Source organism: Oncorhynchus mykiss, chromosome 19 (assembly GCF_013265735.2).
Source record: "Oncorhynchus mykiss isolate Arlee chromosome 19, USDA_OmykA_1.1, whole genome shotgun sequence".
Taxonomy (NCBI): domain Eukaryota; kingdom Metazoa; phylum Chordata; class Actinopteri; order Salmoniformes; family Salmonidae; genus Oncorhynchus; species Oncorhynchus mykiss.
Genome location: NC_048583.1, coordinates 33475147 through 33600416, shown reverse-complemented (window position 1 = coordinate 33600416; position 125270 = coordinate 33475147). Strand labels below are relative to the sequence as shown.

The 125270-nt window shown below is 43.1% G+C and overlaps 7 protein-coding genes across 18 annotated transcripts in view; 5 read left to right on the top strand and 2 right to left on the bottom strand.

Moving 5' to 3' along the window:
- Nucleotides 1-16771, top strand: part of g2e3 (G2/M-phase specific E3 ubiquitin protein ligase) — a 21949-nt gene extending 5178 nt beyond the window's left edge. For 2 of the 3 annotated variants that reach the window (XM_021573994.2, XM_036954683.1), the window contains 10 exons: nt 155-323; nt 584-690; nt 875-991; nt 3178-3302; nt 3454-3565; nt 3928-4229; nt 5296-5477; nt 6396-6568; nt 15185-15396; nt 15575-16771. In XM_021573994.2, the coding sequence (XP_021429669.2) occupies nt 155-323; nt 584-690; nt 875-991; nt 3178-3302; nt 3454-3565; nt 3928-4229; nt 5296-5477; nt 6396-6568; nt 15185-15396; nt 15575-15822 (1747 nt within the window). In that variant the 3' untranslated portion in view covers nt 15823-16771. The remainder of the gene's footprint in view (nt 1-154; nt 324-583; nt 691-874; nt 992-3177; nt 3303-3453; nt 3566-3927; nt 4230-5295; nt 5478-6395; nt 6569-15184; nt 15397-15574) is intronic. The other variant, XM_021573996.2, reaches the window with a different exon arrangement.
- A 5415-nt stretch (nt 16772-22186) lies between these two features.
- scfd1 (sec1 family domain containing 1) lies at nt 22187-44950 on the top strand. 2 transcript variants are annotated; one of them, XM_021573988.2, is made up of 24 exons: nt 22187-22344; nt 22981-23140; nt 23473-23563; nt 23788-23910; nt 24135-24222; nt 24344-24433; nt 24859-24914; nt 25429-25514; nt 25960-26059; nt 33571-33710; nt 34013-34103; nt 34223-34302; nt 34493-34574; nt 37753-37849; nt 37969-38039; nt 39558-39637; nt 39766-39828; nt 40028-40103; nt 40417-40470; nt 43134-43186; nt 43291-43324; nt 43532-43597; nt 43765-43833; nt 44232-44950. In XM_021573988.2, exons 1-24 carry the CDS (start codon nt 22314-22316, stop codon nt 44253-44255), a joined length of 1905 nt encoding a protein of 634 aa, XP_021429663.1. In that variant the 5' UTR covers nt 22187-22313; the 3' UTR covers nt 44256-44950. The 2 variants fall into 2 exon arrangements, with proteins under 2 accessions (XP_021429663.1, XP_036810577.1); XM_036954682.1 differs by lacking the exon at nt 22187-22344 and adding an exon at nt 22359-22783.
- A 229-nt stretch (nt 44951-45179) lies between these two features.
- On the top strand, nt 45180-53618 carry opn6b (opsin 6, group member b). The gene is made up of 6 exons (XM_021573989.2): nt 45180-45746; nt 47409-47614; nt 48331-48430; nt 48790-48894; nt 50293-50516; nt 52932-53618. Exons 1-6 carry the CDS (start codon nt 45638-45640, stop codon nt 53370-53372), a joined length of 1185 nt encoding a protein of 394 aa, XP_021429664.1. The 5' UTR covers nt 45180-45637; the 3' UTR covers nt 53373-53618.
- A 4829-nt stretch (nt 53619-58447) lies between these two features.
- On the top strand, nt 58448-64160 carry coch (coagulation factor C homolog, cochlin (Limulus polyphemus)). Of its 2 annotated transcripts, none has more exons than XM_021573985.2 (12): nt 58448-58580; nt 58920-58967; nt 59295-59339; nt 60047-60203; nt 60473-60606; nt 60806-60874; nt 61200-61253; nt 61345-61492; nt 61612-61715; nt 61838-62058; nt 62334-62850; nt 63125-64160. In XM_021573985.2, the coding sequence occupies exons 2-12, from the start codon at nt 58934-58936 to the stop codon at nt 63295-63297; spliced, it is 1656 nt and encodes a 551-aa protein (XP_021429660.2). In that variant the 5' UTR covers nt 58448-58580; nt 58920-58933; the 3' UTR covers nt 63298-64160. The 2 variants fall into 2 exon arrangements, with proteins under 2 accessions (XP_021429660.2, XP_021429661.2); XM_021573986.2 differs by having other exon boundaries at nt 58450-58575.
- A 137-nt stretch (nt 64161-64297) lies between these two features.
- strn3 (striatin, calmodulin binding protein 3) lies at nt 64298-92009 on the bottom strand. The gene is made up of 16 exons (XM_036954681.1): nt 91537-92009; nt 74902-75005; nt 74575-74648; nt 74396-74477; nt 73966-74142; nt 73532-73667; nt 73009-73150; nt 71935-72071; nt 70565-70740; nt 70421-70468; nt 70136-70257; nt 69711-69878; nt 68845-68985; nt 66620-66727; nt 66333-66419; nt 64298-66124 (listed from the first exon to the last, which is right to left on the bottom strand). The coding sequence occupies exons 1-16, from the start codon at nt 91771-91773 to the stop codon at nt 65955-65957; spliced, it is 2109 nt and encodes a 702-aa protein (XP_036810576.1). The 5' UTR covers nt 91774-92009; the 3' UTR covers nt 64298-65954.
- On the top strand, nt 91056-95563 carry ap4s1 (adaptor related protein complex 4 subunit sigma 1). The gene is made up of 6 exons (XM_021573987.2): nt 91056-91239; nt 92407-92567; nt 92857-92943; nt 93063-93131; nt 93317-93328; nt 93728-95563. The coding sequence occupies exons 2-6, from the start codon at nt 92430-92432 to the stop codon at nt 93857-93859; spliced, it is 438 nt and encodes a 145-aa protein (XP_021429662.1). The 5' UTR covers nt 91056-91239; nt 92407-92429; the 3' UTR covers nt 93860-95563.
- On the bottom strand, nt 95555-123955 carry hectd1 (HECT domain containing 1). Of its 8 annotated transcripts, none has more exons than XM_021573977.2 (41): nt 123705-123947; nt 121497-121780; nt 120975-121209; nt 120278-120505; nt 119787-120068; nt 118978-119248; nt 118537-118613; nt 117911-118009; nt 116447-116561; nt 115434-115608; nt 113839-113977; nt 113457-113627; nt 113050-113272; nt 112537-112800; nt 112194-112270; nt 111672-111806; nt 111259-111405; nt 110875-110969; nt 110681-110786; nt 110421-110555; nt 110067-110206; nt 109628-109951; nt 109349-109515; nt 106427-106603; nt 103626-104438; nt 102582-102803; nt 102166-102344; nt 101704-101860; nt 101317-101539; nt 101147-101201; nt 100660-100842; nt 100094-100310; nt 99744-99954; nt 99339-99540; nt 98896-99033; nt 98093-98724; nt 97758-97836; nt 97562-97655; nt 97309-97459; nt 96907-97051; nt 95555-96630 (listed from the first exon to the last, which is right to left on the bottom strand). In XM_021573977.2, the coding sequence occupies exons 2-41, from the start codon at nt 121634-121636 to the stop codon at nt 96493-96495; spliced, it is 7761 nt and encodes a 2586-aa protein (XP_021429652.1). In that variant the 5' UTR covers nt 121637-121780; nt 123705-123947; the 3' UTR covers nt 95555-96492. The 8 variants fall into 8 exon arrangements, 7 of the variants coding, with proteins under 7 accessions (XP_021429652.1, XP_021429654.1, XP_021429656.1 ...); XM_021573979.2 differs by having other exon boundaries at nt 102211-102344; XM_021573981.2 differs by having other exon boundaries at nt 103626-104297.
- Nucleotides 123956-125270: the final 1315 nt, after the last annotated feature.

Here is a 125270-nt window from a genome sequence, read left to right as displayed (position 1 = left end):
TTCTGCTCAATTCTTGTTTTTGAGATTAGAAATATATCCTTTATTCAAAAATAATGGTTAAATCTTATTGGTCTTCATCAGAATGAAATCCGCACTCTTATCTCACATAAACGTTGTTTAATGCTTTGGTGCACCTCTGCTTGTTTTTCCCCAGCTCCTACTGCAAGGATCACAGTCCCACCCAGTCGCTGCCAGTCTCGTCCTGTGTCAGTGAGCCCCTGTCTTGCTCAGTGTGTCTGGATCCCATAGAGGCCGTTCTCTCCTACTCCGTCCTCAAGTGTCCTGCCTGCCATTGCAGCTGGTTTCACAGAGACTGTGTGCAGGTACTGACATCCAAACTAGCAGTGACCCTCTTGAGTGAATGTGTGAACACATTATTTATAAGCAACTTCATACTATATAGAAGGTGTTGTAACAGGGCTTTACATAGTGTGGCATAACCCTTATTCCAACCTCTATCTAGCCTTACATTGGCATATAAATGGTTTGTGAAGCACCTATACAGAGGGTTTATGAATGCTTCATAAAACTGTTAATTGTGACTGCATGCAGTCTCTTATCTATTTTCTATCTATTCCACCAGAACCAGGCTCACAGTGCTGCCATGTTCTTCTTCAGATGCACTCTGTGCAACAACAAGGACATGTTCCAGCAGGAGATGCTCCGGATGGGAATCCACATACCAGAGAGGTATTAGTCACCTTCTAGAACATTATTCATCACTGTGCCTTTTCCAGGGTCTACAGAATGTGTGATGTGTTGGGGGGGGGGGGGGGGGGGGGTGTTGAAAGCAGAGCAGAAGTCTAATTTCTATTGTATTAGTGTTGTGGCATTATGAGTTTTAGCTAAAGTATTCTGTATCTGTGTGCCATAGAGATGCAGCCTGGGAGCTGGAAGAAAATGCCTATGGAGAGTTACTGCAGGTGTACCAACACTGTGATGCCAACAAATGTCTCTCCCACAGTGGTCGGACAAACTCTTCACGCACTGGGTAAGCTCTACTGTAGTGTGGGTATGGCTGAAATGGTTGACTGGCAAAAATGTGTTTATTACTCAAATAAATTTGAGACTAATGAACGCGATTCCACGCTTCAAGACTGCTTCGGTCACGTGGACTGGAATATGTTCCGCATTGCTTCCAACAACAACATTGACGAATACGATGATTCGGTGAGCGAGTTCATTAGAAAGTGCGTCGGCGATGTCGTTCCCATAGCAACGATTAAAACATTCCCAAACCAGAAACCGTGGATTGATGGCAGCATTCGCGTGAAACTGAAAGCGCGAACCACTGCTTTTAACCAGGGAAAGGTGACCGGAAACATGACCGAATACAAACAGTGTAGCTATTCCCTCCGCAAGGCAATCAATCAAGCTAAGCGTCAGTATAGTGACAAAGTAGAGTCACAATTCAACGGCTCAGACACAAGAGGTATGTGGCAAGGTCTACAGTCAATCACGGATTACAAAAACCAGCCCGTCACGGACCAGGATGTCTTGCTCCCAGGCAGACTAAATAACTTTTTTGCCCGCTTTGAGGACAATACAGTGCCACTGACACGGCCCGCAACCGAAACCTGCGGACTCTCCTTCACTGCAGCCGACGTGAGTAAAACATTTAAACGTGTTAACCCTCGCAAGGCTGCAGGCCCAGACGGCGTCCCCAGCCGCGTCCTCAGAGCATGCGCAGACCAGCTGGCTGGTCTGTTTACGGACATATTCAATCAATCCTTATCCCAGTTCCCACATGCTTCAAGAGCGCCACCATATTCCCTGTTCCCAAGAAAGCTAAGGTAACTGAGCTAAACGACTACCGCCCCGTAGCACTCACTTCCGTCATCATGAAGTGCTTTGAGAGACTAGTCAAGGACCATATCACCTCCACCCTACCTGACACCCTAGACCCACTCCAATTTGCTTACCGCCCAAATAGGTCCACAGACGATGCAATCTCAACCACACTGCACACTGCCCTAACCCATCTGGACAAGAGGAATACCAATGTGAGAATGCTGTTCATCGACTACAGCTCAGCATTTAACACCATAGTACCCTCCAAACTCATCATCAAGCTCGAGACCCTGGGTCTCGACCCCGCCCTGTGCAACTGGGTACTGGACTTCCTGACGGGCCGCCCCCCAGATGGTGAGGGTAGGTAACAACATCTCCACCCCGCTGATCCTCAACACTGGGGCCCCACAAGGGTGCGTTCTGAGCCCTGTTCACCCACGACTGCGTGGCCATGCACGCCTCCAACTCAATCATGAAGTTTGCGGATGACACAACAGTGGTAGGCTTGATTACCAACAACGACAAGACGGCCTACAGGGAGGAGGTGAGGGCCCTTGGAGTGTGGTGTCAGGAAAATAACCTCACACTCAACGTCAACAAAACAAAGGAGATGATCGAGGACTTCAGGAAACAGCAGAGGGAGCACCCCCCTATCCACATCGATGGGACAGTAGTGGAGAGGGTAGTAAGTTTTAAGTTCCTCAGCGTACACATCACGGACAAACTGAATTGGTCCACCCACACAAATAGCGTCGTAAAGAAGGCGCAGCAGCGCCTCTTCAACCTCAGGAGGCTGAAGAAATTCGGCTTGTCACCAAAAGCACTCAGAAACTTCTACAGATGCACAATCGAGAGCATTCCGTTGGGCTGTATCACCGCCTGGTACGGCAACTGCTCCGCCCACAACCATAAGGCTCTATATCACTAGCCACTTTAAACAATGCTACTTAATATAATGTTTACATACCCTACATTACTCATCTCATATGTATATGAATATACTGTACTCTATATCATCTACTGCATCTTTATGTAATACATGTATCACTAGCCACTTTAAACTATGCCATTTTGTTGTTTACATACCCTACATTACTCATCTCATATGTATATACTGTACTCGATACCATCTACTGCATCTTGCCTATGCCGTTCTGTACCATCACTCATTCAAATATCTTTATGTACATATTCTTTATCCCTTTACACTTGTGTGTATAAGGTAGTAGTTTTGGAATTGTTAGCTAGATTACTTGTTGGTTATTACTGCATTGTCGGAACTAGAGGCACAAGCATTTCGCTACACTCGCATTAACATCTGCTAACCATGTGTATGTGACAAATACATTTGATTTGATTTGTCTCGTACGTCTTTTTGGTTTTCAGATGGTTTCAAATATTGCGTTGCATGCTCTGTGGCTCAAGAGGTACACACCGAAAGTGTGCTTCCCTCAACACTTCTGAGACTGACTGGGCTTGTGAGGACTGTGCAGCAGCTGTGGATGCAACAGGTGCTCTATTTGCCGTACTGTATTTGTTTTGGTCTAACTGGACAGTGAAGTTATGACCAGACCAGTTATGATAGGAATGAAGAACTGATTTTTATTATGTGTGTGTATGAAGTCTCTACATCTGTTATAATCAGTCTTCTTTCTTGTTTAGCTTCACTACCCAGACACACTGACTCTCCACAGCCCGCTGGGCAGAGAAGAAGCAGGTCTTCTAAAAGGAGTCTTATCCTGACCCCTCGTCAATCACCCATAGTCTGTAAAAGGTACTGTACGTTATTGTCTAGCATTGTCTTCAGACAAAAATCCATGGTGCCCTTCAGTCAGGGGCTGGTCTATTGATAGTGCTGTCGGCCCTGGACCACACATTGTCCCTGGAGGCATGGGTTCAAATCCCGACTGCGCCATTTTCCATTCTATGTCCCTCTCTCCATATCTCAATAACTACATATTCACGGTATCTATCAATAAAAACAAAATACGTACAAATAATAATAATTATTATTATTGGCGACATAGACCAAGTCCAGATGTTTTCCAGAGCAATTGTTTAGTTTTTCATTACATGCTGTGCTAAGAACACATCAGCCATATTGGAGATAAACAGATTGTTTTTAATGATGGGTAGGCCATCGTTGTCGGGAAGCTCTGCTAAAGAGATCCTACAGGAGCTTGCCAGTCAGATATCACAGCACCACCCGTCCATGCCAGTGGTGGTGAGTGGGAACAAGGTCCTGGAGGCTGCCATGGAGCTAGTGAAGAGGAGCGACTTCAAGCCGTCCCATGCCCTGGCGGTGAGATTTACAAGCAGCAAGCACATTCCCAGCTCTGGCAACACCCGACACTTCCTCAGCCTCCTGGTGCAGCAGCTGCAAAACACCATCTTTGAAGGTCCCGATGGTGCCAAGAACCTGACTCTCGACGCACAAGGTGGGTCAATAACTCCCCCCCGCCCCCCTGTACACAACACGCTCCAGCTCTCTATCATAAACTCACCATCCCTTGCTGAGTCTGGTGTCATAAACTCACATTCCTAGTTATGTTTTGGTCGTGCTGAGCGATGAATGCTTTTTGTGTTCGGTTATAAAAAATAATCACAGATATTGGTTTCGATTATTGGGATTGAATGCTGTATCAACACAGAATATAACAATTAATAAAAGTCCCATGATGATAGTGACTGCCCATTACTACACGCCACTTAATGACCATTGGTTCACTTTACTTTCAGAAATGATTTCAGCTGTGTATTTTACATTTGTTGTATTTGATGACTTTATTATTTCATTCCAAGTCATCTTATCTCTATAAAGCTGCCTATGCTGTTTGACAAAATCACTATTTTGTAATTCTTCAAAGTAAATAAAGCATACTTTTATGACTGCTGAATACCAACTATCAATCACTTAGATTTTGTATTTTTTAGATGGAGACACCTCTCGAAGCAACAGCTGCTCTCTATATCCCCTCACAATCAATTTCTGTCTGTGTTACTGTAAAAGCTGTGCTAGGATCTGTCTGTTACTGTAATATCTGTACTAAGATCTGTCTGTTTTACTGTAATATCGATCGTGCATTTTTCCATCTCTTCTGTAGCAGGCGTAAAAGAAACACAGACCGGACAAGTAGATGCGCAATGGATTATGGTCATTGTTTTTTTAATTACCACGTTTTATGCGCTAAACTATGTAGAATATTGGCCTGTTGGAAACTACAACTCCCTACTACATTGCCCAGTTCAGGCCAGATCTGATTTATCTCTAGAGAAACTGTACCATATGCGCATTGATCTCGCACCAACAAAAAAAAAGAGAGAAAAAAATATTGAACCGACGTTGGTCAATTAGTTGTTTAAAAACAAAAAAAATACTGAAAATGTGGTTAATCTCTCAGCAATACATTTTGGAGTTACATTGTTATCAAGCACGGGGGATGTGGTTTCTATAGGTTCTCAGCTTCTATGTATTGTCTCATTTCTATGTCATGTTTTTCCTAGCTCTGAGGGAGGATGTCTACTTTGACGTAGGGTGTCTACTGTCCCTGAGTCTGATCCACGGGGGACCTCCTCTGGGCTTCTTCTCCAGGGCTCTATACCAGCAGCTGTTCAACTTCCCCAGGGATACTCCTCTCACTGTGGAGGACATGGGCAACACTGGATTCACAGACAAAGTCAAGAAGGTACATCTTTTACCATGTCTATTTTTTCTCTTAGATGCTGAATAGATTCTAGATAGATTATTTTTAAATGTGGGGCAGTCGCACTTCTCCCCCCAAAATAGTTAATTGGATAGGACAGATGGAGGAAAGATACCGCTGTTGCAGAATATGACCGCTGGACCACCCTATGGCTACCTATTCATTGCTAAATTATTGCCACTCAAAAAATATGAAACATTTTCAGTGTAAACTTAAACGACTAAAACCAAATATGAAGTATGAAAACATAATGAACCTAATAAATAAGATAATCTTTGAGAACTAATAATCGACAAATTAAAAACTAGACAGTCAGGCAGAATACAAAATTCCCCAAATATCATGGTTTGACATTGATCTTGTTATAATGTTTGAGTCACTCAGATTGCATAAGAACGCAACATATGCCATAGGCAGGAAACTAGCTTTAAAACCATAGTCTTCTCTCCGCCCTGTGGCAAAATGTGTAGAATTGCAGGAAATTGTCTTTAAAACAGCAACATTTTGTTTTGTGGACGGCCTTTAAAATGTTCAGTCGGATACCATGCCATTGGCCACAGCCACTACCACACCCCCATCATGCCCACCACCTAAGCCCCGTTTTGTTCCAGAAAAAACCCTGGCGTGACAAGTTACAATGTATATTTGTAGCGTTTGATGCATTGAGTCTTGGGCGTTTTCAATGAGGTAAATGCAGATGGGCAACGCCATGCTTCAGCATATTTATTTAAAGCAGCTATGCTGCATCAGTTGGTTTACAGGCCATATTATACATTTTTCTTAGAATGTCCTTTAAAAATGTCAACAGAAGTGACCTCACAGTCATTCTCACAGAAAGAAAGACATCCTAGGGGAAACACTGAAAAGGCTTTAACTCATTTGCCAACTCTTTTTCTTCAGATTCAGGAATCTAGATCCTTGGAGGAATTGAGAGAGGCAATGCAGTCAGCTTCAGAATACCTGGAAGTGGCTGGGTGCATGAGACCAGTTGACAGCCTTTCTGACAAAGACACACTTGTTGAAGATATTGTGAGCTTCCACCTAATCACAAGACTGCAGTTACCCTTCCAAAGGTTCGTAATGTCAATGTTTTTACGAGTACCTTTTTGACCGTTTCACCTAGTGATGCACCGATATAACATTTCTGGCTGATACCGATATCCAATATTTTCCTTGGCAAAAAAACGATACCGATATAAAAAAGAATTGCGGCCTTTTAATCATTATAGTACAGTTAAATAGTTAACACACACACATGGACGCAGCGGTCTAAGGCACTGCATCTCAGGGCAAGAGGCGTCACTACAGTCCCTGGTTTGAATCCAGGCTGTATCACATCCGACCGTAATTTGGAGTCCCATAGGGCGGCGCACAATTGTCCCAGCGTTGGCCGGGGTAGGCCGTCATTGTAAATAAGAATTTGTTCTTAACTGACTTGCCTAGTTAAATAAAGGTTACACACACACACACCACACTGACCAAAAAGTTATTTTGTTGGCATTTACGTACACTACCATTCAAAAGTTTAGGGTCACTTAGAGATGTCCTTGTTTTTGAAAGAAAAGCACTTTTTTTGTCCATTACAATAATATAAAATTGATCAGAAATACAGTGCAGACATTGTTAATGTTGTAAATGACTATTGTAGCTCGAAACAGCTTATTTTTTTTATGGAATATCTACATCGGCATACAGATGCCCATTATCAGCAACCATCACTCCTGTGAAAAATTCTACATTTGTTGTTATTCTAGCTAGCATGGACACTGACAGTTGTGAATCTGATGCAGCCGAAGAGCTACTGCCCCCTTACCTGGGAAAGCACCGAACAACAGATAGGGACGTTGGACCATCGAAGAGGCGCAAATATCATGAGAACTACATTGATTTGGGGTTCACTTATATTGGGAGTAGTGCCTTTCCTCAGCCACAGAATGTTATATGTACTTTTGCACATATAACAATCTCACAACTCGATGAAACCTTCACTCTTGCGCAGACATTTAGAAACAAAACGTGCCAATTTGGAAAATCAGCCACGGGAGTTTTTTGAGCGAGAATTAAAATGACTTTCGATTAGTAAGATGTATAAAAGCAACAGATACCATTAATAAGAAGGGGCTAGAAGCGTCTTATATGGTGAGCTACCAAGTGGCTAGGACAGGCAAGCCCCATGCTATTGTGGAGGACTTAATTCTTCTTGCTGCTGTGGATATGGCTGGGACAATGCTGGGGGAAAAGGCCCAAAAAACTATACAGACAATGTCTTCCTCAAACAACACTGTTTCTCAATGCATCAGCGACATGGCGGGAGATGTTTTGAAACAATCACTGCTTCGCATACAAGCCAGTGAATTCTATGCGTAGCAGCTGGATGAGTCAACAGATGTGGCGGGCCTGGCACAGCTCCTGGTATATGTCCGTTATGTTTGTGGGGGGTCAATTAAGGAAGACGTCCTCTTCTGCAAACCACTGGAAACCAGAACAACAGGAGATAATATTTTTCAAGTACTAGACAGCTTTGTGACATCAAATGTACTTTGGTGGTCAAGATGTGTTGGTATCTGTACTGATGGCGCAAAAGCCATGACAGGGAGGCATAGTGGAGTGGTAACGCGCGTGCAAGCAGTTGCTCCCGACGCCACTTGGGTACACTGCAGCATCCACCGAGAGGCTCTTGCTGCCGAGGGAATGCCTGACAGCTTGAAATACGTTTTGGACGCTACAGTGAAAATGGTTAACTTTGTTCAAGCAAGGCCCCTGAATTCTTGTGTATTTTCTGCACTATGCAATGATATGAGCAACGACCATGTAACGCTTTTACAACATAAAGAAGTGCGCTGGTTATCAAGGGGCAAAGTATTGACATGTTTTTTTTTAAATTGAGAGATGAGTTTAAAGTTTTCTTTACTGACTATAATTTTCAGTTGCCTGACCGCTTGCATGATGACGAGTTTCTCACACGACTGGCCTATCTGGGTGATGTTTTGTCTCGCCTGAATGATCTGAATCTAGGATTACAGGGACTCTCTGCAACTATATTCAATGTGCGGGACAAAATTGAGGCTATGCTTTAAGAAGTAGGAGCTCTTCTCTGTCTGCATTAACAAGGACAACACAGGTCTTTCCATCATAGTATGATTTTTTGTATGTAAATGAACTCACGCTTACGGACAATGTCAAATGTGATATAGCGAAGCACCTGAGTGAGTTGGGTGCGCAATTACACAGGTACTTTCCCGAAACGGATGACACAAACAACTGGATTCGTTATCCCTTCCATGCCCTGCCTCCAGTCCACTTACCAATATCTGAACAAGACAGCCTCATTGAAATTGCAACAAACGGTTCTGTAAAAATTTGGGCTGCGCTCAGAGTATCCTGCCTTGGCAAATCGCTCTGTTAAGACACTGATGCCCTTTGCAACCACATACCTATGTGAGAGTGAATTCTCGGCCCTCACTAGCATGAAAACTAAATACAGCGATAGACTGTGCATGGAAACAAAATGTAAGACTGAGACTCTCCAATACAACCCAACATTGCAGAGTTATGTGCATCCTTTCAAGCACACCCTTCTCATTAATAACCTGTGGTGAGTTCACAATTTCCAATGAACAAATAAGGTTTCATATATAAGATGGTTAAATAAAGAGCAAAATGATTGATTATTATTATTTGTGCCCTTGTCCTATAAGAGCTCTTTGTCACTTCCCACGAGCCGGGTTGTAACAAAAACTCACACTCATTCTTGTTAAATAAATGTATCGTGGAGTGTGTGTGTGGCACGTTTACAATGATGGCAAAAAAGCAAACATTTGAGAGCGCACTGACCCTGGTGAAAGGGTACGCAGCTGGAGGTTGAATGTTTGAAGGGGTAAGGGACTATAAAAAGTTTGGGAACCACTGCCATAAGGTAATGGTAAAATAGACTAGAGAGAGGTGTCCCTCATTCAGGGCAGCGTTCTCTCCCTCCTTCTCGTGTTCCAAATTACACTAATTATAAACTTATTCGTAATTATGAGTGTTTACAATGCCCATTTACAGTTGAAGTCGGAAGTTTACATCCAACTTAGCCAAATAGATTTCAACTCAGTTTTTCACAATTCCCAACATTTAATTCTAGTAAAAATTCCCTGTTTTAGGTCAGTTCACCACTTAATTTTAAGAATGTGAAATGTTATAATAATAATAGTAGAGAGAATGATTTATTTCAGCTTTTATTTCTTTCATCACATTCCCAGTGGGTCAGAAGTTTACATGCACTCAATTAGTATTTGGTAGCATTGAGTTTAAAGGTTGGCCTTGCAATACATCCACTGGTACACCTCCAGTTGACTCAAATGATGTCAATTAGCCTATCAGAGGCTTCTAAAGCCATTACATAATTTTCTGGAATTTTCCAAGCTGTTTAAAGGCACTGTCAACTTAGTGTATGTAAACTTCTGACCCACTGGAATTGTGAAATAATCTGTCTGTAAACAATTGTTGGAAAAATGACTTGTGTCATGCACAAAGTAGAAGTCCAAACCGACTTGCCAAAACTATAGTTTGTTAACAAGAAATTTGTGGAGTGGTTGAAAAACGAGTTTTAATGACTCCAACCTAAGTGTATGTAAACTTCCGACTTCAACTGTAAATCTCACCCAATGTCTTCAGTGTTTCTAGTGAAGGTGATCGGGCCTCACCAGAAAGTCAGAACAGAGATCATAGGTCAGTCAGCCCTATTAAGTATTTTCTTTCCCCTTTCTTTCCCTGTTCTTCCAAACCCATTTAAAAGATTTCAAATGTGACCCAACACACCTCCAGGCTGTGTAAGGGCTATTTGACCAAGAAGGAGAGTGATGAAGTGCTGCATCAGATGACCTGGCCTCCAATCACCCGACCTCAACCCAATTGAGATGGTTTGGGATGAGTTGGACCGCAGAGTGAAGGAAAAGCAGCCAACAAATGCTCAGCATATGTGGGAAATCATTCAAGACTGTAGGAAAAGCATTCCATGTGAAGCTGGTTGAAAGAATGCCAAGAGTGTGCAGAGCTGTCATCAAGGCAAAGGGTGGCTACTTTGAAGACTCTAAAATATAAACTATGTTTAGATTTGTTTAATATTTTTTTGGTTACTACATGTGTAATTTCATAGTTTTGATGTGTTCGTTATTATTCTACAATGTAGAAAATAGTAAAAATAAAGAAAAAACCTTGAATGAGTAGGTGTGTAAAATTTTGACTGGTACAGTATATTCAGTACGTACACGTAGACTATTTTAAACTGTTAGAATTCTACTATACAGCAACATACCACCCTGCATACCACTGCTGGCTTGCTTCTGAAGCTAAGCAGGGTTGGTCCTGGTCAGTCCCTGGATGGGAGACCAGATGCTGCTGGAAGTGGTGTTGGAGGGCCAGTAGGAGGCACTCTTTCCTCTGGTCGAAAAAAATATCCCAATGCCCCAGGGCAGTGATTGGGGACATTGCCCTGTGTAGGGTGCTGTCTTTTGGATGGGACGTTAAACGGGTGTCCTGACTCTCTGAGGTCATTAAAGATCCCATGGCACTTATTGTAAGAGTAGGGGTGTTAACCCCAGTGTCCTGGCTAAATTCCCAATTTGACCCTTAAACCATCACGGTCACCTAATAATCCCCAGTTTACAATTGGCTCATTCATCCCCCTCCTCTCCCCGGTAACTATTCCCCAGGTCGTTGCTGCAAATGAGAATGTGTTCTCGGTCAACTTACCTGGTAAAATAACAGATAAATAAAAATTTGGAAAGGATTCAGACCCTTTGACGTTTTCCATATTTTGTTACGTTACAGCCTTATTCTAAAATGGATTTAAAACATAATAATTCCCTCATCAATCTACACACAATATCAAAGGAAAAACAGGTTTTGAATAAATGCACTTTTACATTAGTATTCAGACCCTTTACTCAGTACTTTGTTGAAGGACCTCTGGCAGTGATTACAGCCTCGAGTCGTCTTGGGTATGACGCTGCATGCTTGGCACACCTGTATTTGGGGAGTTTCTCCCATTCTCTGCATATCTTCTCAAGCTCTGTCAGATTGGATGGGGAGTGATGCTGCACAGCTGTTTTCAGGTCTCTCCAGAGTAGAGGTCGACCGATTATGATTTTTCAATGCCGATACCGATTATTGGAGGGCCAAAAAAGCCGATACCGATTTAAATCGGCCAATGTTTTATTTGTAATAATGACAATTACAACAATACTGAATGAACACTTATTTTAACTTAATATAATACATCAATAAAATCAATTTAGCCTCAAGTAAATAATGAAACATGTTCAATTTGGTTTAAATAATGCAAAAACAAAGTGTTGGAGAAGAAAGTAAAAGTGCAATATGTGCTATGTAAGAAAGCTGACGTTTCAGTTCCTTGCTCAGAACATGAGAACATATGAAAGCTGGTGGTTCCTTTTAACATGAGTCTTCAATATTCCCAGGTAAGAAGTTTTAGGTTGTAGTTATTATAGGAATTATAGGACTATTTCCCTCTATATCATTTGTATTTCATTAACCTTTGACTATTGGATGTTCTTATAGGCACTTTAGTATTGCCAGTTTAACAGTATAGCTTCCGTCCCTCTCCTCACTCCTCCCTGGGCTCGAACCAGCAACACAACGACAACAGCCACCATCGAAGCAGCGTTACCCATGCATAGCAAGGGGAACAGCTACTAGAAGGCTCAGAGCGAGTGACGTTTGAAACGCTATTAGCGGCGCTAACTAGCTAGCCATTTCACTTCGGTTACACCAGCCTCATCTCGGGAGTTGGCTTGAAGTCATAGGCTTGAATTAATAAACAGCGCAATGCTTGACGCACAACGAAGAGCTGCTGGCAAAACGCACGAAAGTGCTGTTTGAATGAATGTTTACGCGCCTGCTTCTGCCTACCACCGCTCAGTTAGATACTTAGATGCTTGTATGCTCAGTCAGATTATATGCAACGCAGAACACGCTAGATAATATCTAGTAATATCATCAACCATGTGTAGTTAACTAGTGATTATGATTGATTGTTTTTTATGAGATAAGTTTAATGCTAGCTAGCAACTTACCTTGGCTTACTGCATTCGCGTAACAGGCAGTCTCCTTGTGGAGTGCAACGAGAGAGAGGCAGGTCGTTATTGCGTTGGACTAGTTAACTGTAGGGTTGCAAGATTGGATCCCCCGAGCTGACAAGGTGAAAATCTGCTGTTCTGCCCCTGAACGAGGCAGTTAACCCACCGTTCCTAGGCCGTCATTGAAAATAAGAACGTGTTCTTAACTGACTTGCCTAGTTAAATAAAGGTAGAAAAAAATCGGCACCCAAAAATACCGATTTCCGATTGTTATGAAAACTTGAAATCGTCCCTAATTAATCGGTCGACCTCTACTCCAGAGATGTTCGACTTGTCCCGAAGCCACTCCTGCGTTGTCTTGGCTGTGTGATTAGGATCATTGTCCTGTTGGTCGGTGAATCCTTCGCCCCAGTCAGGTCTCTCCAGAGATGTTCGATTGGTTCGAGTCGGCTCTGGCTGGGCCACTCAAGGATATTCCGAGACTTGTCTCGAAGCCACTTCTGCTTTTTCTTGGCTGTGTGCTTAGTTGTTGTTCTGTTGGAAGGGGAACTTTCGCCCCAGTCTGAGGTCCTGAGCGCTCTGGAGTAGGTTTTCATTAAGGACCTCTCTGTACTTTGCTCCGTTCATCTTTGCCTTGATCCTGACTAGTCTCCCAGTCCCTGCCGCTGAAAAACATCCCCACAGTATGATGCTGCCACCATCATGGTTCACCGTAGGGATGGTGCCAGGTTTCCTCCAGACGTGACACTTGGCATTCAGGCCAAAGAGTTTGATCTGGGTTTAATCAGACCAGAGAATCTTGTTTCTCATGGTCTGAGAGTCCTTTGGGTGCCTTTTGGCCAACTCCAAGCTGGCTGTCATGTGGATTCCGTCTGGCCACTCTACCATAAAGGTCTGATTGATGGAGTGCTGCAGAGATGATTGTCCTTCTGGAAGGTTCTCCTATCTCCACAGAGGAACGTTGGAACGCAGTCAGAGTGACCATCGGGTTCTTGGTCACCTCCCTGACCAAGGCCCTTCTCCCCTGATTGCTCAGTTTGGCCAGGCGGTCAACTCTAGGAAGAGTCTTGGTGGTTCCAAACTTCTTCCATTTTAAGAGTGATGGTGGCCACTGTGTTCTTGGGAATCTTCAATGCTGCAGACAGTTGTTGGTAGCCTTCCCCGGATCTGTGCCTCGACACAATCCTGTCTCAGAGTTCTACAGACTATTCCTTCGACCTCGTGGCTTGGTTTTTTCTCTGACATGCACTGTCAACTGTGGGACCTTTTATATAGACAGGTATGTGCCTTTCCAAATCATGTCCAATCAATTTAATTTACCACAGGTGGACTCCAAGTTGTAGAGACACCTCAAGGATGATCAATGGAAGCAGGATGCACCTGAGCTCAGTTTCGAGTCTCATAGCTTAGGGTCTGAATACTTTTGTAAATAAGGTATTTCTGTTTTTCATTTTAAATACATTGGCTAACATTTCTGAACCTGTTTTCGCTTTGTCTTTATGGGGTATTGTGTGTAGATTGAGGAAAAAGTCAAGGGGTCCGAATGCACTTTAACTATGTTTAAGACATTGTGAGCCTGGTTTTTGTTAGCTGTATGTCAAAGGGCCAATGCAGCCATTTCTGGGTGACAATTAAGTACCTTACATGCTGACCAGACCAGACACGTCGCGTGCTCCAGCGTCGCAAAATAAGTTTAGAAATCCATGTTATTCCGTTATTGCACCCACACTGCTCGCACGTGCCAACGAGCATCTGCGATGCCAAGGGCGAAAATTGAACTCCTTTCTATTTCTGACGCAAATCGCGCTGCAAGTCCTGCCTCTCCCATCTCCTCATTGGTTTATAGAAGCAGGTACCCACATGCCATCTCCTCATTGGTTATACCCACGTGGGTGATTGAAAGACGAAATGTTTTGCCGGTTGTCGTGGTAAAAGTGTAGATACCAATCACCCTATAAGTTCAAAGATGAAAAAGCCTGGAAGGAGGAAAGATGACTAGAAACGATTCGGTTGGCCGTTTTAAGTGTGGATTAATTGTCAGAGTAGAGGACCTTGTGCATTTCAGGTAAAATAACAATTCAATGTTTATATCCCAGGACAAATTAGCTAGCAACAGCAAGCTAGCTAAATATGACAAATTAGCTAGCAAGTGCAAGCTAACTAGCTATATTACCATACATGCTTAATGCTTTTCGACCTGTCCCCAAATGAATGTCATTGGTTCAGAGTTTGTTTTGATATTTTAACCTGCGTGTCGTGATTGTGCTTTGTGTAGGGGGACCAAATACATTTATGCACGATGGCGCACGCTCGCAGCCGGTTTGGGTTCAGTGTTACTTGTTTTCAATTAAAATTGTAAAAAATAAACCAAAATAGCTTCTTAGCAAAGAGCAATTTCTCAAGCAAGAGTTTTGCTAGAACTGTCTGGTACTGGTCTTGTGGGGAGTAGAAAACGTAAAACTAGCAGTTATTGGCAGAGGTTTGAAACTCTTTCTTATTGGTTGATTAACTCATTTACTGCATATATATATATATAACTCAGGAAGATCACAATTTGGATTTTACTTGGCCTTTAACTATTTTTGTTGAACCTTTTTGTGTTTTTAGGTTCTGTGAAGGTTTGAAAACCCTTGGTGTGTTTGACCAGGTCCAGATGTTTCCGGGGGCCTTTGTTAGTCTGTTCTGTTCCTCTCCTGACAAGCTGACTGCTGAGACCATGTCTGCCCTCTTCACTGTTAAGTTTTCAGAACAGGAAGAGACCACAGGGAAGGAGAGTGCTGTGGTCACCTTCTGGAGACACTACCTAGTGGAGTGTGAAGGTACTTTGACCTCCAATGACTGATTGATTTATGTGATGATTAAAAATACACACTCAAAGGCCATTCAGTGTACACTACTATTACAAGTATATTCAGTAAAACTAACACAAGCACATGAATGTCCCTGTCTGTCTCCATATATTACCCATCCTCACCAGTCTCTGTTCACTGGTTTCAGTTGGCAGATGTGCAACATCGCTAGAGGACGTGCTCATCTATGCCACATCCGCTGATGTGGTGCCAGCCATAGGGTTCAGCCCCAACCCCACCTTATCCTTCCTCAACCCCCTGGACCCTGCCGGGGCCTTTCCCAAGAGCCAACCCAGCTCTAACCACCTGGTGCTGCCTGTGGTGCCATCCTACCAAGTCTTTAAGAAGAATATGGAGTATGCAGTGTGCCAGCTCACAGTGATGCAGGCCATTTGATCACAGACCGTCTTGTTCTATATGAACACAGCTTTAACAGACTATTACTGAACTCGAGGGACGTGTTTCATTCGGATTTTGGACTTCAATTTAAAAGGGCTCAACCTCAGAGACTTTTATAGAAGATTTGGGTAGGGTATTTCCATCAGCTGTTGAATTTCAGGAACAATTTTACACTACTTCAATCATTCAGACGGATCATGGTAGGTGCTACATTTGTTTGAATGGTAACGTTTGTTGCTTCATTTGGGATTCTTAAGATTTATTTTATGTTGTACATACTGAAGTGTGTATCAATGTTTTCTGTAAAGTTAATTATGCTACTGTTGATGTTTTTGTGATTGTTTTAGCTTCTTGTGTTGGCTTTGTATTTGATATTTTTTGTAACTTTACTCATGCCAAATAATATGTTTGCATGTTATATACTTAGGGGAAGAATCTCAACCATCACAGCAGTATTCAGAATGTATTAGGGCATGCTGAATCCACTGATATGCACTTATCATTTTGCAGTCATCTATCCTAGTTGAGGGTTTTGGAAACCTATTTGAATCAAGCAGACGTGATGTGTATATATACACACACAAAGAATCCAAGAGTAAAGTGGGGCTACTCGTCATCGAAAGTTGTGGTAGCAACACCCACAGGTTCAGTAGATGGGGATATTTAGGAGACTTAAAAAAAATTGGAATCAAATTGGTAGTTACAGTCTTGTCTTATCGCATACGGACTCAGGAGAGGCAAAGGTCGAGAGCCGTGCGTCCTCCAAAACGCACCCGATTGCAGTGTGCAATTCAGGGCCAGGCTCAATGTGGGCAGTCAAACGTTTGACCCCACCCACTTTTATTTTTTTTCATCTGAGGTTTGACAGTCACACACGTTGAATACAAACGTATGTCATTTTTGAAGATTGTAAGAAATATTAAAGTGGTACCAGCAGATGTGTTAACTCTTTGTTTCATGCTATATTTGATACACTCTACTGATAGGGTTGCTGTGAAAAGACTTGTCATGTACTGTTAAAATTGTGTTGATACATTTTATTATATTTCATTGAGCATATATACAGTTACTACCTATCCTGATTAATGCCATTTACTTTCCAAATGAGAATGGAGACAGACTACTGCTTGTTCTGTGCGTGATTTCCTGCAAGACAGGAATATACTGACAAGCTGAATGTGCTTTGTACATTAAGTTATACCAGCTCCAGTAAAGAGATCAGAGACGCGGGTGACTTCTACATCTTTACTGAACAACATGAAACAATTAACACCACAGACAAAAACAAGGTTTGACCACAGCTCAAAAATGGCTTCAATCCTGCTCCTCAAAAGAGACTGCTCCTCAAAGACAATAATTATTGTCAACTGCCTCCACATAGAACATCTCAAATTCTCTCTGTAACATGAATGGTTCCTTGAGGAGAGTGTTTTCCTCTTCATACAACCGTAGTTCTTTAAGGGTGGTAATGCGGTCTTCCCCGTCCATCCCCATTACACTAGGGAGGGAAAACAGTGCCTTTAAAACAGAGTTTGCACCACCTTGCTGCCTCTAGTGTGTCCCTGAAAAGAACATCTGCTTCCTTGAAGAAAAAGGAAGAATAAATATTAAGAGTAGTGCCTCATTGGGTGATCAAGTCAAACTACACCCCACTTTCACAATGCCACTATTACTAATTGGGTTTTCAGTGATATGTAGAACTACTCAACAAGTCATCACAACTATTATATCTTGCCATGCATCAAGCCTTCAGCATTATACACAGTAGACTGTATACCCAGTTCACCATGCATTTTGTTTTCAGTATCGTTTAGAAAGAAAACAGATTGTGGTCATTAAGTAATGTAAGAGAACCTCTAAGGATGTGTGTACAAGAATGCACCTTACTTTAGCTAATAGCCTATAACGTACCTGATCCTGCAGAGCTGGATGCTGAGGTGACATGCAGAGTTTTCTTGGGGGGGAGGGGGACAACTTCTACATATTCCTGAAATGTATTGGAGGGGGGTTAAGTCTTTAAACATTGGTTTATAACTACCACTCATCCTATGACACCTACCTGTAGTGCATTTTGTTTTCGCCGCCTTTTTCAATCTTTCAACCTCTTCAGACCTTAGTGAGTAAATGACATCCACTCAATATGAACATATATTCAAGTCAGTCTGGCTAAACAAGTGATTTTAAGGATGCAAATTATATATTTTTTATGTTCCAGACTTACTGCATGGGAAAGTTCTGCAGGAGAACAAGGCACCACCGTCGCCTAATTTTCTGCATGTTTCCTTTGAAAAAGAAAATCACAATCAGATGAGTATCCCAAAAAAACATCCACTAGTGATGAGCATCTCATAATTTATACATACCTGTGCTTCCATTGCAATGTACAGAGTGTACTGTAAGTTAAGAAGGAGTAGGTTAAGTTTGATAGCTATGATAACAATAATAGTAAATCATAATACCAGCCCCCCCCCTCTTCCAGGAATATATTTCAGAATGTAGAAGACACATCAGCATCAAGCTCTGCAGGAGTTTGAGGTATGAATTGTTTTATGTAGTGTAAAAACTGTAGGAAATAGGTCCCAGAAATAATAAACAAGAAAAAGTATGAGCAATAACAATAATGTGCTTTGCAAGCTGCAAGCACAGAAATAATAACTTTTCATGTGTTATAACAGAAAATATGACTTATATAATATACTGAATAGCCAGCATCTTACCATCAAAACAAACACCCCACAGTTGTTTGAGAAACCTTGCTTTGGTAGGCCCTGTGGTGTGAACAAGGTACAATTTTCAATAAAGGAATGACAATCAAATGGTACACTTCAGTGGAATAATTTAAAGGAATATCTAACCTGATCATCCACACCAAAAGTCCAAGGTCCAGGGGACAAGATCCGAGCAATGTTTCTGTGAAAGTAAAGAAAAAGTACAATTCAACAGCTTTTAATACTCCAGCATGCATAACAGTTTGAACACAGTTGGAACTAAATTAGCCCAAGTATTTTTCACAAAATATATGGGTGTTTCTGGACCAGAAAATGTATTTGACTTCAAACACACCATTTCTCACATCAATGCACTCACATGCCAAAAACCTTTCCTTGGACACCATTTCAAAGCAATGTGTATGCTTTCTTCATAAATGTGTTTTGAGGTTTTTCTTATTTAACTTCAGTTTGCAGTGTGGACAAGTTACAATGACTTTTTCAGGACCCGGTCTTTCAAAGAATTCATAAAAATCCAAATAACTTCACAGATCTTCATTGTAAAGGGTTTATACACTGTTTCCCATGCTTGTTCAATGAACCATAAACAATTAATGAACATGCACCTGTGGAACGGTCATTAAGACACTAACAGCTTACAGACGGTAGGCAATTAAGGTCACAGTTATGAAAACGTAGGACACTAAAGAGGCCTTTCTACTGACTCACCAAAAGAAAACACCAAAAGAAAGATGCCCAGAGTCCCTGCGTGAACTACCTTAGGAATGCTGCAAGGAGACATGAGGACAGCAGATGTGGCCAGGGCAATAATTGCAACGTCCGTACTGTGAGACGCCTAAGGCAGAGCTACAGGGAGACAGGACGGACAGCTGATCGTCCTCACAGTGGTAGACCACGTGTAACACCTGCACAGGATCGGTACATCCGAACATCGCACCTGCGGGACAGGTACAGGATGGCAACAACAACTGCCTGAGTTACACCAGGAACGCACAATCGCTCCATCAGTGCTCAGACTGTCCGCAATAGGCTGAGAGAGGCTGGACTGAGGGCTTGTAGGACTGTTGTAAGGCAGGTCTTCACCAGACATCACCGACAACAACGTCACCTTTGGGCACAAACCCAATGTCGCTGGACCAGACAGGACTGGCAAAAAGTGCTCTTCATTGAAGGTGTCACAGTTTTGTCTCACCAGGGGTGATGGTCGGATTTGCGTTTATCGCCGAAGGAATGAGCGTTACACTTAGGCCTGTACTCTGGAGCGGGATCGATTTGGAGGTGGAGGGTCCGTCATGGTCTGGAGCGGTGTGTCACTGCATCATCGGACAGAGCTTGTCATCATTGCAGGAAATCTCAACGCTGTGCGTTACAGGGAAGACATCCTCCTCGCTAATGTGGTACCCTTCCTGCAGGCTCATCCTGACATGACCCTCCAGCATGACAATGCCACCAGCCATACTGCTCGTTCTGTGCGTGATTTCCTGCAAGACAGGAATGTCAGTGTTCTGCCATGGCCAGTGAAGAGCCCGAATCTCAATCCCATTGAGCATGTCTGGGACCTGTTGGATCGGAGGGTGAGGGCTAGGGCCATTCCTCCCAGAAATGTCCGGAACTTGCAGGTGCCTTGGTGGAAGAGTGGGGTAACATCTCACAGCAAGAACTGGCAAATCTGGTTCAGTCCATGAGGAGGAGAGGCACCGCAGTACTTAATGCAGCTGGTGGCCACACCAGATACTAACAGTTACTTTTGACCCCCTCCCTTTGTTCAGGGACACATTATTCAATTTATGTTTGTCACATGTATGTGGAACTTGTTCAGTTTGTGTCAATTGTTGAATCTTGTTATGTTCCTACAAATATTTACACGTTAAGTTTGCTGAAAATAAACGCAGTTGACAGTGAGAGGACATGTATTTTTTTGCTGAGTTTGTATACTATGTGTAGACTCCCTGTGTGTAACTAAGGGAATGGCATCAACGATACACATTTAGAGCCAGCCAAACACAACAAGGCATACATTGAACACAGAAAAAACAACGACCAAATCGATTACATAACTGTACATGTAAACCTAGGCTTACTGCTCAAGTAGGCAAATTTGCCCAAATAAGATTTCCTCATTGTGAGCAATTAGCTAACTCACGTGCAATTGGGTGCTAATTAACGCTATGCTAACATCTGCGCGGAAGTTGGTCATATAAAATTATACCACCGCACTGGTATAACATGAATATTACATAGTACATTATGCATAATGACAGTCTCACTTCCATGGTTTCTATTTTTATCCATGTAGGTTAGATTAAGATTCGCTTTCGTTAATACCTTCGACATTTACCTCAATTTGGGTGACCTTGAGAGGTTCGGGTTAAACGAGTTTGACTCAGCCCACATTGAGTCCGGCCCAGACGTTTCACTCTGCACCAAGGTAAAGACAGTTTCAAGTTCGATTCGATGGATATTCGCGCTTTCAAACCTCAATAGCTTTCAAACCACTTGAGCCACAGACTCCAAATAAGTGTCATGATGTTGGAAAAATTGCGCACAACATTGCGCAGGTCTTATTTTCACGATTTAGACATTAATCTGCTTTCAAAAGCTAATAAACATGTGGAAATGTGAGCAGTGTCTTGTATTCCTAGGTGAATTAGTTAGGGAGCGAGAACAAAGTATAAACTTTTTTTACATTTAAATTTCAATAGCTCCTTGGTCATGTGACATACTTACTTCAAACAAGGTTCAGAATGTCCACTGACTACTCTTCTATATTGCAGACCCTTTAGTGTCAATTTTAATCTCACAAGATTTTACATGAATTTTTCCAAATGTAAAGTTTCAATAGCTCCAAGGTCGTGTGACCTAGTGACTTCAAACAAGGTTCAGAATGTCCAATGAGTGGGCCTACATATTGCACACCCTTTAGTTTGTCCATTTTCATCTCACATGGTTTTACATGAATTTTGCAAAATGGACTGAACCCCCTAATTGTCAAACTAATAATAATTTACAACAATATAGAAGATACATGACTAGAGGTTATGCAATATGGGTGTATATCCACTGCATGCTTCTTAGATGTGTAATTTACATGACCAATGAGCTATTGCAAATTTGAAACTATGAAAAATGTATGTTACACCGCGTGATTTTACAGTACACAAACAAGAGTGTGCAATATAGAAGGGTAGTCAGAGGACATTAGGTCACATGACCAAGGAGCTATTGAAATTCTACATTTTGAAAAATTATTTTAAAATCTTGTGAGATGAAAATGGACAAACTAAAGGGTGTGCAATGTGTAGGCCCACTGAGTGTACATTCTGAACCTTGTTTGAAGTCACTAGTTCACATGACCAAGGAGCTATTGAAAATCTACATTTTGAAAAATGAATGGAAAACCATGTGAAATAAAAATGGACAAACTAAAGGGTGTGCAATGTGCGTCTATGCCATCGGGTTAGCTACAACCAGTTTTGAAAGTGTTTGGAGTAATGGTTAAAGAGCTATTGAAATTTGAAAAATGTGACTTATCACTATGTTGACGGTCCCTAACTGCTGTTGGTGAACGTAAGGAAAACTTCAGGCGAATATCCAACCTGAAACTGTCTTTACCTCGGTTCACTCTGGCCACATTGAGTCCGGCCCATACGTTTCACTCCGCTCACATTGAGTCAAGTCCCGAACTACACACTGCCTCTCAACCAAGCCGCACTTAGCTGCCACGTCATCTGTTGCCCCGTCACTGCATAAACAGAAAAGATGGCCGCCTCCGTCCGGGAAAAGCAGGCAGGTCTGTCAATGGTTTCGGTCATAGATTTTTTGCTGAACATAGGTTGTCGAATTGTTGATTCACATTGTAAAACCGACTATTTTCTCTGACCATAGCCTGTTGAATAAAATACGAACTTCCACGATGGCCACCAGCCATCTTCACGAGAAAATCAATGCTAAGCTAACTTATTAGCTAGCTATCGTAAACGCGTTACAATAATATTATGAAGCAGCAACAAGTCGGATGGCTAACCTACACTTACTACTACTCTTGACTTCACTAGACACTTTGATGTGGTTGTCATGTCAAGGAACAGGAATGCCACGCAGTGAATGACTGACAGATCTAGCTAAACCGACTGCAGTATTGTTCCTTTGGATGAGTGGCTAACAAGCTAACGCTAGCTAACTAGCCATTTCACTCATCAAACAATTTCACTCGTTGATTGGCAGAAATGGTATGGCAAAGTCCCAGTTCCCCCAGTCCTGTGCCATGTTTAGTATGACCAAAGTGGTGGTTGTGCCAAGGGTTTTGTGGTGGCTGTCCCAAGGGTGTGGTGGGATGTGCAGCACCTATTGCACAAATATTTCCAATTTACATCATCTTAAACATTGGCCAAGCATGACTTTATACTGTATTCTTCTGTGTCCCCAGCTGCATTGAAGCGCATGCTGAATTTCAACACTTCTCCGTTGAAAAACACTGCTGCTGAGCCAGTATGGAAGGTTCTGATCTACGACAGGTTTGGCCAGGACATAATCTCCCCTCTACTGGCGGTCAAAGAACTACGGGACATGGGAATCACTTTGCACTTGTGAGTAACTCACAATTTGACATCGCTGTTAATAATCTATTAATCGCCTTCACAAAAGGTACATGTAGAGAACTAAAATCATGATGCACCAGACAAATAATTGAGGCTGTAAAGACTTTGAATTTGAGTAATGTAACCTATCAACTGGTCTGGCCTATCTGTTGAAAATGAAGGATCTACCAGTGCAGTATATTTCAAAGGACAACAGTTTTGTGAGAAGTTGAATTGAGCAATTGCAAATAAGTTCACAAACACAGCATTGACTTGGTGTCAATCAATGGAGGACACCTTCATCTAGAAAGGTCTTCAATGTATTTGATCATTCTCTATAGGTTGCTTCATTCAGACAGAGATCCCATCCCGGATGTGCCAGCCATCTATTTTGTTATGCCGACAGAGGAGAATATTGACCGGATATGCCAAGTAAGCATCCCTCACTCTGAATATCAACATTACATCATCAGATATGATTAAACTCAGGATAGGTCTAGAGATGATAAGAAAAACTGTATTGGGCCACTGAGCCTATCCATTTGGTGGCCTTGGCCAGATACAATTATTTGTTGTCCAAACATTACATCCCAGACATGTAACATCCTACTAGTCAGTATATTGGTACATTCCATTGTTTTGTTTATTTTTCTCAGGACCTTCGTAACCAGCTGTATGAGTCATACTATTTGAACTTCATCTCAGCCATATCCAGAAGTAAACTAGAGGATATTGCTAGTGCAGCTCTCTCAGCCAACGCTGTCACCCAGGTTACCAAGGTGAGTCCACCACACACTAGTTCACCTCTCTTCTAGGCTGTCTCTCAAATGGTACCCTATTCCCTATATAGTGCACTACTTTTTTTCCTGTAGGGCTCTGGTCAAAAGTAGTACATTATGTAGGGGATAGGGTGCCATCTGTGACTCCATCCTAGTCATTTTCTAACACACATCACAGGATATTGAACAGCCTTGTAACAGTAAGGTATTTTTTGCTTTCATAGGTGTTTGATCAGTATTTGAATTTCATCACACTCGAAGATGATATGTTTATCCTCTGTAATCAAAATAAAGAGCTCATCTCCTACCATGGTAAGTTCATTGGATTCAGAAACGGTGCTAGATTGCACTTTGCCATTTTCATCAGATCTTATTCATGATTACCTGGCATGATTGTATTTGACTTCCAGTTTTCTTATTCCCTTTTGATTAGCGATTAACAAACCGGACATCATGGACACAGAGATGGAGGCCATCATGGATACGATTGTAGACAGCCTTTTCTGCTTCTTTGTCACGCTGGGTGGGTCTTTCCACAGAATATTATTAGTGCCACAACACTATTGAGACTCCTTGAGAGAACACTGTTTGGTATTTCAAAATACTGTAAGATTGTTTCATTTACTCAGGTGGTTCATGGTTGTACCATTTTCTCCCTGCTAGATGGCAGCATCACTTTTGTTATTACTCACCTGAATCGAAGCGATACCAAAATCATATTTCCTAGAGAGGAAAACGTTTTGAAAGTAAAGGCCAATGGGGATAGTGTGACTATATGATGCATTGAGCAAAGTAAACCCACTGCATCCCTAACTTGCAGTTTGTATACGATTCTCAGTTTTATCCTCATGGGATTCACAGCACGTCCTCATATTCTCTATAGACACGCTCTGCTAAAGTTGTCAATGCCCTCTATTGGCAGTTAACAGGTCCGTTTTGTTTTCTTAGGTGCTGTCCCCATAATCCGCTGTCCAAGAGGGAATGCTGCGGAGATGGTCGCGGTGGTGAGCGTCATCCTTCCTCATTTATAACTCTCTGAATTCTCCTCAGCCGCTGTCAAGGGGCCCAGTCTGTCTGTCAGTCTAAATATACTTTGTATTATGTCTTGGCAGTGCAGACAGGGCTGGGAGAGTAGTACCCATCCCCAGTGGGTACAGTGAAAGAGGAAATTAGTCATTTGAGGACGACATCCAAGTCCACCCACCTCCAAAATCTCACTGTTTGCAGACAGTATTTGCAGGTAGATTCTTGATGTGGGGAGGAATGTTGATGCAGCCAGTGTGGAAGCTGATCCTCCAAGAGCCTTAATGGATGGATGCAGTGTTTCTCCTCCAGTTACACAGCACTGCTCTTTGTTCCCTATACTGTACTGCTGTGTTGTGGTGAGGGTCTCTAAGCTCTCAGTGAAACGCTGCAAGACTGTGTGCTAAGCGTATATCCGGTTAAGAAGATGTAAGGCGTCTTACCTAGCTGCATAAGAAGCAAAACTATCTAACCCAGTTTCTCTGTTTGTTGCAGAAACTTGACAAGAAGCTGAGGGAGAACCTGCGAGACGCCAGAAACAGCCTGTTCACTGGAGACAATATGGGGGCCGGCCAGTTCAGGTGGGTCAGGGTGCAGATTAGTACACTGGGTATGAACCATAAAGAGTGCAGACTAGATGTAGACATTAATATTATGATTATGTACTGTACCACGGAAGACCTACTCCATTCCCTAAGACAAACACATAAAATGGCTTCCCACACACACACACACACACACACACTGTGCTATACAATGTCTTTGTCTATCTCTGAAGTGGAAATGTGCTATTCTGCTTTTCTCCTCTCCTCTGCTCTCCAGGCTCACTGAGTGGTTCGCTAGGCCTTCGCTAAGTGGTGGATGAAGTGAAAACAGTCATGCTTCCTCTGGGAAGCTCTAAGCAGGATCTATTTCAGGTCTTCTTTTGTTTCAGCTTTGGTGGAGCAGAGGGAGAGCCTAGCCAGTGGGGAACTCTGGGTACATTTATCATCCTCTCGTTTCATCTCGCTCTCTGTCTCTCTTCAGCTTCCAGAGACCCCTATTTGTACTCGCTGATCGCAACCTGGATCTTGCCACCCCTCTCCACCACACATGGACCTACCAGGCCCTCATCCACGATGTGCTGGTAAGACTAACAGGAAGCCAGGGAATCAGGGGGGAGGGAGGGATGGAGAGAAGCAAATATGTCTGTCATACTCCCACCACTCTGTTATGATGGACTTAACAGACACATCATACACTGACAAAAACTAAGGGCTTACCCATGAGAAACGTCCACTCCACAGTCTTGAGTAATTTATGGTGAGTGGTGTTGTTTGGTGTATGGTATTTTGCTCTCTGTATAGGATGAACTATAAGTATGCACGGCTCAGTAGTGTGAATTGGGATTTATACAGTTGAAGTCGGAAGTTTACATCCACCTTAGACAAATACATTTAAACTCAGTTTTTCACAATACATGACATTTAATCCGAGTAAAAATTCCCTGTCTTGGGTCAGTTAGGATCACTTTATTTTAAGAATGTGAAATGTCAGAATAATAGTAGTCATTTATTTCAGCTTTTATGTCTTCCGTCACATTCCCAGTGGGTCAGAAGTTTACATACACTCAATAAGTATTTGGTAGCATGCCTTTAAATTGTTTAACTTGGGTCAAACGTTTCGGGTAGCCTTCCACAAGCTTCCCACAATAATTTGGGTGAATTTTGGCCCATTCCTCCTGACAGAGCTGGTGCAACTGAGTTAGTTTTGTAGGCCTCCTTGATCGCACACACTTTTTTAGTTCTGCCCACAAATTTTCTATAGGATTGAGGTCAGGGCTTTGTGATGGCCACTCCAATACCTTGACTTTGTTATCCTTAAGCCATTTTGCCACAACTTTGGAAGTATGCTTGGGGTCATTGTCCATTTGGACCCATTTGCGACCAAGCTTTAACTTCCTGACTGATGTTTTGAGATGTTGCTTCAATATATCCACATCATTTTCCATGCTCATTATGCCATCTATTTTGTGAAGTGCACCAGTCCCTCCTGCAGCAAAGCACCCTCACAATATGCTGCCACCCTTGTGCTTCACGGTTGGGATGGTGTTCTTCGGCTTGCAAGCCTCCCCCTTTTTCCTCCAAACATAACAACGGTCATTATGGCCAAACAGTTTTTATTTTTGTTTCATCAGACCAGAGGACATTTCTCCAAAAGGTACAATCTTTGTCCCCATGTGCAGTTGCAAACCGTAGCCTGGCTTTTTTATGGCGGTTTTGGAGCGGTGGCTTCTACCTTGCCTAGCGGCCTTTCAGGTTATGTCGATATAGGACTCGTTTTACTGTGGATATACATACTTTTGTACCTGTTTCCTCCAGCATCTTCACAAGGTCCTTTGCTGTTGTTCTAGGATTGATTTGAACTTTTCGCACCAAAGTACGTTCATCTCTAGGAGACAGAACGCGCCTCCTTCCTGAGTGGTATGACGGCTTCGGGGGTTCCATGGTGTTTATACTGGCGTACTATTGTTTGTACAGATGAACATGGTACCTTCAGGCGTTGCTGAAGGTACCATCCCAATGATGGACCAGCCTACACATTTTTTTCTGAGATCTTGGCTGATTTCTTTTGATTTTCCCATGATGTCAAGCAAAGAGGCACTGAGTTTGAAGGTTTCTGGAGTTTTCCAAGCTGTTTAAAGGCAGTTTCAACTTAGTGTATGTAAACTTCTGATTCACTGGAATTGTAATACAGTGAATTTTAAGTGAAATAATCTGTCTGTCTAAACAATTGTTGGAAAAATGACTTGTGTCGTGCACAAATGTCCTAACCGACTATAGTTTTTTATCAAGAAATTTGTGGAGTGGTTGAAAAACGAGTTTTAATGACTCCAACCTAAGTGTATGTAAACTTCGACTTCAACTGTATATACAGTGCCTTGCGAAAGTATTCGGCCCCCTTGAACTTTGTGACCTTTTGCCACATTTCAGGCTTCAAACATAAAGATATAAAACTGTATTTTTTTGTGAAGAATCAACAACAAGTGGGACACAATCATGAAGTGGAACGACATTTATTGGATATTTCAAACTTTTTTAACAAATCAAAAACTGAAAAATTGGGCGTGCAAAATTATTCAGCCCCTTTACTTTCAGTGCAGCAAACTCTCTCCAGAAGTTCAGTGAGGATCTCTGAATGATCCAATGTTGACCTAAATGACTAATGATGATAAATACAATCCACCTGTGTGTAATCAAGTCTCCGTATAAATGCACCTGCACTGTGATAGTCTCAGAGGTCCGTCAAAAGCGCAGAGAGCATCATGAAGAACAAGGAACACACCAGGCAGGTCCGAGATACTGTTGTGAAGAAGTTTAAAGCCGGATTTGGATACAAAACGATTTCCCAAGCTTTAAACATCCCAAGGAGCACTTTGCAAGCGATAATATTGAAATGGAAGGAGTATCAGACCACTGCAAATCTACCAAGACCTGGCCGTCCCTCTAAACTTTCAGCTCATACAAGGAGAAGACTGATCAGAGATGCAGCCAAGAGGCCCATGATCACTCTGGATGAACTGCAGAGATCTACAGCTGAGGTGGGAGACTCTGTCCATAGGACAACAATCAGTCGTATATTGCACAAATCTGGCCTTTATGGAAGAGTGGCAAGAAGAAAGCCATTTCTTAAAGATATCCATAAAAAGTGTTGTTTAAAGTTTGCCACAAGCCACCTGGGAGACACACCAAACATGTGGAAGAAGGTGCTCTGGTCAGATGAAACCAAAATTGAACTTTTTGGCAACAATGCAAAACGTTATGTTTGGCGTAAAAGCAACACAGCTGAACACACCATCCCCACTGTAAAACATGGTGGTGGCAGCATCATGGTTTGGGCCTGCTTTTCTTCAGCAGGGACAGGGAAGATGGTTAAAATTGATGGGAAGATGGATGGAGCCAAATACAGGACCATTCTGAATCATAAAACACGGGACGAGATGTTAAAAAACTGTCCATTGTGCCAATAGATGGAATGCACTCGCATGAGATTTGCCGTGATGTTGACAGAGTGGCATGGGAGGTTTATTTCTTAGACTGGGTTAAGATCCCAATTTTGGGACACATCCTCAGTAGTGTGCCTTCGAATCAGTGGGTGTTTCGGCCTTTAATCACTAAACACTCTCATCAAAGGTGGCCAGCTAAAGGGTGATCAAGCCTTAGCTTGTGTCCCATGCCCAATTAAGATGTCCCACGGGACTATGCAAGGCAGGGGCGTCCTCTTCCCTGAGCCAGTCCGACAGCTGACCGCATACCTCATATGCCCTCCTCAAGTTGGAGGGATCTGAATTGGGTTCTCAGGTGGGGGTGGGGGGTCATGAAGTTATAGCCCAGCAAGGGTCCTTCCGTTTAATCCAGATCCACTGGCTGCCTCTTTCAGCTGCTTGAGAAACTGCTCTGACGGTCTGCCGCAGAGCCTGTCCATGGATTCCAAGTTCTTTCAGCAACCTGATGGTGGAAGAAGCCACGAATCCTCTGCATCCCACTTCAACTGGCCAGACTTTTGCATTCCAGCCACGCTGAGTTGCGTCTGCTGCCAACTCTGTGTAACGCAGTTTCTTACGCTCGTAGGCCTCTTCAACAGAGTTTTCCCACGGGACTGTGAGCTCTATGATGTACACAGCCTTTCGTGAAGGGGACCAGAGTACCATGTCTGGCCTAAGTTTGGTAGAAGCAATCTCAGGTGGAAAAATTAGTTGCTGGCCAATATCGACAAGCATCTTCCAGTCCCGGGCCATGGCTAGGTGTCCAGTTTCTGGCTTTGTAGGAGGATACTTGGGCCTTTTCTGTCCCTCCCGGATGAATGTTGTTGTTTTGACAGGATTGCTTGTTTTTGGAGGTAATGAATTGGTTGCACTCCTCTTGGTCTCAAGTGCTGCAGCCAGGCTCTTGAGGACCTGATTGTGCCTCCAGGTGTAACGGCCTTGTGAGAGGCTGGTCTTGCAGCCTGTCATTATATGCCTGAGAGTCGCTGGAGCTGGGCAGAGGGGGCAGGTCGAGTCCTCGCCATACCATTGATGTAGATTTTTTGGTGATGGAAGCACATCATAAACAGCTCTTATGATGAAGCTGATGTTGCTTGCCTCCATTTGCCAAAGCTCACTCCAGTTGATCTTTCTCCTCTCCAGGCCTTCCCACCGCGTCCATTGACCTTGTTTAGCAAGAGAGACAGCCTTTGCACTTCTTGCAGTCTCCTCCTGTCTGCGCACCTCCTTGACCACCAGCTTCCTGCGTTCAGATGTTGTTGCCTTATGGAACGTTGGTTTGCTTGCTGCCAGGCCAAAGCCTCCTCTTCCATGCTGGATATTCCCCACAATGTCTTGGTGTCTCAGGGCTGATGTTGCTTGCTGCACAGCCTTGGATGATGTCCATTTCCGTCCAGTTTGTAGGGGAGGTGCAGCCTTGCTAATGGTCTGGTCTTTAGAGTCCTTCAATGTCATCTGAAGTCTTACTTTAGAGCACTTGTACTCCTCCGTTAGACTTGTAAGAGGTAGTTCAAGGACCCCTTTGCCATAGAGGCCGATGTTACTCAAGCATCGTGGGACACCCAGCCATTTCTTCACGTATGAGGTAATGGTTCGCTCCATCTTCTCCACTGTTGTTATTGGGACCTCATAGACGGTGAGTGGCCACATTACCCGGGGGAGAAGTCCAAACTGTAGGCACCAAAGCTTGAGCCTCCCAGGCAGTAGGGTCTTGTTGATGTTCTCAAGACCGTCGGCGATGTCCTGCCTTACTTGCTGCACTTGATCTTTATCCCGGAGGCTTTCGTTGTACCATCTACCCAGGCTCTTGATGGGTTGCTCAGACACCGTTGGTATCGGGTCATCTCCAATGCAGAACCTCACATCTTTAAGCTGTCCCTTGACTATGGAAATGCTTCGAGATTTGCTTGGCTTGATTTTCATCCGGGCCCACTTGATGTTATCCTGCAGTTTTGCAAGTAGCCGCCTGGTGCATGCTGCAGTGGTGGTCAGTGTAGTCATGTCATCCATGTATGCTCGGATAGGTGGGAGACGGAGCCCCTCCTTAGTTCTCTCACCGCCGACCACCCATCTCGATGCCCTGATGATGACTTCCATGGCCATAGTGAAGGCCAGAGGAGAAATTGTACAGCCTGCCATTATGCCTACTTCCAAGCGCTGCCATGTTGTTGTGAAGTCAGGTGTTGTGAAACACAATTGCAGGTCTTGGAAATAGGCCTTTACCAGTGTAGTGATGGGTTCTGGTACGTGGAAAAAGTTGAAGGATTCCCAGAGGAGTTCATGGGGAACTGAGCCAAAGGCATTGGCCAGGTCGAGGAAGATGACATAGAGGTCTCTCTTGTCCTTCTTAGCTGTTTGGATCTGGTGCCAAATCATACTAGTATGTTCCAGGCAACCAGAGAAACCAGGAATGCCTGCTTTCTGTACAGATGTATCAATGTACTTGTTCCTTTCCAGATAAGTGGACAGCCTCTGTGCTATTATACTGAAAAAGATCTTCCCTTCGACGTTTAGAAGGGAGATTGGTCGGAATTGACTGATGTCTGTCGCATCCTTCTCTTTCGGGATTAGCACACCACCAGCCCTTCGCCATGCCTTTGGTATTATTTCCTTCTGCCACACTATCCTCATGAGCCTCCAAAGAAAGCGTAGAACATCCGGGGCATTCTTGTAAAGCTTGTATGGTACTCCATTAGGCCCAGGAGCCGAGGCCGCTCTTGCTCTTCGGACAACGTTCTCTACTTCCCTCCATTTTGGAGGGTCAGTGTCCAGATTAAATTCTGGTGGTTGAATAGGTGGAATGTCATGTGGGATGATTATCTGCTCATGCCTTTTCATGTCCTGGTGGACCTTTTCCAGATGTTCTTCCAGTTCAGGCTTTGGAGTTTTTAGGATTCCGCACTTTTCCTTTGCGAAGAGATCTTTGACAAACTTAAAGGGGTTTTTATAGAACTGTGTTCTTGAGTGTTCCTTCTTCCTACGAAGTTTCCTTAAGTTTTCCGCTCTTCGCAAGGTTGCCAGCCGACATTTAATGTCTGCTTGGAGTAGCATGAGACCTTCTCTCTCTGCATCAGAGGCCTTCTTCCACTGCTTCCTCAGCTGCCTTCTCTCTCTGACAAGTATCTCGATCTCCTGCTGCCTCCTAGATTTGGCTGGTGCGGGTGGTGTCTTGCCACTTCTCCTTTCGTTTACTCCAAAGCGCTCTTCTCCGTAGTGGTAGATAATGTCTCCCATCCTTTCAAGCTTTTTCTCTGCTGTTCCTACCTGTTGTTCCAAGATTTTTGTCAGGTCGTTGTTGATTGTTTCCCACTCTCTCTTTTCAACAGCTTTGGGCCACTTCACACTCGGTCTGTGCCCTTTGATCTTTTCCTGTTTTAGAGGTCTCTGTGGTTGGGTGAGTTCATCCACCGGCATTTCTGTGCTTGTGTTATCCTCCTCGGTTACAGGGGTGCTGATGCTTTGCGAACTTTGGTTTGCGTCCCGTCGCTGTGCTTCATTCGACTGATTTGACTGGCTGCTTCGTAAGAAGTACTGGAAGAAAACCTGATGGAGTCTGCAAAAGACCTGAGACTGGGACGGAGATTTGTCTTCCAACAAGACAATGATCCAAAACATAAAGCAAAATCTACAATGGAATGGTTCAAAAATAAACATATCCAGGTGTTAGAATGGCCAAGTCAAAGTCCAGACCTGAATCCAATCGAGAATCTGTGGAAAGAACTGAAAACTGCTGTTCACAAATGCTCTCCATCCATGAACTCGAGCTGTTTTGCAAGGAGGAATGTGAAAAAATGTCAGTCTCTCGATGTGCAAAACTGATAGACATACCCCAAGCGACTTACAGCTGTAATCGCAGCAAAAGGTGGCGCTACAAAGTATTAACTTAAGGGGGCTGAATAATTTTGCACGCCCAATTTTTCAGTTTTTGATTTGTTAAAAAAGTTTGAAATATCCAATAAATGTCGTTCCACTTCATGATTGTGTCCCACTTGTTGTTGATTCTTCACAAAAAAATACAGTTTTATATCTTTATGTTTGAAGCCTGAAATGTGGCAAAAGGTCGCAAAGTTCAAGGGGGCCGAATACTTTCGCAAGGCACTGTATATATGCCAAAGTTAGATTTTTTTCAAGGTAGCGCTACTTCAATTACCTTGTGTGTAAGATTAAGAATAGGGTAAATGCTGTGGTATGTGCTCAGTGCGGTGACCTGTGCCAGAGGTCATAAATATTTGTGACAAACCATTTTCCAGCATCCCTGCCTTAAAATTATTTCTGGTGTAAAATGTACAATCCCTTCTCCTCTCCTATCCTTAGTTTTCAGTATCACGAGTCCTTTGTTTTAACCTCAATATATTTATGACAACGGTTGTTATTTTGAATGTAGGTAATATGATGATGTAAGTAGATATCAGTGTTTATCCCAGAGGTATCTATGGACCAGTCTTTTTACCCGATGATGTAAGCAGAAATATGACCAGACTACACATCCAATAGGATCTCTGCCAGACCCCAACCATCATCCCAACACTGAAAAACATAATCACTCAGAAATGACTATTTGCAGGAAAAATACTATCTGTAGTAGAAATGATTTTGCCTTGTGTGTGTCCTAGGACTTCCACCTGAACAGGGTCAGTATGGACGAATCTGTGGGGTCAGAAGCTTCCCCTTCCGGAGCCAGACCCAAGAAGAAAAATAAGAAGAGTTATGACCTCACAGCCGCAGACAAATTCTGGCAGAAACACAAGGGCAGGTTAGGAACTCACTTGTGGTGATTACTGATTGAGGGTAGCTTGTGGCCAAGGCTTTATAACTAGGTAGCAACAGTATATTCCAAGCTTTGCTTGTTAGAAACTCCATTCCATTGGCTAAAGTGTGATTTTTAAACTACTGATTTAGAAGGTAGTCTGCGTTTTGATGCTTTATAACTCAATAGTAACAGTATATTTCAAAATATTTTTAGAGTTATGCTTTATAACTCGGTAGCAGCAGTATATTTCAATCTTTGATGTAGTGAAGTTCTTCTTGGCTGAGCGGTTGTTTTGACTCTTCCAGCCCGTTCCCGGAGGTGGCCGAGTCTGTACAGGAGGAGTTAGACACGTACCGAGCCCAAGAGGACGAGGTGAAACGCCTCAAGAGCATCATGGTAAGAAGGCGCACAGGTGGTTTTCTAGAGCTGTTCAATGAAGTAGTCTCACTGAAAACAATGGACGACACTCACACCTGCAAATTCCCCACTAAAATAAGACTTTTGACCTTCTCCAGGGGTTGGAGGGTGAGGATGAGGGACCCATTAGTAGTATTAGTATGTCAGACAACACCGCAAAACTTACCTCAGCTGTCAGGTGAGCATCATTGTAGAATTTTCATTTTATTTGAACTAGGCTAGTCAATTAAGAACAGATTCTTATTTACAATAACGGCCTACCCGTATATGTAAATATACAGTATTTCTGTATTATTATTTATTAATTGCTACGCTGTTATTGACTGTGCCCAGTCTGTACCAAAACTGTTCTGTGTTTCCTCTACTAGCTCCCTACCAGAGCTTCTGGAGAAGAAGAGGCTGATTGACCTCCACACTAACGTAGCCACCGCCGTTCTGGATCACATTAAGGTTAGTATTAAACCCGGTCATGGCCTGACAACTAGATAGAGGGGATTCTCTCTCTGTCCATAGTGCACTGCATCCAACAAACACTTTTTTTTCCAGATATTAAACATGTATGGAAGACTGCTGTGCAGTCCGTGTGAGCTCGAACATCTCAGAGCACTCACTATAAAGTTGTTACTAAATCTGCCAGTAAAGGACTGCTGAAGCATCCTCTTGACTTGGACTAAGTTAAGCGTACCTATTAAGCCCACATACACATTAAGCCCACTTCCATTTTTGGATTAAATCTAATGTTTCAACCAGTTCATGTGGTTGTTTTTATTCTAAGCCAATTAAATGTTTTCTTATTAAGTTATTGACAGTTATGTGTAAGTTCCTACTATTGGCCAATTTCAGCTGCAAAAAAAACTTTGGTGTGGAGGCGACTCAGAGAAACATATTTTTAGTACCTCAGATAAGTGATCACACCTAAGAGATGAATGTGGTGATCTATGCACATGATGGCATACTACATGGGTATTAATGACTATTTCTTGCCAATTTGAAAGTAGATGTGTCATGCTAGCAGTCGTAACACATGTCACACTGGCAACATAGCTTGGTGAACCACAACAGTATAATAGTATAAAAACTCACCACTCATATTTTTTTTTTATGCATTTTGTCTTGTTTATTTTAATGTTAAATTAACCTTGCATTGTTATACATGGATGCTTTTTTGTAAATTGGTTTATCTTAAACCACAGTAGCACCAAAAACACCCCCTCTATACAGAATGTACTATTGTAGTATATAGTGTATATTTATACCTCAGACCATTGGTTCCCAATTATTTTGTGAGTTAAACTTAGCTATTTTGTATTTTTCACTGTAATTTATTGATGCTCCAATTAAGCCCACTATGCTCCAATTAAGCCCAGTTTGCATTGAAACACAGGGATTGTGTGTTGATATCCCTAATATTCAATAAACCCGAGTATAAATAGATTTGCTTCAGATTTAAGTGGCTAAAAATACTGAAACTACACTTATACATATAATGCATCGATCCATGGTTCCTTTAACAAAATGTAGAACCATGAAAAGCCTCGGTACTCTGTCCAAGACATTTGGAGTGGACAGGTAGTCATTGAAGCAGAGAGAGAGAAGAATAGGATCAGATTTGAAGGACATCAGGGATAGAAGACCTACAAGTGTGTGAGACTAATGTAGGACAACAACCACCCGAGCCACTGCCTGTTCACACCGCTACCATCCAGAAGGCGAGGTCAGTACAGGTGCATCAAGGCTGGGACTGAGAGACTGAAGAACAGCTTCTATCTCAAGGCCATCAGACTGCTAAACAGCAATCACTAACCCAGAGAGACTGCTGCCTACATTGAGACCCAATCACTGGCCACTTTAATAAATGGATCACTAGTCAGTTGAAACAATGCCACTTTAAATAATGCTACTTTAATAATGTTTACATATCTTACATTACTCATATCATATGTATATACTGTATTTTATACCACCTATTGCACGGTGCCTATGCCGCTCGGCCATCGCTCATCCATATACTTACATGTACATATTCTCATTCACCCCTTTAGATTTGTGTGTATCAGGTAGTTGTTGGGAAATTGTTGGATTACTTGTTAAATATTACTGCACTGTCTGAACTAGAAGCACAAGCATTTCGCTACACTCGTGTTAACATCTGCAAACCATGTGTATGTGAGCAATAAAATGTGATTTGATTTGTGGTGGATCAACATGAGGGACAAGAAGATGACTATTGGACAACTAAGGTACTGTATAAGGTAGTAGTTGTGGAATTGTTAGGTTAGATTACTCGTTGGTTATTACTGCATTGTCGGAACTAGAAGCACAAGCATTTCGTTACACATGGTTAGCAGATGTTAATGCGAGTGTATGTGACAAATAACATTTGATTTGATTTAATGCAGAGGACCGGGAGATATTCATATTGTTGTCCCTCATTCATCCATGCGTTTATATCTTTTGGTTCACCACATGTGCTTTTGTCATGCAACAGTGGGTGATGTGAAACTGTCTTCAGACAGGCTTTAGGAAGACAAGTTTAACTAATTAACAAGAATAGCAGTACAGAAAATGTTAACCAGCTTTCAACTAATTCATTAAAAGTTGTGTGCCTTATGATCTTTGTTGCATGGCTTCTTATCCACAGAGGTCCTGTGTGGGTGCAGGGTTGTGTTCTAACCAAGCAGTAACACACCTAATTCAACTAATCAAGTCTGGATTGAAGTCTATGATTAGTTGATCAATTGAATCAGGTGTGTATTGGTTGGCAAGAACAAAAGCCTGGGTCGAAATTGATCTCTGTGGATACGTTTGGACAACCCCTGTTATGAATGCTGCTTCCATGATGAATAGTGATGATCAATTGATTTGAACTTTAGGGGAGATTATTATAATTCAAGTTTACATAAGGAATATCAGTTTTCAACATTTAGAATTGAATTAAAATTGATTATTTAAGAGGTGGGAATTTTTGGAACACCCATGGGCTTAAAGGTACATTCAGTTGTCATTAAACCCAGTCCACACTTTTCACACATTTTATCAAATATGTTTCTCACAGAAAAAAAATGGTGTCCTAAAACTTCACATGAGAGATGAATCTTTCAATTGGATTAATTTATTTTGTTGTGTATTTTACCCCCTCTTTCTCCCCAATTTTGATCTTGTCTCATCGCTGCAACTCCCCAACGGGCTCGAGAGGCCAAGTCATGCGTCCTCCGAAACATGACCCGCCAAACCGCACTTCTTAACACCAGCCCACTTAACCCGGAAGCCAGCCGCACCAATGTGTCGGAGGAAACACCGTTCACCTGCAGGTGCCCAGCCCACCACAACGAATCTCTAGAGCACGATGAGCCAAGTAAAGCCCCCCCCCCACCCAGCCAAACCCTCCCCTAACCTGGACGACGCTGGGCCAATTGTGCGCTGCCCGATCTGTCCCGATCACGGACAGTTGTGATACAGCCCTGGATCGAACCAGGGTCTGTAGCGATGCAGTGCCTTAGACCGCTGCACCACTCGGGGAGCCCTTCATTTGATCATTTTAACAAAAATATCTCAACTTAGATTTTTGGTGGGCACATACTTATAGGTACTCTTTCTCTAATGTGTAACTTCTGTGACCCATCCACAGAGCCGTAAACTGGACGTGTACTTTGAGTACGAGGAGAAGCTGATGAGCAAATCCACCCTGGAGAAGTCTTTGCTGGACATAATCAGTGACCCTGATGGTAGATGTGCCTCTGTGCTTATCTTGGCCAGAAATAACATAAATCATACAGTCGGAAATACCTGAGGTGCCTGTTGATGTAAGGTTTGTTAAACAACTTTGCTTTCGTCTTTGTGACAGCGGGAACACCAGAGGACAAGATGAGACTGTTTCTGATTTTCTACATCACAGCCCTGCAACCCCCTTCAGAGGTGAGGCCTGTCCCCCACTTAACCCTTACCCTATCAAACACACGCATACTGGACTTAACCCTGTCCCTATCAAAAACATACTAGACTCAAGTCACACATTTTCTCACCATGAAACGCATGCCAAACTAGACTCAATCACAGGTCGGAGAGGAGCCACAAGATACAGGCCCCTTTGTCAGGGAACTCTGTTGATTTGTCTGATTCACTACGGTCATATGCAGTTTCATGTCCAATGGAACCAAAAATGGCACAATAGCAACCTCAATGGAGACACTTTGTGGTCTCACTGGATGTGGTAGTCTTAGTAACAGCACAATATACAATATGAAAAACCTTGGCCCTGGCTTGCGTTTCATTGTTTAGAACACCAAACATCAATTCTCAAATCATTTTTTCGTATGCTATTCAAACCAGCTTTTCTTCTTACAATATTCAAAAGCTTTATTGTTCGATATGACACGTTAGAGCAGATTCCAGGAACATCGATACCCTTTGAAGCCGAGGCCAAATGTCATTACTCCAGAAGTCCAATAATGCTAGCTTGTTCTGTTCTGAGCATCTCAAGGCCCTCTGTATAGGAGGACACCCAGCTCTCCACTGTGACTGTGGGTTCTACGTCTGCTTTCTTCAGGCAGGCGGTGCAGCTCGGGGACTAGCCTCTTAGGGACCCTGCTAAGACTTGGAAGACCTTAATACTGGCTCTGCTTCAAGCCCTGTCACCACCACCTCAGTAACCACAGTTCACCACAGAGGAGTGAAGTCAAGTCCCTCCAGCCGCCAGCTCCAAAGAGCTGGGAGGATGCCAGGGGCCGTATTCACAGTCTCAGAGTAGGAGTACGGATCGAGGATCAGTTCTCTGCTCGTCCATATAATCGTTTTCATTATCATCTAAAAGACAAAACTGATCCCAGATCAGCACTCCTGTTCTGAGGAGCATTAATATGGGCCCAGGTTTCTGGCTGCGGCTGCAGGCTGGGAACAGCTTTAGGATCAGGCTGTCCTGGAGCATCATGTTGATCAATGGTCTTCCTAATAGCCCTTCTCCTCTGAGATGCCATTCTGCTTTCCCGGCCTGACAGCTGAAGTCAAGCAGGAAATCTTTTTCCACCGCCAACGTCTTGTGGTATTCCTCCTTTCATCTCTGTCCCCCCCTTAACCTGAACCCGTCCAGGGCCGATTATTACCATGGGATTACCATCCCCTCTCTGGTCCGTTCTCCAGTTGGTCCAGTGTGTACATTTATAAGGTTATTTGTTTTCCCTGAATGCTGTGGCGTAACATCCGTTTAGTTACATTAAAAAGTACTTGTCTCTGCCATCGTAATGTACTGATGATACCACCATACACGTGTCACACTCTGCTTTAGGATGACTAGGTTTTTATTTCTTCAAGCTTTTTTTTAAGTCCCTGGTCGGTAAATTCCCTACTAATACTCGAATGCCTGCTCAATCACTTGTATGTTTTACCTTGGTGAAAACAGGCATACTGTTATCTTACTGGGGTTTTTCTGTGTTTCAGACTGATCTGGACCAATACAAGAAGGCTCTTCTAGAGACTGGCTGCGACCTGTCCTCTCTCAACTACATCAAGCAGTGGAAGTAAGACATTACGAACAAGCTTGCATTTTCAGCATATGATGCTTCATACATGCAGAACCAAACAGATAATAAAACACATTGTTTTGGGTTCCTTCAAGGAGCTTTTTATGAATAATTTGTTTTGCCAGGGCTTTCACAAAGATTGCTGCCACACCATCTAACTATGGGAACAGCGGTGTGAAACCTATGGGGTAAGAAAGAGAGCACTCTCTGTGTGCGTCCCAAATGGCACCTTATTCCCTACACAGTGCACTACTTTTAACCAGGTTAGTGTACTATGTAGGGAATAGGGTGCCATTTGGGACATTGCAGGGTTCCCCTTGTTTCAGGGGTCCCATAGACCTAACCCCCGTGCTGACCCTGTCCTCCTCCTGGCTCTCTATCCCACAGCCTCTTCTCTAGAGTGATGAACTCTGGCTCCCAGTTTGTCATGGAGGGGGTGAAACACCTGGTGCTTAAACAGCATGTGAGTAGCTTTACACACACACACACACACACACACACAGATATACATGCACACAGAATTATGCATAGAAACACACACATGCAGAATGAGTGATACTGAATGTCTCTTAATAGACAGATGAGAGGAGCAGTCTCATCATGATACTCTCTGTATATGTGTTTTCAAAATGTCCAGATGTCCCTTGGCTTTGATGGGAAGGTTTTGCCTGGAGACATGTATGATAATATCTCACGCGGCTGCTCGTTGGAGTCAGTCTGTAGTGATTAATTACCTGGTGAGAAAGAACAGAGTTTTTAAAGTGTTTTTCTTTCAGAACCTGCCAGTCACGCGTATCCTGGACAACCTGATGGAGATGAAGTCCAATCCGGTGAGCCGTCTCCTCTCTTCCCTCCTCCTCTCTTCTCTCTTCCCCCTCTACTGTGGACATTCCTCTATGTTTCTGCTTTGTTGCACCATCACATTCAGGAGGGAAGCATGCTGATGAATACAGTGGCAACAAGATGAACAACCTGATGGGTGTCTCATGTCTGCAGTCAGAGACTTCTCCAATCATGCCCCCTTCTGATTAGATCACTTCTGAATATGTGGGGGGAAACTAGTCATCACAAATTGTGAAGACGTGACTAGATTTTTTAATAAAGGCAGCAACTGTAGCTAAGCTACTTTGTAAAATGTTAAGTAGCTGTCTGCAGTCGTGTACATACAGTACTAGTCAAAAGGTTGGACACACCTACACATTCCAGGGTTTTTCTTTATTTTTACTATTTTCTACATTGTAAAATAACAGTGAAGACATCAAAACTATGAAATAACACATGGAATCATGTAGTAAACAAAAAAGGGTTAAACAAATCATAATATATTTGAGATTCTTCAAAGTAGCCACCCTTTGCCTTGATGACATCTTTGCACACTCTTGGCATTCTCTCAACCAGCTTCATAAGGTCGTCACCTGGAATGCATTAGCTACAGTTGCTGCCTTTATTAAAAAAATCTAGTCCGTCTTCACAATTTGTGAAAAATAAAGTATAACCCTTGAATGAGTAGGTTTTTCCAAACTTTTGACTGGTACTGTACTTGCAGATGACCTCACAGTGTAGTAGTGTTTAAGTCAAGTCGGTCAGTCATGTGCATAACAATATAGAAATGCCAGGTATGCTTCCCAGATGGCACCCTATTCCCTATATAGTGCACTACTTTTGACCAGAGCCATATGGGCCCTGGTCAAAAATCGTGCACTATGTAGGGAGTAGGGTGCCATTTGGGATGCCACCCCAGTGATTAAAAACAGCTCTGTGAGGGTGGCCTGGCCTGATCTGCTCTGGGGGCTCCACTGTGGTGCGAAACCCTAGCCGCTAGCTGCCTGCAGGGCTGCAATAGAGCACATGGGCAGCACTGTGGACTCTCAATCCTCTCTCTGGGAGGACAGGCGCACACTGAACCTGGAGATTAGGTTACAGCTAACCAAGAAGCTCTCTCTACACTTCCTCATCTCTCTCTCAGCTCCTTACCAGCTTACCCTGAAGCAGAGGGAAGGTCCACTTCACTGAAAATCATTCACAAGCCATCCTCTGTGTACTCAACACTATACTTGTTAGTGTAGGCCACCAGGCTTGAGGCAGGTCCCCTATTCCCCTCTGCGGTCCATGTCTAATTTTCCCTGGATCAGCTGCTACATCTATAGAGGTGTTACATCAACTTAGTCCCTTTGTGATTACCATCTCTCACAGGTCCATAAACATTTAATATGAACAAACGCTTTTCAATTTCCATTAGCTCCGTTCCATCTTGTCAGCGTCCCAGGTGGCACCCTATTCCCTTCAAAGGGAATCAATAGGGTACCATTTGGCACTCATACCGTGTGTCTACAGCCAGGAGGGAGCAGGGATTACAGGATTCTGTTACTGGCTTTAGATGCCCCCCAACCCCTATCCCCACCTCTCCAAACACTGAATTGGACATAACAATATTATCATTTTCTCAGCTACTGGAATTACAGTGCACTGTACAAAGCGCTTCTTGTTCGGTGAGCCGAGAAAGAGAGGGGTACATCAGTCCAAATTCAACAGCCTCCATCCTCCTCTCCCCACCCCTGTCCCGCATCCGATGGCCTTCTTGGACAGGTGTAATCTATCGGTGGTTCTTCTGTGTGAACACAATGCCATTCCTCTCCCAGGCAGGTTTAGCAGTGTGTTCAGGTTTGATATCAGAAGCCCTCTGCTGAACTGCCTCTCTCCTGTGTGGGGAAAGACGATAGCACAAAAATCTGGAGCATCTAGTCAGTTCAGAGAGACAGGGAGCTCCTCTTTCACCAGCCTGACTGCAAAGTATTTTCTCTTCTGGTGAAGAATGTGAGTGGGCCACGGCTCTGCCAGATAGAGGTAGATGCATTCGGTCCATTGGGAAGAGAGGAGAGAGACTAGGGATGCATCCTAAATGGCAACCTATTTAGTGCAGTACTTTTGACCAGGGCCAATAAGGCTTTGTTGTGAATTGTTAGATATGTTGTATATTGTTAGATACTACTGCACTGTTGGAGTTAGGAACACAAGCATTTCGCTACACCCGCAATAACATCTGCTAAACATGTTTATGTGACCAATACCATTTGATTTGGTCAAAAGTAGTGCACTATAGGGAATAGGATGCAATTTGGGAATCAGCCCAGACTAAAGACTTGGTTCTGGGTTTAAGGAGGATGTATGAGTAGAGAGAGAGGGAGGGAAGAAACTAACTTCACTGATCCTATTTAAGACTAGTTCTGGTAAATGTGATGTTTCTGTTGAAATCAAGCAGGTGTTGCCTGAATCTGAATTCTGCCTGATCTGATCGCACTTGAGTCAATTGGTTGACTTTGTCTCACAGGACCCATGCTTATGCAGGAGTTGCTTTTAATAAGAGGAACTGGGTGACCTTGAGCAATGGGGGGGATTTGGGGGTTTCTAGAATTGTCAGAAAATGGTCTCTTTCTTGTTGTTCATGTGATGTATACGTTTGTTGGTTTATTGATGATGTTTTTATGATGTGCAGGAGACTGATGACTACAGATACTTTGATCCCAAGATGCTGCGCGGCAGTGAGAGGTAAGACTTCAAGAGCTCCAAGGATAACAGTTAAGGCCTCTAAATAGTAATGTGCATTTTCTGTCCGTAAGATCTGTGCCTAAACACTCCTGTTCTCCCAACAGCTCAACCCCAAGGAACAAGAACCCGTTTCAAGAGGTGAGTCCTGCCATGGTCAGCACAAACACACAAACAGGGCCTCCACTAAATCCAGCAACTGCTGTGTGTTGTCATGGTGCCTGGTGCCTATCTTGGACAAACTGTGTGACGGGGGGGGGGGGGGGGGGGCGCACACTAATCTGTGTGTATAATGTACATGAACCTAGCAGCCTCAACCTGTCAGTGAGATCTCGCCTTCTGTTTCAGGCTATCGTCTTTGTGGTCGGAGGAGGAAACTACATAGAATATCAAAACCTGGTGGACTACACAAAGGTAAACTATTACTCCAAATTGTTTTCGTTTTTTTTTTTTTTATGAATGTTTTATTAAAATATCTACATGTAACATTGTGACAAAAGTTTTCAGTGTATCTTATGAAACCTCTTCATATTTTCAGTTGAGTTTTTTTGAACAATGTGTATTTTGTGGCATCCTTTTAGGCAAAGCCAGGGAAGAGGGTGCTGTACGGATGCAGTGAGCTCTTCAATGCAGGGCAGTTCATCAAACAGGTAGGAGGACCACCAGCCTTAGGTGTGCGTCCCAAATGGCAACCTATTACCCATATAGTGCACTACTACCCTATGTGGCCCTGGTCAAAAGTAGTGCACTGAATAGAGAAACTGCATTGCTGGTTAAGGGCTTGTAAGTACGCATTTCACGGTAAGGTCTACCTACACCTGTTGTATTTGGCGCATGTGACAAATAAAATGTGATTTGATTTAAAAAGGGTGCCATTTGGGAAGCAGGCTTTTTGTTGAGTAATATCAATCATTTAAGCCTGACTCATAATATGGAATGATGATACCCATACTGTGGGTTTGTGTTAAATCACCTACACTGCTAAATTGATCTTAGATTTCTTTAGTGCAATGTATTTTATATTGTTTCTCCGTGTTTGTCTCCACAGCTATCCTCACTCGGCCAAAAGTAAAAGCAAGAAAACATATCAACACTTTCTTTTCTTGGATTCCATTTCTCCTAAATACTCACAACTGCAATCAAGACCTCTCTAATCATTGATGATCGTTTTCAGTTACTCTAGATCCTGTCTCTCTCTCTCTCTGATATTCCATGTGTTTTATAATGTGTACTATACTTACATTGTTTGTTTAAAGGCCCATTCCAGTCAAAAACATGATTTTTCTGTGTTTTATATTTCCATACTATGAGGTTGGGGAAAATATTGCAAAAATTCTGATAATGCCCTTTTAGTGTAAGAGCTTTTTGAAAAGACCACCTGAAATGATTGCCTGTTTTGGTGAGATGGAGTTTTGGCCTGCCTGGTGAGATCACCAGGTGGTCAATTAGTTAATAGGTGAATAAGAGAGAGTTCCAAACCTCTCTGCCAATAACAGATCGTTTTCAGTTTTCCCCTCCCCACTCAGACCACTCAGACAGTCCTACCAAAATTCTTGTTTGAGAAATTCCTCTTGCTAAGAAGCTATTTTCGTTACTTTTTGACCATTTTAATTGAAAACAATCGCAGTAAGGTACTTAATTGTTACCTAGAAATGATTTGATATTGATATAAAAACATCTGCATTGGGCCTTTAACTAATTTGCTTTGCACTCTCAACAAATAAAGTTGAATAGTCTTTACTCAACACGGTTGCTGTGTAGTAGATCAACCAGAGTTTTTCAACTTGTCCTTTGTTTAATCTTATTCAGGATCAGGACAGGGTGTTTTAGTAGACTTCCTCTTGCAGCGAACAAGGATACAAATAAATAATATTTACAGTCTACAAATAGCCCCGTTTGTCTGTGTCCGTTCCCCTTAGGCGAGTTGGAGCTGATCTCGAATGAGCCAAGAAGCCAGTGTCAGTTTAGTTGCTGATCTAGAGTTGTAGCATGGAGAACTCACCACTATTACACAAGTTGCTGCGGTTTATTTTCTGTATTGCCCAACACCATAGACTAAGACTGCTACCTTGACCAGCTTTAGGTGCCACCAAGTATGTATCGAAGTGTATTATTAGCTGACCTGACTTCCGTGGCTAGCGTTGCAGCAGCCACTCTCATTAACCGGATCAAGGGATTAGGCTAATGTATGTAGGACACAACCATGCCAGTTCTATTTCTGTACACCTGCCTTGCATACACAGACAGGGTCATTCTATGGGAGAGACTGAGAGGGGCATTCTCAACTCTGTCTCAGTTGGAATTACGACAGAGAATGCTACCATCTACCTGAGGGGTCCCTGGGACATCATTCACTTCAGCTGTCCTGGATCAGAACATACCGGGGTCTTCAGACCATGTGTGTTTGAAATGAGACCGTCATAAAAGCTTGGATCTTGGCCGTGAGGTGCTCAGATGACAAGGGTGCTGATGGAGGACACCAACATATTCCCTCCTAATGTATCTGTCTACAGGTTGTCAGCCGAGGGGGAGACTGCCGTTGGTGTTTACTTGTTGATAATAGGTAATTATTCTGTCTTCCTTGCCAAAGTGATATATTCCCATACTGTTGATAATATAGAGTAGACAACTTTCACAAAATAAATAAGTGGTGACTTATGTTGGGTAGGTCGCTTTCTAAATGTAATCAGTTACTAGTTAGTTGCCTGTCCAAAATTGTAATCCGTAATATCATTTTTGGGTTACCCAAACTCAGTAATGTAATCTGATAACTTTTGAATTACTTTCCTGTTAAGAGGCATTAGGAGACATAAAGGATCCATCAGGTGGAACAAACTTAAACTTGCACTTTAAAAAAAATAATCTGAATTTAATGTAATTGAGAAAACAAAAAGGTGTCGTAATATATATTTTTCGCAAATATCCTTTAACAGTATGGGTACTCCCTGTTCACTCATGACTGCATGGCCAGGCACGACTCCAACACCATCATTAAGTTTGCCGATGACACATCAGTGGTAAGCTTGATCAACGATGAGACAGCCTATAGGGAGGAGGTCAGAGACCTGACCTTGTGGTGCAAGGACAACAACCCCTCCCTCAGCGTGATCAAGACAAAGGAGATGATTGTGGACTACAGGAAAAGGAGGACAGAGCACGCCCCCATTCTCATTGATGGGGCTGTAGTCGAGCAGGTTGAGAGCTTTTAAGTTCCTTGGCATCCACATCACCAACAAACTATCATGGTCCAAGCACACCAAGACAGTCGACGAGAGAGAGGGCACAACCAAATCTATTCCCCCTCACGGCACTAAAAGATTTGGCATGGGTCCTCAGATCCTCAAAAGGTTCTACAGCTGCACCATCGAGAGCATCCTGACGGGTTGCATTGCTGCATGGTATGGCAACTGCTCGGCCTCCGACCGCAGAGCACTACGGTTCTTTACATCACTGGGGCCAAGCTTCCTGCTATCCAGGAAGCTCTATACCAGGCAGTGTCAGAGGAAGGCCCTAAAAATGGTCAAAAACTCCAGCCACTCAAGTCATAGACTGTTCTCTCTGCTACCGCACGGCAAGTGGTACCGGAGTGCCAAGTCTAGGTCCAAGAGGTTTCTAAACAGTTTCTACCCCCAAGCCATAAGACTCCTGAACAGCTAATCAAATGGCTACCCAGACTATTTGCATTGCCCCCCCCCCCCCCTCCCCCCCCACGCTGGTGTTACTCTCTGTTATTATCTTTGCATAGTCACTTTAATAACTCTACCTACATGTACATATTATCTCAATTACCTTGACACCGGTACCCCCGCACATTGACATTGTACCGGAAACCCCCTGTATATAGCCTCACTATTTTTATTTACTACTGCTCTTTAATTATTTGTTATTCTTCTCTTACTTTTTGTAGGTATTTTCTTAACTGCATTGTTGGTTAAGGGCCTGTAAGTAAGCAGTTCACTGTTAGGTCTACACCTATTGTATTCAGCTCATGTGACAAATAAACATTTATTTTATTTGTGAATTTAAAAGTAATCTAGTTTTTTCAAAGTATCTGTAATCTGATTACAATGTGTTTTTCCAGGTAACGTATCTGATTACAGTTCCTTTTTTGTAATCAGATAACATTGAACAGATTACATGTAATGAGTTACTCTCCAACCCTGTGGGTGACTTTGTTGTGACATTGTTATGATAATGTTATACGTTTTTTTGTTTACAATTTCAGGGTGGCTTTCCTGTCTAGGTAATGGAGTGGTGATTCTACTGTTGGTCAAGCAGAGACACAGTCTTGAGCCACAGGACTTACTCACTCTCAATCTGGCTGTGTCCGACGCTGGCGTCGCGATCTTCGGCTACTCCAGAGGGATACTGGAAATCTTCAACTTGTTCAGGGACGACGGCCTGCTGATCAAGACCATCTGGACCTGCCAGGTACAGTAGGAATGTTGGTTGGTAGTTTTTTGTTGTTGATTCATATTACCCATATGGACTTATAAGAAGATTTGTAATTCTAGTTGTTATTATTTAATTACTATTTTAATGCCTTGAATGAGATTCAAGAGCACTAAATAGATTTACATTGAAAGCATTTTTGACATTGTCCCAGATCTTGGGAAATTCAACACAGAACTACATTAGAGCTACACAGATAAGATCAGCACATTAACATCTTAGAATTTCAGGGTGAAATCAAGAGGTGATTCTCTGATCTGAATAAGCTCAAGGACAACTTGTACAATAACATATTTTATATGGTATTGTAACTTAGCATTTTTCGACTATTAAGAAATAAAGTATCAGTTTAACAGGAAATTAAAGCAACTTCCCTTAGTACTGTTACCGTGGCTACCCAGGACTCCCACCACTCCATTTGACAGACGACTGGAATAAATGACAGAAAGAACAACATCACATTCCACCAGAGAAGAGTGTGTGCTTTTATCCTGCATTAGTCAGTCTACCTGGCTTGTACCCTGAGAGTCTGGTTAGAGGGTGATGACACAACATGGTTTGGAAAGATTCCTTCCGTTCCCTCAGGTTGGCAGAGAGCTGCAAGCACTTCATCCTAATCTGTGTGTGTGTGTGTGTGTGTGTGTGTGTGTGTGTGTGTGTGTGTGTGTGTGTGTGTGTGTGTGTGTGTCCGTCAGGTGGACGGCTTCCTGATCATGCTCTTTGGGCTCATCAGCATCAACACACTGACATCCATCAGTGTCGTTCGCTACATCAAAGGATGCCAGCCCAGCTATGGTATGTAGTCTATGCTGTGGCCCTGCCAAGCCTGAGGGCTGCTGGCTAGGTCCCATGCCAGGGCATGCAGGGTTGGGGCTGAAGCTTCCCCTGGTCAAGTTGCTCAGGGCATGGCACCCTGGCTCAATGGCAGCCACTATAAACTCATTATTCTGCTGCTCCAGGTTAAGGCCTTATGCTGTTCAGGGCTCCCTGACCGCCGGCTAGATGGCACAGATGGAACTATTAGAGAGCGAATCATGAATATAATCTCAGTTGTCCTACTTGTTTTTTGTGAAATCCCCAAATAATTTGTTTCTTCCCCATGTTTCGTCATATAATACCATCTCTGTTTAGTAACTACATGTCTTGTCTTTCAGCTCATTATAACAACCACTGTAACGTTGCCGTGGTGATTGTGGCAGTGTGGCTGTGTGCCCTCTTCTGGGCTGGAGCGCCCCTCGTGGGCTGGGGGAGTTACACAGGTAGGACCCTCTCAATGTAGCCTCTGAAATTCCAGACCTAGGGAAACCGCATTAGAACATTGGTTACATTGTGGGCATCTCGCTCACCTCTCTGATAAAGTAGATTATTTTGGTCATGTAGTGTATGTGGACACGTGCTTGTCGTCTTATTCCAAAATCATGGACATTAATATGGCGTTTGTCCTCCCTTTGCTGCTACACCCTCCTTCGCTCTTCTGGGAAAGCTTTCCACGAGATGTTGGAACATTGTTGCGGTGACTTGCTTCCGTTCAGCCATGAGCATTAGTGAGGTCGGGCACTTGTGCTGGAGATAAGGCCTAGCTCGCAGTCGGCGTTCCAATTCATCCCAAAGTTGTTCCATGGGGTTGAGGTCAGGGCTCTGTGCAGGCCAGTCAAGTTCTTCCACACATATCTCAACAAACCCTTTTTGTATGGACCTCGCTTTGTGCACAGGGGCATTGTCATACTGAAACAGGAAAGGATCTTTCTCAAACTGTTGCCACAAAGTTGGAATCATCTAGAATGTCATTGTATGCTGTAGTGTTAAGATTTCTCTTCACTGGAACTAAGGGGCCTAGCCAAAAGCATGAAAAACAGTCCCAGACCATTATTCCTCCTCCACCAAACTTTACATTTGGCACTATGCATTGGGATAGGTAGCTTTCTTGTGGCATCCGCCAAACCCAGATTCGTCAGACGGACTGCCAGATGGTGACGCGTGATTCATCACTCCAGAGAACTTGTTTCCACCACTCCAGAATCAAATGGCGGCAAGCTTTACACCGCTCCAGGCGACACTTGGCTTTGTTAATGGTGATCTTAGGCTTGTATGCGGTTGCTCGACCATGAAAACCCATTTCATGAATCTCCAGACGAACAGTTATTGTGATGATATTTCTTCCAGAGGCAGTTTGGAACTCAGTGAGTGTTGCAACCGAGGACAGATGATTTTTACGCGCTTCAGCACTAGGCAGTCCCGTTCTGTGAGCTTGTGTGGCCTACCACTTTGTGGCTGAGCCGTTGTTGTTCTAGACATTCCACATCACAATAACAGCTCTTATAGTTGACCAGGGCAGAAATTTGATGAACTGACTTGTTGGAAAGGTGGCATCCTATGACGGTGCCACGTTGAAAGTCACTGAGCTCTTCAGTAAGGCCATTCTACTGCCAATGTTTGTCTATGGAGATTGCATGGCTTTGTGCTCAATTTTATATACCTGTCAGCAATGGATGTGGCTGAAATAGCCCAATCTACTAATTTGATGGGGTGGCCTCATAATTGTGTGCATATTTGTTGTAATATATGCACATACAAAAATATGTGGTTAAAAGGAGTTGATTGATCAATGATCATTATAACCAATCAACCTGGTTAATTCTTTGTTTTCCACCTTGCAGCTCGTAAGTATGGGACGTGTGAGATAGACTGGGTCCAGGCCAGGTTCTCTGTGTCGTACAGACTCTATGTCATCCTCATCTTCACCTTCAACTTTTTCATCCCATTCGTGGTCATATGGTTCTCCTACGTGTCCATCATCCGGACGGTCAACAACAGCCATAAGTCCAGCAGAGGGGGAGCAGCCAGCGAGAGAGAGAATCAGTTGGAGCGCAGTATAACAACGGTGAGTGCGGGAGCTCCCAGTCTACAAACGATTAATAGCTGCAGGATTTGGTACATGTTCCATAATGGTGAATGCTGTGGGATTCAAAGTACAAATTGAATCTAGCATTGTGTCTGCTGATGGTCTGCTCTTTTAGCTGTAAACTGCTTTGATTTCATTATAATTTTAGTCCAATGCAAGGTTATAATGTCTTCAGAAGGTATTGGTTATGTCAGTGTTTGTGGCTATGCATGTAGTGTACACTCAACGGCCAGTTTATTAGGTACACCACCCCGTTCACGAACATGGATCGCTCCCACAGACACCGAGTCACATGGCCGTGGCTTGCTATATAAAGCAGGCATCAAGGCATCCAGTTACTGTTCGTTTTAACATTTAGAATGGGCAAAACGAGTGACCTAAGCGACTTTGAGCGTGGTATGATCGTCCGTGCCAGACTCGCCAGATCCAGTATCTCAGAAACGGCCTCCTGGGCTTTTCACGCATGACAGTGTCTAGGGTTTCCAGAGAATGGTGCGACAAACAAAAAACATCCAGTCAGCGGCAGTCCTGTGAGCGAAAACCGCTCGTTGATGAGAGTTCAAAGGAGAATGTCAAGAATCGTGCAAGCTAACAGGCGGGCCACAAACAGGCAAATAATGGTGCAGTGGTGTGCAGAAAGGCATCACGGATGGGCTATTGCAGCAGACGACCACACAACGTTCCACTCCTATCAGCTAAAAACAACAGGGAGCGGCTCCAGTGAGCACGCGATCGCCAACGTAGGACAAATTGAGGAATGGAAAAACATTGTGTAGCACCATCCAATCTGTAGCAATTGCGTGATGTCAGCATGGACTAGAGGTCGACCGATTAATCGGAATGGCCGATTTAATTAGGGCCAATTTCAAGTTTTCATAACAATCGGAAATCGGTATTTTTGGCTGCCGATTTGCCTATTTATTTATTCCTTTATTTATATATATATATATATATATATATATATATATATATATATATATATATATATATATATATATATATATATATATATATATATATATATATATATATATATATATTGATACCTTTATTTAACTAGGCAAGTCAGTTATGAACACGTTTTTATTTTCAATGACGGCCTAGGAACGGTGGGTTAACTGCCTCGTTCAGGGGCAGACGACAGATTTCCACCTTGTCAGCTCGGGGGATCTAAACTTGCAACCTTACAGTTAACTAGTCCAACTCAAAAACGACCTGCCTCTCTCTCGTTGCACTCCACAAGGAGATTGCCTGTTACGCGAATGTAGTAAGCCAAGGTAAGTTGCTAGCTAGCATTAAACGTATCTTATAAAAAACAATCAATCATAATCACTAGTTAACTACACATGGTTGATGATATTACTAGATATTATCTAGCGTGTCCTGCGTTGCATATAATCTGACTGAGCATACACGTATCTAAGTATCTGACTGAGCGGTGGTAGGCAGAAGCAGGCGTGTAAACATTAATTCAAACAGCACTTTCGTGCGTTTTGCCAGCAGCTCTTCGTTGTTCGTCAAGCATTGCGCTGTTTATGACTTCAAGCCTATCAACTCCCGAGATGAGGCTGGTGTAACCGAAGTGAAATGGCTAGCTAGTTAGCGCACGCTAATAGCGTTTCAAACGTCACTCGCTCTGAGCCTTCTAGTAGTTGTTCCCCTTGCTCTGCATGGGTAACCTGCTTCGATGGTGGCTGTTGTGTTGCTGGTTCAAACCCAGGGAGGAGTGAGGAGAGGGACGGAAGCTATACTGTTACACTGGCAATACTAAAGTGCCTATAAGAACATCCAATAGTCAAAGGTTAATGAAATACAAATGGTATAGAGGGATATAGTCCTATAATTCCTATAATAACTACAACCTAAAACTTCTTACCTGGGAATATTGAAGACTCATGTTAACAGGAACCACCAGCTTTCATATGTTCTCATGTTCTGAGCAAGGAACTGAAACGTCAGCTTTCTTACATAGCACATATTGCACTTTTACTTTCTTCTCCAACACTTTGTTTTTGCATTATTTAAACCAAATTGAACATGTTTCATTATTTACTTGAGGCTAAATTGATTTTATTGATGTATTATATTAAGTTAAAATAAGTGTTCATTCAGTATTGTTGTAATTGTCATTATTACAAATAAATAAATAAACAATTGGCAGATTAATCGGTATCGGCTTTTTTGGTACTCCAATAATCGGTATCGGCGTTGAAAAATCATAATCGGTCAACCTCTAGCATGGACCAACATCCCTGTGGAACGTTTCTGACTTGTAGAATCCGTGCCCCGAACATTTCAGGATGTTATGTAGGGGTCCGATCCGGTACTAGATGGGTGTACCTAATAAACTGTCCTGTGTGTGTATGTTATACCAACTCCCTCCTCCTCCCCCAGGTGTCTCTGATCTTGTGTTCAGCCTTCCTGCTGGCCTGGTCTCCCTACACAGTCATCTCCATGTGGTCTGCCTGTGGTCACCAGGTGCCTCCTCTCCACAGCATCCTGGCCAGCCTGTTTGCTAAGTCAGCCAGCTCCTACAACCCCTTCATCTACCTGGGCCTGAACTCCAAGTTCAGACAAGACTTCAGAGCCCAGTTCCACTGCCTGCACCACAAACCGGACCTCTCCCACAGGCCCGACGAGGTGCAGATTGACCTGGACATTATGGAGGTGAATGGAGGGGTGGATGACCTGGACTCTGGGGTAGAGCTGGGTAGTGAAAGGGGTGTGGAGGAGAGGGGGGAGAACCAGAGTTGTCCTCTTATGCCCCCGATGATAGCCCCGGCTCCCAGTCATCGCCTGTTCCTGAGGAAACTCAGTGACTCTGGGCGCCTGTGAGCTCTGTCTCTTTGTTTCTGTCTCTGTCCCTCTGTTTCTCTCTTTCGGTCTCTCTCTGTCTCTCTATTTCTCGGTCTCTGATTCTGTCTCGCTGTCTCTCCCACTCTCTCTCTCTCTCTCTCTCCACAGCGGAGCTCAGCTCTCACTGTTAACTGTTCACCTCCACAGCACTCTGATCGCCTGTACACACGTACATTTTTCTCACAGCACAGCAACCGTCTGGACTTACTTTTTTTTTTTTTTAATCAAGAGAAGACATTGGTTTTGGCCTCACCTGAATTATTTGGAATCACTGATGTTGAAGGATTTACAGTATGTGACGGCACTATCAATTTAGGGTCTAAGTTAAATCATATTTGTTTTACATGTTACTCTAAAGCTGTAAATAATTTAGTTATTTAAAAAAAAAAAAAAAATTGGTTTTAGGTTTGTACGCCGTCCCAAAAAATAACTTCCAAATGCTCATCAATCAACGATGACTTGACTCAAAGGGGGTTATATCAGGCGCTGATGTTGTACATTAATTCTCAGTCACTCACAGAGGGCTTGTGTGCAGAAATAATGAGGTGGAGAAGTGAGAAAAGGCTCTGCCTTGACCTGAAGTCGCTAATCTGGGTTTTGTCCCCCCTCTGCCCTGTGGGAGCCCTGAGGGAGCTTGGGAAACTGGGAGAATGTGAGCCAGCCCTCACAGGGAGACTGGCTGGTACACAGCTGAATCTGTTGGACCAAGAGGAGAAAGCGGAAAACAACACAACAACCACAGAATGGAAAGAGGTTACTGTTCAATTCAGTACAGCTTTATTTGTCCTCTTATTGCAGTGCAACAACACACTGAAACAAGAGCAACAATCCATAGACACGGGTAACATAAAAACAATGACTGTGAAAGAGATACTGCAATAAATATCAGTCATGTGCAAATGACAAGTAGGATTACTGTAGTACTGTGGAGTGTACTGTACTGTGGCCTGGAATTAGGAAGGATATAGGATATACTGTATGAGGGTAACTCCACTCCAGAGGCTGTGGTTTTATTGGTCAGCTTGTGCGTCTGCTGAATAAATATTACCAAGTCTCCCCTCAATAAAACAAACACAAGCCACTGTAATCCAGTTGGGTTCAACAATGGAATTATAACTGAACAAGTTAACAATAGTCTCCCTTTGTAATAACAGCCTGTCTCAGATAATGACAAGGTAATGGCTGCCGTAAGTCCCCTTTCTCTTCTATGAGTAATTATAAACCACAACACAGTGGCTGCGTCCGAAATGGCAACCTATTCCCTATTTAGTGCATTACATTTGACGCGGGCCCTGGTCAAAAGTAGTGCACTTTATAGGGAATAGGGTGCCATTATGGACACACGAGTGACTTCAGAGTGAAAGTTACCTCAGGACTCCGCGGCAGCTGGAATTTCAGCAGGACTAATGACATGGGACAGGCACACAATAACCCATCAGGGGTCCCCATAACTGACCAAACACAGCTACCCCAGCCCTGCCAACACCACGAGCACGGTGACACAAAATAAACCAATCCACCCCTCCAAGAAAATACCACAAAAACATCAGCTTGTTAGTGAAATCCCTCTTTCTGGAAGAAAGAGCATCTCTAATCTATGTTCGTTTAAATGTGATATTCAACTTTTTAGATGATAGTTTCTCATTCATTTTACTTTGACAATGTTTTAACAGAAAAGTACTATAAATTTTCCCTCAGACATAGGACCATCAAGGTTCGAACTTGAAAGCAGTCTGCATTCACAAGTCTAGGCTGAATCGCATCCGGCCGTGATTGGGAGTCTCATAGGGCGGCGTACAATTGGCCCAGCATCGTCCGGGTTTGGCCTGGGTAGGCCGTCATTCTAAATAAGAATTTGTTCTTAACTGACTTGCCTAGTTAAATAAAAGTGAAATAAAAATAAATAAACGTACACAGGATGTTGAATTGTTTAGAAAGTGTATACCAAAATGAATAACAATCTGATGCGCCTTGTTGCTTGTGGCTATGGCAAGGAATAGAAATGCATTTGATATTCCTTGGTCTATGGTGGCATGGTCAGAGGATGAGCCTTGAACTCTTGAGTAGGTTGCTGTGTTTCTCCAATCAAGTCTCCCAATATACTAAATACATTACAGCGACCCATTCTGCTTGGCCCATGCTGAAACAGCTATGTCAGTTCTCTTTTTGTCAGCTCCTCAGTCTCACCCCACATGGCTGAGCATGGAGTCACAGGCCAAGTTCTCCTTGTGACCATCACCTGCTTACTTAGCAACACCCAGCCAAGCCTACACTCTCCGTTAGCTTTATAGTATAACTCCTGCCATGCTGAAATGTTTGTTGGTGTTTTCAATTAGGCGGAGTAATGTACTGTAAATGCATGCTCCGAGAGGTTTATATGTAGTGCTGGAGGAGTAATGAAATGTGTGTCATTAGAATGTGTGGAGTATGTGTCCCAGTCCCCAGAGAGAACCGACGCATTCGGACCTGCCTCTCGAGGGAAAGTTCCCAGGTCAAATCAGACCAAATACTATTTCAAATACTTCAAACTGAGCTTGATTTTGAGCGTACACAGACACCGTAGAACAGGTTTTAGATACTCACCTTCTTCTTATGGAATCTCTTTCTTTCCTTCTTTCTGAATGTTGGCAGTGAGGGCAGGCAACACTTCACCCCAGGTGATTTACGTGATCGTAGCCTTTTTGACATAACTACAACAACTAAATCTGACATTAACATAATCACTGGCTACACTGATGCTGTGATGGTGAAAGGCCATACTAACACCTGGACCATGGTGTCCGGATGGCACCCTAGTGGCTTTGGCTTCAACAAGAGGAGAGGTTCAGGTTATCCCTAGTTTATCTGTCTAACATTGATCTCACTGAGCTCCACTGGGACTCTGTCCAGAAGAAAATATTGAGAGGATGGCACTCTGCCGTTCTGGAGGACAAAAAGACATGATGAGAATATCAAGCAGCTGTAGGGGTTGTCATGGTGACCTCCTCTTCCTTTTCTCTCTGACAGTGAAAGGGATGGGGATTTTTATAACAATGATGAACATGTGTATCTATGGAGCATGTAACAGTGCCCACAGAAAATACTCACACCCCTTGACTTAATTCCACAATTTGTTGTCTTACAAATGGGATTCAAATGGATTTAATTGCATTTTTTTTTTTGTCAACGCTCTACACAAAACAAATTCTAGCATTTGAAAAACAAACAAAAAAACACTAATATATCTTGATTACATAAATATTCAACCCCCTGAGTCAATAAATGTTAGAATAATCTTTGGCAGTGATTACAGCTTTGAGTCTTTCTGGGTAAGTCTCTTAAGAGTTTTCCACACCTGGATGGTGCAACATTTGCCCATTATTCTTTGAAAAATTCTTCAAGCTCTGTCAAGTCGGTTGTTGATCATTGCTAGACAGCCATTTCCATGTCTTGCCATATATTTTCAAGTAGATTTAAGTCAAAACTCTAACCTCGGGAACATTCACTGTCATCGTGTAGATTTGGCTTTGTGTTTTAGGTTACTATCCTGCTGAAAGGTGAATTAATCTCCCAGTGTCTGCTGGAAAGCAGAAAGAACCAGGTTTTCCTTTACAATTTTGCCTGTGCTTAGCTCCATTCCGTAAATGTTTTATCCTGAAAAATCTCCAGTCCTTAACGATTACAAGCATACTCATAATATGATGCAGCCACCACTATGTTTGTTAATATATGGAGAGTGTTATGAGTAATGTGTTGTATTGGATTTGCCACAAACTTAACACTTTGTTTTCAGGACAAAAAGTTAATTGCTTGCTGCATTTTTTTGCAGTATAATTTTAGTGCCTTGTTGCAAACATGTTGCATGTTTTGGAGTATTTGTATTCTGTACAGTCTTCCTTCTTTTCACTCTGTCAATTAGGTTAGTATGATGGAGTAACTACAATGTTGTTGATCTATCCTCAATTTTCTCCTATCACAGCCATTTAACTTTGTAAAGGTTTTAAAGTCACCATTGGCCTCATGGTGAAATCCCTGAGGGGTTTCCTTCCTCTATGGCAACTGAGTTAGGAAGGACGCCTGTATCTTTGTAGTGACTGGGTGTATTGATGCACCATCCAAAGTGTAATTAATAACCAACATGCTCAAAGAGATATTCAATGTCTGCTTTTTATTTATTTTTACCCATCTACCAATAGGTGCCCTTTGTTGAGAGGCATTAAAAAACCTCCCTGGTCTTTGTGGTTGAATCTATGTTTTAAATTCACTGCTCGACTGAGGGACCTTACAGATAATTGTATGTGTGGGGTACAGAGATGAGTTAGAGATTAAAAAATCATGTTAAACACTATTATTGCACACAGAAGGAGTCCATATAGCTTATGTGACTTGTTAAGCAAATTGTTACACCTGAACTTATTTAGGATTCCCATAACAAAGGGGTTGAATACTTATTGACTCAATACATTTCAGCTCAAAAAGAAACATTCCACTTTGACATCATGGGTTATTGTGTGTAGGCCAGTGACAAAACATCTCAATTGAATCCATTTAAAATTCAGGTTGTAACACAACAAAATGTGGGAAAAGTCAAGGGGTGTGAATACTTTCTGACAGTACTGTACATACTAGCTTCTAGAAGTAGGTGAAGACCTGAGGATCGAAACGTGGTCACCAAAGCACATGGCAGCATAGATTGCAGTGAGTCTTTATGCCAATTGTCAGACACTTTTATCCAAAGCAATTTACAAAATTGAATGCAGATGTTTCAGTATATGTGATCCCCGTAGTATTTGTCTGGTACAATATGATCAGTCTTCTACTGTTATGTTTAATTACTTTGATTTCTTAATCTGCCTTATATTCTAACACGGTACCTGCAATCATCACATCAACCTCACTTTCTTTGACTCCTATTTAATTTCTGGCTAATTTTGAGGCCACCTTATTGTCCTGGCTGCTTGGTTCAGATGACCCTTCTCAGGTTGAACGCGGGTCTCTAGTAGACCCCTCCTCCTCTGATGTCACTGGGAGATGACTGGGAAGTTTGAGGACATTATTTAAGGAGCCAGCTCTCTCTGGAGGTTCAGATGTGATCCCAGGAATACTACACACTTCCAATGAATAGCACCTTTTTCCTTCCCCCTGCAAGAATTTGCCATATGGAATCTTAGATCTCAAGGAAACCGTATTCTACAAATTGTCTGTAAGGTGTGTGTGTGTGTGTGGGGGTGGGGGTGGGGGGGGGGGGGGGCTGTAATGAATGTGTTTTCATACTTTCTTTCAGCTTTAATCCCATAGAGACAGAGATGCTCTGTTGTGTTGAACGCATGACTGAACATCGTCCAAGCTGCAGATATCTAACTTGTCTAAATAAAAGTGGCGTACTTTTCTATGAATTGATAACCAAAAACTTAAAACCTGTCTTATTGCATTGTTAGTTGATGTGCTTTTTTCTTATGCGTTTCGTCTTATCAACTACTAGTAATTGTATATCTCTAATTGTTGAAGAAATGTAAAATGTTTTTCTGGTTGCTTATTACATTGTAGGTGTTTGGGTCATCATGCCAATTTTGTTTGCTGTTCTACACCTGTTAGGTAAGCACTGGTTGGTGCAATTGACACACTAAATGTGCCACATCATCTACCTTGTATGAGTTGTCTAGGAAATGTATTTTTCGGTTTCACTTAAAATAACAATGGAATGGAATAATTCAAAAACGGTCATATCTGATCAAAAAGGCATTGTAGAGTTTTGTCATAATGATGAAATTAGTACTGTGCAAAAAAATATATACATGTCAAAGCTTTGTGTAATGAACTATAATATGTAACTAAGATTTCATGAATGCATATTCAATGTTATTGAGTGAACTTTGACATTATTGTCAAAGCTTCAATGATCACTTTGTTTAATTCCCACAGGCATTCTGTCTATGACATGCAGAGCATCTGGATCTGACTCAAGTGGTTAGTATCTCATAAACACATTGTTTTTTTTCCCTCTGTCAATATTAGGCAGATGAGATACTGTAGGTGTGATACTACTAGTATTCTGGGAATTAACAATGTGTTCATTAATGTCACACATCTTAATTTGATCCAACGTAGTCCCACAGAGAGACAGTTGAGAACTGCACAGCTCAGCAAGATAGTCAAATATTTAAAAATGTGAGAGTTTATTGATGAACAGTAGCTGCTGTATGTGGAGAAAAATATGTATTTGATGGTGTTGTATCAGTGGATTTATTTAGTTTGTTAACCAGTCAGTTTTACTTGGAAGACTCCCAAACCAAATATGATACTTATTTCATTAAGGCAGAAGTGTCAGGATGTTATTGTTGAGAGCCACTGCTCGAGCCTTGTGGCCTTTGGCTCAGAGATATGTTCAACGGTAAGCCCAGTCTCTGTTTGATTTGGAAGAAATTCCTCAAAAGCAAACGGTAATGTTTATGATTTTTCTTCAAAATGTAATTAACGTAGAGGTGTGACTGAGGGTATTTTGTCTTCAGAGTTGTTCTCTATTATAGCCTGCAGGCTTTGGTATCGAGTTGTGGCTCCGAGGAAGGGAAAGCCATACCAAACGAATAGGTATAGGCTACCTGGCAGAAAACACACAGAGTGCAGGCAGTATTCTCCATTTATTCTCTCGCTCTATCTCTCTCTTTCTGTCTCAGTTACCACCCCCATCACCTGTACGACCCGTGGGGCAGATCTGACGGAGGAGAAGCAGTTGGTCCTCTGTCCGCCTAACTGCACCCTCTGGAGGGTGTCTGTGTTTGGTTCTCGGGTGTACGCCGCCGTGTCCAGCGTGTGTGGCGCAGCCGTGCACCAGTAAGGCTGGAGGAGATCAATAGCAGGGCTAAGAATAAGAGGCTTTGTGTAGGCCAGGAGAGGGATAATGTTTGGCTAATGTACATGCTATAAAGTTTCACCTCAATCCCCTTCTTTTCTTTCTCAACGAGTATTGATGTACAGAGAGAGTCAGTATAGCTTCTGCAGCATCTGCATTCTTCATCTATCTTCCCTTCCCTCAAAGTTTGCAGTGACGGGCCGCTTACTACTCATTTACATTTTTCACTGTATTTGACCACTTTTCTCAGGGGGGTGATAAGGTCCTCGGGGGGACCAGTGAAGGTCCACAAACTGCAAGGCATACAGAACTACCTCGGCTCCTACTCCCATGGAGTCCAATCTCAGGCCCTGTCCAGGTGGACCGCATCATTCACTGTGGCCCGTAGGTGGCGCCAAATACCAAACATGTTTAATATTGTACATTCCACAGGGGAAAATGTGACTCGAAGGCTGAGTAGGCATGAAGAATGACTCGAATGGTATTTAATCATATTCAATGTTGATGTTTTTGAACGATTTGCAATGAAGTGATTTTTCCTTAATGACACGTTTTGATAAAACATCTGACTCTTTGTTGTCAGAATCTGTTCATGTGCCTCAGGAGGTGTCCTCCCAGATAGCCACAACTGTCCTCCCTGCACCAGGACCAGGTACAATTCTAACGTGTAGATTAAACTGCACATGATGGTCACCAATACTACATGGGATACGCATTATATTTTATGGACACATCCTCTCTTGGTCCTCATACCTGACTAGAAGTTGAATTTCAGTGCTGACTACGTATCCAAAAGTACAATTGCTTGATATCTTCATTACTAAATGGTTCTGTTTTCAGACCCTCCAGAGCTACCATGACGTATTCCACAGAGATACCCGTCTTCCTTATTTACATTACAGATACGGGTATTTTTATTGAAACTCTTAACATGTACGAGCACCACATGCCGTAACCAGAGCCCGTCTGTCTTGCAGTGAAGAAAACATTAAAGAAGCCGGTGAAGAAAATGACTACAGGAGGAAATAGAGGTATGTTTGTGTCATGTTGTGCTTTGCTTTGATTGTGTCGAACATTTTTATTTTGCTTCCAGAATGCCCACGTCTTGCTCTCTCCTTCCAGACTGCCAGATGGAGATAGCCCTGCTGCTGGATAGCAGCAACAACATTGGGCAGCGTCGCTTCAACCTTCAGAAGAACTTCATCAGCAAGTTAGCGGTGATGCTAAGGATTGGACCGAATGGACCACATGTTGGTGTGGTGCAAGCTAGGTGAGTCAGTTCATTTGGTGATCAGTTAGCACATTTTTTAAAAATCATTTAGCCACTAACTTCCATAGCAAAACAGTACAGTATTGTATGAAGCTAACACAGAGCTCTTGTCCTTCCAGTGACACACCTCGGACAGAATTTCTCCTGACTAACTATACTCAACCCAAAGATGTGGTGTTTGCCATCAAAGAGGTAGCATACCTGGGAGGCAACACTAACACAGGTTCTTACTGATTTTTATTGCTGGTATACACATAGTACCACATGATGGATTTGCATGCCAAATGTAGTGGGGATTCCCAACAAAGCTCATCTGAGACCATGCTGTCTGTCTGGTCCCCACAGGTAAGGCCATCATGCACACGGTGGAGTCCTTCTTCCAGACGGGGGTGAGGAGAGGTCACCCCAGGGTCATAGTGGTGTTTATAGATGGCTGGCCCTCAGACGAACTGGAAGATGCGGCCGTGCTGGCCAGAGAGTCTGGTATCAACGTGTTCCTGGTGCCAGTGGCCAAGCCTGCCCTGGAGGAGCTAGGCATGGTCAGAGACAAGGACTACATGAAGAAGGTGAGCAGGGAGCCAAGAGACACGTGACTCTGTGGTACTCTGTCTTATTGGCTGCATCCTGTTCTACTTTAGTGGTTTGAAAGATATATGATGTTCTGGCCCTACCCATAATCGTTAGCAGATTTTGCTGGGCACCACATACTGTCATGCAAAGATCAATTCACCGGCCTATATCACAGTGATGTCATCACTTACAGTATCCAGCCATATCTGTTGTGTTCTAATCTACATGATGATATGTCACTGACTGACTGTGTTTGTGTGTGCCATGCCAGGCAGTGTGCAAGGACAACGGCTACTTCACATACGCCATACCCAGTTGGTTCGGCACCACCAAGCATGTGAAGCCCCTGGCCCAGAAGTTGTGCTCAGTGGACCAGCTCCTCTGCTCCAAGACCTGCTACAACTCGGTCAACCTGGGCTTCCTCATTGACGGCTCCAGCAGCGTCGGGGAGGGGAACTTCCGCCTGATCTTGGACTTCATTACCTCCGTGGCCCGTAGCTTCGACATCTCAGACATAGGGTCACGTGTTGGGGCAGTCCAGTTCACCTATGACCAGCGGATGGAGTTTAACATGTACGACTACCCAGTGAAAGATGATGCCCTCAGGGCCTTGCAGGGGATCCCCTACATGAGTGGGGGCACGGCCACGGGAGACGCCGTTGCCTACGCTACCCAGAACCTGTTCCTGGCCCGCAAGGCTGGCCCTGGGAGGAACTTCCTCATAGTGGTCACTGACGGACAGTCCTACGATGACGTCAGAGGGCCGGCCCTGGCCGCCCAGAAGGAAGGTGTGTGGATTCCTTTTTGGCAAAAGTATTGCCTTGTGTCGGGCTAGCATGTAGAACAAAATCAAAATATGTTTGTATGACGTAAAAAAACAGCTGAGCTGAAATGTTTTGTCACATTGAGTGCTATTAGTAGAGAAATAGGTTTTAGCGACAATGACCGCAGCTATAACATCATCACACTGAACTATCAGATTTCTTAGATGATGCTCTTCCTATTCCAATCACTTCGAATCACAGCACTCGTTTGATCTCATCTCTCCCCCCTCTTCTACAGGGATCACCATCTACTCTGTGGGGGTGGCCTGGGCTCCAATGGATGACCTGCAAACTATGGCGTCAGAGCCCAAGGATAGCCACACATTCTTCACCAGGGAGTTCACTGGCCTGCAGCAGTTCCAGCAGCCCCTTGTAAGGGGCATCTGCAGGGACTTCACTGAGGCCAACTAGGGAGAGGTAGCAGAGAGAAGCTGTTTGGGCTTGCTGAAAACCCCAGCAAGACAGGAAACATCTAGATGGCACTTTATTTTACAGTACAGAAATTACCAGGTATTTACTGAGAAATAAAATGGTTACTACATAGTAATAACCTATAAATTACTTGATTGTTTCTTTGGGATTCATTCAATCAAGTGCCACTCGGCGGTTGTAAATTGTGTTGAATTCTTCAAAGTAGGAATCAGTTTTACCAAATACCAGTGCAAACACAAACAATACCGTAAAAAAATAGTGCTAGTCACTGTTCAACACAACCAGAGTACAGCAGAAGCTAACAAGGCAATAGCATTGTAGGTTCACGAGTTCTCAGAAAACTCATAGATCATCAAGTTGGATATTACCTTACTCAACTAGTATGATATCATTATTCTCAATAATAGACCATATTCATTCATAGGTTCTCAAGATGTGACTAGTTTGCACTATTCATGTTTTATCCAATGTGTATCGTAACTATAGTGAAATACGTTAAGGTAGTTTGTATTTCTTGAACAATCCAAAGCAGGCAAACCAAAAAGCACAGAAACATGTTGCCTAGAGACCAAGGTATTCCTTCGCTTTCACCCTCAACTATACAGTTATCACTTCTCTGCTTGATATGGCTTGTAGTCATATGTATGTTAGTTAAAAGGTAAGGGATGATATTTAGGGAATAAAAGTACCATTCTTTCCTAGGCCACAACTGCTGATGCTAAGCTTCTATGTTACCTACAACAGAACGCTTTCCCAAAGCCAGTTTCCCTTGTATACTGTACCATACTTATAGTACATTTGCATGTTGACCTGTACTTTATAAATTACATTTTTTTTTATGATTCTGGTTGATTCTATATTTATTACTTTTCTTTTTTCTTTCAATAAAGAAGTGTTTTTGTTTTACAACTTTTCAATAGATGTGTTTATCATGCAAACTATATTACATGCAGAAAACACAACATACTTTATGTACAGCTACACCATTTAATATTTATAATAGACATTTTATATACATTACTGTTGAATGTGGTACAATCTTTAAAATCTGCTGATTCATAGTTTGTAAATCAAAAACCTTACAAAACATCAACATTCGCAAACTGATCAGAACCTTTTTTTGGACGTCTAGAAAAAAAGACGATTGTATTAATCATGCATGACAGAAACAAAACAGTCTTAGCTACACCGTACGTTTGAAAACAGTTCTGCAAGATAAAAGGAAAATAGTACAACCAAACAAAACATTGAGTCGTGATTAATCTTACGTTTGCTATTCCAATCCCTTAATAAAGAAACAGTTACACTCCATGCTTGCTTCAAAGCAGTGATTTAACAGAATAAGGCAAACGTATACCTCAGACTGACATCAGATTGCATTTTATATGTTTCACTTGAGAGCCCAATCTTAGAGATCCTTGGGCCATGTCTGTAGTTGAACGGATAAGACTAACAGAAAGTGAAATAAATACTATTAAGATGTCTAATAACCTGTGATAAATAAACTCAAATACAGTAAGGTGTACAAAAATATCACATAGTGATAGGATGCTGCAGTTTATTTAAAAAGAGCTCTCAGGAAGCCATTAAAATGGGCTTCTTTTAGTCCTAGTCTTTACTTCCGTGACCTGACGGTGTCAAAGCAATGTAAGAGATAGCATCCTAGGGTTAGGAAGGGCGAGATCAACGAGTTTTCTGTGACGGGGAAAATAAGTCAGATCAGTGTTGTAGGGGACAGCATGAGCTGTGATGAAGGGTTCAAACCAGGAATAAATATTGCTTTTTTTTTTTTAAACAAACTATTTTTTCAGTGCTGTTATGACAGACTATATTTATATAAAAAGGATTATAAAAACTATATATTTTTTTACACAAAAATGTCATGTAACCTATGCTAAAGTTGATTGACATATTTCAATTCATATTTTTCTCTCGCTACATGGTTGTTGAGGGGACGCCTGTGACTCGTGTTTAGCGTGAACTGAATCCACGCCGCAGGGTCTCCCGGTCGGCCCACCAGGGGCTGTGGCCAAGTCTCGTTCAATACCCTTTTCACACTAGCGAGATAAACCGAGCCAAGCTGAGCTGTACTGGCCTGGTCACAAATCCACCATAGTCACTGGAAACGTGGTGAAAAGAACAATGTGAAAAGATCATATCTAAGCCAATTCAGTATGGTCGGGGTCAGCCCAGTTGTGTGAATCAGATTAAAAGACGTGACCCAGTCCCGACCTCTCGCTCTCTCTCGGCCCACTGTCTGACGCATACGACAGCCACTCCGTCCATGGTCACTGAAGTATACCTACAGGACAGATCTTAGCTCAGCTCAAACCTAGTCAAAAGGCTACATACACTGGCTTGTTTAACTCCAGCTTTTAACTTACAGTAAATTACAGTTAAATGTTTTTTTGTGTTTGAAAACAGACAACTGATTGGTCGCTCCTCCACTCACCATGCCTGGCATAAGTCCCCTTGGCACCTGGTTTCTGTCAAGTGTAGAGTTCAATAGGGATGGAGGGAGGCAGCGTCAATGTAGTGTCATAAAATGCTACTCTTGTTACACAAGGCAGTGAAGCAGTCTATTCTTTCTTTGTGTCTACACGCTCAGCTCAGTCTGGCAGAGCAGAGCTTGTCTACTACACAAATACTTTGGCCAGGGCGTCGGCCCCCGCACTTGCTATGTATGCCTTAGACGGGTGGAAGGCAACGTCATAGATGGACTCGTCCGACTTCATGCGGTGGGCAGTGATCTCCTGCACACAGGTCTTACTGTCCAGGTTCCACAGGCGGATTGAACAGTCGTGGCCTACGGAGGAGGAACAAGGAAAGGAAGGTAGGATCAGCAATGTTCTCTCTGGATATCAGCACGACCTGAATTTTACATGAGTGTGTTGTCATAGGATACAAATGTGTAGAAGAATATTGATACTAGTCTTGGAATCAGAACCAGTAAGCTGGTGACCATCGAATGCTGCCTTTTAAAAATTCCCCACAGCTACATTGCTTGTACTTACTTCCTGACATCAGGTAGATCCCGTTGGGGTCCACAGCCAGGCTGGTGACAGCATCCAGGTGGGCCACCATCGCATGGATCACTTTACCTACACAACAGGACAGACATACACAGGTCAGTACAGAGATATGGCAGACAGACAGATTACAGAACATGTACAAAACAGTCCCAACTCTCTATATATGACTGGTCTTAGTCATTCTCCCATCTAGGCTCTGATTCACTGAGCTAGTCAGTCAGTCAGTCAGAGTAGCTAGCTGAACACTGTGTACTCCTCTGTTCACGTACCTGATTTATTGTCAAAGAACTTGATGTCCCTGTCCTCATGGGCCGTGATGGTGACAGGCAGGGTGGGGTGACTCACTACCTTATTGATGTGGTTGGCTCCAGGCAGAGCTGAAAACACACAGGTGAGAGAATGGGTCACAACACAGTCACTATTAATACAACACCTGAAATGAGGACAGACCATTAAAACTGTGTACAAAGTTAGTAGTCTAGGATATATGAGATATCTATATAAAGAGGAAAACGCAAACATATCATTAGCAGTTAAAATTATTCAGAGTCTTATTTATAATGTTACCCAGTATTTACTTGATTTTCACATTTTTCTGATTTTTCATTTTTCTGATATTCTGTATACCCAAACTCCCCATAACATGTTTCTGTATACCCAAACTCCCCATAACATGTTTCTGTATACCCAAACTCCCCATAACATGTTTCTGTATACTCGAACTCCCCATAACATGTTTCTGTATACCCAAACTCCCCATAACATGTTTCTAAATACCCAAACTCCCCATAACATGTTTCTAAATACCCAAACTCCCCATAACATGTTTCTAAATACCCAAACTCTCCATAACATGTTTCTAAATACCCAAACTCCCCATCACATGTTTCTGTATACCCAAACTCCCCATAACATGTTTCTGTATACCCAAACTCCCCATAACATGTTTCTAAATACCCAAACTCCCCATAACATGTTTCTGTATACCCAAACTCCCCATAACATGTTTCTAAATACCCAAACTCCCCATAACATGTTTCTGTATACCCAAACTCCCCATAACATGTTTCTGTATACCCAAACTCTCCATAACATGTTTCTAAATACCCAAACTCCCCATAACATGTTTCTAAATACCCAAACTCCCCATAACATGTTTCTAAATACCCAAACTCCCCATAACATGTTTCTAAATACCCAAACTCCCCATAACATGTTTCTAAATACCCAAACTCCCCATAACATGTTTCTGTATACCCAAACTCCCCATAACATGTTTCTAAATACCCAAACTCCCCATAACATGTTTCTAAATACCCAAACTCTCCATAACATGTTTCTAAATACCCAAACTCCCCATAACATGTTTCTAAATACCCAAACTCCCCATAACATGTTTCTGTATACCCGAACTCCCCATAACATGTTTCTGTATACCCAAACTCCCCATAACATGTTTCTGTATACCCAAACTCCCCATAACATGTTTCTGTATACTCGAACTCCCCATAACATGTTTCTGTATACCCAAACTCCCCATAACATGTTTCTAAATACCCAAACTCCCCATAACATGTTTCTAAATACCCAAACTCCCCATAACATGTTTCTAAATACCCAAACTCTCCATAACATGTTTCTAAATACCCAAACTCCCCATAACATGTTTCTGTATACCCAAACTCCCCATAACATGTTTCTGTATACCCAAACTCCCCATCACATGTTTCTGTATACCCAAACTCCCCATAACATGTTTCTGTATACCCAAACTCCCCATCACATGTTTCTGTATACCCAAACTCCCCATAACATATTTCTGTATACCCAAACTCCCCATAACATGTTTCTGTATACCCAAACTCCCCATAACATGTTTCTGTATACCCAAACTCCCCATAGAAAATGTAATCCAGTAAGTCATTCTATATGTTCTCCCCTTTCTAACTGAGCTTATGGCCCATAGTCTCCCTGGTTGTGTTGAAAGGCTCTGGTCTAGGGTTGTTGTAGTCCTCCTGCTAAATGATGAAAGGCTCTGGTCTAGGGTTGTTGTAGTCCTCCTGCTAAATGATGAAAGGCTCTGGTCCAGGGTTGTTGTAGTCCTCCTGCTAAATGATGAAAGGCTCTGGTCTAGGGTTGTTGTAGTCCTGCTGCTATATGATGAAAGGCTCCGGTCTAGGGTTGTTGTAGTCCTGCTGCTATATGATGAAAGGCTCTGGTCTAGGGTTGTTGTAGTCCTGCTGCTATATGATGAAAGGCTCTGGTCTAGGGTTGTTGTAGTCCTGCTGCTATATGATGAAAGGCTCTGGTCTAGGGTTGTTGTAGTCCTGCTGCTATATGATGAAAGGCTCTGGTCTAGAGTTGTTGTAGTCCTGCTGCTATATGATGAAAGGCTCTGGTCTAGAGTTGTTGTAGTCCTGCTGCTATATGATGAAAGGCTCTGGTCTAGGGTTGTTGTAGTCCTGCTGCTAAATGATAGGTGCAATAGACTTACTGTTCTCCCCCTGACCGGCGAACACCACGGCAGCCTGGGACGTCTCCAGGTCATAGATCACAGCGTTGCCCGTGTTGAAGGACGCCACCATGTGGGCGGGGTCACAGCCATTGAAGTCCACCGCCGTGGGGATGCCGTGTTCTGTCACACACACACACACGCGCACACACACGCACCAGTTGAAGAGCCTTTTTGCACCTCCATTGTCTGACCTTGGCCACTTGACACAGGGCCGCAGTCAAGTGCCATTGTCATGTTATGTCCGTGTGAAAAACGAGCTCCCCACACTACTGGGGAAGTTAAAGTGCGTAGCATTTGGATTGTATGGCTGTCAAATCTATTCTTACCAAATGGATCTCTCTTAGATGAAGGGAGCAGATGAAAGACATCTGATATAAAATTCACTTGTCATTTACAATTACTTTTTACTCCAACTTTGTTCAAACGCCTCGATCAAACCTACAGCGTCATCTGGATAGGTGCGCAACGAAAGTTCATCATTCACCTTCTGCTACCATTTCTGTCAAGCCATCTACGCACACAGTTTGATCAATCCAACGTACGAGCCATACAGAACGCACTGCTTCTGCAACGCTAAAGGCAAACGCAGAGTTCCATTGGAAATGAATGTACTTCTGGTGTACCAAAACACAATGACGCTGTCAGCATGATCAAGGCGTAAGAGAAATGGACATCAGTAAGCTATTGGGCCTTAATAATGTAATGCTGTTCTAAGCCTACTTCTGTGTCCTGTGTTCTAAGCCTACTTCTATGTCCTGTGTTCTAAAGCTACTTCTATGTCCTGTGTTCTAAGCCTACTTCTATGTCCTGTGTTCTAAGCCTACTTCTATGTCCTGTGTCCTCACCTTTCTCTGCGTTGTAAGTGCTGATGCATGGGTTCTTCTCCTGGGGGTTCCACAGCTTGACGGTTCCGTCTGCGGAGCAGGACAGCAGGCGGTTCTTGATGCCACTGTAGGCCAGCCCCCACACAGCGTCAGTGTGGCCCAGCCAGGTTCCAGCCAGGACGCTGGGGTCTGAGGTGTTGGAGGAGGGGACAGGGTCAGTGATACCCATACAATAAGAGAGGAAAAACAGCTCTTTGATTACACAAGGGTGCGATTGGAATAAAATGAGGGGATAGAAAATAGAAGTCGACTCATCAATTCAAATAATATGATGGCCGAATTAAAGTATTCCTGACTTCTGTTACTGTGGTCAATGTCTGAAGGCACAGAGGCTAGACAGATACATTGGCCACGCTAAAGAGGGGCTGAGGATGTGTCAACCTTACCGTAGGTGTCATAAGGGTCCACGTTGGAGCTGGGGATGTTCCACCACTGTATTGTGTGGTCAATCCCTCCACTGTAACACTGCTCTCCACTGGAGGTCATAGCCAGGGACAGCACAGGCCCACTGAGGAGAGGAAAGGCGTATCAGAAAGGTGACATTTCATAACAATTGCTTACACCGTGAGAGAAAGCCATATACAAAACAGTTTTTCCTGACTGATTGAAAATGGTTTTATCGTATTATTATAAACAATGACCACAGTTCCTTCTGGTTATTAGATACTTACACATGGGCTCTGAATGTGTAAATGGGCTCCACATCGAAATAGGCACTTCTAAAGAAGAAACAAAGTTCTTTAAAAAAGGTTTCTCGGACCGATTTTATTTAATGAGACATTCCATAATGACAAGATATCCAACAGTGTGTGTACTTTTTGGCAGGTACGGTCTTCTGTAGGTTCCACAGTTTGAGTGTGTGGTCCTCAGACACGGTGACCAGGACAGGCTCTACAGGATGGAAGGCCAGAGCCCTGACCCCGTCAAAGTGGCTGCGCAGGGTGTACTTGGGATTCCACGTCTTCCTGAACGTGTCCTTATTGGCTGGCAGCTAAAAATAGACACCGGACAGGGGAGGAAAAGAGAACAGCAACTTTAAACAACTGTGGAGTGAAAAATAGAGACAGGTTGGTGGTGAGTTAGCTAGGGGGGGCTAACAGCACTGGAGGATGTAACGCACTAGGACTACTTGAGCACGGCAAGCCCCTCCACTTCCTAATGAAGCCCCTAATGAACACATGTCATTCTGACCAATTGTCAAAGCTAGAGAACCTTCCGCTCTCTCAACGCTTTGTGGGCATGCGTGAGGTGGTTGAGGCGGAGGAGAGAGGTTCAGGGAGGGTTCAGGAGGAGAGAGGCAGGGAGGGGTACAGGAGGAGAGAGGTTCAGTTAGGGTTCAGGAGGAGAGAGAGAGGCAGGGAGGGTTCAGGAGGAGAGAGAGAGGCAGGGAGGGGTACAGGAGGAAAGAGGGGTACAGGAGGACAGAAGGGTTCAGGAGGAGGAGGAGAGAGGTTCAGGGAGGGTTCAGGAGGAGAGAGAGGCAGGGAGGGGTACAGGAGGAGAGACGGGTACAGGAGGAGAGAAGGGTTCAGGAGGAGAGAGAGGCAGGGAGGGGTACAGAAGGAGAGAAGGGTTCAGGAGGAGAGAGGCAGGGAGGGTACAGGAGGAGAGAGGGGTACAGGAGGGGTACAGGAGGAGAGAGGGTACAGGAGGGGTACAGGAGGAGAGAAGGGTACAGGAGAGGAGAGAGAAGCAGGGAGGGGTACAGGAGGAGAGAAGGGTTCAGGAGGAGAGAGAGGCAGGGAGGGGTACAGGAGGAGAGAAGGGTTCAGGAAGAGAGAGGCAGGGAGGGGTACAGGAGGAGAGAGGTTCAGGGAGGGTTCAGGAGGAGAGAGAGAGAGGCAGGGAGGGGTACAGGAGGAGAGAGGGGTACAGGAGTACAGGAAGAGAGAGGGGTACAGGAGGAGAGAGAGAGGCAGGGAGGGGTACAGGAGGAGAGAGGGGTACAGGAGGAGATAAGGGTTCAGGAGGAGAGAGAGGCAGGGAGGGGTACAGGAGGAGAGGTGTTCAGGGAGGGTTCAGGAGGAGAGGCAGGGAGGGGTACAGGAGGAGAGAGGCAGGGCAGGGAGGGGTACAGGAGGAGAGAGAGAGGCAGGGAGGGGTACAGGATGAGAGAGGGGTACAGGAGGAGAGGAGGGTTCGGTGCTGTTCAGGGGGTCATGGTTCAGGGCTGACAGTTGCTTACATCATAGCTGTAGTCAGCCTCATCGTTGGAGACGGTGAGGTCAGCCAGGTCTCCCAGGCCCAGGAAACTCTCCAACACGTCATCAGAGCCAATGATAAAGGACTTGCCCCCGCCTGAGGGAAACGGTAAGGGCTCGGCTAAGAATAGGACAGAGAGGAGAAGGTTTAGTAAACGACATACAGGCCACACCTAGACAAAGAGCTCAGCCTCTCAGTGGGGTGTGAAAACATTCCCCCGCATGGCAAGACTGCAGAGCACACACTAAGTGGATTGACTTAGTGACATGGCCGGAAAGGTTTTTATGTCTAACATAGTAGAAAGTATTTCACTGGGTAGAAGTCAAAACCTTGAGTGAATAACAATGAGACATGCGATGAAACAATTTCCTAAACAGACAAAAGAGGAGAAGCAACTACACAAGTTAGGCCCCTTGCAAAAAAAACACATGAAAAATAAGACCAGCACTGTGGGATGGGGTTAATTTCATTACTAGCGGGTCTGACTGGTGCTCTGTATGTAACCCCCTCTCTCAGCCACTGTGGAGGGTTGTGCTGAGGGTAGTGTGACTGAACCGAGAGGCTGGGATTGTGAGCAGGGCACGCAGCAGCAGTGAGGTGTGTGGCAGGGCCAGGGGGGGGCTCAGAATATCCTGTGCACAAGTGAGGAGGAATGCTGACGCAGCATTGGCGTGACTGAGATGGCACAGGGTAGGCCATTCTTGGTGCAGATCAGAATACACGCTCCACTACTCAATATTTCAGTTATATCTACCACTGGCCCACAGATGGGTAGAGGAAAACATGTCTACCACTGGCCCACAGATGGGTAGAGGAAAACATGTCTACCACTGGCCCACAGATGGGTAGAGGAAAACATGACTACCACCGGCACACACACACACACACACACACACACACACACACAAAGGGCTGTCCAAGCCACAGTTCCTCTACCCAACACCCATGCAGGCTAAATCTACATTTTCATTGATACAAATGGCTGCATTTATGCCAAAATGGGGACACAATGGGGTATAGGCTAGTTCTCAGCAGGAGATATGTTATACCCTCTTACCCCATTCGGTCCCATCCCCTGAACTCCTGGCCTCCCCTGCTCCCTCTCCATCCTCGGCATTCACCAGAAAGTCAAACTCCTTCAGAGCCTCCTCCGTGTCGGGATCGTCTGGAAGGTCAGAGGCCAGGCCCTCGTTCCCAACCTGGACAGAGGACAAACAGTCAGCCACCAGGTCTGGCACACTGGGATCAAATACAGTACACACTTAATACAATACTTGTATATAATAACAATACTTGTCAAATAAAAGGTGGTTGGTATTTTCCTTCCACATGCTCATGTACCGAATTTTAAAGTGTGGTGAACTCTTTTACACAGCAGGCATTTAAAGGTTCTCTCCTGATAACTATCAACATTCATAATCAGATCTGAGGATACAAGTCTAGTGTCAAGAGACAAGTATTGCTCTTAGCAAGCCATTATTTATTACACCCATTTACACAGTGCTGACACTGGCAGTACATTTACAACAACACTAGTAAGGGGCTTCAGATGTCATCGTCTGAAGCAAAGAGGTCTTCACCTTTATCTTGTGTTTTTTTATTGTGTGTTTGCCGCTGTCTATATCCTCCATCAGGTCTCCCTCCTCATCGTCATCTTCGTCACTGTCGTCTGTGTTTTCTAAGAAGTTAAATGTTTCCAGAACGTCTCCTGGATTCCTAGAAAAACAGTTTGAAAACAACTATTTAGAGCAATGCGGGCGACACTGCAAATGATTTCATTAGCAAATTAAACGAAACAGGATGGATGATGTGGCTAATGCTATTCAGAGCATACTGCTCTGAGCACACAGAGGCACAGTGTGCAGAATCCATCAGAAATCTGCTATTTAGGAAGTTGCCAAGAAAAGTGGAGAGTGTGATTTCAGTTTCGTCAGGAAAAGTGAACATTGTGTCAGTTGGATCTTCACTGAAGTGATTGGCAGTGTGCAGGATCAGATGAGGCCTAACATACTACCTTTTCATATCTTGTCCCTTTGGTTTGGCTGGAGACTCCCCTCCGTTGAGGATCAGCTCCAGGTTCTTGTTTTCCACAGAGCCGTTCTGCTCCGAGCCGGATAGGCCCAGTAACGAACGCACTCTCTGAGACCGCACATCTAGTATTGTGTCCGTGTAACCTACTTCCTGAAGATATCTGTTGGGACAGAAACAGAATTACACATCCAAATGACTTAGCTAGCTAAAGAAACCTGGGCCCGTGTACCTAAAGCTTCCCAGAGCAGGAATGCTGATCTAGGATCAGTCTGACATTTTAGAGCATAAGGAATAAGATTACATGGACTAGGGGGACCTGGTCCTTGATCAGCATGATGAGACGCTCTATGAATACAGACCCTGATGGGAATTCATCTTGATCTATAAACGTGTTAGAATGCTAGCGTACTCACTGTCTGAGGAGCTGTCTGCCCTGTTTCCACGTCAGCTGACTGTTCTGGGGTACAGCAGGGACCTCTGTGTCTTTGGTATCTTCTGCAAACCTCACGGAAGAAAAGTTATCGAAACCACTGTATGTCAACATATTCTATTCATTTCATTTTATAGCAGTTGAGACAGGAGAGGTCCGTACCTGGTTCAAAGTTAGGCATCTTAACTTCACCTTGATTTAATTCTGTTCCATATTTTAATTTATGGTATTTTGCTCTGGTAGAGAAAAGACAAATGAAAGAGTTTAGTAAATGTGATGAGATAATAAATTCTACATTGCAGTCAGTGGAGGCTGCTGAGGGGAGGACGGCTCATAGTAATAGCTGGAACGGAGTCGTCCTCCCCTCAGCAGCCTCCACTGATTGCAGTCACACACAAAATGTACATGCAAATGGCCAATGAGACAGATTGAACTTGGCCATATATCAAAGTTATTGCCTCAAGTTAAAGAGAGAAGCGATACACTCACCTTTCTTGCTTTAATGCATATTCTAACATCTTTATTCTTCTAACTAGATCATTCTTTACATTCTCTTGACCTTTCCTTTCTCCTTGTAGGAATGCTATTCGAGCCTGAAAAAAAACAAAACAAGAAAGGAGAAAACCTTTATAAGAGAACGGTTCTGCCGTTAAAGCCAATAATTTACTCACAACTTTAAAAGCTCTACAAAATGTTAAGGTCATCTGTTGTGGCGTATCAGTGTGTCAAGCAGCGTGTCAAGAAGCAGTGCGGCTCGGCAGGGTCGTATTTCGGAGGACAAATGGCTCTCGACCTTCACCTCTCCCGAGTCCGTACAGGAGTTGAAGCGATGGGACAAGACTAACTACCAATTGAATATCCCGAAATTGGGGAGAAAAAGAGGCTAAACATTTTTTTGAAAATTATATATTTTATAAATAAACAAGCAATCTTTCCCACTGAAGTAATAGGCATGTCATGTCTACTAAATTATTAAAACAGATGAATAACAGTGGCAGCAATGACTATTACATCACCTACTACTGCCACATCACTCTTCTTCATAATCCATTCATTAATGACTCCATGCCTTATATCAAATTAAATGTTAATTATGTACACAACCAAACCCCATGTAGGGGCCTACTGTACCCGCTATTGACTCCACACATACAGTGCCTTCAGAAAGTATTCACACCCCTTGATTTTTTACACAATTTGTTGTGTTATAGCCTGAATTTAAAATGGATTAAATTCTGATTTCTTTGTCACTGACCTACACACAATACCCCATTTTGTTTTTTAAACAAATGAATTAAAAATGAAAATCTAAAATGTCTTTGAGTCAATAATTATTCAAATCCTTTATGGCAAGCCTAAATAAGTTCAGCAGTAAAAATGTGCTTAACAAGTCACCTAAGTTGCATGGACTCACTCTGTGTGCAATAACAGTGTTTAACATAATGACTCTCACCTCTACCCCACACATACAGATAATTGTAAGGTCCCTCAGTCGAGCAGTGAATTTCAAACAGATGCAACCACATTGGATGGATCCCTGAGGATGGATCAACATTGTAGTTACTCCACAATACTAACCTAATTGACAGAGTGAAAAGGAGGAAGCCTGTACAGAACAAAAAAATATTCCAAAACATGCATCCTGTTTGCAATAGGCACTAAAGTAAAACTGAAAAAAATAATTTGGTAAAGCAATTAACACTTTGTATTCATAACAAAAAGTTATGTTTGGGGCAAATCCAATACAACACACTATGGAGTACCACTCTCCATATTTTCAAGCATAGTGATGGCTTCATCATGTTATGGGTATGCTTGTAATCATTAAGAACTAGGGAGTTTTTCAGGATAAAAAGGAAATGGAATGGAGCTAAGCACAGGTAAAATCCTAGAGGAAAACCTAGTTCAGTCTGCTTTCCACCAGACACTGGGAGATGAATTCACCTTTCAGCAGGACAATAACCTAAAACACAAGGCCAAATCTACATGAGTTGCTTACCAAGACGACAGTGAATGTTCCCGAGTGGCTGAGCTGCAGTTGACTTAAATCTGTTTGAACATCTATGGCAAGACTTGAAAATGGTTGCCTAGCAATGATCAACAACCAATGACAGATTGAAGAATTCTGAATATATATAAAAAAATGTAAATGGCAAATTTTGAACAATCCAGGTGTGCAAAGCTCTTAGACTTACCCAGAAAGACTCACAGCTGTAATCACTACCAAAGGTCATTCTAAAATGTATTGACTCAGGAGGTTGAATTCTTATGTAGTCAAGATATATTAGTGTTTTATTTTTCATCATTTCTTTAAAGAAAAAAATATACATTTTCTTCCACTTTGACACCAGTATTTAGTGTAAATCGTAGACAAAATGAAAATGAAATTAATTTAATCAAGGGGTGTGAATACTTTCTGAAGGCACTGTATTTGAAAGAGACACTGGATAGAAAAAAGAAAGAAAAGACCTAAACAAAACATTGGAAAGGGTATAGGCACCGATGAATTGGGGAAACCTTGGTATAGGCCTGGTGAGTCAAAGTAGGACTCGGTCTGTCGCTCCTGGGATCAACAGAGCAGCAGGCCCAGGTTGTAACGCAGGCCTCAAGTAGGATCACCCCTGTAAGGGTGTTCAGCTCATACAGCACTATTTAGCTGGCCCTCTTCTCCTGCTCAACTCTGTGCTGCTCGTGAGCACTGAGCAGCTGTGACACCCAATGCCGTTTAAAGGGTAGCAGGCAGGGGGTATTTTTAGTCAGCCGCCCTAAACGCCCTCTCGACTAGTGGGGTGTCATGGTGCCCATAGCAACCCAGTTGTTCGGCAGGTAAACCGGAGGCCGACATTCATGCCGTAGTCATGGAGACGGAGAAAGTGCCAGACGGGTAAAGTGCCACCGGCTAGCAGCTAAACCATACCGGCTATGAAAACACTATGGTGGATCTGAACCACTGAGTCGCCTGGTCCAGTCACTCCCTCACAATAATAAAATAAGACAAAATTGAGTACACATTCAAGGAGTAGGAGACCCAGCTCTCTACATGGGGTCAATTTTCAACATAGGATTCACTTCAGTCAATGGAGATCAGTTATCTTAAATAGAATAATTACTGTATAAGAACTAGTATTTTCTAAAGTTTTCCACCTCGGTGTTCAAGTCAAAGTGCTAAATGAAAGTCTTGCTGGGACCATAAGCCTGGGAGGTCTCAGGTCTGGACAGTTGAAGTTGGCTAAAGGGAGGAGGAGAATTTCAGCTGAACGAATAGCTGTTTACATTGGTATTTTTCTGTGGAAAAACGGGATATAGTTCAACAGCCAGGGGACGTAGCAGTCGGTTACACAAGCACTAGCTACTCCCTCAGCAGATACAGCTGGCTACAACACTCAACTAAACATTTTCGGTTTGGTCATTAACATGTGTAGCGGCCATGACTGAATACAAGAGAGTCGTCTTTGGGTAGTTTCATGTGGGTTTCTCGTGTGTATGTGTGTGTGTGTGTGTGTTCGCACATGGCAAGTGTTTGTACATCCACTCTGCCAAAACGATACACAGTTAGTCCGTCACTCACCCTAGATAACTTGAAAAAACCTAACCAGGGGTGTATTCATTACAGTGATTCTGCAACAGAAACTGTTTCCTCCAAAGAGAAAATGTTTTGCAACAAAAACAAGTTTCTATTGGACAAAATCAGGTAGGTCCCTCCCCATTTCGTTCCATGTTCTTTTTTTGTGCTTCTCTTTGGTTCTTAAAAAAGATAAAAGGTCTCTGTTGCAAGACGTAATGAATACACTTCTGGTCTTGAAGTTGCCTAGTCTAGCTAGTGCTAGCCATCTTCTTTCGCCAATTAGCTTCAGCCAGCTGGTGTAAGACAGTGGCAAACTTGGTTTGACATTGCTAGTCTTCCTCAGGGGGCTAGTTAGGGACAGTCAATAAATGACAATGTAAATGGACAATATTTTCATATTGCAAATCTTTTAGTTGTCTCATTAAATGATTTCAATATTTGTGTATGAATTTCTAAAATGTATAGTTGGTTTGAGGTTAACTCATAGAAATTTGGAGCTATTGACCACTTAAAATATTGTCCCATGTACATTGTGTAATTTTACTGACGGTCCCCTAACTAGCAACATAGGGTTTTCAAATGTCAAACCAACTGTACACTTTGTAGTACATTGGCACTAGAATACAGTGCATTTGGAAAGTATTCAAACCCTTTGACTTTCTCCACATTTTATTACGTTACAGCCTTATTCTATGGTCCTTTGCTGGTGACACTCGTCAGTGATTTATTTAGAATTCAAGGCACACTTAACCAGCATGGCTACCACAGCATTCTGCAGTGATACGCCATCACAGGCTGTGTAAGGGCTATTTGACCAAGAAGGAGAGTCATGGAGTGCTGCATCAGATGACCTGGCCTCCATGATCCCCCAACCTCAACCCAATTGAGATGGTTTGGGATGAGTTGGACCGCAGAGTGAAGGTAAAGCAGCCAACAAGTGCTCAGCATATGTGGGAACTCCTTCGGGACTGTTGGAATAGCATTTCAGGTGAAGTCCCGAAGGAGTTCCCACATATGCTGAGCACTTGTTGGCTGCTTTACCTTCACTCTGCGGTCCAACTCATCCCAAACCATCCAATAAAGGAGTGGTTCTGCAGGTGGTGACCAAAGACCACTTCTCAGTTCCTATGCTTCCTGGCTGATGTTTTGGTCACTTTTGAATGCTGGCGGTGTTTTCACTCTAGTGGTAGCATGAGACGGAGTCTAAAACCCACACAAGTGGCTCAGGTAGTGCAGCTCATCCAAGATGGCACATCAATGCGAGCTGTGGCAAGAAGGTTTGCTGTGTCTGTCAGCGTAGTGTCCAGAGCATGGAGGCGCTACCAGGAGACAGGCCAGTACATCAGGAGACGTGGAGGAGGCCGTAGGAGGGCAACAACCCAGCAGCAGGACTGCTACCTCCGCCTTTGTGCAAGGAGGAGCACTGCCAGAGCCCTGCAAAATGACCTCCAGCAGGCCAAATATGTGCACGTGTCTGCTCAAACGGTCAGAAACAGACTCCATGAGGGTGGTATGAGGGCCCGACGTCCACAGGTGGGGGTTGTGCTTACAGCCCAACACCATGCAGGACGTTTGGTATTTGCCAGAGAACACCAAGATTGGCAAATTCGCCACTGGCGCCCTGTGCTCTTCACAGATGAAAGCAGGTTCACACTGAGCACATGACAGAGTCTGGAGACGCCATGGAGAATGTTCTGCTGCCTGCAACATCCTCCAGCATGACCGGATTGGCGGTGGGTCAGTCATGGTGTGGGGTGGCATTTCTTTGGGGGGCCGCACATGTGCTCACCAGAGGTAGCCTGACTGCCATTAGGTACCGAGATGAGATCCTCAGACCCCTTGTGAGACCATATGCTGGTGCGGTTGGCCCTGGGTTCCTCCTAATGCAAGACAATGTTAGACCTCATGTGGCTGGAGTGTGTCAGCAGTTCCTGCAAGAGGAAGGCATTGATGCTATGGACTGGCCCGCCCGTTCCCAGGACCTGAATCCAATTGAGCACATCTGGGACATCATGTTTCGCTCCATCCACCAATGCCACATTGCACCACAGACTGTCCAAGAGTTGGTGGATGCTTTAGTCCAGGTCTGGGAGGAGATCTCTCAGGAGACCATCCGCCACCTCATCAGGAGCATGCCCAGGCGTTGTAGGGAGGTCATACAGGCACGTGGAGGCCACACACACATTGACTTGTTTTAAGGACATTACATCAAAGTTGGATCAGCCTGTAGTGTGGTTTTTCACTTTAATATTGAGTGTGACTCCAAATCCAGACCTCCATGGGTTGATAAATTTGATTTCCATTGATAATTTGTGTGTGATTTTGTTGTCAGCACATTCAACTATGTAAAGAAAAAAGTATTTAATAAGAATATTTCATTCATTCAGATCTAGGATGTGTTATTTTAGTGGTTACTACATGATTCCATGTGTTATTTCATAGTTTTGATGTCTTCACTATTATTCTACAATGTAGAAAACAGTAAATATTAATAAAAACCCTTGAATGAGTAGGTGTCCAAACTTGATACGGGTACTGTATGTTTTTGTTAGGTAGCGTTAACTAGCACTAGTCGGCTGTACCTGCGCCACAACTCTGGTATTTTTTGTCCTATAGCTTGTTCTCCATCTTGTTTTTAACTAGTGAGTCAACATGTTTTCAGCAGTTTTATTTTCTTGACTGATCAAAACTCGTTTCTCTCGTGCTCCATCGTCTCTCTGCAGCAGACATACAGTGCTTACAGAAAGTCTACACACTCTGTGGATGTCTTCACATTTTATTGCGTTACAAAGTGGGATTAAAACATATTTAATTGTCATTTTCTGGCAACGACCTACACAAAATACTCTATTGTCTAAGTGGAATAACTTGTTTGTTTTTCTAGAAGATTAAGGAAAAATAAAACAGTAATATATATTTATTAGATAAGTATTCACCCCCCTGAGTCAATACATGTTAGAATCACCAACAACAGCTGTAAATCTTGTTGGGCAAGTCTCAATATTTTCCCATTATTCTTTAAAAAAAATCTTCAAGCTCTGTTAAGGTGTTGGGGATGATGGCTAGACAGCAACTTTCAAGTCTTGCCATAGATTTAAGTCAATTTGTGTCAAAACTGTAACTTGGCCACTCAGGAACATTCACCGTCTTCTTGGTAAGCAACTCCAGTTTAGATTGACCTTGTGTTATAAGTTATTGTTCTGCTGAAAGGTGAATTCATCTCCGGGTATCTGGTGTAAAGCAGACTGAACCAGGTTTTCCTCTAGGATTTTGCCTGTGCTTAAGCGCCATCCCGTTAATGTTTATCCTGAAAAACGCACCCGTCTTTGCCGATGTCAAGCATACCCATACAAGGAAGCAGTTACTCAGTGATGTGTTGGATTTGCCCCAAACAGAAAGCTTGGCATTTAGGCCAAAAAGTGTATTCCTTTGCACTATTACTATAGTGCCTTGTTGCATACATATGCATGTTTTGAAATACTTTTATTCTGTATATTTTTATTCTTCTTTTCACTTCTTTTAAGTAATTATTGTGGAGTCCCTACAATGTTGTTGATCCATCCTCACTTTCCCCCCCCATCACAGCCACTGAACTCTGTAGCCGTTTTAAAATCACCAATGGCCTCATGGTGACATCCCTTTACAGTTTCCTTCCGATCCTGCAGCTCAGTTCAGAAGGACAACTGCATCTTTGATGTGTCTGGGTGGTTGTTTAATAAATCATCCACAGCATAATTAGCAAATTGACTGTGCTTCAAGATATAGTCCATGTCTGATTTGTTATTTTTACCCATCTACCAATCACTGCCCTTCTTCATGTGGCTTTTATAAAAGCACCCTGGTCTTCGCAGTTGAATCTGTGCATGAAATTCAATACTTGATGTCTGGGGGACAGAGGAAGGGGAAAGACATTTAACCCCTCAATCAGATAGTCATTCAAAAACCATGTCAACTATTATTTCACACAGAGTGAGTTCATATAACTTATGTGATTTGTTAAGCCAAATGTTACTTCGGAACTAATTTAGTCTTCCCAAAACAAAGGAGATGAATACTTATGCAACAAATATATATTTTAGTTATTGAATTTGTATTAATTTGTAGAATTATCTTTTCACTTTGACAGAGTATTTTGTGTAGAACAATGACAAAAAATATAAATATATATATATATTTTTTTTTTTCAAGAAAATGTGAAAAAAGTTCAAGGGGGTGTAGTGCTTCTATAGTGAGCATTATGTTTAGAACATCCAATCACAATATCGAATCGCAATACATATCGTCACCTAAGTACCGTGATAATAGCGTATCGTGAGGTCTCTGGACATTCCCAGCCCATCCAAATACAGTAAGTACACTATCAGAGATCAAATCGCCGCAATGATCCTAATTCCTGTTAAAGCACTTCTGCTAAAAGCTGTGGAAATCCCCCCTGCCCTCAGACCACCCTTGCAACACCGCCCTCGGACCAATCCCAGTGCAGCTAGCAAAGCCAGTATCGGCCTAGCTGCTACGTACGTGTGAGGTCACAGAGTTGAGATGTGTAACAGTCAGTCTGGGGATACAGTGAGCTCACAGACCCAAATTAACAGGCTGACAAATTAATGGACTGTATTGGAGCAAGAATAGACATGGCCAACTCACGACACATTTCCCGCTGTACAGCTGTCCTGTAAATGGGTGCAAAACTAATGGCCGACTTTTAGAGCTTTGTCATCACCGACATAACATATTAACATACCACTTCCCTGCAAAGGAACACTGCTTAGGCCTATTCACACTTGAATACCTTTAGAACTGTATTTGCTAGATCGAATCATCGAGCTGACAAGGGTTTGTTCTTAACTGACTGGCCTAGTTAAATAGAGGAAAAAAAGAAAAGAAAAACATAAAACATTTCAGAAACTGTCAAATGTTTTCACAGTTCGGACCGTTTTCAGGAGCCCTGGTAGACTATTAAGTGGAACTGCTATTTTCAGCTCATCTACTTATAGATGTTATGTATAACCAAGAAAAACCTGTGGAAGAACATTTCAGTGGTCTAATTAGCACAGATGTTTTAGGGATAGAGAGTAGAGGTCGACCGATTAATTAGGGCCGATTTCAAGTTTTTATAACAATCGTAAATCTGTATTTTGGACACGGATTTGGCCGATTTATTTATTTATTATTTTTTTTAATTAACACCTTTATTTAACTAGGCAAGTCAGTTAAGAACACATTCTTATGTTCAATGACGGCCAAGGAACGGTGGGTTAACTGCCTAGTTAGGGGCAGAACGACAGATTTTTACCTTGTCAGCTCAGGGATTCGTTTTTGCAACCTTCCGGTTACTAGTCCAACGCTCTAACCACCTGCCTTACATTGCACTCCACGAGGCGGGCTGACTACCTGTTACGCGAGGGCAGCAAGAAGCCAAGGTAAGTTGCATTCTTCACATAATTACTAGTTAACAACACATGGTCGATGATATTACTAGTTTATCTAGAGTGTCCTGCGTAGCATATAATCGATGCGGTGCCTGTTAATTTCTCATCGAATCACAGCCTACTTCGCCAAACGGGTGATGATTTAGCACTGTCGTTGCACCAAACCTAACCATAAACATCAATGCCTTTCTTTAAAATCAATACACAAGTATATATTTTTAAACCTGCATATTTAGTTAATATTGCCTGCTAACATGAATTTCTTATAATTAGGGAAATTCTGTCACTTTTCTTGCGTTCCTTGCACGCAGTCAGGGTATATGCAGCAGTTTGGGCCTCCTGGCTCGTTGAGAACTGTGTGAAGTCCATTTACTCCTAACAAAGAGCGTAATTAAGAAAATATATTTTTCTCCCCAATTTCGTGGTATCCAATTGTTAGTAGTTACTATCTTGTCTCATCACTACAACTCCCGTACGGGCTCGGGAGAGACGAAGGTTGAAAGCCATGCGTCCTCCGAAACACAATCCAACCAAGCCACACTGCTTCTTAACACAGCGCGCATCCACCCGGAAGCCAGCCACACCAATGTGTCGGAAGAAACACTGTGCACCTGGCGACCTGGTTAGCGTGCACTGCGCCCGGCCAGCCACAGGAGTCGCTGGTGCGCGATGAGACAAGAATATCCCTACCGGCCAAACCCTCCCTAACCCGGACGTTAGGCCAATTGTACCTCGCCCCACGGACCTCCCGGTCGTGGCCGGTTGCTACAGAGCCTGGCCGCGAACCCAGAGTCTCTGGTGGCACAGCTAGCACTGTGATGCAGTGCCCTAGACCATTGCGCCGACCGACCGACCGACCGCCCGCCTGCACAGGTATGAACATAGGCCTACATTGAGTTAGTGATTTCAATTTCAACAAGAGAGAACTACATTGGGGGGAAAAAGGGTTTAATACAGATACAATGCTATTTTACTGTAAACAAATTGACAGACTTTCAGCATGCTTATAGGGAAGGACATTCAACAAGCACAGCACATACACAAATGACTGATGATTGGCTGAGAGAAATTGGTAATAAAAAGATAGCAAGAGCTGTTTTGAGACTTCAGTGTGGCTTTTGACATTATCGATCATAATCTGCTGAAGGAAAAATGTATGTGTTATGGCTTTACACCCCCTCTTATATCGTGGATAAACAGTTACCTGTCTAACAGAACACCGAGGGTATTCTTTAATGGAAGCCTCGCCAACATAATCCAGGTACAATCAGGAATTCCCCAGGGCAACTGTCTAGGCCCCTTACATTTTTCAAACTTTACTAATGACATGCCACTGGCCTTGAGTAAAGCCAGTGTGGCTATGTATATGGATGACGCAACACGATACACGTCAGCTACTACACTTAACAAAGAGCTGAAGTTAGTTTCAGAATGGGTGGCATTGTACTTGGCACAAATCATTCCCTAAACCATAAACATCAACTAAATATTGTAAAAAATAATGTGGACTGTCATGGTCAAAACATGTTGATACAACAGTAGCTAAGATGGGGAGAAGTGTGTCCATAATAAAAAAAAGTGCTACCCTGCCTTTTTAACAGCACTATCAACAAGGTCCTACAGGTTCTAGTTGTCACACCTGGACTACTGTTCAGTCGTGTGGTCAGGTGCCACGAACAGGGGCCTTGGAAAATTACAATTGGCTCAGAACAGAACAGCTGGCCCTTAAATGTACATGGAGAGCTAACATTAATAATATGCATGTAAATCTCTCATGGCTCAAAGTGGGAGGAGAGATTGACCTCATCATTACTTGTCTTTGTAAGACGTGTTGACAAGCTGAAAGCGCTGAGCTGTCTGTTTAAAGTACTAGCACACAGCTCAGACACCCATACATACAGACTGTGGGAGGCGCACAGTACTACATAGTGCCATGGCTACATGGAACTCTATTCCACATCAGGTAACTGATGCAAGCAGTAGAATTGGATTTTTAAAAAAAGTTAAAATACACCTAATGGAACAGCGGGGACTGTGAAGAGACAGACAGGCACACAGACAGGCACATGATAAGACACGCACTCTACACATATGTGCACATGGATGTTGTATTGTAAATATGTGGTGGTGGAGTGGTATGAAATGTCATGTTATATTTTAATACTGTATGTAACTGTCTTATGTTGCTGGACCCCAGGAAGAGTAGCTGCTGCCAAGGCATGGGGATCCATAATGAAAACAAATACATTGTATCAGTAGGATAAACACCAATCCTGTCAAACTTTCATTGAGGTAAAACACTCCGCCACAACATATAAATAATAAAACCCAGATACAACAGTCACTGCCTCTGTGTTAATAATCATATTCTTTATTTCCACGGACAGACTCTAAACAGGAAGAAAAGGGCCCGGTCAGGCTGCCATTTCTCTGTCTGTCTTCTACAGCCAGGGCAAAGGAAGAGCAGAGCGCATAAGAATGGTTCTAAATATGCCCTGGCAGTCTTAGTGACCTATAAAGTTAGATTTAACCCAGATAGCGTTTATTTCCAGGCTTGGTGTGATTTGTGCTAACAGGGCTGACTGCTTGATTGATGTGGATGAATCAAAAAGCAACTCACCCAATAGGAGGTGCAGCTGACCAAAATAATCTAGGCTTGCTTCATTAACGTAAAATGCATGTTGTTTTATCAATACAAAGTTGAACAATATTACAGCATCTTGTTATGGCAAATTAGGCAGGTCATACTTGTCTTGTCAATATAAATAACTAGTAACTATCATATTGATCTTCAAATAGGGCCTAACTGTAAAAAAAATAAATACATACATACATGACGTTGGCCTGGGGTTAGGTTTATGACAGTCATAAATACATATTCCCTGCTTCTTCCTCTCTCTAACCTACTGAGGTTACATTTAAAAAACCCTTGGTTAACATAGAGATTCTGGGAACATCAGTAGGTGGGGGGAAATTAACTATATTCTGGTAATCCGAACAATTTAACATTTGCAGTGGTACAGTGCCTTACGAAAGTATTCGGCCCCCTTGAACTTTGCGACCTTTTGCCACATTTCAGGCTTCAAACATAAAGATATAAAACTGTATTTTTTTGTGAAGAATCAACAAGTGGGACACAATCATGAAGTGGAACGACATTTATTGGATATTTCAAACTTTTTTAACAAATCAAAAACTGAAAAATTGGGCGTGCAAAATTATTCAGCCCCCTTAAGTTAATACTTTGTAGCGCCACCTTTTGCTGCGATTACAGCTGTAAGTCGCTTGGGGTATGTCTCTATCAGTTTTGCACATCGAGAGACTGACATTTTTTCACATTCCTCCTTGCAAAACATCTCGAGCTCAGTGAGGTTGGATGGAGAGCATTTGTGAACAGCAGTTTTCAGTTCTTTCCACAGATTCTCAATTGGATTCAGGTCTGGACTTTGACTTGGCCATTCTAACACCTGGATATGTTTATTTTTGAACCATTCCATTGTAGATGTTGCTTTATGTTTTGGATCATTGTCTTGTTGGAAGACAAATCTCCGTCTCAGTCTCAGGTCTTTTGCAGACTCCATCAGGTTTTCTTCCAGAATGGTCCTGTATTTGGCTCCATCCATCTTCCCATCAATTTTAACCATCTTCCCTGTCCCTGCTGAAGAAAAGCAGGCCCAAACCATGATGCTGCCACCACCATGTTTGACAGTGGGGATGGTGATGAGCTGTGTTGCTTTTACGCCAAACATAACGTTTTGCATTGTTGCCAAAAAGTTCAATTTTGGTTTCATCTGACCAGAGCACCTTCTTCCACATGTTTGGTGTGTCTCCCAGGTGGCTTGTGGCAAACTTTAAACAACACTTTTTATGGATATCTTTAAGAAATGGCTTTCTTCTTGCCACTCTTCCATAAAGGCCAGATTTGTGCAATATACGACTGATTGTTGTCCTATGGACAGAGTCTCCCACCTCAGCTGTAGATCTCTGCAGTTCATCCAGAGTGATCATGGGCCTCTTGGCTGCATCTCTGATCAGTCTTCTCCTTGTATGAGCTGAAAGTTTAGAGGGATGGCCAGGTCTTGGTAGATTTGCAGTGGTCTGATACTCCTTCCATTTCAATATTATCGCTTGCACAGTGCTCCTTGGGATGTTTAAAGCTTGGGAAATATTTTTGTATCCAAATCCGGATTTAAACTTCTTCACAACAGTACCTCGGACCTGCCTGGTGTGTTCCTTGTTCTTCATGATGCTCTCTGCGCTTTTAACGGACCTCTGAGACTATCACAGTGCAGGTGCATGTATACGGAGACTTGATTAAACACAGGTGGATTGTATTTATCATCAATAGTCATTTAGGTCAACATTGGATCATTCAGAGATCCTCACTGAACTTCTGGAGAGAGTTTGCTGCACTGAAAGTAAAGGGGCTGAATAATTTTGCACGCCCAATTTTTCAGTTTTTGATTTGTTAGAAAAGTTTAAAATATCCAATAAATGTCGTTCCACTTCATGATTGTGTCCCACTTGTTGTTGATTCTTCACAAAAAAAATACAGTTTTATATCTTTATGTTTGAAGCCTGAAATGTGGCAAAAGGTCGCAAAGTTCAAGGGGGCCGAATACTTTCGCAAGGCACTGTACTTAATGAATATGATGTCAGTTCGGTTGTCATCTGAGACATTCTCATCAATGATAAGATGGCAAACTCTACAGTGGAAAGTATACACATCAGAGTTATCGGATTCACATGGAATTGTTGTTCAATTTAAATGTTTGAATATGAAATTATTTGTGATGGGATGAAATGTGATTTTAGCTTCTAAAATGTGAGATGTGGGTTTTCATAAGATATTGCTGCTCACTCAGTGGCCCGCCCACGTGAAGAGACAGATGTTGTAAACTATGAAACACACCCCTTTTCTCCCTTCCTATATAAGCCATTGACGACAACATAACTTCCTGTTCCGAGGATATGAGGGCGACGGTCCTGTCAGAATGGTTCAGATAATAACTACAGAACGAAGCCAACATCAGCATGAGCTTTGGTTGCGAATGGTATGAACTTTTGAACTCTTATTCACTACAGAAGTGATACCTCCTAGCTGTTGAGTTAGCGACCGCAGCTGCAAACGCAGGTTAGGAAGGAACAGACAGAGTATCCCGTCTATCACACAACGACGTTACTACAATGTATCCAATTGACAACCAGAGACATTCTTCAAAGGACAGAGGACTCGGTTTGGCAACACGGCCTTCCATCTACCACCAACCTACTGAAGCGCAGTTCAGAGTAAATATTTATTGCATTTTCCTTTTCCAAATGGGCGGTAATTTAGAATGCATAAGATACTGTATTTACGATAGCACAGCTTTTTTCCTTTGTTCCTCAGTCTTCCTGCTCTTTCACTCAAACCCAGCCCTTTTCCTTTGTGTAACAAGCTGTCATTCATATCTGTTCCGCCCGCTACGGAAGTCTTCCTTTATGACGTAATTCGTAATCAAGTTACGATTAATTGTGTGTATGTGAATTCTGTGTGATTAGTTTGGTTTTAATTATTTATTTACTAAATACCTATGTTGTATTGCTGATTCAAATTGTTAGCCAGGGTTCTTGCAGATAACCAAGAATTTACAACTTTCAGATGAGACTGAAGTAAGATGAAGATTAATGTTGACTGCTATGGATGTAAAATATTACTAGGTCTTTAAGAGTTTATTCTGAAGATAACAGCTCTATAAATATTATTTTGTGGTGCCCGACTCTCTAGTTAATTACATTTACATGATTAGCTCAATCAGGTGATATTAATTACGGAGAAATTATTTTCTAGAATAGCATGTAAGATCCGTTAATCCGGCATAGCCAAAGACACGACAATACATACATACAGTACCAGTCAAAAGTTTGGACACACCTTCTTGTTCAAGGGTTTTTATTTATGTACAATTTTATACATTATAGAATAATAGTGAAGACTATGAAAACTATGAAAGAACCCATATGGAATCATGTAGTAACCCAAAATTAGTGTTAAACAAATCTAAATAAAATTATATTTTAGATTCTTCAAAGTAGCCACCCTTTGCCTTGATGACAGCTTTGCAAAGCTGTCAAGGCAAAGGTTGGCTACTTTGAAGAACCTAATATTTTGGTTTAACACTTTTTACTACATGATTCGATATTTGTTATTTTATAGCAGTGATGTCTTCACTACTATGTATTCTACAATGTAGAAAATAGTAAAAATAATGAAAAACCTGTGAAATATATATATATATATATTTTTTGTTACTGTACATGAACCCTAACATAACTAAAACTTGCTCATTTTCTGGCCATCTAGTGAGACAATCAATTCTCTACAGGGTCATGACATCTAGTTTTGTCACTTCACTTGTCCTGGGGGGGGGACAGACAGACAGACAGACAGTGGCTACAGCGATGCAGAAGCCTGTGCTGCCTTATATCCATTCCAATCTATTGACTCTGGTAGGCCTTGAATCAGTGTGCAGAGTGAGAGTCATGCTGAAGGTATGTGTCACTGAGCAAGTAGGGAGGGGAGTAAAACCTCCCATCTGCCACCACTCAAATCAAAATCAAATCAAATCTTATTGGTCACATACACATGGGTAGCAGATGTTAAGGCGAGTGTAGCGAAATGCTTGTGCTTCTAGTTCTGACTATGCAGTAATATCTAACAGTAATCTAACAAATTCACAACAACTACCTTATACACACACAAATGTAAAGGGATGAATAGAATATGTTCATATACATATATGGATGAGCGATGACGTGCGGCATAGGCAAGATGCAGTAGATGGTATAGATTACAGTATATACATATAAGATGAGTAATGTAGGATATGTAAACATTATTAAAGTGGTGTTATTTAAAGTGACTAGTGATACCTTTATGAAGTCCATTTATTTAAGTGGGCAGAGATTTGAGCCTGTGTGTTGGCAGCAGCCTCTCTATGTTAGTGGTGGCTGTTTAACAGTCTGATGGCCTTGAGATAGAAGCTGTTTTTCAGTCTCTCCGTCCCAATTCAACTGTCTGGAGTGGGATGTGTTCAAACAAAGCAGTACTATACTCTCTCTGGCACTGCTTGCATTTCAACACCTCCACATTCCTTAATACAATCACAACACTGAAACCAACATTCACTTTCATATCTGCAAGACTGCCAGGTAGTCTCGACAGGTCACATAACGTTAGCTGATGTCATAACATACATTTGATAAAACCTGTCAAAATGTCATAAAATAAACCACCGCGGAAAAACTTTATTAAATTGACCAAGATCACATCCGTGACACAAAAGTGAATTCTAAAAGTTATGTAGCTAGATTTCTGACTAAGCCTAAAGCGAATTGTTTTACTTGTTCGATCGTAAATGACAGCGCAGTGTGTCAGACTGTGTCTGGGGCCTTGTGACAGTTAGCTAGCTAGCTAACTTTGTTTATGTTAGCTTGCTAACAACATGCACAAACCATCCAAATGGCATCAGACTACATGTTTACTTACTATTTATTTATTTAAAAAAAACACGTTTAAGTTAAAAAGATTGCAGACTTTATATGATCAACAATATGGGATGTATCCCTTTTCAAGATGTTTTAGCTAACATCGGCTAGCCTGTCGGCGACTCAAGAGGACTCAGCCAAGTTGTCGCCATAATGACCAAACCAAAATGGCTGCTCTCAGAGATTAGTTGACAGTCAGCTGGATTCGGTTTGATTAGAGCCTTGTGTATTTCAACGACTCTCTAAAATGAAACGACTAAATAAGTAGCACAGCAGCAAGAGTGAACGTTATTCATAAAACTACGGGTAAGACATTGCAAACAAATCAACTTGATGTTCCACTTTATCACACACTATCTAACCAGCATTTGTCAGCCGGTGCTAAGCTAATGTTATCCAGCCAGTTAACCGATTCCCGTGGCTAACTATCTGTTATCTAACTGGACACACTATAGTAGGGCGTTCACTTGCTATCGAAGCATGGTCACTGGATGCAAAGTGGCTAAAACAAAAGTTGCACACTATCCAGGCAAAATGCATTGTTGCTCAAGCTTCTGTGTTTTAGTTAGTTGGCTGAGCTAACGTTAGTATGCTAATAGCTACCTGAAGTTCGGCCCTCTCCACTTCCCAATGAGCTCTCTCCATTTCGAATCGGGCCCATTCGTGCTGGATGTAATGTAAAATACCGGGGATGGTATATTGCTGTGGCCGTGGTATGTCGTCTTGCTGCTGCCCCATCCCTGAGCCACCTCCACTACCGATTTGGGGATTAACGTTGTTATTCCCCTGCTGCTGTCTTGAGGCGGCCATTCCAACTCCTCCGCCGGGGTGTTCATCCATTTTTAAGAAGAGGAAAGTCCCAGCACAATTTGCTGCTTGAATTCGCCTTCCCTCCCCCTTTTCAGATCAGTGTTCCCGTATGAATTTGACGATGCCTTTCACTGAAATGGCTATGCGGTTGTAGTGAGACAGGGCTATGTTTTGGATTTACTCTCAGCGTAAAGATATGTTGGCCGCCATTAGTCCAATCCTTGGAGTTGGATATGAAAGCCTCCTTACTGCCGGGGGTGGGAGAGAGAATTGTCCCGCGCTGCATGGTGGGACATACTCACCATTTTCTTTTTTTGGGGGTCATCCAAATACATTAGCCTGGGCATGCGTGTATACAGTTACAGTATGTACAGCTCAGACACATTGTGAACCAGATCAATAATAGAAATAGGATTCTATCAGGGTTTGTTTGCATGACTCAGGGAGCCATCTCATATCCAGCATCATGTTGCTGACTGCATTGTTTGCTGACTGCAGATTGGGGATCTGACTGTTTAGTTTGGCCATAGTCCTTCTGACTGCTGAATGGCACATGTAGTTAACTGATCAGTTACAGATGCATAAAAAAAAGGGTATTACACAAACACTTTGCATGATTTGCAATGACACCATTTATTTATATATTTATTTCCTGTTTTGCAGATGCACTGGATTTAGAGATCACAATGATCAAGTTCCTTCTGATGGTTAACAAGCAGGGCCAGACCCGCCTGTCTAAGTATTATGAGCAGGTGGACATTGAGAAGAGGCCTTCTCTGGAGACTGATGTTGTCAAGAGATGCCTGTCACGCAAAAAAGAAGAGGTCTCTCTCAATCACATTATTAGAAGAAAAAAAATAGTTTGGTTTACTTTCAGGGGTATAATACAATAGTGAGAAGACAATGCATAACTGGGGGGTTAGACAAGACAATACAGGACAGAATGAAATCTAGTAGAAATAACCTAGTCTGTTTAGCTGTAATTCCAGTCCTTGCCACTCATTGTCATGCTAAACATTTTTGTTTGTATTTATGGTATTCTTCATGCTGAGTTAGTGTGCCACTGAACTCATCTTGGAATTCACATCCAACTAACTATTGTATTCTATCTAGTGCTCTTTTGTGGAATACAAGGACTTCAGACTAGTGTATCGACAGTATGCTGCTCTCTTCATAGTTGTTGGTATCAGTGACACTGAGGTAAGTTCATCATTTCACTGTTATAAGTGTACAAGTATTAGTGTTAACCGACTAAGGTTAAGATTGTTTTATTGTGATTATACATGATTCATGGTGTGGGATGTCCTTCTTTCCCACAGAATGAGCTGTCAATCTATGAGCTGGTACACAACTTTGTTGAGGTTCTTGACAAGTACTTTAGTCGTGTGGTGAGTTCAGTCTTTTTATTCTCTACTTCAGCACATTCTTGTTGTATGCTAGATTTACTTCACGTTAACTATCCAACCACCTATACATAGCATTTTAAAGGTCAGTATTTTCTGGGACAAAAACACATTACTCTAAACTGATTGTTCCTCGTTAGAAAAGTAAATTGTTTTTTCTCTCCTAACAGAGTGAATTGGATGTATCCTTTACAAATTATTATAACTTGTTTTAATCAGTTTGAGGAAACAAGTCATTGAAACAGAAGCAGGGGCTGTCTGCCTGTCCACCTTCGCATTAGGTGCTTTCTGGGCTCAGTCTGGGCTCAGTGGGATTTCAGACTAGCTGGGGTCAGACCAGTCATAAGAATTGGAATGCAACTACAGTCAGTGGTGTTAACGGTTCACTGTTAAGTTGTCAAAGTTGTTCAACCTGACCAGTGACATGTTACTGGTGTAGCCAGAGATAACAAGAACATTATTCTTACTACTGGAGAGGGCTCATTGAGGGGGGGAAACAATACCCTCCTTTACACTGTGATGGGGAATAAATGATTATTCAATATTGACTTATAGATTTAATGACCTTAACTCCAGCTCAGATCATGTTCAACCTGGATAAAGTGCACATCATCATTGATGAGATTATCCAGAATGGACACATAGTGGAGACCAACAAGAACCGCATCCTGGCACCTCTACTTGCTCTGGACAAGATGGCTGAGGCACATTGAGCAGTTGTTTGAACCATAGACTTAGACCTCGCATCATTGTATCTGTCCAATTATGGCGTCTTTAAGAGCATGGGCAGCGCCATTAAGGCCATCTCCATTATGAAGTACTCAATTTTCTTCTATGAGTTGGGAAACTGAAAGGGTGTACGCTGCCACCTAGAGTGTGTTGTTTTACAGTAATAAAGCAGAGGTTGGCGATTTACTGACACCTGCGGTTATGGAATGTCTCCTCACAAGTATAATTGTCTGATTCCTCCTGGTAACCTGAATGGAATTATATGATCCTTGAAGGAAAACCACCCAAAAAACGATATTTTGGTATTTGTTTCATTAGTCCATTGCTGACATAGTCCCAAAATGTTTTGATTGTCAGCAATCACGTTTTTAAGATTTGTAACTTTCAAACCATCCCCGTATGATGCATTTTGCACCATACAAGGATGATTTCTGTATTTTAATGCCACATTCAAAACAACTGGCAACTCTGAAAAATACATGGTCAAACCATGTCAGAACTCTAGAAAGAGGCCAGATATTCTGAGTTGGATGACCGTTCAAATAGATTTTTGTTTTGAAATCCAAAATTCCTGAAAACATTTTTAATGTCAACTGGGTGAGACTTTCAACTTCTTTGGATGATCCCTCCTGGTGACCCTATTGAAATCATGTCCAACCAGGACATCAAGAGGGATCGGCCAAATGTGAAGAAGAAAATGTATTACTTCAAAATGGAGCCGCCCATCAGTTCAATTGGCAGACACAACTTTATACAAATAAAAAGATGAGTCCTCCATGAGCTGCCCATGCTAAAACAGGCTTTTGGACACTAGAGACCTCCATCTAGCTCTATGGTTTGAACAAACTAAGACTACAGTGGCAAGAAAAGTATGTGAACGCTTTAGAATTACCTGGATTTCTGCATAAATTGGTCATAAAATGTGATCTGATCGAAGTCACAACAATAGACACAGCGTGCTTAAACCAATAACAAACAATTATACATGTCTTTATTGAACACACCATGTAAACATTCAGCGTAGGGTGGAAAAAGAACACAAACCCTTGGATTTAATAACTGGTTGACCCTCCTTTGGCAGCAATAAACTCCAACATTTGAGGTTGCAGATCAGACCTGCACAACGGTCAGGACGCATTTTAGACCATCTTTACAAAACGGTTTCAGTTCAGCAATATACTTGCGATGTCTGCTGTGAACCACTCGAGGTCATGCCACAGCATTTAAATAAATCGGGTTGCGGTCTGGACTCTAACTGGGCCACTCCAGAAGGCGTATTTTCTTCTGTTGAAGCCATTCTGTTGATATACTTTTGTGTTTTGGGTCGTTGTCCTGTTGAGCTTCAATTGGCAGACGGATAAAGACATTTTGCAGGAGAATGTTAGGCTAAACTTGGGAATGAATTTTTATGACTAATTTATGCAGAAATCCAGGTAATTCCAAAGGGTTCACATACTTTCTTGCCACTGTGTTACCCTCTGGGGAAAAAAATGGACACATTGCCATCCAAATGATTTATGGACTTCATACTTGAGTTTATCAATAATAATAATAAGTATTTTTTTTATACAGCAGCTATAGTAATAGATTGAACTGAGGTATTACGTACATCTTCCCTTGGAGCTTTAATGTGCATGGAATGTTATTCAGTTCTTAACGTAAATAAACAAGACTTCATACTTTGCAAACATTTTAATGATTATTTGGAGCATACACATTTGAAAATATCTGTTTACTTCAAACTGCAACTTGAGTTAAATAAATGTTTATAATATACAAAGAAAATACAAGGGAAAGCATAGCTTGCTTTTTTTTCCTTTTCAAATGTGCCTTGCACACAGAACCAGTGTTGTCGTCTCTAGCTTTATTATCAAATTACACAAATGCACTCAGGGACTTTGATCCTTATAGCAGGGCAATAAACATCAAAATACACACAGTAACGAAAGCAAAAGGAAAAATAATAAGCATGTGCATCATGATTGTATGATGTTAGATGAAGTAAAAGGAACAAGGTAATCCTAATATTCAAACAACGCAGGCACTAGTAAAACAACCTGGTAAGGAAATGCCCAAACACTCTACAGTTAGCTCTACAGAAGCAGCTGCCTTTCTCCCCCTCACATCACACAGGGAAAGGAAGGAGGTTGCCAGCCGGGGTGGTGGAGAGAAGCTGGTGGTAATCTGAAAACCCCAAAATCTACAGAGAACTTGTACACAGATGCTCACAGCCAAAGTATGAGAGAGAGAGATAGTAAACACTGTAGAACATGAGGAAACTGTCTGCCCCGTCTTCCAGTTGCTCAAGCCCTTAAAGCAGCAGAGTGCCCTGGGGGAGGGAGAGAGCTGTGACAAGTAAGCAGGTGGGTCGGAGGAGAGGGAAGGTGGGCCCTGGTTTTATCTGTATCAGCAGCTATTGAGTTAACATGGGACTGTTTTCCTAAAGTTTTTCAGGGGGAAAGGACAGGACGGGGGAGATGTAAGGTTGTGTGGGGTTGGGGGAGAGATCTCAGAGAGCACAGCTTGTTTCTTTTTCTGCAACAAAACACAACAGGCTTCACCAGCGGGGGGGGGGGGGGGGGGGTTGGTCAGTCATAATGGGGCAGACGGAGCATGCTCAGTTGAGGTGGAAGCCCTTCTCCATGGTAGCTGCTAGGAGGCGCTCTCTCATGATGTCTTCAGAGGAATACTCTGGCAGCTTCAGGTAATGCACACAAGTGTTAACAGATGGATAGCTGGAGTCTGTCGCGTCAACCTGGGGGGAACAAATAGGTTAACTGTGTTGCAGTCACAGCCCTGCTCTATAATCCCAGAGGTCTGGAGTGGCAGATACAAGTGGTGGAGGTAGTGTCATTACAATACTATGATTTAAAGCTGAACAGAATACATTTAATTTCAAACATTTCACAAATTTCTACTGGCAGCATTTCTGAAACATGTCCATATCAACCTCATTCGGATGGCTTACTGTAATGCAAGGTTAATAAAGTTCCCTAAACTCATCAGTGATTGGCCTCATGGAGAGCCTTACCTTCCGAACGATGGTGAGGCGTGGGTGCAAGTTGGCCAGACCACCAGGGGGCAGAGTGGAGCATCCTGTGGTGAACTGGAGAAAGGCTTTCCTCTCGTCAGATGACATGCCACAAAGCACCCGCACAAAACGCAGGAACCCAGGACTGTGGAGAGGACGAGAACAGATACAACAGTTAAAAAGATCTCTCCAGCAAAATATGAAAACAACAAGCTGTTAGTTGATGTACTGGTGCAGCAGTACAAGTTCTCATGTTCCTCTAGGAACTAAGTGACCTTGTCATTTGAACCCCTTTTAAATCACGACCAACACCGTCAATACAAGGAGATCTAACAAACCTTTTTCAAGCTGGCCAGAGTAAATGATCTAGTCTACAAGCTGTAGATACGAGGGCCATCATACCTGTCCCGAGTGTAGCCCAGCTTAGGCTCTGTGTAGTTCATGACGTCCTCAGATGTCCAGGAAGGAGACTGGTTTCCACAGAGGATCATCTGCACCTCCTTGTGACTGAAGGAGCTCAGCTTCTCCATGGGGAACACTCGGTTAAAACCCTCTGAGAAAAGTAAAGTTCATTTAATTCAAAATGTAGTGTGCAAAAAAAAAAAATTCTACGTGATTACTAACGCTAATCCGTGTGTTGTTTCAATAGGCATACCTCTGAAAGCCTCCATTTGTTTCTGGATGCCAGTGTGCATAGAGAAGTCAAACATGAGCTCCACATACTCCTCAGCATTCTCCATGGTCACCATCTGGAAGGATTAATAGAGAGGGGCAGAGGACAGATTTAGACACCACTCATCTAACCAGTAAAACTCAGGGCACGGCCAATAGCGGTGCAGTTCTCTACCTACCTCGTCATTTCCATTGGGCTTCAGGTCCACTGCTGAGAACCCATGCACTTTGGATGAGGGGCAGAACTGGAAATTCAATCTGGGAGAAAAGGGACTCAAAATTAGCCATGTTGAATGACAACGATATACCGGTCAAGGATCAAATAATGAATCAGCATAATTGGAAACTGAAAAGGTGAGCAAATTGAAAAAATGTACCACAAGTGATTATACGTCACCTACAAAACAATGTAATTAGCAAAAATGGCATTCCAATTCAGGAAATTATCCACTGAATTCTTGACTAAATTTTTAAAACGCTCTCAGTAATGAGTGGTGGTGGGTGCTGTGCTCACCCCAGGTCCTCTACACTAAGTGGTGGTCCAGAGCCCATGGGGTTCTTCAGCATGAGGTCCTGCAGCCTAGTGTTCTTCTCATCCTCAGACAGACTCTTGTTCCCCAGGATCAGCCTCCTCTTCACCGCCAGCTCCTTCATCTCCTTCAGGAACTTGGCCCGGTGGGGGTTGACCAGTTCAAAGTCCTCCCAAGTCAGGATGCCGTGGTACCAGGCCGGGGGCTTGGGTTTAGGGGGGTCCAGGATGAACTCGGACTTGGAGTCCTCGTCAAAGCTGCCGATGGAATAGGTGTCCTGGCTCTCCTCGGTGGACGCCTCCGACTGGATCTCTGAGAAGTGGCGGTGCTGCTCGGTGGGATCAAGGAGGAGAGGACCCCCGCGGGACGCATAGAGCAGCTTGGACATGTTGCTCTTAATGTCACCCATACAGAGCAACTTGAAGAAGGGTCGTGAAATGGGCAGGTCCACCAGGCGGTTGTCCTGGATGCACTTGGCCAGGAAGACACCGAGGAAGAAGAAGAGTTTGCTGAGGCGTTCCAGCTCGTCACTGTCCTGGGGGAATGGGGCTGGGAACAGGCCACAGGAGCGCTGGACGTAGTAGCCTGGAGGTTTCAGACCCCCACCCAGATCCACCTGAAAGTACAACACACAGTTAATCCCAAAAAATATTCAAGTGACACTGACATGGTTCATAACATCTAAATATACAGTATGTTGTTTTTAAGGAAAATGAGAACATGTAATTGCATGGATAATATTACTGTTTAGGTCTACGTTTTCATGTGACCGTAAAGCGGCACTTGCCTGGCGAGACTCATCGTCTGGGAAGTCGTCATCACAGAGCCAGATACCCAGGGAAGTCCTCTGGAACTCAGCTGCCACCAGAGCATAGAATTCCAGGGTGGGACCGAGGCCTGTGCCCTCCTCTCCCTGGAACTCAACCTGGGAAGAGAGACATATTGGTCAGTCACTACAAACTTTCATAGCCATGCCATTTTAAATCAGGGAAGACATCACCAAGCTGTAAAAAAAAAACAACATGTACAGTAAGCTTACAAAATTGTTGAGTATGAATGAGGACTTATTTCACACCACATAGCATTATGGGAACCACTTATTCATGGCAACCAATGACAACCAATAATCCTTTCACACAGATCCTCCATTGAGCGTGCTTTATAGGCCAGGAGTAAAATGTATGTGCTTAAATCTGGCGTAATATGGTGTAATCTGGCGTGGTGTTTTACCTCCAGAACAGACTTCCTGTCAGCGTGGATCTGCATGACACTCTCAGCCCACTCCATCATCTGGTCTCCGCGGGGGACCTTGATCCTCTCGTGTTTGAGCCGGCCCACCCTGAACTCCCCAGGGTCGTCTCTCCTCACTGTGGTGGAGGGCCGTGAGCGCTCCATGGTGGCCTCCCGCCGGTTCTGCAGCCACACTATTGCCCTTGAGGACACACAGGCACATACAGGGTCAGTATAGAATAAGGTGAATGAAATGGACAGCACTCAAATAATTAAATTAGGCCCTGTAATATGTGAGGGAACATAATGTTCGTTATTCAATGCAGTACAAGACCATGCACCATCTTCAGGAGAATACAGAGCGCGATAGACACACATTTTTGTTACATGTCAAGTAGCACTAACCTGGAGGCTCCAAACGCAGTGCAGGTGAAGTACAGCTGCCGGGTCTCGAAGGGGATGAGGAAAGGACACTTGCTGGTAAGCTGCTCACACCACTCTGGGAGGGCCCCACTGGCCAGGGCCAGAGGCTCCTCTATCTGCTGGAGAATCTTTGTTGTGACCTTTTTGCTGGTGAATTCCTCAGGCGATGCATTGAATTGGAGGTCATCCACATCTAGTCATAACACAGTAGATTAACAACATGTGTCACTAAGAACACAAACAGGGGGGGAGGGGGGGGGGGGTCTGTGGTGATACGAAGGGGTGTAGCCATAACTTCCTGGTAGTGCGTGTTCCGAGATGTGTATCCGTACCTTCCTGGAAAGTGCGTGCGTGGGCGTGGGGGTCTCCCCCGATGATGAATAGGATGCGGAGTAGCTGGAGCACGTCCTCCACTCCACAGGCGCTCTGACTGGAGCCAGCCTTGGCCTGGGCCTGCTCCCTGGCCACACTCAGAATGTCACAGGTTTGCATGACACCCAGAGACCCAGGGCTCAGGCCCCCTGACCTACATCCGTGCTCACAGAAGTCCTGCAAGCAATCATATGGACCGTGGTTTAAAACCGGATGTTTCCTTCAGCTCCCTGACTATACTAACTCACTGATTAACAATGAAGACAGTAGCATAAAACTGGACACGGCTATTTTACTGTACAATTACTGCATTCTCGTATGACAAAATAATGAAACGGAACAGATTCACAACACTGACGTCTATGGAAATCATGGTAATGCATTATTTACAGAACAGCCACAAGCCATTTAGCTAAAGAAAACAGCGACAACTGTCTAACACAAGTGACAGTCAAGCAAGAATGAAAAGGATATCAAAAGAGAAGATAGACAGATATTTAAGCAACATCTTGATGTCGTTCTATACCTTGTATGCAGCTATGAGCTGAGAACAATTTCTGTTTTTCCTAATACTTTTATTAGTGCCGGTTAATTTCCAGTGGCGCAGGAAAGAGGAGTCTGCATTCTTCTGCATGTAGGTTATCAAGTCATTCTTTGGTAATTCATCAGTGCCAAGGTATTGCTCCACATGCTCTACAGACCAGCAACCCTACAACAGGAAGAACCAAATGTTGGTCTTTCCTGATTGTAAAGTCTCAAGGCAAATAGACATGCATTACAGTAGATTGGTTTAACCACTAACGAGGCCAGTGCAGTTACTCTAGTTACATTATGACTATTAGGGTTCAGTCACAGTCTCCTTGCGTCTTTAAAAGGTTAGTGAGGTATGGCTGTCTAGCTGTCCAGGAGGAACATTTAGCTACACATTTGAGAACAGCCACAGAAATTCACAGCCAAGATTTTAAAAATGGGCAGTTTAGAAGGACTGAGGGGATGTGAAACCTGTCAATTACCATCTTTCTACTTTCCTTCTCTTTGTCCGAATCCTTCATTTCTCTGTACATTATCCTGCAACACAGAAAGTCAAAACATCATGAAGAAAGGAGATCAAAAGGCTATTTTTAGATTAGGTTTCACCACAGAATCACGAGGAAAAGCTAAAACAACAACCATTCAGACTTACGTATATGTGGGTTCCCAGATCCGGCGCAGTTTATCTGACTTGACACTCCCGCTGCAGGAGAGCTGCAGGAGCTTCTGGACATAGTAAAAGATAGTGCCCTTGTAGTTGGAGAGAGGTAGTTCAACTTCTCGGGTGGTTCCAAGCCCTGCCACTTTGAGGATGAGGGCAAGGTGGGGGGAGGGGGGACACTCAACCTCCTCCTGGACTTCAGAGCGAGGTGTACCTGTAAAGACAAGGAAAGACATGAAGAAAAGCTCACCACTGTGCTCTAGAGTTCAACTGAAGTATGTCTGAAAGACTTGCCATTTGTCTAGTAACCATGTACAAAACCAAGTCCATCCACAGTCATACATATTGAACTGAATACTGTTGGTGTCGTGTGTTTACCTGGGGGAGGGATCTCCAGGTCGGTGGTCTGCTGGACGTTGGTCCGGCCTGGTCTGGGGTCGAACGCCGGGACTAAAGCAGAGAACTGGCGTTTGAGGACAAAGTCATCGTCCCAGGTTCTACGCCGACCCCCTTTGGTTTCATACTCTTCCTCTTCCTGTTAAAACAGGACATGAACAACCGCCGTCAGCTCTTTGGGAGTGGTAGACAAGGTACTACACCCAACACAAACATGCAACACCAATATTAGACATCTACAGGACAAAGAAACATTTATAAAAACAAAACACTAACAAAAATTGCATACATTAACAAATCTCACACTTCACAATCCACAGAATTTACAGACAAACATGCACTTAGTTAACTGAACAAAGGTTCAGGCAACTATTTTTAAAAAGGGAGTACAAGCATGCAAATCGACAAGTACACTATATGAAGAGAAACTGCAACAAATTTTACCCTATTAAAATGAATGTGGAAACCAAGGTTTACCCTGGACCGTACCAAAACTTCCTCATACTCTTGGTCTTCCTGATTGTCATCCTCGTTCTCATCATCATCATCATCTGGCTCAGGCAGATCCTCTTCATCATCTAACTCGGCCAATAGCGTGTTAGCGCGACAGCTGTCCAGGAAGTCTGCAGGGAGAGGACTCAAGTGTGAGGTCTCACTAGAAACAACTTTGATCATCATGCACTTCCCCGAGAAAGTGCTAGCCAAATGTATGAGGAGTCAAGATGTGTCAAATGTTAACATGGATGTTAGGCAGTGGAAACATGTTAAATGTTGAAGAAGCTGAGAGTAGTTGAGGAGAAAAGAGATTTATAATATGTGTATAACATAGGAATAATAATAGTAAGTCTAGTATAGCCTACCATAGAGGGAAAACTCAGCTTCCTGACCAGTGTCGCTCTCACTAGACGTAGAGGTCAGGCTGGTGGTCAGAGTGTTACTGAGCAACTGGCCAACCGACAAACCTGTGGTTGCCGTGGCTACATTATTGCTGCTGGTTACTATGGATGTGGACATTGTAACAGTTGAGGTGGTGCCAGTGGTTGTGAGGTTAGGAAAGCTCTGTGCACCCATGAGAGGAGAAGCTGCAAACAAACAAAAACCAAAAATGCGATTAGTTCCCAAACAGAAAAAGAAGCAGGTATTATTTTGGTTCCAGTTCAAACAATGCTGGTTGTTCTTCTACCACTACACATGCTTGTCACATTCAAGCCTCAGTCAGCATCTTCTGACCACTGGAAGTCATGTTGAGTAAATAAAATGTCAACATTATAAAATGATCCACTGCTCACTATTTCTATAGCTCTATTTAAGGATGACAAAAAATTGAAATTAAATACATTTTAGTAATGCACTGTCAGCAAAGTAAAAAAAAAAACGTTAGATTCTCCTTGGTTTAACGAAATAGCTTAATATTAGAGCAAAGACAAACAAAAACACATCAGCACAAAAGCAACAACACCACTCTTATATGTGAAGCCAGTAGTTATTCTTGTCTAGATGAGTGACTGTTTTGATCCTTCCCTTTGTGTGGTGATCAGATTAGCAATCAAATTATCAATATTGAACACAACGTAAAACATTTTGTATATTTTTGCGACGTGTGCATTCACAGTACTTGTTCAAACATTACACGTGTCCTTGCAATGTAAAATTGACAACTACTCCAGGTTGTAAACATTTAATTTATTATTGTACTAGCTGAAGCTAAACTCAAATGTTATGTAAAAGTGTGACCAAATCTCAAACCCAAGTTAGAAGGCTCCTTCTACAAGTCATGCCAATCATGTCCAATAGCCGGCTGGACAGTGGACCCTTTATGTGCACTGAAGGCTGAGGAGAACTGAAGGCTGAGGGCTGTGTATCCCATGCATTCCTGGCCTGCAGACAGTCGGCTGAATACTCACTTGCAGTGCTCATGACGTTTCGTCCCAGTGTGTTGGTGTTGTTGTCGCTGCTGCTGCGACTCAGGTTCATGTTGTTGGTGGCATTGGTGCGGGACATGTTGGGAGCCCTCCTCACAAACGATTCCATGAGGCTGGCCTCCCGTGACGACAGGTTGGGCACGCTGGCGCTGGAGCTCATGGGAGCGCTGGCCGCCAGCAGAGAGCTAACGGACAGACGGGCGCTGGCAGCAGAACATAGAGGCCTCTGGGAAGCCGTCTCCTTACTGGAGGACTCGGACACCGAGCTGACGTCAGGCGAGCTGACGCTGACTAGTGCCATGGAGATGGACGTGGCATCTACAGCCTCTTGCCTGTCCGCGCCCGCTTTCCGCTCGCCGCCCTCGGCAGTTAACGTGCTGGACACGCATCCAGCCTCGGATGACAGTACCACAATGGGCTCTTGGCCTTCTGCCCCGATGGTGCCACCACTGACCCCTAGGACCCCACCCAGCAGGCTCTCGGCCCGGCGCTCTACCTTGGTGGAGCTGAGACTGATATCGCTGCTGCTGGCCACGCTACACACCGAGCTGCTACTGCCCTTCCGGCTTGAAGAGCTGGCCCCTGCAGCCGAGGAGGAGCCGCCCTTGTCCGGACAGTTATTTTTCACCAGGCTGCTCCAGGACTGCGCTGTGCCTGAAACAGTGGATGAGACAGGTTTGGGTGATGGCGCAGACTCAGGGTCGTACCCTGGCGCAAGCTTGAGGTCAAATTTTCCTTCAGCACCCATACGGTAAGAGTTTGAGCCACCAGCATCCCAGGTGACATCAATCCAGCCTGGAAAGGGATATGAATGTTGTGAGACCCAGCAGAGAGCAGACAGCAAGTCAAGACAGCAGCACGGCTTGACACTGGACCAGATACCTTTGTTTATGACAAATGACAGGTGGGCTGAATACAGCTTCAGACTAATTCAACAGCATGCCATTCTATGCAGCTATGCTGAAGCTGATAGTATGTTTAGCATATTGCTGAATAGTTAAATCAATGGCAAGTCTAATTGAGATATTGGTTGTCTTAACAATACTGTATGGTCTAGTACTCTGGTCCAGGTGAAGCAATCAGATAGAAATCATGAGTTACAGAAAATGACAAGCAAAGTAGAATTTAGCAAATGCAAAGCTAAAAGCCACCTGAGAAAAAGGATATGAAGAATATTTTTGTCAATGTAAATATAATATAGTTGCAATGGAGTGAGTCTATTCAGTGCCTGCAAATTGTGACATCAACATGCACTTAGTTGATTGATGGAGACAATTAGTCAAAAAGTATTTAAACACATGGCTACCCAGAGATCTAACAGATAGCTTCAAGTACGAAAAGGTTACCTGGTACGTTGGGGGAGAGGGGGGAGGTTTGCACTTCAAATTAGCAAACTAATAACAAAAAGGGTATAATGGTAGTGACAGTTTGGCAAGTTTAGTGAAATACGTAAAATGATCATGAGTGGTTTTAAAAGACGTTCGGCATACAGAGAGATAGGTAACGTGATGCTTTTCAGGCCCTTGTATTTAATAATGTGGCCGGAAAAGCAAGAGCCCAATATAATGCAGTCTAGTCACACAGCAGAGCAGAAGCACTGACTTAGATCAACCACTAGACTGCTCTGTAGTTAAAGTGCTCGTGAAGGTTATTATTTATCCTTCATTAACAAAGAATGGCCTCGTTTCCCGATTGGATTGGAGAAGAGTAAGTAATAGGCCTGTAGCGTGAGGTCAGAAGCAGAAGAGAAAGTAGGAAAGTAACAGCCTTTAGTGGGAAAGCCATGAAAAAAACACACTGTCCCGTTTAGAACTGTGTAGTAGCACCGGCCACCGACCACCTGTACAATCAATGTCTTGTAAAGACCTTGTTTCTGAAGTTACTGATCAGGGTTAAGGCACAGATGTTATGTAAGCGCAAACATTATATTAGGACATAATAAACAACTGTTGGTTGATTTCTTTCAGACCAACTCGACCCTCAGTATTTAACATACAAAAGTGAGACGAGAGAGTTAGTAAAAAAGGAGATTTGGGTTAAAGGGCAATTCCGCCACTTTCAGCACCATACCAGTTTCTACATATGTGAAAATGTCACGTTTCGATGCTCTGTAGTTAAAAAGGTCCTAAAAAATGCTTCTGTGACATCAAAGGGTAAGAATAAAAGTTTTTAAAAAGACAGTGTATTTCAAAACCTGCAATGAGTTTCAGGCCAGAAGGAGGGAATGTTATTGCCCCCACGTCACGTTACATTTTAATTGGGTAGAACGTTTTAAAACTATTTTTTTCCAACAAAAATTAGAAATGCACCGTTTTCACATATGTAGACACTGGTATTGTGCTAGAGATAACGAAAATGAGGTTGAAAAGTGGTGGATTGCCCTTTAAGATGTACTAAAAGGCTCCTCAAAGCATGTAAATGCACTTGATGTTCACAATTTGTACAACAAAAACATGGTCTACCATATTTGTATCAATGACTCCATTGTTACTAGTTTTTGCACATCCTATGTTCAATAGCCATAGTTACGCAGCCCGATTCCTCATGTGATGATGGGTGACATATGGGTTTATTCTGGGATAAAGCTCTGCATTATGTCCTGCTTTAGCAGTTTAAACATGCATCATCATGACAGTCGACTAAGTCCCTTAAGAATATTTCTTAAACCCTTTTTTCATAGAAAAACAAAAGTTTTCTATGCAAGCTGTGTGTGTGGGGGTTCAGTTCCACACACAGGGACATTATATTAGATGGTGTGGGCTTAGGTTGTAGTAGAGTTTTACCGTTATGGGCCTCCCCCGTCACCGTACCCTCTCCTGCTGGGTTGCCATCCTGGTCTCTCCACTTCCAGTCGATGCCCCGCACCACGCGCGCCCCTGGCACTATGTACTTCATCACCTGGGAGCGGAACAGACGCCTCTGCCTGCGGAGATTGGCCTCTGCCTCCTTCACTGCTTTACCTGTGGAGGGGAGAAGGAGACAGGTCAGATTGCTTGGAGTCATTAAAATCAAATGAATAATTATTCATAAACATACTACACTGAACAAAAATATAAAAACGCAACATGTAAAGTGTTGGTCCCATGTTCCATGAGCGGAAATAAAATATCCCAGAAATGTTTCTTACGTACAAAAAGCTTATTTCTCTCAAATGTTGTGCACAAATGTGTTTACATCCCTGTTAGATGGATTATCTTGGAAAGCTGACTATCTGAGAGGTGTGGCATGTCAAGAAGCTGATTAAAACAGCATTATCATTACGCAGTTCCACTGCGGACAATAAAAAGGCAACACATTTGCAGTTGTAACACAATGCCACAGATTTTTCATGTTGAGGGAGCGTGCAATTGGCATGCTGACTGCAGGAAAGTCCATCAGAGCTGTTGCCAGAGAATTCAATGTTTATTTCTCTACCATAAGCCGCCTCCAACATCATTTTAGAGAATTTAGCAGTACATCCAACCAGCCACACAACCGCAGACCACGTGTATGGCGGTGTGTGGATGAGCGGTTTGCTGATGTCAACATTCTGAACAGAGTGCCCCATGGTGGCGGTGGGGTTATGGTATGGACAGGCATAAGCTACAGACAACGAACCCAATTGCATTTTACCGATAGCAATTTCAATGCACCGTGACGAGATCCTGAGGCCCATTGTCATGCCATTCATCTGCCACCATCTCCTCATGTTTCAGCATTATAATGCATAATAATTATAATCCATGTCGTAAGGATTTGGACACAATATCTGGAAGCTGAAAATATCCCAGGTTTTCCATGGCCTGCATTCTCACCAGACATGTTACCACCCATTGAGCATGTTTGGGACGCTCTGGATCGACGTGTACGACAGCATGTTCCAGTTCCCGCCAATATCCAGCAACTTTGCACAGAGTGGGACAACATTCCACAATAAACTCTATACAAAAGACATGTGCCGCGCAACATGAGGCAAATGGTGTTCACACCAGAAACGGACTGGTTCTGATCCAGGACCCCTACCTTTATTTTTTTAAGTTATCTGTATTCCCAGTCATGTGAAATCCATAGACTAGGGCCTAATGAATTTCTATCAATTGACTGATGTCCTTATACGTACTCTAACTCAGTAAAATGAATGAAATTGTTGCATGTCGTGTTTATAGTTTTTGTTTAGTAGACAACCAGTGTCGGCCTCAGCAAAAAGAGTGCTCCTCGCATACACAGTGCCTTCAGAAAGTATTCACACTCCTCAACTTTATCCAAATGTTATTGTTACAGCCCGAATTTAAAATGGATTAAATGGAGATGTTCTGTCACTGGCCAACACACTATACTTTATGTCAAAGTGGAATTATGATCTTCAAACTTTTTACAAATGAATAAAAAAGCTGAAATGTCTCGTGTCAAAAAGTATTCAACCCTTTTTTTATGGCAAGCCTAAATAAGTTCAAGTAAAAATGTGTTTAACAAATCACATAAGTTAATTTTGAGCAACTACCTCATCTCTGTACCCCACACACACAGACAATTGTAAGTTCCCTCACTAGAGCAGTGAATTTAGATTCAACCACAAAGGCCACAGAGTACCACAGTATGTGTCATAATACCCATAAAACCTAGCAGTCAAACAGGGAAATGGTTCCAATTGTTTTCCCACCATTCATTTTTCCCCATGGGAGGATTTTAGAAACACTAAAATAAGGGCCGTTTCATGTAGACTTACCCTGGCGTGACCTTTTGAGAACCGTGTAAATCTCTTTAGGACAAGGTGACTTATCAATATAAAAAGGGGCTACTAAGTGGCGCAGCAGTCTAAGACAATGCATCTCAGTGCAAGAGGCGTCACTACTACAGTACCTGATTCGAATCCAGCGTGCATCACATCCGGCCGTGATTGGGAGTCCCATAAGCAGGCGCACAATTGGCCCAGCGTCGTCCGGGTTTGGCCGTCATTGTAAATAAGATTTTTTTCTTAACTGACTTGCCTCGTTAATAAAAGGTTAAATAAAAAATAAATATATTATTTGCCTATATTTACCCCACAAAAATTATACTGTGCAAGTTTTAAATTGACAATACCTGTTAGCAAAAGACAGTCAGCAATAGATGTGCTGGAGCTTGCAGAGATTTGTAGTGTGCATGATGTTTAATCTGATGCTAATTAGCCATTTAGAATCTGAGTAAATCGAGACAAATATATTGATAAAAGTCACCTTGTCTGAGAGGTTTAAATAGTTATCAAAACATCATGCCAGGGTAAGCCTACACAAAACACAGCCCCTATTTTAAGTGTTTCTAAAATCCCCTATGGTGAAAATTTACCGTGGATAAACAATTGGAAGCCTTTCCCTGTTTGATGGGTAAAAATAATGAAAGCAGACATTGAATATCCCTTTGAACATGGTAAAGTTATTGATTACACTTATGGTATATCAATAAACCCAGTCACTACAAAGATACAGGCATCCCTTCTAACTCAGTTGCCGGAGAGGAAGGAAACCGCTCAGGGATTTCAGGCCAATGGTGACTTTAAAAGGGTCACAGAGTTTAATGGCTGTGATATGAGAAAAGTGAGGATGGATCAACAACATTGTTAAAATCATTAAGTGTTTTGACTGTTCCTTGACAGCACTAGTGCGAGCTTAGACCCCCAAAGAGCTAGCAGAAGTAGCAAGGACAAACTCCCTAGATGGAAGAAACCTTGAGAGGACCCAGACTCTTACCTAGCTGGTCCTCACACACGCCGCTGACGGTGCCGTAGATCTCCAGGCCTGACAGAGACAGGTAGTGGGTCTGCCCACTGGCATTCTTCCCCATCTGCTTGATGCGGATGTGTCTCCAGCCCTGCTTCTCCTCTTTCGAAGGGTCCAGAGGCCAGGTGGCTGTGGACCTTCGACAGGACACAAACTCACAGTCAGACTTACAGGTTTAGGGTCTTGAGTTTTTCCTGATGAGACTCTCCTGCCCTATGGGCCATTCTGTCTGGGACAAGGCTTACTTACCCTGGCTCGTTGAGGCTGCAGTCATCCACGTGGGTGTACAGACTCATCCAGATCTGGCCGTCTTTGGACACCTGGAACACCCAGTTCCTGAGGGCAGAGCGGCCGTAGCCACGGGCATGGCGCAGGGTGTAGGCCGAGGGGATGACCCACAGGCCCAGGTCGATGGCGAACCACGCGTTCTTATCGTCGTTGGTGTGGCAGTTGAGGGCAGAGCTGTCCCGACTCAGGATGTCCTCCAGTCGGCCGTAGGGCAGGTTACGACCCTCAGAGGAGGTCACTACCACCAGGCCGTAGGCCGCTGGGTTTACCCACTCATAGGCAGTCCTGGAGACACAAAGGAAACACTAGATTAATACAAGGTTGTTTTTCTTATATTGGCTCATAAGCATTAAGCTCATTATCAGGTCTTCGTACATAAAGACAATGGGAGGAGACTTACTTTGCATTGGTGCCAATCCAGTAAACTATTCCGTTCTCGTCAAAGTCATGCTGGTGTCTGAATGTGAAGGTCTGTCCCTCTCTCAGTTTCCTGACGAAGATGAAGGAGGATCTGTCAAAGTCGTACCACTGCTTGGCCACCTGGAGGAGAGAGAGACAAGATTACGTGCATGTTTGAGATGGACTACATTGCAGTCAGAATGCACAGAATCACTGATCTTCAAATCACCTTGCATACTAAATAACTTCTATTATGTGATCAAGACTAGCAATTCTGCACCTCAACTTGCTCAAACTGATCCCCTCAAACACACAGAATGGCAGATAATGAGAGGATGAAACAGGGTTGAAATACCATCTTGAGGAGGTACTGCTCCAGAGACTCAACGGTGGCCAGGGGCTCCATCTTCAACATGCGCCCTGTGCGGTCGATCAGCGCCGTCTCCCCAGGGGCACGCTCCAGACGGAAACGCAACCTCCTCGTCAGGATCTAACACACGCACACAAAGAATGACGAATCCATTTTTCTGACCCTAAGCAATAAACAGGGAGCTGGAACAAACAAACGACTGGTCACCAACACTAGTGTGAGGTGAGGCTGGAGGAGAGACTCACCTGCAAGTTATAGGTGGAGCCTGGGGTGTCATACAGATGCAGAGGTAGCCGCTCAATGGACTCCAGGACTGCTAGTAGTTTGCGGATTAAGGCAACTGCTGGTCGGCTGAATAAGTGGGACAAACCAGGAGATGAGCCACTAACACTTTTTTTTTTACAAATCATTTATATTAAAGTCCAAATTATTAGATTACCTTTCATCATCTTCGTTTTCACTGAATGCAGTTTTAAATACATTTATCCTTTCCATCAATGGTTTACAATCATGTTTCATGTCAAGTTCCACACTCTGAAATAGAAAAGAAAAACAGGACTTGAGCAGGAGTTGGACTAACGACGCAAAATATTCAGATTCAGGAAGTTTTATTGTCCCAACATTGAGGAAGTTGGATGCCCAGGCAGCCTTGTTCTCAACACTAAGGAAGGAAGAGAAATCTGCAGACCAAATGGATTCCTATATAGTGCACTACTGTTGCCCAAAGGGCCCTGGTGAAAAGTAGTGTACTAAATTGGAAAAATGGTACCATTTAGAACACATCCAAAATGCCTCAATCATCCATCGATCCCAACCTACTTACATTATTAAGGACTGTAAAAAGTGCTTGAACGAGGCCACTGCTGCACATTTCATATGGAGAGATGGTGTTTTCATCCTTGAGAACCACAATCAAGTTTTCCAGAGCCGTTTTCATCAGGTCTCGCCATGTGTTCTCTCCCTCGATACACTGCAACAGACAAAGCAGTACATTTAACTTTCACTGTGTCATCAAACCTGTCGCCTATAGCTTCAGACAGAACAACCAAGACAACAAAAACATGTCAAATAAAAATCTACTCAATCTTATCATTGTAGCAATTTCACTGTAAAATAGTACCGAGTGCTGTTGTGCGAGTGTTCCAAGGCAATTCCCTCACCCCCGCCTGTTGGTATGCATAACGTTATCGGATTGTGATAAATGAGGTTAGAGTTGATGTGCTTCTGTGTTAGTACCTGTCTGTTGGTATGCAGCTCCCAAGCAGACTCCAGCTGGGTGGCGATGTTTCTCAGGGTGACCACCACCCCCCTGGGCATGTTCTCCACTGCCTTGAAGTGGTCTTCATACAGGTCTCTGGCCACAGTCTTCACCTACATTTAGATTTGACATTTTAGCCATTTAGCAGACGCTCTTATCCAGAGACACTTACAAATCCAGTGCATTCAACTAAGGTAGGCAGAACAACCACATAGCAAAACACAGGAACAGACAGGGAGGAGATCTAGTCTCACTGGTAAGGAAAGACTGGAGAGTAACTACAGTATCATAGAACCTAAAATAATGATGACGGCTTAACAACTAGATGGATAATATGTCATGCGGTCTAAAGCAAAAAGACAATCTGTGTCCCTGTTAAAAGAGAAAGTTATCTTCTAAATTCAGGGAGAAGGAAGCTGGCTTTAGAGAAAATAATTATAATAATACTGAAAAACACTGAACAGCAGACTGACGTCACTGCTAGAAAACAAAACATCCACCTTTTGTTTTGTTTTCTCCAATTTGGATTTGAGCTTCCTTCCTCTCTTTCCAGTCCAGCCGGTAACAAACTCTGACCCTGTACAACGCAAAACAAACAGAAAAGGAACTATTAGAAAGACAATCCCCATAGAATGCAAACCAGACTAAGAACTGGTGCCCTTGATGGCTTTCCCCTGGCCATCACCACCTCCCCTCATTCTAGCAGAGGATATCCTTACTATTGATTTACATTTTCTTTATTTAGAAATATGCATTTCTAAATTATTTACGAACACTTAATTACAGAATGAAATACAACATGAAATCTATGACCTATATGCACGGAAGTCCAAACCAACTGACCTAGTGACGTTTCAGCGGTGAACGAATGCTTGGTGCCCCTATTGGACTCGAACACGAAGCCGGGCAAGTCCTCCTTGAGGATGGTGGCCTGCTGCCCGTCAGAGTTGTGGATGGCGATCTCTCCCTCCTTCAGGCAGGTCAGGGACCAGTTCCCCACCGTCAGCTTGGTGGGACCCAGGGCAGACAGGATGGGCTGGCTAGCTGTCACAGGCTTCACCTGGCTACGGGCACGCTGCAGCTTCTCCAGAAACTCACTACGACTCTCTGGGTGGGCAAACAAGGATATGATGATGTCGTCATTAGCACATTAGACAAATTGGAACATGATGTTGGTTGCGAAATCTCCAGTATCATACTGTTATTCATTCATTTATAACTGCATGTACATAAGTGGAGGGAGCTCATACTGGCCTTATGTCCCAAAGGAGATGAAGAGGAATAAATAGAAAAAATAATATAAGTTCAAGTCATAACAGTCCAGGTATAACAGTCCAGGTATGTAGCTAGGTCTACCTGAGCTGTCGGAGCCTCCCTCGGGGCTGCCGCTGGAGTACATGGTGGCCAGCTTGCCGTCCAGGATGAAGCGGAACCATCCGTTGGAGCCGTTGGAGAGCTCCAGGGCTGCAGCGTCGCTCCAGATGTACAGGCAGTCCCTTCCCCTGATGACGGACCAGTCACGCCAGTGGTAGGGCTTCCCCTGCTGCACCTCTTTGGCTTCCTCCTGGGGCTCATCCTCCTGGCAGGACAGAGAGAGACAAACATTTACATTTTAGTCATGAAGCGGACACTTATCCAGAGATAGACTTGAATGATACATTTATATAATAATACATTTGTAGAGTGCTTTTCATTAACATAGACATCAGAAAGCTCCATCAGTGCATCTTTGGTCTGACTGCAATGTGGTGTTCTTATTTCACCTTCTCTGGTTTGGACTCCTCCTCGTTCTCGTCGTCTGAAGTGGGTCCAGCCAGAGTGGACACCTTGTTGATGACGCCCAGCCTGGCCAGCTGGTCCAGGAAGACGTCTCCTCCCTTGTCAACCAGGTCTCTGATGATCTGCAGGGCCAGCAGGTGACCGTCATCATCATCCTATGGCGGAAGAGAGACACCGCAGTTAACTTAGCCTCCAGACACAAGCACTGTGGATGAAACCTGGTGCAACTAGAGAGCTTAACAGGCATCAGGTCAGTGGTGGACAGCGTTGTTAACAGTGGTGGGTCACACACACACACACACACACCTCCTAATCCAGCACAGGGGAAAAAACACACAAAGGGATGGATGTCGTGTATTGCCTTACCTCCTGATCCAGCACGGTGGCAGTGATCTCCACTAGCACGGTGGGCAGGTTGTGACCGGTGTCAGAGTCACACACCTCCTTCAGCAGCACCTCACAGCTGTAGTGGATCATCTTCCTGATCAGAGCCAGGCTAGCTTTCCTGGGGGGGGGGGGGGGGACATGTGTTAATGGCGTTGCATATATCCCTATTGAAATGAAAATACATTCAGGCACTTAGTCATATAAATAGTATTGTATACACTACCGTTCAAAAGTTTGGGGTCACTTAGTTAAAAAACAAGGACATTTCTAAAGCACATTTTTTGTCCATTCCAAATAACATCAAATTGATCAGAAATACAGTGTAGACATTGTTAATGTTGTAAATGACTATTGCTGGAAACGGCAGATTTTTTATGTAGTATCTACATAGGCCCATTATCACCAACCATCACTCCTGTGTTCCAATGGCACGTTGTTGTGTTAGCTAATCCAAGTTTAGTGTTTTAAAAGGCTAATTGCTCTTTAGAAAACCCTTTTGCAATTATGTTAGCACAGCTGAAAACTGTTGTTCTGATTAAAGAAGCAATAAAACTGGTCTTCTTTAGACTAGTGAGTATCTGGAGCATGAGATTTGTGGGTTCAATTACAGGCTCAAAACATCCAGAAACAAGTAACTTTCTTCTGAAACTCAGTCTATTCTTGTTCTGAGACATGAAGGCTATTCCATGCGAGAAATTGCCAAGAAACCGAAGATCTCGTACAACACTGTGTACTACTCCCTTCAAACGGGCTCTAACCAGAATATAAAGAGGAGTGGGAGGCCCCGGTGCACAACTGAGCAAAAGGACAAGTACATTAGAGTGTCTAGTTTGAGAAACAGACACCTCACAAGTCCTCAACTGGCAGCTTCATTAAATAGTACCCAAAACACCAGTCTCAACATCAACAGTGAACGTAGTACACAGCATTGTACAAGATCTTCAGTTCTTTGTGTCTGGCCATTTTGAGCCTGTAATCGAACCCACAAATTCTGATGCTCCAAATACTCAACTAGTCTAAAGAAGGCCAGTTTTCTTGCTTCTTTAATCAGCATAACCATTTTCAGCTGTGCTAACATAATTGCAAAAGGGTTTTCTAATGATCAATTAGCCTTTTAAAATGATAAACTTGGATTAGCTAACACAACAACGTGCCATTGGAACACAGGAGTGATGGTCACTGATAATGGCCTCTGTACGTATATGTAGATATTCGATCAATAAAATCTGCCATTTCCAGCTACAATAGTAATTTAAAACATTAACAATGTTTACACGGTATTTCTGATCAATTTGATGTTATTTTAAATGGACAAATTTTAAAAACAAGGAAACTCCTAAGTGACCCCAAACTTTTGAACGGTAGTGTATATCTATGGGCTTAGACAACTCATACAGTAACAAGAGCATTTTGTCTTGTGTGGGTGGGAGGGATAAGTATAACATGTGTTTGAGTCAATCATCCTAGTCATTGGTAACATTCTAATGATTTTATGTTGCATAGAACACACTGGTAATGTTACAGTACATTTATATGGACCTTGGGTCGATTGGTCAAATGATTCTCAAAGTCACCTAATAGAAGGTAGCATGGTTTGCTGAAAGGTTTGTGCAAATACTGGTAGCAGTCTCTTCAAGTAGATTGGGGCCATCTCCGGGTCTCCTTTGGGTTCGCTGCCCTCCTCCTCCTCCTTGTTCGCATCTTTCTTCTTCTTGTCCTCTCCTTTGTTAACGGGGCACATCCAGTCTCCTACAGAACAGAACACAACAGGTTGTCACATAACCACTGTCCTTGTTTTCAGATAAAGAACATGATATGGGTCACTCATAACCAAGTTTTTTTTACTGCCAGTCGGATAACCCAGATGCTATGTCCATTTGTTGCGGTGGTGGAAAAAGTTCCCAAATGTCATACTCGAGTAAAAGTAAAGATAACTTAACAGAAAATGACTCAAGCAAAAGTAACCCAGTAAAATACTAGTTGAGTAAAAGTATTGGGTTTTAAATATACTTAAGTATCAAAAGTAAATGTAATTGCTAAAATATACTTTAGTATCAAAAGCAAAACAAAGTATAAATCATTTCATATTCTTTATATTAAGCAAACCAGATGGCACCATTTTCTTTTTTTATTTACAGATAGCCGGGGGCAACACTTAGACATCATTTACAAATTAAGCATTTGTGTTTAGTGAGTCACTAGATCAGAGGCAGTAGGGATGACCAGGGATTTTTTTTCTCTTGGTAAGTATGTGAATTGGACCCTTGCCCTGCTAAGCATTTAAAATGTAACGAGTACTTTTGAGGGTCATGGAAAATATATGGAGTAAAAAGTACATTTGATTATTTAGGAATGTAGTGAAGTAAAAGTTCTCAAAAATATAAATACAAAAAAAAACTACTTAAGTAGTACTTTAAAGTATTTATACTTCAGCACTTTAAACCACTGGTTTGTTGTTTGCTCGTTGTTGTTTCTATGTGCATATGTAACTTCGAAATCATTTCCTCCTCAAGGACAATAATAAACATCAACCAATCAACTCGAAAATCATTGGAAGGTGTGATTATGTTCATATATTATAACTCACCAGGAGACTGGAGGATGGCTACAACCTCACTGTGGCCACGCTCCCTGGCTTTATCCAGGGGAGTTTTCCCATCTTCATCTCGAAGGTCAGGGTTGGCACCATGTCGCAGTAGAGTCTAGAGACACAGACAGCGATGTTTACTAAGGCAACATGCATAGGGTCTAACTGTACACTATTTACACAAAAGTATGTAGACCCCCTTCAAATTTGTGGATTTGGCTATTTCAGCCACACCCGTTGAGTACACAGCGATGCAATCTCCATAGGAAAACATTGGCAGTAGAATGGCCTAACTGAAGAGCTCAGTGATCTTCAACGTGGCACCATCATAAGATGCCACCTTCCCAACAAGTCAGTTCTTCAAATTTCCAGTCAACTGTAAGTGTCGTTATTGTGAAGTGGAAACGTCTAGGAACAACAACGGCTCAGCCGTGAAGTGGTAGGCCACACAAGCTCACAGAACGGGACCACCGAGTGCTAAAGTTTTTTTTGTCTGTCCTTGGTTGCAACACTCACTACTGAGATCCAAGCTGCCTCTGGAAGCAATGTCAACACAATAACTGTTTGTCAGGAGCTTCATGAAATTGGTTTCCATGGCTGAGCAGCCATACACAATCCTAAGATCACCTTGCGCAATGCCAGACGTCGGCAGGAGTTGTGTAAAGCTTGCAGCCATTGGACTCGGGAGCAGTGGAAATGCGTTCTCTGGAGTGATGAATCACGCTTCACCTTCTGGCAGTCCGACGGACTGGGTTTGGCAGATGCCAGGAGAACACTACCTGCCCCAATGCATAGTGCAAACTGTAACGTTTGGTGGAGGGTTAATGGTCTGGGGTTGTTTTTCATGGTTCGGTCTAAACCTCTTTGTTCCAGTGAAGGGAAACCTTAACGCTACAGCATACAATGACATTCTAGACGATTCTGTGCTTCCAATTTTGTGGCAATAGTTTGGGGAAGGCCCTTTCCTGTTTCAGCATGAGAATGCCCCTATGCCCAAAGCAAGGTCATTACAGAAATGGTTTGTTGACATCGGTGTGAAAGAACTTGGTCTACACAAAGCCCCGACTTCAACCCCATCGAACACCTTTGGGATGAATTGAACTGTGAGCCAGGCCTAAATGCACAACATCAGTGCCCGACCTTAATAATCCTTCCCGCAGAAATGTTCCAACATCTAGTTGAAAGCCTTATCGCTGCAAAGGGGGACCAACTCCCTAATAATGTCCATGATTTGGAATGAGATGCTTGATGAGCACGTCTCCACATACTTTTGGTCATGTAGTGTATTTCCAAACAACATATAGAGAAGGATTGAGTGCGCACGCACCGTGATTTATTTTCATTAATTGAAATCAACATAAACCAGCGCCCAACATTCCGGCTCCTGGGCCTTTGTCAAGGGATGTTGGTCAAAACAAAGCGTCAGAAGATATTTCCTATGAGGGTTAAAGAGAGCATAGCTACCTTTGCTACTTGAGGCCGCCCGAAACAGGCAGCGTAATGGAGGGAGGAGGACCTCTGACCTCTGTTGACATCAGCACCTCTCTCACACAGGAACTCAACCTAGGACACCAACCACAACAGGGGTTATTCAACATGGTCCAGGCAAAGGAACACTTTTAAAAACATTTTTTAAATAGCAAATAGAAAGGTTTCTTATTAAAACTAGTCCACGCAGTCCTTCCTAGTCTATTTTCTTCTGTTTGGAGCCTAATGAATACAAGGTGTTTTGTAAGACAACGTGATAGACCTGGTTTCGAGGTGACAAACAAGCAATTATTAAACCAAACCCTAGTAGTCAGGCTGCATTAGGCCACATTATGGATACACAGCATTCATTAATGTTTATGCTGCTGTTTGTTGCTATGGACACCTTGAGAGCCTTGAGCACTTCCTGGTTGTGAACAGCTTTGTTCTTGCAGCTCAACAGGGAGGAGATACTGTCCTTAATTTCCTGGGCACAATGAGCCATTCTGTTCTGTTCCCATGCATAATGGCCACCATAATGTACAGGGTAAACTATTACAATTACCCTGTAAAGAGATGGAGGGATACAGACTCAAGTCTAAAAATAACAGCTAACATCTTACCATTTCCTGTGTGCCAAACGCAGAGGCCCAGTTCAAAAGAGTCTGCCCAACATCATCCATGAAATTCACTTCAAAAGCTGAAACAAGGGAATGATTTCGGGGAATTGACAAAGCGTGCACGCCATCATAAACATGATACATCTACCATTATACAAACAAAAGGCTGAAATTAATGAGGAAAAAGGGAACCATTCCACCTTATTGGACAAGCTTCCTCTGCCACAACCCCCTGTAGCCTCCAGACAGAAACACCACATGGTGTTAATAACAAAGGTATATTTTGGTTATCACTACGGCAACATCCTCCAGGAACAATAAACAACCTGATATTTACATTTAGTTATTAAGAAGAGGAGGAAGAATAAAACATAGGATGTCAGCTTCCCAAATGGTGCCCTATTCCCTTTATAGTGCATAACCTTTGACCCTATATCCACCCACCCCCGGTGTCGATTGCGTCGATGAGCGCATCTGTGTCTTTGCTGCGGATACAGTCGATGAGCTGTCGGTGGGAGCGCTCCCCGGAGCTGTCCAGCCGTCGCAGGCCCGGGATGCGTCCTGTTGTGCCAGCAGTGGATTTGGGCAGAGCCTTGCGGCCCTCAAACAGCAGCACCAGCAGCAGGTCCACCAGACGCATGGTGTCCAGAACACAGCGTTCATCCCCCTGCAGGGCACTCTCCATTGAGTCAGGCAGCGCAGAGCGCAGAAGATCCTACACACACACACAGGAAACACACAGGCGCACACACACAGGGAGGAGGCAAAACAAAAACACAGCTGTAAATTATTACCCCAATCCATTACTCTCCTACGCTAGCCATTCTCACTTCATCATAGCTCTCATTACAATACAGGGCTCGTTACTGAAATATTCTGAAACTGGATCCTTTCCAAGGTTGTTTGTTTGTTATTACCGTTAGCTTTTAAGATATTGCAGTTCATACATTAACATTGTGCCAATAAAATTGTTTTGGAATAAATTATTAATTCTTACTAATACAGAAATGTGTCCCAGAGGGCACACAACACCAAACACAGCTACCAATTTGGCAGCAAATCAAACTGCAATAATTTGTCAAGGCTAAGGACTTCATTTAAAAAGCATTCTAATAAAACTTCTCTCAGGGTGTAGTGCCTTTGAGATTTGGGATGGTCCTTGAAGATTACATTTCAGAAAGGGTATATTGGACCAATTTGTTTTGTAACTGTGTATTTAAAAAAAAACAAGACCAATTGTAAAATGTCCTTACATGAGTGACGAGGGGAGAACCTCTGCACAGGGTGGAGAGCAGGCTGACGATGGTGGACACCTGGTTGCTGAGTTTGGAATCAGCGACTGTGGGTTGGGCCCCAGTGGAGGTCCGGCCTGGCTTACTGGTGGAGGAGGGGCCGGAGACCGTGCCTCCTGCAGCAGCCATCCGGGACAGCAGCTCTTCTGTCAGCCCGTGCTTGGCCAGAGGCGCTGGGTCCACCCCTCGACGGGTGAAGCGGTCCGCCAGGGAGGCGAAGCAGCGCAGAGCCCCGTCAGACACCTGTGGATCAACGGGTTGCATTTTAAATCAATAGCAACGGAATCAACCAGACCTTTGAGCTTCTTTCCGATGATAATGGAGTCGATTTATATACTACTTTTCCAGAACATCAAAGTATTTATATGGTAAAGGGAAAACTCATCCATCCACCACCAATGTGTATGGATGCCTCCCCCCACCGATGACTCTTGAGTGGGTGTTCTATTCACCTGGTGGTCCTCGTGTTTGAGTAGGCTAGAGAGGGACTCCACGCAGGTCTCCAGAGAGGAGTCCTGGGGCTCCATCTTGCTGCACAGGCGAGACACCACAGCCATGGCGGAGTGCAGGGTGTCCTTATGGACCAGATGACCGCTGTCCCGGATGAAGCTAAGCACACAGTTCAGACCCCCAGCCTCAAACACTGCTCCAGACTCCCTGGTACAGATCAGCTCCAGCACCTGACAAATGACACCACAAACACAAGTTCAGCCAACAAAATAATACATTCATTATTGATTATTTACGGCGTTATTTTATGGTGTGTGGTCAATCTCACTATGGCCTGTACACAGCACCCGACTACTTTTGAGAGTGAGCATGTTCTCTATTATTCTACAACAAATATAAGCCCTTCCTCAAGCAGATATACTTGTTGTGTACACTACAGATAGAGGAAATATGACCTGCATATTCAAGGCTTCATTTGCATCTTCTGATTTGAATAAAACGTCTCCGGTAAAAGGGAAAGAACGTTCTCTTGCGTAAACAGTGAAAGGGAGCCTGAAGCCACCAGTTGATCACATAAAAAATGAAAAAGGCAAGGGGCATAATTGAATAATGTAGAACCAAAAACTAGATCTCCACACTGGTATGATGTTCCCTAACGGAGTCTTCGTCAGGAGCATTTTCGTAATAAAAAAAGCATACCTTGACACACTGCTCTGCCAGGTCTCTGCTGGTCCTGTTGTTGAGCTCCACCACCACCAGGCGGTTACACAATGCCTTGATAGCCCCCTCCACGCCAACGATCCTGCGGGTGCATTCAGCCGACACGTCCAGGTAGTATGTGATGGCGCGGGCCGTCACCTCCAGCACGTTGTCCGGAGCGCTCTCGTCCAGGAAGATCTTACACAGGGCTGGGAGGAAGGTGCGTGGGGGACACCTGGGAGAAGAGGACAGAGGACATTTATTTTTTATTTTTTATAAAACATTTATTTATCCCGTTAGAAGACCTCTTATGTACCTCTTGAATGACATGTAAACAAGCACCTGTGCATGACTCGGTAATCACATAAAAGGAGTTGTTGTTTTGTCATTATACACAGTTTGTATAAGCACTGCATTGTCATACTGTTGAGGACAACAGCTTGGGATGTTTGAGAGATGTTTGTGAGCCCAACAGTTGACATTTGTGAGATCAACAGTTGAATGTGTGTGTCTGTGACTCACGTCTCGAAGCAGCGGTCCACATTGTCAGACATGAGCAGCAGCATGCAGAGCTGCTCCAGGGCAATCAGCTGCATGTCCCTCTCATCTCCCTGGCCCATCTGGAGCCACTCCAGCAAGGTGTCTGGGTCCACGTCCGCCATGATCACCCCCCTGCTACAGCTCCCTATCTGGCACCTAGCCCAATCACTGCTGTGGGCTGAGCTGGGGACTCATCCGCTGGATGGCGAAAACACTGATAGGTCCAATCACTGCTCCCTCCCGTGTGTCATGAAGTCCTCCTTCACCTGGGGGAGGAAGGGAGACAGAAGGAGGGATGGGAGAGAGAAGGTAGAAAGAGAGGGGTAGAGAAAGCAGGCATTTAGTTTAATCGTGTATCCTCAAATTTGCAGTTGCCAATGGGATTATGTTGGGTAAGTCAGAACAACAAAGGTGTGTAGCTAGTTTGTGTAACAGCTGAAACAAGGTAATTGGTATACATAACTAAACAACAACAGCAACTGACTTTTCCTCTCAGGAAAGTAAGTGGGGCACAAAACCTGTTCTTCGGCTTCTGTATGTAGAGTGGAGGTACCATCTCAACACAATAGTGAGATCAAATATTTTCAGTTGGGGGGTGGACTACACTGATTAACAGCAGAACTACCTCCTTTGTTTGAGCCTGGATGGCTACAGGCTAGGGGCAGATCATCTTATCAACAGATTAATCACAAATTGACAGAGTGCTTGAGGTTTCTATGACTCTAGCAACCCAAGAGGTTGTATTGAGCTGTTGTGTAGGATTTAGGCCTAGGTTCCATTTCCTTTGAGATACAAACAGAAAGTCCAAAAAAGTATTGTAGGTAAGTAGAATTGATCCACCTTTCATTATTTACAGTCTGACAATAGAGACACTAATTAAGCCTATGTGCAGACATCTCTTCACTGAAGTGACATGATCATCATTACTATAGTACCCAATGTCACAAATATCGCCATAAAGGACAGCACATATGTTCAAGCCAGCAGTTCTTTAAAATAGGCCTATCTAGCTGGCTAGTTAGATTATGACTTGGTTCATTTTTACTGCCACTGCAGGCCAGCTAACGTTAGCTACATGACTAAGTTAGCTTGCTACTGTTAGCTACCTTTGTTACTGTAATTGACAAGCTACTGACGTTGCAGTTGGGACAGACAACCTAGCTAACTAAAAAAAATGGCAGTATAAAAATCGTACTGTTAGGTACAAACAAGCTAAACTGCATAGTTAACAAACATAAACAAGGTACCAGTTGCTAGCTCTAGATAAGGCCCCCACCGTTACTGACTCGCTAGCTAGCCCAGCTCTATCAGCATAGCCATCTGTCCACGAAGACACGTCATAACGTTGACCAGTTAGCTACATTATTATCTGATGTTGTTCTTCCATAAACTGTATTTTAGTACTGTAGTCATACGTTAATGTAGTTCACTTGTGGCTATATTTAGCTAAATTGACTAGCTAGCTAGGGATGGTTTATTTTAGTACTGTAGTCAGTTACGTTAATGTAGTTCACTTTTGGCTATATTTAGCTAAATTGACTAGCTAGCTAGGGATTGTTTATTTTAGTACTGTAGTCAGTTACGTTAATGTAGTTCACTTTCGGCTATATTTAGCTAAATAGCTAGCTAGGGATTGTTACGTTTGTTAGCAAGTAACTGGTGACCGGTTAAAGGCTCTAGTATATTAAATACTAGTTAGCTACTTCAAGCTAAGTGTGTGGTAGGAGGGAATCTAAACATAGCGGACTGTATAGAAAGTACGCCAACAGGCAAAATTGTGATTTTTCTAGTTGATCTCTGCATATCAGTTTTAGCCAATTGGCTACAACAAGCTGATGTTTGTCAGTGTAACTAACGTTATCTAACAGTTAACTCCTAACGCTGTTCAGATTAGCTAACGTTAACTCGGTGTCTCGTTAGCTAGTTGTCTAAAATTAAACAATTACATTAAAAGCAGAACATATTTACTAGCCAATATGCATATTTTGATAATTGGAAAATACTGAATAGTTCAAACCACGGTCGTAATAACAGTTACAATGTTATAATACATGGCCTGACCATGAACACATAATCCGCGAGGCTTCAGTTCCAGGAGAGCCCAAGGCCGCCACAGTTCCGTCAGTTACAGCACATAGGAAAAACTGGGTCGCTTGGTTTACAGCACCAGCATATCAGATAATCACTCACCGTCTTTCAGCAGCTGACGAGAAGAAAATTACGGTCGATTAAACCAATTAGTATGTAGAGGAACAAGCGAACCTAAGCAACAAAAAACAGCTTAATTCCTAGGTATTTTTACCGAGACATTAAGGTCAAAGTGGACGGTAACGCAATATACACATCCGAGCGAAATGGAGAGCCGTTGCGGTAACACAGTTGGCTCTCCGTCGTATGTATCACGAGGCTACGAAGCGTCCTAGTGTATACTCCATTCACGGTATGGAAGGCGGCGCTACAATACGTAGAAAAGCACAGACCACATTTCCATAATGACTTTATGTAAACGATGGACCCCACTGTGGCCCCCCAACATTCTAGGGTAACTATCTTCATTGGGCATACTCAAATTGGTATCATTCTTGAATATTACAGGCAGTCAGAAAAGGCTAAATACATGCATATGGTGTCATAGACAAATGAAGCAATGATTAAAGGAAATGTAGGCTTTATTGATAACACTGCCATTAGAAAATGTGTTTATTCAACCAATATTTTCATTTGTACAGTTTACAAAATAAAATGACAGGTTACATTACATACAGACTAGTATTTTATAGTATCCACACAGCTACAGTATGAAAGTGTCAAACAGCCTGAGCAAAAGCCAAGCTGAAAGCAGGACAATGTCCTCAGTACCAGATTTGTTATTGCAGAAACTCTCATTTGTAGCGTTAACTTTCTGAACCATCATCCCATGATTGACATCCATTATCATACTGTCAATTCTCTTTTCATTGCATTTGATTGATATTGACACTTGCATCCATTTCATAAATCCTCATTCTGATCAGTGTCCCTTTAAACCAGAAATGGATTTAACATACATTCTTCCACACTCAGCCATCCAGGATACTTTTGTATGGTAACTGAACATGAACATTGATTAAAAACAAAGAGGATTATGATAGTAATGCTGCTAACTGACTACTTGCTAACTGGATCCCTATGCAGCCCTTTTTTAATGTACTCAGTGACCATAATACAGTACTAAGATTATGACCATTATAATGTTAACTTCATAACGTTTTGATTGCTTGCTGGACATGTAGCTACAACAAACAGTATGTTAAGTGCAATGCCATTTCAAGAACATCAGTGCAGTGATTTTATTGTTCTGTGGACACACTGCTCTGTAGACAGTTGGTTTAGTCTTAAACAAAACCAAAAAATAGTATTCAGTACATGGTAGTTTACATTGCTTTTCCTGTATATTGCCATGGCAATTCAAACCTAAGTTGTGTTGGAAAATAAAGTTACTGGAGCGTTTTATTTTCCATCAACACTTCCATTATGACAGTAAATGTATGCCGTATCTCTTTCAGCTTACGTTGCAGAATGTCATACATACATCCACACCTTACCTGTCAAAAGTTTTAGAACACCTACTTGTTCATGAGTTTTTGTTTTGACTATTTTCTACATTGTAGAATAATAGTGAAGACATCAAAACTATGAAATAACACATATGGAATCGTGAAGTAACCAAAAAAAAAAAAAAAAGTGTTAAACAAATCTAAATATATGTTATATTTG

Coding starts and splice junctions, on each gene's coding strand:
- opn6b (XM_021573989.2), top strand. CDS start 45,638: ATGACAAGGGTGCTGATGGAGGACACCAACATATTCCCTCCTAATGTA. Junction 47,615..48,330: donor AGACCATCTGGACCTGCCAG/GTACAGTAGGAA, acceptor TGTGTCCGTCAG/GTGGACGGCTTCCTGATCAT. Junction 50,517..52,931: donor TGGAGCGCAGTATAACAACG/GTGAGTGCGGGA, acceptor CTCCTCCCCCAG/GTGTCTCTGATCTTGTGTTC.
- coch (XM_021573985.2), top strand. CDS start 58,934: ATGCCAATTTTGTTTGCTGTTCTACACCTGTTAG. Junction 59,340..60,046: donor ATCTGGATCTGACTCAAGTG/GTTAGTATCTCA, acceptor TTTCTGTCTCAG/TTACCACCCCCATCACCTGT. Junction 62,059..62,333: donor ACAAGGACTACATGAAGAAG/GTGAGCAGGGAG, acceptor GTGCCATGCCAG/GCAGTGTGCAAGGACAACGG.
- strn3 (XM_036954681.1), bottom strand. CDS start 91,773: ATGGATGAACACCCCGGCGGAGGAGTTGGAATGGCCGCCTCAAGACAG. Junction 74,143..74,395: donor GGCAGACAGCTCCTCAGACA/GTGAGTACGCTA, acceptor CTGTCCCAACAG/ATATCTTCAGGAAGTAGGTT. Junction 66,420..66,619: donor GTTCTTTGACAATAAATCAG/GTACGTGAACAG, acceptor CCTGTTGTGTAG/GTAAAGTGATCCATGCGATG.
- hectd1 (XM_021573977.2), bottom strand. CDS start 121,636: ATGGCGGACGTGGACCCAGACACCTTGCTGGAGTGGCTCCAGATGGGC. Junction 120,069..120,277: donor TCAAACACGAGGACCACCAG/GTGAATAGAACA, acceptor GTTGATCCACAG/GTGTCTGACGGGGCTCTGCG. Junction 99,034..99,338: donor ACAGGAAGTCTGTTCTGGAG/GTAAAACACCAC, acceptor CTCTCTTCCCAG/GTTGAGTTCCAGGGAGAGGA.
- scfd1 (XM_021573988.2), top strand. CDS start 22,314: ATGGCCGCCTCCGTCCGGGAAAAGCAGGCAG. Junction 40,104..40,416: donor ACCTGGTGCTTAAACAGCAT/GTGAGTAGCTTT, acceptor TTTTTCTTTCAG/AACCTGCCAGTCACGCGTAT. Junction 40,471..43,133: donor TGGAGATGAAGTCCAATCCG/GTGAGCCGTCTC, acceptor TATGATGTGCAG/GAGACTGATGACTACAGATA.
- ap4s1 (XM_021573987.2), top strand. CDS start 92,430: ATGATCAAGTTCCTTCTGATGGTTAACAAGCAGGGCCAGACCCGCCTG. Junction 92,568..92,856: donor TGTCACGCAAAAAAGAAGAG/GTCTCTCTCAAT, acceptor TATTCTATCTAG/TGCTCTTTTGTGGAATACAA. Junction 92,944..93,062: donor TTGGTATCAGTGACACTGAG/GTAAGTTCATCA, acceptor TCTTTCCCACAG/AATGAGCTGTCAATCTATGA.